General features: G+C 44.5%; 2 protein-coding genes and 1 long non-coding RNA gene across 8 annotated transcripts; 2 read left to right on the top strand and 1 right to left on the bottom strand.

Moving 5' to 3' along the window:
• The first annotated feature begins 2422 nt into the window (after positions 1-2422).
• Positions 2423-50847, top strand: PLCB2 (phospholipase C beta 2). 2 transcript variants are annotated; one of them, XM_067558165.1, is made up of 32 exons: positions 2423-2518; positions 6327-6404; positions 10103-10171; positions 14552-14692; positions 15199-15278; positions 19853-19906; positions 21908-21983; positions 22684-22784; positions 23618-23784; positions 24008-24154; positions 25233-25390; positions 27481-27563; positions 28072-28156; positions 29173-29335; positions 31036-31133; positions 31470-31566; positions 32673-32757; positions 33318-33442; positions 34781-34935; positions 35390-35554; positions 36462-36561; positions 37042-37146; positions 38847-38938; positions 39412-39508; positions 41289-41345; positions 43255-43468; positions 43789-43954; positions 44652-44728; positions 47041-47136; positions 48424-48481; positions 49229-49315; positions 50025-50847. In XM_067558165.1, exons 1-32 carry the CDS (start codon positions 2435-2437, stop codon positions 50313-50315), a joined length of 3651 nt encoding a protein of 1216 aa, XP_067414266.1. In that variant the 5' UTR covers positions 2423-2434; the 3' UTR covers positions 50316-50847. The 2 variants fall into 2 exon arrangements, with proteins under 2 accessions (XP_067414266.1, XP_067414267.1); XM_067558166.1 differs by having other exon boundaries at positions 38847-38932; positions 43786-43954.
• A 10179-nt stretch (positions 50848-61026) lies between these two features.
• LOC137159558 (uncharacterized) lies at positions 61027-67083 on the top strand. The gene is made up of 3 exons (XR_010921652.1): positions 61027-61737; positions 64653-64747; positions 66920-67083. It is a non-coding gene; the product is annotated as an uncharacterized lncRNA (long non-coding RNA).
• Positions 62787-108814, bottom strand: PAK6 (p21 (RAC1) activated kinase 6). Of its 5 annotated transcripts, none has more exons than XM_067558006.1 (10): positions 108627-108814; positions 108412-108550; positions 84841-85049; positions 81455-82078; positions 75384-75857; positions 74925-75058; positions 67922-68048; positions 67494-67619; positions 66590-66724; positions 62787-64703 (listed from the first exon to the last, which is right to left on the bottom strand). In XM_067558006.1, the coding sequence occupies exons 3-10, from the start codon at positions 85042-85044 to the stop codon at positions 64536-64538; spliced, it is 1992 nt and encodes a 663-aa protein (XP_067414107.1). In that variant the 5' UTR covers positions 85045-85049; positions 108412-108550; positions 108627-108814; the 3' UTR covers positions 62787-64535. The 5 variants fall into 5 exon arrangements, with proteins under 5 accessions (XP_067414107.1, XP_067414106.1, XP_067414109.1 ...); XM_067558005.1 differs by adding an exon at positions 97113-97186 and having other exon boundaries at positions 108412-108814; XM_067558008.1 differs by lacking the exons at positions 108412-108550; positions 108627-108814 and adding exons at positions 97113-97186; positions 101083-101172.
• Positions 108815-120971: the final 12157 nt, after the last annotated feature.

Here is a 120971-nt window from a genome sequence, read left to right on the forward strand (position 1 = left end):
AAGCTGATCAGCTAGTGGAACCTCTGTACACTCTGTGGTAGAAACTCAGTAGCATGACAGACTGAGTGGGCTAGCTACAGGGCCAGAAGTGAGGGGTTGCTGTGATCTAACCCCAGCTCTGACATGGAGGATCTCTATGGCCCTGGCAAGTCACATCATTTCCCTGTCTTCGTTTCCCCAACTGTACAATGGGGATAATACCAAGCATCTTGGATGATTAATTAAACGCATGTTTGAAAAGCACAATGTATAGCTAAAATGTACTAGAACAGGTACAAAGCCCAGTCGTGGCTCCAGTTCTAGAGTCCCCTGACTCCCAACTTGTAGGGAGACGTGGCCCTTGAAACAGGCTTTTAAAAGATGTTAACTTTGTTCAGACTGCTCTGCTTCTTCTGCAGGACCCTGTCAGAATATTGCTTCCCTCCTTGCTTTTTATGATAGCTGGTGCACTCGCTACTGCTGTAGTTAATGGCACCGAACAATTTCCATACAAAATGGATCAGTGGAAGTGTGAGAATGCCCCACAGAAACATCTGACGACCCGTCCCCAGGATCTGTGGCTGGCCCTGTGCACAGTGGCGGGATGACCAGACGGATGGGTTAAGTTGGGGAACGGTGTGGTGAAAATCGTGCGGCAGGCCCACTTCAAAACACTGAGGCTGCCTCTGTGACTAACAGGAGTGTCCCCTTGGCGTTTGGCCAATTTTTATCAGTGAAAATGTACTTCCTTTTGTATTCTTTTCTGCCCTTCAAGGCTCCGTGAACAGTGGCTGGGCTGAGTGTAGATCACAACCACAATTGCTACAGCTTGATTTTCATAGAAGGGAACTGTTATGAAATCCCAGCTCACATATGGAAATCATATGAGATGGGGTGTGTGTTGCAGTAAACCAGCCATTTATTTTATTCAAAAAAGGTTAACTGCCTTCAACCCCATCCATTTCAGTCTGTGCACACCTCTCCTCCTCAGCTGCCAATGCCGCTCCACATGTACCAGGGAAATGCCCCTCCTCACCTGCAATCAACACACAGACAGTTCTGCCCTCTGTGTACTCAACTGTATGTGTGAAGAAAGTGTGGGGGGGTGTTCCTTTTGCACGGTGGTGTCAATGTACTTGTACCCCACTCTGGTGAGAGCACCCTCTGCAGTTAACAGAGTGTCATCCTTACACTCTGTCCTATGGATCTCTCAGGCACAGTGTTCTCCACTAGGAAACTCGGAGGCTTTGCCTTAGGGAGCCTGACAGATATTTCCTTTGGTTTTGACTTGGCATTTGCTTCTGCTCCATAAATCTTGCTCTGAGCTTAAAGTTCAAAAGAACCCCCAAACACAAAGCAACAATCCATTCAAGTTGTCTCGCTGTCCCTGCTTTCGCACCAAACCCATGAATTTCATATGGTTTGAAGTCAAATCTAGGGCCCAGGTTGGCATGAAAGGCTAATGAACCTTAATGAATTGCTCACTCAGTCTGTTCTGAGGTCTTTTCTATACTTGGATTCAGCCATTGGTGACCAGAAGCTGGTGCAACTGCAATGGGGCAGCCCCCCTAGTGTAGGTAAAGAAAGTTGTGATTTGCCCCCATGGCACTTACCCCTCTTTGAAAGTGAGGTAACCTGAGGTAGGAAGGATGGCCCAGTGGAGAAGGGTCTTCCTAAGGACTCCGATGAGTTGAATTCCTGGTTCAACCACAGATTTCCTATATGACCTTGGGCAAATCATTAAATCTAGTCTGCCTCAGGTTCCCCCATCTATAAAATGGGAATAATATTTCCCTACCTCATGGGGATATTGTGAAGATAAATCCATTAAAGATTTGAAGTGTTCAGATACTCCAGTGATGAGGACCATATCAGTGGAGTCTGCACTGTAAAATAAATGCATTCTTTGACCCAGGTAGACTATACCGTAGTGTTGAGGAGGGCTGATTACGTGTGACCAGGCGCACTGATGTTCTTGTGCTGGTGTCTGTTGAAATTGCTGAACTACTGGGTGGCTCACTGGCAGAGACTGCACTTGTTCTGAAGAAAAAAAATTTAAGGAAGTTCTGTCCGGAAGTGTTAGCTTAACGTTACACTTCAGTAGAGCAGAGTTCTAAGGAGTCGATCTCTCCTCGAGTGTGCATGTGTGTGTGTCGTTCAGCCCATCCCAGGCTTTCTTCTTCCGTAAACTTCATCTTTCTCATCCCTGTGCTGGGACCCACCTGCTTGTCAGGAGAGCTGCTGATTTACAATGCAGATCAGTGGCTCCTCACTGGTCTGTGCGACTCATCCCTAAGTTTCCCTGGGGTATAAGAGGTTGTTTGGTTCCTGATGCCAAGGGCTGCGGTGGCAGAGAACACCATGTGAGAGGCAGAGATAAAGAGGGGGGGGGGCCAAGAAAGAGCAAGCCCCGCAGCTGCCCTGTTGGCTGGGGGGGGCAGCTCTGTGGGACAGAATGTCGATGCTCACACCCATCCTGAAGCCCCCTGAGGTGAAGGAGTATCTATCCAAAGGCGAGCGCTTCATCAAGTGGGACGATGTGAGTATCTGGGCTTTCACTGCATGTGCTTGGGGCATGGAAGAGGCCAAAGCCTTGCTGGAGGGCTGGGGGTGCTTGCCCTCCTGTGTGTGGGGGGCGGAGGGGAGCGGCCTGTGTGTAAGAAAGTAGGAGGGGGCAATGCGAGCATGTATGTCTGCTGTATGTGTGAGCACCTGATGCATGGAGAGAGAGGGGTGGGAGGAGGGGGATGCTGAGGAGTGCATGTGTGTGTGGACATGGGGGTGGTGACGTGGGCCTACGTGTGTGAGAGCCTTCCCTATGGAGGTGATGGTAATGTACTCTGACCTTTGTGGGCACAGGTAGTTGTGTCTTAGTTCCATGAAACAGTTCTCTGGTGGTAGGATCGGGGTCCCATTTCTCTTCCACGGGTCAGCCTTGGTAACGACGAGGAGTCAGGGCAGCTCCCCTCCTCCTCTCCAAAACAAAGGAAACATGTCTTTGGTGCTGTAGGTCTCCCTGTGCTGAGAGGCTCACTCCCTGCACTCAGCTCTCCAGCGGGGTTGGCCAGGGCATGATTTGCAGGGTCTCAAGCAGAAGAGCTCTCGAGTTTTGCAGAGGGAGGGCAAAAAAATCAGATGAGGAGTTGCTTCCCATTCTGGTCTCATTGCTGGCGGGAGTAAGGTGGTATGGTGGTGAGCTGTTCCCTCTTCCTGAAGCCCTGTTCGTGCTGATGTGGTTAGTCTGTGAGCTACTTGCCTGGGACATGGGGACCCAAGTGGCCACTCAGTCTATGCTTTACCAATGTTAGGAAGGAGGCTAATGTACAGGCTCATCTTCCCACTATGCTGGATTGGGCTTAAAGGCCTGGTTTGGTTAGTTTTTAACTGAGAACTGTGCAGAGCTGCCTGCTCCTCCATTGTCTTGTATCTGCAAAGTGACTGGTTTGAGTTTTCCATTGGGTACTCATCACCGTGGGTGGGAAGGGGTCTGGAACAGGACAGAAGGTGGGAATTAATTTGCTAAATATCCCTTTGAGTCTAAGAATCCATGCTCACTGTCTCCCAGGAAGGCTTCCAGCATTCCCCCACACTGGGGTAGGGCGCAGCTGTCCATCTCTTCATTTTTAGCAGATCTCTGTGCCTTTTAAGAGTTACTCATCACGAGATCAGAGCCAATAGACCAGGGGGGAGTTGTGGATATATGGTTGTTTGCCTGGATCTGAGGGAAGCTTTTATGCAAGATGGCAAAAGAGACTCATTTAAAAGATCCAAAAGTGGCTATGTAGTGGGTGATGGTGAGCTACTCAAGTGGATGTAGAACTGGTTTGAAGACAAAGGGCCATCCTTTGTAGAAGCAGTATGGGATGGGGGAAGTGACTGGGGACATGCAGTAATCAGTGATGATAATCTAGAAGTGATCAAGCAAGTAGGTGATGTAGCATGCAGGTAGGAGAAATGGATGGTACTAAATAATATAGGTCAAAATGACATTGGTAGCACGGCACCATAGGCAGATGCTCTACCCAAATTGTATAATTCACTGTAGAAAACAAGTTAATGAAGCCAGAGCTGAGCGGAACATAATATATCTGTCTTTAAACATGGTTGCAGGTAGCATGGTTCTGCTGTGGTTTCCTTAGTATTTTGTTTCTCAGAACCATGCTGGCCAACGATGCATAGACTAAAGCTGGCATTTTGAAGAGCTGCCACTGATTTTCTGTCCCTCAGCTTTTGGGTGCCCACCTTAAGACATCTTGAATCTGATTTTTTTTGTAAAGGCCCTCCCTTGGAAAAACTGGGTGCCCAGCACCTCTAAAGTCCAAGTTGTCTCATCTAAGAACTGAACCCTCCCCCTGCAAAAGAAAACCAAAAACCAAAAACCCCAAAAACAGTGTTTACTGTTGAAAATGCTGATCTTAGTCCTTAGGTAGTCGATGGCATGGCTCTCCAGCAAAAAATATCCCTATCCAGGATTTGGTTATTCTGTTCACATTGTTCAATCTTGTCATGCTTCCTATTCCATGTGTTTGGGGGTGGGGGGTTGCAAAGGGAAATGGTGAGACATCTTGGGCTGCAGCATTGTCAGTAGGCTGGCAATTCATGGTTCTTCTTTTCCTTCTCATTGAACTAGATTTTGTGACCCCTTTGCTTTCTCAGCACCTGACCAGATTAGGACCCTGATGAAAGCTGGCTGTTTTAAACTGTTTCCAGATTAGCTGCTGTTGGCAGGTGGGGGAAAACATGTTGATGAAATGAAGGAGATTACGTCTGCTTCCTCCGTCAAGGAGGTATTTCCTTTGCAGTCTTGGGGTCGTACCAGAACTACGACTGCTTTTGGATTTCCAGGGAGCAGCAGTGGCCTACAGGGCCTTTTAGCATCTTCAGCTGGCCCAGCAATTGGAGCTTTTCCTCTAAAGAAAGACTACACCTTTGTCCCCCTCTAGGCTGGCTTATTTTAATATTTTAGATTGCAACTGCTATGGGGCCGGGATCATCTTTACTCTGTGTGTGTGTACAGTGCCCACTTCAAAGGCGGTGCCATCCGGAGTAGGGAGTCTGAGTGTTACTGTAATACAGATGATACCTAGTCATTAGGGCCACCCATTAGGACCATTGCAAAGCCTCAGCTAGTGCAGAGTATGCTTGCCAATCTCTTCAATGGGACAAGCAGATGTGATTACAAATCTTATATAACCCATGCTCTGCATTGGCTCACAATCTACTCCCAAGCGCAAGTGAAGGTGTTTATCATTTACAAAGCCCTGAATGTCCTGGGTTCCCACATCCATCTCACCTGCTATGCCACATCGCAGCAGTTGTGTTCCACAAGACAGCTCTTGCTCTCTCTCCCTGAGGCTGAACTCCAGGACGTTTTGCTGGAAGATCCTCATCTCTGGAATTTACTCCCTCCTGCAGTCTCTCTCAGGCCAACCTGGATGCATGTGTTTGAGGATGCGTGTGCTCAGTCTGGCTTTTTCTTCATTTGGGCCTATAGCCAAAGGGGGGGGAGAAGCCTACCTATTAAGAAAAGAGGGAGATGGAGGCAGGGATGAGCATGGTTTGTGCCAATTCTCAGCAAGAGTTCATGATGATTTATGTAACATCTAAGATCTCACAACGTTGGGTGCACTAAAATTCACTGAATAAACTCTGCTTGAACACAGTTGTAGCTAGCATGGATCTGTTCCTCATGGCCAGGAGGAAACTAGGTCCTTCTGGGCTTTTTCACACTGAAGACCCTGGTTGGTTTTAAGAAGCTGAGTTTTGTGGGTGAATATGGGGGAATCTAGGAATGCGGTCTCGGTGTTCTCATTTGCACATCTGTGTCCCAAAGGCTCTTCCAGCTCACAGCAGTGAGGCCAGGGAACTAACTGAGAGCTATGGGGAAATGGGTAGGTATGTGTGTCCGCGTGAGCCTTCTGCTTACTGCAGAATCGGCGAGAGAGTGGGAGCGAAAGGGAATGATGAGAGGGCAAGCATGGCAGATGGATGGTTAGTGCAATGTTTAGTGCTCACAGAAGGTGCCAACCCTGGTGATTGAAGTCCCTTGGATACTTGTAGGGGAGGTACAGGACACATTGGCAGCACATTTCCTTCACGTTACGCTGCCAAAGTGCCTCAACATTGATCTGGAGGGACCCACCATTAGGGGTAGTAGCACAGGGCAGTCTCCATACCCCTGGACTCTGACTTGCTGGAGCTGAACTCCAGCTAGTTAACTGCTTTACACAGACCACAGAATAGCCAGAAGAGGATTCACCAAGCCTGGGCTGCATTTGAACCTACATCCCCTTACCGATTCTCTGAGTCACAGAAACTTTAAACCTTCTTTCTCCTGGTTTTGTCAGGACACAACAAATGCTTCTCCTGTGATTCTCCGGGTGGACCCAAAGGGCTTTTATCTATATTGGACGTATCAGAATAAGGTAAGTGCTGAGCTTCCCAGCCCAGTCTCTGAACTGGAGTTTGTAAAAGTACCCAGAGCAAAGAGGTTTGGACAGCAGCTGGACAGCTAACTAGTGAACACATCCCATCTTAGAAGGAAGCACCACACAAAGGGTCTGGGGACTATTACTTTTTCAGTGGCAGGTGCCCCTGCAGAAATTTCCTGGGAAATTCCAGGGAAGAGCAGGGAATCAGGGGAACTAGGCTGCATGTGCTGATGGGGCATGAGCACTATCTTTTTTGGCTGGCACAGATTTAGTTTGTACCTATATAGCTTGTTATTGCCATGCATCTCATAGCACTTGACAAAGGTGAGCAAGTATTACTATCCCCATTTACCAGCCAGGCTGAGTGAATTGTGCAAAATGAGCAAATGGCAGAGCTGGGACTGCAACCCAGGACTCTTGCGTGAGAGCCTCATGCACAGTCTACTAGACCACAGCTACCACCATTACATGCCTCACACGGGTATGGACCACGCTTGTAGCTAAGTCATGTTCTGATCCTTCTATGAACTACGTAGGAAGTTTATCCAGTCAGGAGATGAAAAAAACAGAGGAAGGAAGAAGGTGGAAGACAGTGCGCCTCAGTTCCACAGGGTTCCCCAGGGCTAAAGTGGCACACACAGGGCACATCTACATTTGAACTGGGCAATGTGATTCCCAGCTTGCGTAGATGGACCTGCACTAGCTTGCTAACAAGAGCAATGCAGCCAAGGTAGCTCATGCTAGCTGATCAAATGCATACCCACCTGGCCCCCTCGGGTACGGACTTGGGTGGCTAATCCAAGCCGTCGCCCTTGCTGCCCTGGCTACATTGCTATTTTTAGCATGCTGGCTTGAGCAGAGCTAGTGCAGCTACATCCATGCAAGCTGGGAATCACACCACCCAGCTCAAATGTCGATGTACCCATGCAGACCACAGCTTGCTGGCTCTCCCATTGCTGGCGTAGGGTGGGTGGGGGAAGACACAGTGGGATAGGCAAGATGGTCCAGATCCCCTGGAGCTGATCAGGAACAAAGAGGCAGAGAGCACTGGGCCGTTGGGAGGCTGGGCCTACATACTTCCTCCTTCTAGTCCTCTGTGGTTCAGCTTCGCTTCCTCCTCACGACCCACATACTGACGCAGGGCAGATAGATAAAGAAACAGCAGCAGTAACACTGCACAGCAGTGCTAGCTGGGACTATGTGGGAGCTATTAGTGACATCTTCACTCTGAGGGTCTCCTCATAGCAGTGATTGCCAATCCAGCTGGGGCTCCAGCACAGTGAAATCCCTCAGAGCAGTGCCACAATAATGCCTGGGCAGTAGTGTGAGATAAGGAGTGTGAGATAAGGAGCTATTAGCAGCAGCATCTGGTGTAAGGTCTCCTCCTCTGAAATGGCTGCAGTCCCTTCAGCTGCATTTGTCCTTCTGAAACATTTGGTGTTCTGCTCTAGCACGCTCTAGCTACTCGTCCAGGTTGTAGGAATGGGGCTATAGGGAATGCTACGGGTGTCTGCTTCCTTTCCTCCTGCTCCAGCAACACAGCAGAACAAGCGGGCAGCTCTGGAACAGACTTACCAAAATCAGCAGAAACACCAGTTTGTGTAAACCTGACAGATGCTGTGATGCTCCCTCCCACCTCCACCCGAAAATAACAGAACTTCAGTTTAAGAACAGTTCCAGAGGGGTAGCCGTGTTAGTCTGTATACAGCAAAAACAACCAGAGTTCTGTAGCACTTTAAGGACTAACAAATTTAATTTCAGCAGGCATAAGCTTTTGTGGGCTTCAGCCCACTTCCTCAAATGCAGTTGGTAGAAATAATACAGCAAATATTGGCAACATATATAGGAGGCAACATATACATATCCATACTTTGGTATACTTTGGTATACAACATATACATATGCATACTTTGATATACATATCAAACTTTGGATATGTATATGTTGCCTCCTATATATGTTGCCAATATTTGCTGTGTTATTTCTACCAACTACATTTGAGGAAGTGGGCTGAAGCCCACGAAAGCTTATGCCTGCTGAAATTAAATTTGTTAGTCCTTAAAGTGCCACAAAACTCTCGTAGTTTAAGAACAGAAGAACGGCCATACTGGGTCAGACCAATGGTCCATCTAGCTCAGTATCCTGTCTTCCGACAGTGGCCAGTGCCAGGTGCTTCAGATGGAATGAAAAGAACAGGTAATCATCAAGTGATCCATCCCGTCACCAGCTTCTGACAAACAGTTTCCTGGGGCATTTGTGTATGTAACTGGTGCGAGGGGTACAGACGTGGAGAATGCAATGGAGACAAGGCCTGCTGCTAACTGGGCAAAGAATGTTGATCCTGCAGAAGGGTCCGAGCAGCAGGCATGGTACTGGCATTGGGGCGCTCTGGGGAGCAGGCCTGCTGCTATGAGAGGAGCCACAGGTGCCTAATTTGACTGGGAAATGCAGTTATAGCAGATTTGTTTACAGTTTGTACTAGACGCTAATCTGAGAGCCACACGGAGCATCCGCCTGCTTTACATCCAAGGAGCATTTGTCTGGCACTTTTCCCACACTGAGAGTCTCGGGGCATTGTGTGAGCTGACAACGGCTGCTGCTGCTGCTGGACGTAGCTGATAGGCAGGCTGCTGCCGGCAGCATGTGGGCAGGCCTGGGCCATAGGCTGGCCAATATGGAGAAAGTGGCAGGGGCAATGGGGGGGCTGATGCAGCCACAGAGCAGGCTGACCCGGGTGGTAGATTTATGTGCGTGATGTGTGGACTGACACAGGTAATTAGCAAAATGACACTAGTGGGCTGACGGGGGGCAATGGGCAGGCTGATGACATGGGTAACTGGTGATGGATTGGGGTGAAATATGGACTGTCACTGGCTACTTGCCATGGCTGGACTGGTAGTTGATTCAGTTGCCCTGGACACACATCATCATATTGCTGACCCCAGGTCCAGTGATAAATTCTTGACCCTGAGAGGCATTCCAGGCACCCGTATGGGAGTGAGATGTCATGTTGCTGTGGGAGGAGCTATGTTAATTACAAGTATGCCCACTGTGAACTAGATGTTTCCACAAGTCTGAGCAGACTTGGCCAGAGCTGAGTGCTTGTTCAGTTAGTACAAGTGTGGTGCCCTCCCTCTTGAGTGCTTACTAAGCATTGCATATCCTGCCAGATGTTTCCAGGACTCTATGCAGAATCCCTGTTTTCATTTAAGATATATCACCATATCTGAGTAATGGGGCTTTACTGAACAGCATTCCACCCCTGGTTCAGCCTCTCCCCTGCCTCCTTAGGGTGAGTTTGTGGTCTGCCCTTGGGTGTGCAAGTTGTTTTCCATCCGGGCAGGAGCTTAACAGAATTGCAGACCTTGTGCTCTGTTGCCCCCAGAAACTGTTCCCTGCCAGGAGCTCCCCCAGAAAGGATGGAGGTGGAGCCACATGTCACTGCCCCTCTGCACGGGCCAGGGGAGCTGATCAGCTTGCACAGTGTTGCAGCAGATGCTGTCTCTGTGTGACTGGGAGTTGTGCCATTGTCCCTGCTCTTGAAGTGCCGTTCCTCACTGTCCCCAATACAGGGCTGTGAGTGAGAGCCGCCAGAGAGCCTTGCCTTTCCCTTTCCAGCCTTTCCCTCTCTTGTTGTCTGTGCCCTTCCTCCTCCAAGTGCCGCCATCCTCCTTGTTTTTATTCTTTTGCAGGGAATGGAATTTTTGGATATAACCAGCATCCGAGACACCCGAGTAGGGAAATTTGCCAAAATCCCCAAGGTGAGTCTGTGACCCTTTTCTGTCCAAGGCTGAGCCCCTGGTGGAGCACGGGCCACCTGTTTGCATAGATAACACCTTTCATACTGTCCTCAAGGTATCTCAAAGCACAGCACAGAGTTCTCGCCAACCAGTGGGTTAGAAACTAGCAAAGCAGTGACTGTGGACCCAGTAGAACACTTCTTATGCATGTAATCCAAACATCTCAGATGAAGGGTGGCATCTTTAACAGTCCTAGGGCTACGTTGTAGTTTCAGCAATGCACAGACCTTGGACTAGGACTTGAACCACCCATGATTTTCAGGCTCGGACACAGGAGTGCTACCACAGTGGGCTGTATGGACACTCATAGATGGGAATGGGTCAGAAGCAAGCATGGATCCATAGCCTGTAAATTCATTTAGGCTTAAATTACTGCACAGGAGATTTAGGTTAAACATTAAGAAAAACTTCCTAACTGTACGGATAGTTATGTACTGGAACAAATTACCTAGGGCGACTGTGGAATCTCTGTGTTCCCAACTCCCATATGGTCAGAGTGACCCTTTCCCACCGGCAACAGCAAAAGCTGAGGGAACGTCACCTGAATAACTCCTCTCCCACAACTCCATAGTAGCCACCTGTGCTCCTCAGAGCAATGCGGTCTTAAATCTTGTGAGGACTAGGAGCTGCAGAGCCATCAGTACACACGTCAGCAGAACAGCCATCACCATCATGAGAACGAGAGAATGCTTAGTAATAAGCCTTTTCACGATGTCTAGGGAATGGCTGCTTTCTCTCCATCTCGTGCAATAGGCATGATCCTTTGCCTATATTTGCATAGGTGAGTTTGATTCCCTGGATTCCGACTCTGGTTTGTTCAGGTGAGGCTACTACGGAAATCAGGGGAATGGAAAAAGAGAGGAGAATCAAGTTTGAAATTGAATCACTGGGTTGATGGTTTGCAAAGTATATTTCCACTGTCCCAAACTCCTCTGAGGAAGGGAACTGGGATCATTCCCATTAACAGATAAGAAACGAAGGCACACAGAGAGTAAGTGACTTGTCCAAGGTCATAAGTGAAGTCTGTGGCTGGGAGTTAAAGCCAGTCCAGAGCCTTAACCACAAGTTCATCCTTACTCCCTATTTAAAGCTTTTACATGCCTCAATTTCTCTATCTGTGAAATGGGGATAACAATTACTTTAACTGGAGTGTTGTGAGGTTTCATTAGTTAATGCTTTTAAAGTGCTTTGAGGTGAAAAAGCTGAAAACATTGTTATGTCATGAGATCACAATATGAAGACATTGCAAGTACTGAATGTGATGAGTTTGTCTAGCAGACCAAACTCAAAGGTAGCAGTTTTATATGACAACGTTCAGACTGTCAAGACTCAAGTGTGAGCAACAACCTACCTGCTTGATAAGCAACACCAAATAACAGAGAAGGAAGGGGAGGAGGAGACTGTTTCTAACAAATACAGGAAACTTGTTCATCATAAACCACAATTTCTCTATTGTCTCAGTTTCATGGTTTAGTATGTGGGAGGTAAATAATTTGGACAACAGCCAGCATGTAGCATGAAGTTAAATTCAAGCCTGAAATCATATGACATGATGCCCTTTGTAATGAGGATCAGTGAAGTCTGAACTGATCATACCAAGGGTCTTGCTGAGTATGCAATGACAGAAAGGGGAGCATGTGCTACACACACACACCTCTGCATTGGACAGAAATCACAAAATAAAACTACAAGACGGTGGTAGAGATTCCCACTTGGTTATAAAATAGAAGTTTTCTGAGTGATTTTTTTTTTAAGTCTCTGTCCCAGTCTTCACGCCCCCATGCATTCATGATATGCTGGCATTTGGAATCACCCTATGAGAGGAGCTGCTTTGCTCTTGAAAGAAGCAGATGCTAGTTTGATAGTCCTGGAGTGGGATCTACATTTTCCTAAAGATGCATGGTTACCACACACTCAAATAGCATAGAAATCAACAAAAATACAATAGAAAATGCCTGAAAAGGAACACCTTGTAATTTATATCATGCCTTTGGTGTATGTTGCATTTTACAAGCACATAGGAAGTTCTGGGTGTTGAGCTGTTTTGAAAACCTGGCCATTTACAATCCAAATGTGAACAGAAAACTCAGTGGCAGGAAAGGAAGAGCTGGGATTTGAATGGTAATGGAATACAAGCATGTATTTGCATGTGTTTTACATGGCTATATCTTCGCTGCAGAGTTAGCCCAGGTGGTGCCCTAGCCCTGCCTCCTTCTGTCCACACACAGAAACCTCTTAAGCCCTGGTTAGGGGGTGCTTTAAGCCTGAGCTAGCAATCACAGCTGAGGGCATAACCTTGATCTTGGGTTGTGCTTCAGCCTGAGCTGGCAGCCCACCCTACTTTGTGGTGAAAATGCAGGCTAATCAAGCACAGGTTCTGGTAGCCCTCCAATCTTCTCCCACAACTCTATCTGGGATGTACTTTCTGGTCTAACTTCACCCTTCTTCTGCAATGGCTTTTTGACTTCAAGTTTGCCTGCTTCATTTCTGCTGCACTTCCACAGCATTTGAATGGAGGTGCTGTCCAAGAAGTCATCCGCTTGTGCTGCCAGTTGCCAGAAGCTGACACCAACCTTCTAGTAAAGATATGGTGTGATGTCAGCATGACCCATAATTTGGGGGTAATGTACCCAAAATGACATTTTTATGCTTAGTGGACAAGAAAGAAACAGACAGCGCAGTCAGTAGGGTACACTATGAATCGCTTTGTGGTTTGCAGACTGATTTCCTTAATGACATTCTGATTAACAGTACTTGCAGCCAACTGATGTTTGCTTTTGCCTTCAGAGCTGTCTGCAGTAATAATGAGTAACTCCCCTTGGAAATTATTTACTTAAAGTATTATTCTCATGTTCTTGCTACAGGCAGTAGCTCCATGCTAGGGAAGGGAGAGCACCAGGCAAATGAATTGATAGAGCGGTCCAGTTTAATGCCATCCCTAAGCACACTAGAAATTCATCCCAGCATATGGGTTAGTACAGCACCAGTGTGGATGCAGTTACATGGGTAGCACTTAGCATGGGTGGAGCATCCCCACTGAAAGCTAGCCATGCCATGCCAGGCTAGCTAGCTAGAGCTTACTCTGCTGTGAAGACACACTCCAAGGCTTTGGGCCAAATTCAGAGGTTAGTGAAAGTGAATCTAAGAGACTGTAACTTGCATCTTCCTCAATTTGCAAGTTACATTAGTGTAGACTCAGTTGCCCTTATATTTATACCCACTAGGCATCACCTCTGAAGCTGGCCCACTACGTTTATGGTAGTGGATTAAAAGTTTAGCAGCGTATATTCAGCAAGAAGTCTTTGAGCCTGCTGCTGCTCCTACTGAAATCAATGGCAGTTCTGCTATTGACAGCAAGAGAGGTAGGGGCAGGCTCTTTCTGGGTTTTGGCTGGAGGATTACATTTATGTAGTGAATTTAACGCACTTATTTCATGATTTGTGAATTTTACTGATTTCATTGTGAATGGTGTCCATCACCTCAGTACTTTACGTTTGGGAGATTTGACAGGCTAATGAAGAAAATTAATGTCAAATAATTCTACAAAACGTCTCTACAAATTGACATGTATTACTCCTAATGTGATCCAGTAAATGGAATACATAGGAGACCAATCAGAAATGTCTATACTTGTCTAAAGGTCAGAAAGATCTAACTCAGGCTGTAGCAGACCAAAAATGTTGGGGGGAGGAGGGAGAAAGGGGAGGCAGGTACCAGAGTGGAGGGGCTCTGATGCTCATACAGACAGGCCAACTCCAGGAACTGGCAGCAAGTGTCACTCAGGTGATCACAACTACTGGCACAAGACACAGGGCGAGACTCCATCTCTCAGATAACTGGGTCCTAGACCATGCAGGACTTTAAAGATCATAATTAACACCTCCAACTGCACTGGGAAAAGATGATGTTATGGCGGTGTTGGAGCAAGGAATATGCAGTAATCTAGCCTTAAGGGTGTCATGTAGGCTGACAAGAAAAACCCTGCTTCAGTGGTGTCAGTCAGCTTGTTCCATTCGTTACAACACCTGCAATGTCTGCAAATTTGGACTGGAGATTTCACAAGGAGAAGTTTCTCCTGAGACCTCTTGGTCAGATCAGAAATCCCAGGCTGCTCTAGTAGCATGTATCACAATATTTTGATTCCTACTGGACCCAGGAAGTACAGGGGTACACAGTGACAATGAATAATATAAAAGGTTTTTCAAAAACGTTTTCCAGATTCCATAAAGGTTCAATGTGAATTTGAGTAAAGGTTTGAGTTGGGTCTTGTTTTCTTGGTGGCAGTTTACCCATCCCCACATCATTTATATGTGCTCAGGATAACCTTGTTTCCCTTTGCAGAGCCAGAAACTCCGAGAAGTTTTTAACTTGGATTTCCCAGACAACAACTTCCTGCTCAAGACTCTGACTGTGGTGTCCGGCCCCGATATGGTGGATTTAACTTTTCACAACTTTGTCTCCTACAAAGAGAGTGTTGGCAAGGTATCAGTGCTGGCTCGCTGATGTGGATTGGGCCACCAGGGAAATCTTGGACTCACAGTATAGGTGGAAAAGGGAGGGTAGGAATTCTAAATCCCTGCTTCTTGAGCAGGACTGACAAGCTCGCCAGCTGCAAGGCATAGGAATCCGGTTCCAAAAGAGAGGGGGATAAAGAGCTCTACCCTGGAGTGCCAACAAGCAGAAGGAGAAAACTGACGTGCTGCTGCTGTCCAGTTCCTCCTCCTCCTTGCAGTTAAATTGGACAAAAAGAGGGGTAGCAGGGCAAGTTCAAGCTCCCACTGTAGGTGAATGGTAGAAACAGGCGTGCAAGGTTAGTCCCTCTCTTACCAGGCAGGTGGCAGGGGCTGGAGGGTGAGCACCGCTCCTCACTGTAGCCAGGCTGCGAGGATGGGATGGGCGGTCAGTGCCATTCAGAGTGCAGATGCCACTGATCGGTGCACTTTTCTAACCTCTGATTGCATTTGCCTGATGCTATCTTTTGTTCCCAGAGCTGGGCTGAGGATATCATGGCCATCGTTAGAAACCCACTTACATCCAATGCATCTCGCTACACCTTCCTGGAGAAAATGTAAGTGTCTTCCAATTAATCTGGCTCTTTAAAACTCCAGCCCATTGCTCTCCCTGCCTATCTCCCTGGGGGATGATGCCAGGGTTGGCTCCTTGGGAGCAAAGGGCTTCTGTAATTCAGCAACAAATCTTGTCTGAACTCAGTTGCCCAAAACAAGAGGTGTAATGCTGATAGCTGACTGTACGCCGCTCAGGGGCGTTCACAAGGGGGGGGGCAAGCTGGGACATAGGCCCCCCAGTAATCACAAGGGCACAGAACTCCTCCAGCCCCAGGGTGAGCAAGCTGCTGCTGAGGCCAGAGTTGGGGGGAGGGAAGAGAGAGCTCCTGCTGGGGCCTGGATGGGGCTGGGGCCAGGGAGGGGAGAGGGAAGAGTGAGCTCTTCCCACGGCAGGCGGGAGGGAGCCCCAGAATGTGCCCCTCCAAAAGGGGTCAAACTTAAATTCCTGCACGTCCCTGACATCACTTTGTGCACGTTTACACTGCACCCTTCTTTTGGTGACATGAAGTGTGTATACATGAATAGTCTCCTTCGCATGGGTATAAATAACAGTGTAAACAGTGAAGCATAGCTTAGGTGAGCAGAGTAAAGACATTCCTGAAGACTGTGGGTACATGTCTGAGTACGTGCCCTACATGGCTCTCTACTCCCCAAGCCGTGCCTCCCTGGCTACACTGCTATTTTTAGAAATGTAGCATCCTGCTGTGTCCCCACTGCTGGAGCCCTTCCCCCACTGCAGGAAAAGGCTCTGGCAGTGGGGCAAGGCTGTCCAATAGTTGCAATGATTGGCTGTGGTCAGTTTGGAATCCTTGAGTCATCTGCTGCTTGTGCGTCTGCCATCTGTAGAGTTTGCTCCGTTGATCTTTCTGAGACACAAACAGGAGATGTTGATGATTTCTTTTGAACTCTCCACTGTTGGTCTCAATCACATCTAATCTGGGTGCTGAATTCTTTTTCTTTATGACAGCTGGAGTTATCAATTCTTTTTCTCCATCCAATTTGACACGAACACGGTCACCAGATTCTAGACCTGGCAGTTCTCTGAATGACATCTGTTGTAAAGTGTTCATAAGCTTTGTTAGCCCTTTTATCCAATTTAGCTACTCTTTTCATTTCTGGTCACTTTGGAAATAGGTTCTTTTCCAAAGTTGGAATAGTAGTTCTGAGTTGTCTTCCCATCAGAACTTGTGCTGGACTATATTCAATAGCTGCTATTGGTTTTGATTTATAACACAGAAGAGCAAAGAAAGGATCTTCCTGCTGCTCCATTTACTTGTGTGTAATATGGCCTGCTAGTAATATGATCAAAATCATATTTTGTTTGGAATGACTTAAATTCTCCTGCAGTGAATTGTGGTCCATTATCCATCACTACTTGTTCCTGAATACCAAAGTAAGCAAAAATGCACTTCCATTTCTCGATAATACTGTGGCATGTTATGTCTTTCAAATACACTATTTCTATGTATGTGGAAAAATGGTTCATGATGCCCAGGTAATGATGTCTTCTAAATTAGCATAAATATGCAGAGAGTCTCTTCCAAGATCTGTCTGGTAGAGGTGCTGTTATGAAAGGTTCCTTGTGTTGTGTTGGTCTGTTAGTTCTGCAATGTTCACATGCATATATTTTATTCTTCATGTCCTTGCTGATGCCTGGCCACCACGCTGAGTGGTTGGCCTGTTCACATAATTTAATTAATCCTTGATGTCCTTCATGGATGAGGTTTAGGATTACTCCTCTCATTTGTTTAGAATTATGATGCAATTGCCTTTAATCATGAGTCCATTTGACTCAATTGTCCACACACTGCAAAGTAATCTCTTGCCACTTCCTTTAGTGTCCTTTATATATTTGGGTCAGCACCCCTAATATTACTTAGACCTTCCTGAAGTTGCATGTCCATCAAGGTTGGGTTTTTTTTAGCTGGGGTAGTCGCTTTTCTGACACTGGTCTGTATGCATCCATAGCATCCATGTACACCGTTACATCATCTTCAAGCTCATGCATAGCTAAGTGCGATACTGGGCTCTGTGATAGAGTGTCTGCTACCACCAGAATTTTCTCAGGAACATATTTAGCAATCGGGTTAAATCACATTAATCTTAGCAACAAGTGTTGGCATCTGAGTGGTGCTTGATCCAGGTCTTTTCCATTGATGAAAGTTACATGCTGTTTATTGTCTGTTATCAGTCCACACAAATATCTGTAAAAGTTCTCACGTGCCCATATGCTTGCCAGGTTCTCCTTTTCGGTGTGTGCATATCATTTTTCTGCTTCGGTAAGTGTGCAAGAGCACGATGCAACTGGCTTCCATTCAGAGCCTTGTTGTTGCAACCATGCACCACCTAGGCCATAGCTGCTTGCATCTGCACTGACCCTTGTGGGTTTGGTCACATGGTAGTACTGGAGAACCACAGCTGTTGAGATCATTCCTTTCACCTTTTTGAAGAAAATGTCTTGTTTTGGCCCCCCTAGCCAAGATGTGTTGGACTTTAAGGGTATGTCTATACTGCAACTAAACAGGCCCATGTGGCAGGCCCATGTCAGCTGACTTGGGCTGGGCTGCAAGGTTGTTTAATTGTGATGTAGGCATTTGGACTTGGACTGGAGCTTGAGCTCGGAGACCCTCTCCCCTCTCGGGGTCCCAGAGCCTGGTATCCAGCCCAAGCCCCAAGGTGATGTGGGCCAGTCACAAGTCTTTAGTTGCAGTGTAGACATCCTCCAACAGTTCATTCAGTGGTTTTGTTACTATAGAAAGGTCTTGTGACTGTCTTCAGTAAAATCAAAGGATTTAAAGATATGTGCTACCTGCTTCCCCAGAGCATATATTAGAGTAGATTCCCATATATCTCCAGTTTCTTTGTGGAGTTTGTTTGCAATTCAAAATCTTGCAAAATGCTTTTTCCAGTCTGTCCAATGGGAAGGTTTGTCAAAGCTGAAGTTCTCTGGGGCATTGAAGAGTGGCATATTGATAAGATCCTGCAATCCTTGTTGCTGTTCCTTCTGTCTGCAACATCTCTTGCTGTTGTCCTTCTGTTTCTGTTCTTAGTTTACTCCTGACACCATGTCATGCTCCTGTACCAGATGTGGACTGGTCACAGAGCTTGCTTATATATACCAGATATATTCATCATAAGATCCTTGGCTGAGAATTGTTAAATAAGGGATTTATACACAGTGCCACCTTGTGGCTGAACAGTATCATACAGTTGAGCATGCCCATTACAGCAGGGAAAAGGCTCTGGTGGGGAGAGGAAGCGGAGGAAGGCTCAGGTGGGTGTGCTTTTCACTGTGACGTGCAGCTACACTTACACTACATGCCGCTGCCAGTGGTGGGTAGTGTAGACATAGGCCTTGTCTACATTAGCACTTATGCCGGCAAAACTTTTGTCGCTCAGGGATGTGAAAAAAACCACCCCCCTGAGTGACATATGTTTTGCTGGCATAAGTGCTAGCGTAGACAAGGCCATAGCCATAATGACAGTGACAGAAACCAAAGTACACAGTGAGCCAGTTAGGTGCATGCTCCATATTATACCAAAGCAATTAAATCCAGAGCCCCGAGAGTTATATCCAGGGAAGAACCCCTCCAGCACCACATTAGCCTTGACAAATGCTGAGTCTTTCTTTGCAAGGCTGTGTCATATTATTTAACTGACCCCAGGGATCATTGTAGAGCAACAAATAACCTCCCTTGAGTGTTTCTAAGGCATCTCTCACTGTGGTACCTAAGTATTTATAAACTATGTTAACTGCCAGTGGTAGACCGAGGGGAAGGCAGGAGGGGGCCATGCCCCCGGGCACCGGCCTAGGGGATCGGGGGGCACTAGCTGGGTCCTCCTCAGAGGAACCATCCCCCGTTCACATCCCCGGCAGCCGCACCAACCAGGTGTAGTGCCAAAAGCTCTGACCAGCTGAGTTTGTGACTGGCTGAGTTTGTGACCGGCCCCTCCACCTCCACTTCCAGCCCCTGCGCTGTGCGCAGCAAGGGAGCTCAGCTGGGCTGGGTCAGTGCGGCTGCCAGGGATGTCAGCAGGGAGCGGCTCCGAGGAGGAGGGCCCAGCCAGCGCCCCCCACCAGGCTGGCGCCCGGGTGCATGGCCCCCTTGGTGTGGGGTGGGTTGGGGAGAGCAGGAAACGTGCCCGCAGACACCCTCCCCCCCCAGGGGATGCTGCCGCTGACTGGCGGGGGAAGGCCACAAATTCATGTATTGTCCCGCAGGCACCAGAGAGCCCCAGTACGCCACTGACTGCCTGACTTTTTCTGCCTCCTTCCCAACGTCTGGGAACAAACCTCTGCTGGTGGGTTAAATCTCAAAATCTGCCAGACGTAAAGAAGAATTTGATATAACTCAGAAGCGTGCCTTCCACCATCAGAAGTTAGTCTAATAAAGATATGACCTCACTCACCTTGTCTCTCTCATATCCTGGGACCAACACGATTACAACAAGACTGTGAACAGGACTCTATTTGGCAATGAATATCTGTGTTTCTTTCCTACTCCCTGAGTCCTGACATGTGTGGCCTGGAAAGGTTATACTAGTATTTTCTTGTCCTATTTGCTCTTTTTCACAGACTGGTGAAGCTGAAGATGCAGCTCAGTGCTGAAGGAAAAATTCCTGTCAAGAAGTGAGTACAGGCATTTATACCTCGTTGTTCTAGTATTCAAGAGATGAAAAATCATGGGCCAGACACCCCCTCCCCCCAAATCATGACCTTTAAAAAAATTATATTGTATTTTTAGGTCAGTTTCTTGATTTTTTTTAACTTCCCCTGCCCATCCGCAGGGACAGGTGTGTGCATGTGACAGTTAGTGTTGCTCTCTCTCCCACATGTACTGGATAAGGCAGGGGTGTCAAACTCGCTGATGGTGACAGGCCAAATTCACATAAACTGCACTTCACAGAGGCCATGCAATACCCTCCGCCGAGCTACACCTTACAACGTCTCCATAGCTCCCTTTACATGCTGCAGTGGGCCCTCCTGCGGGACAGCATGGAGTTGTCTCTGTCTCTTAGAAAGAGCCTCTGATGTTAGAGCTATTCGCATCAGGGCCTTTGTACTGGTTTAACTGGTGCAATGCAGAGGGACTCTAACACAGGGATGAATTTCCCTGACAGTGTACAAATTCTCTTTTATGTTAAGAATAAGGGACTACATGGGCACTTTCTAGGAAGTTTAAAATTGCTCTGCCTTTGGCTTTGTACCCTGTTAACCCCATCCGAGGCAAGTGCTAATCATGTATGCTAAATGTGCTACCTGTAGTGTTTTATCGCGTAACTATTCCAAGCAGAATCTGTGCCTGCTAACCGTATTACCGGATGGCTGATTATTCCTCAGTCAAAGATTTTTTTTTAAAAAAGCTACAACCAGAAATTCAATCTGTCAGAAATCAGCACTTTCAAAGGACTCTTTAAATCCTCCTTTAATCCTTTAATGAATTAGTCACACAATACAAGTGTTCGTTAAATCCATCTAGAATGCAGCTGGCCAGCATTAGTACAGTGAGTAAACAGCTTACTCAACAAAAAAGGTTTCAGAAAATACACTGCATGCTGTACGTCTCCCAAATGTCCTGTCTCATCTTGGTTGCTTTTTGGGGAGACTGGGTAGATCAAGGGGTTGAAAGTGCCATACTATCCATAAAGCATAATCCCACAGAGACTTCAGCCCCTAGGGACAGAAGAAGCCAAAGCAGGGACTGTCACACTGGGAGGGAAGGGGTAAAATGGAATCCAACCAGAGCTATCCCTGCCCCCTGGACCCAGAATTGTATAGGGGAGACCCTCACAGACACACTTTGGGGGCACTCAGACCCAGATGGTGACACTCTTTCTCCCTTCCCCCGACATATGGCCTTGGGGGAAATCTACAGACAAGCTAGCCAGAGACCCCCCAAAGCAAGGACCTCTGGACAGTCCAGTCAAACTGTACAATGTTCTCAGACTTTCTTTCCCGTGCTGACTGATTCTGTGCCCCAGTCTTCTCCCTACCTCTCTCATAGTCTCTTCACTACCTGCCTCCTACCCTGTTCCCCCCTGCCCTAGCCCCTTCCTCCCTGCTTTCCATTTAGCTTATCCCCTTGTGACAAAGTGACTCACCAGCCAGCACACCCCCTCATGGCTGGGCACCGCATTGTAGGGTCTTCCTCGCCATTTCCCCCAGTTCCCTGCCTACCTGTGCATCCCATTATAGCCTCCAGCAGCAGGGCTCCTATGGGATCCCCATCAGAAACTAAAGTTGGCCTTGGTTGGGGAAACTTCTGAATTGAAGCAGCAGTGGAAATACCTCCTGTAAAATATGAAGTCCAGATCCTCATAGGTATTTATGTATTGATACCAATGGGAGTTAAGCATCTAAATACCTTTAAGGATCTGGGTCTCAGTCCATAGCATTTTGTACCTAACATCTCTCCATGTGAGTATCTGTTGTCTTTCTCTCTGTGCCCCAGTTTTGCAGTGCACCCATTTGTCCCTCTCTCAGATTGTAGCACCCTATTACCCCACTCATTTTACCCCACACTCTGTCTGACAGCACCTGCCAGCTGCCCCAACCTATGCTCTTTCTCACTGCTCTTCCCAAATTGCTTTATATCATTTTGCAGTCTCTAACTGCCCTTCTCTTTCTCAGTATTTTTCAGATGTTTCCTGCAGACAGGAAGCGGGTACAAGCTGCATTACATGCTTGTCACCTTCCAAAGGGCAAGGTGAGTGACTTCTTAGGATATTCAGCGCTTTCCATAGCTCCAGGAAAATTCCTTCACTGACGATGATCTCTTGACCATAATGTTGCTATCCCTAAAATAGCCCTAAAGAGAGAGACTATCCAGACACACATTCTAAATTACTGTGAAACTGTATGATCTGTCCCACATGATAGCCTTACCCTGTCCCCAGCCATGCTGACGTCAATTATTATTTCTATTCCAGTGTCACCTAGGGCCCCACTGTCATACGCACTGTACAGACTCAAGAGATAGTCACTGCCCCCAAGAGCTGACAGTTTCAATAGATAAGGTAGACACGAGGGAAAAAGCGGCACAGAGACTTGCCCGAGGTCACTCAGCAGGTCAATGGTGGAGTCCGGAATATACTCCAGATGTTCTGAATCCCAGGCCACTGCTTTATCCATGCAACAACTGTGACTTCCCAAGGGACACCGGGGACAACTCGCAACTACCCCCATTGAAATAGTTCATTCACAAAGTTCCCCCCAAAGCATCACCAACTACTTGCCCAGTTCTTCTAAACAACTTCTCTGATGCCGTGTGTACTAATTCACACCACTACAAAGAGGGACATTCCAAGTGTTACAGAGCAGGCTCATGGGAATGACAACTGACTTTACTAAGGAAGTGAAGGCAGACGTGGGTTTGTAATACCTGTGTGTTGCTGTTTCATTTTCAGAATGATGCGATCAATCCAGAGGACTTCCCTGAGAAAGTATATAAAACCTTCCTGATGAACCTGTGTCCCCGTCCAGAGATCGATGAGATATTCACCTCTCAGTGAGTCTTCATCATGCTGCAGAGGCGGGCTTTGTTTCATGAGGGGAAAAGAAAGGCAAACGGGGAACAATAAAGGAGGAAGATGTGGTATAACCGAAGCGAGATGACTGGGCTATATGAAATGACTTCGGTCTCAGTTCTGCTCCTAATGGGCAGGTGTCTGTCACAAACATCACCAATGGAATTGACATGCTTACTGATTGCCTCTGTAGAGAAGGCAAGGCCTGGCTAGGGTCTGGAGACTGACCTGCCCTCTTTAATGCTAGAGGTGGTCACTCCAGGACAAGGCTGCATGCACTGCCAGTTTCTGTGCTTGAACCTGTGCAGTGGACAGGTAAACAATTTAGACCATGGCTTTAAGAAGTGAACAAAGATTTTACGTGCCTCTGTGTGCTGGTGGCCAAACTTGTGACAACTTAAACAGGTTTGATTTTCAGAGGCAAGTGCTCAGCTCTTCCTGAAAATCAGGCCCCTTTATAGTATCTCAAGTTGGGCACCCAAAACTTGAGGCACCAAAAACCACTGATCCCTTCTGAAAACCTTGGCCTTGGTCTCAAATCTGTGTAACCTTTCACCAGCACTAAATGTGCATGGTAGAGAAATAAAATAAAAAGAAGGGGGAAGGGTACTGCGAGGTAGAGTAAGTGACAGAGAGCTGGAGCGTTCATAGAGAGAAAAGAAGGCATTTTAGGAAATGGTGGGAGTCCAGAGAAGTGGGCATGCACAGCCAACAGCAGGAAGGGTTTGCCTGCGTCTTACTGTTGTAAGAGGGGTTTTCCAGTAACACCTAAATACACACCCTCTCTCCTTCCTCTCTGATTCTCTGCCTTCAGCCATTCAAAAGCCAAACCCTACATGACCAAAGATCATTTGGCAAAGTTTATCAACAAGAAACAGCGAGATTCCCGCCTCAATGACATCCTTTTCCCTCCTGCCAAACCAGAGCAGGTGCAGGGCCTGATAGAGAAGTACGAACCCAGTGGGATTAATATCCAGAGAGGTGAGTCTTGTTCAGCACACTGCCTCTCTTTGTCATTCCAGTGCTGTGGAGGTGATGTGGAAGCAGGAAGCATCCTCTCCCACTGCACATTACACTGGTATTTACCAGAGTGTCTGGAGCATCCAGTCTAACTCTTGCAGGCCCCTGTGTTTCAGCATTACACACCTGCAAGGGGGCCAGGTGCTTTGTTTCACTTCTGTTAATAGCTTTGTTTTGCCTGCAGGGCAGTTGTCTCCAGAGGGAATGGTCTGGTTCCTCTGTGGCCCTGAAAACAATGTGGTATCATTGGACAAAGTGGTGCTGTACCAGGACATGACCCAGCCACTCTCACATTACTTCATCAACTCATCACACAACACCTACTTGACAGGTATCTCTCCCTTGGGTGAAACACCAATTCCAGGGATCTTGCCCTAGCTTCAAAGCAGGTGTGTTGCACCAAGTACGTGTAGCGACACTGGAGATGGGTTTTGCTCCATGTGCCAACTATGCTGGGTAGCAATCAGGTGGTTTAGAAGGAAACTGTAAGGATTTCAAAAGAAAAAGCATATTCTGCTCTTTTGTCAAAAAGGCAGGCCTGGGTGATGCCAAGCAAGGCAAAAGGACTATGGAAATCAGCCTACGTGCTCAATCCAGTCTACTTTGAGTCACAGTCTACTTGTGTCTGATGTCTTTGGGATGGCCTTTCTCTGAGGTGTGATAGGGTGTGTATAACATTTGTAGTGTAGGAAAGATGAACAACCCTTTGCCCTCATGCTCATAGCAAGGGTGTCTTCCCATCACCAGCTCCAGCGCAGTGCGAGATTATAGCTTCACTTCATCTGACTATATGGACAGGCATGGGTATTCTTGGGATGTGAGGGCAGGGTCATGTTTCTCCTAAATGGCTGGCCAGGTGTCTCTCTCTCTCAGGAGTCCCTGGGCTGAGCAGATGTGTGCCACTATTCCCTGGCTGGGCATGTGTCTAGACGTGGGTAGATGCATTAACCTACAAAGTGATTGGTCAGGTATATATGCTCTAAGATTTCAAGGAGAAGCAGGTGTCCTCCCCAAGCAGCTGGGCAGGTGTATAGCCCTATAGACTTGAAAACAGATCCATAACCCTTCCCAACAGATGGGCAGGTGTAAGATCCCTCATGACTTCAAGAGCAAGTAGTTGTGTGTCCCTCCCAAATGATTGGGCAGGTGTGTGTATCCCCCAGGGGATTGATGGTAGGTGGATACCACCAGCACCTCATCCTTCAATGTGCAGAAAGTATAGGGATAGGCCATGCTTTGTGAGAGGAAGAAGTGTGAGATACCTAAAATAACTCTGCAGTCCGGAGTGCATGCTTGCCCTGGGAGTGCACAGAGCTCTGTTTCCCCTTCTTACTCTTGCCTATGCAGAATGCGCTCACATGAATAAATAGCAAACCAGAGTCTCCTCTTCCCCTCCTGCCCCTCTCCAGCTGGCCAGTTTTCTGGCATCTCATCTCCTGAAATGTATCGTCAAAGCCTGCTGTCTGGCTGCCGTTGTGTAGAGCTGGACTGCTGGAAGGGTCGTCCTCCAGACGAGGAGCCCATCATCACCCATGGATTCACCATGACAACTGAAATTCTATTCAAGGTAAGGGATTGTCTCCGCAGATTATTTGTCGGTGTACTGAGAATGAATGGGTGAAATGGCAGAGATGGGTTGGGGCATGAATAGGTAGGGGGCACAAGTGTATGGATAGATCTATTCAGCAGGTTGGCCTGATATGTAGTTGGAGGAAAGTAGATAGGTGGAAAGCAGAGGGGTTGTTGTATGGATGGGTACAAGGTGAAATACTTGTGGAGTGTCAGATAGGGAGACAGAAAGGCGGCTGGGCAGATGGAAAGGTGTGAAAGTGGCTGAGTGCTGAGTGGTTGGAAAGCTGTGTAGGGGGACGGATGAATGAGTGAATGAATAGCTGTGTAAGTTCACACAAACAACAAGCACCAGGGCATCTCTTCAGAAGACGAGGTTGATGTCTACAGCAGGTTTGTAATGTTAAATATTGGCACTTCGGGCGTTATTCCTTTTGTCACTTCCATACCATGGGAATACATGACATGCCTCCAGCAGAGCAGCAGCTGGTGTTGGTCATACAGCTTCCCTGACTATTCAGCTGAAAGACTCCACAGGGAAAGGGAGCCAACCGAGGGGTCACACTCCATTGTGTAGTTAACTTGCTGCTCCCCTCTGAAGGATTTTGTTTTAGTGCATTTAACCACATAAATTACAAAACCCATTCATGTTAAAAATCACAAGACTACACTCACTTCCCCTGAGTCCACTTGGGAAGCATTTTAAAGAGCTCAGACCCCACTAAACAGAAGTGAATTTTTAACAGCTCTCTTGTACTTATTCTGCATTTCCCCTCCACCCCCATTCCTGCACTTCATTATTACCAAGACATGAAAAAACAGAGCTTTTCTCCTTTAGTGATCAGGTGCCTTGATCTGCCTGTTATATTCTGTACTGGTAACTTCCCAGGCTAGCTCTTTTGATGTCATGGTTGCTTTTGCATAGCAGTTCACTATAAATAGGGCAAATAATAGCAACTATGTGTTGCAGAAGCTATAATTGCACTGAGGGGTTCTGCTAAAGCATGTGAATGAACCTCAAGATAGAATTATAGCCTGTTAACACAGCATGAGCCCTGTTTTTAGTTGATATAATACGTGGATCCTCCCATCTCCTGCTCCTTCTCTTCTCTGACCCCTGTTTTTCTACTAGCATCTTTTGCACCCTCTCCTCCTCTGAACTTGTAGCAGCTTCCTTTGAAATGCAGCTCAAGTGGCCCCCTGAAGTGGCACTGGAGCCGCCTTCCTCAGTTGCTTGTTGAATCAGATTTGGTTGTTTGTTCATTTTTGTTTTTTGCATAGGTTGAAGTCGTTGGGCCATATTCATCTCTGGCATTATGCCACTGTCTTCATCAGGCTTACACCAGAGCTGAATTTGGTCCAGTGGATTTAACTGTGCAGTCCATGTGGTGTACAATGGATTGTCTGATATCACTGAATGGAGCAGGAGTAAGAGGGGGCAGATAATTACAAAGGAGAAAACTATGCTCCTGTAACCTGCCAATTAGCAACAATGGAAAGAAAATAGAGAAGTTCATGGCAGTTTAATAAGGGTCTGGGGAAAATATTATTTAAAAAAAATAAATCAGCAACGTTGAGAACAATTTGGAATGTTAGTAACTGCTGGTTGCTGAGTATTTCAGTTTGCTCTGCTACCAGACAATCGGGATCAAGAAGGATTTTATAGGCAAGTAAAATGACAGACGTGGACAAATTCAGAGGAAGTGTAAGTGGGTCTCAGTAAGTCTTGAGGGAGTTTAATCGGGTGTCATTTACACCTTTTTTCTGACCCTCTTAGTGTACCTTACATAAAATTTAGTCTCCCTCTAAATACATTTACTTTGACTCACACCCATGTAAGAATATACACACTAGCCCTCCTACGCCTTCAGCCTCACCTCCGAATGTGAAGTATTGAGTATTAAAGAATCAAAGGGAATCCAAGTTATAATACATGCAGAGAGACCAGAAGAGAGGAGTGTATGAAAAGGAAGTTCAGTCATGCATGGGAGAGTCGCTGGAAGTGATCAACTCAGAGATGGGAAAGGTGGGTGGTCTGTCTCAGGACACTATTAATAATGCTTTCTCTATCTGTCTGCTTTTGTTTAGGATGCCATTGAGGCCATTGCAGAAAGTGCTTTCAAAACCTCTCTCTACCCAGTTATCCTGTCCTTTGAGAACCATGTTGACTCGTGAGTACCCAGTGGTTGCTGATAGGCTCACATCTGGGGAACTCATGGGAGAGAATTAACTTTTTGCTGTCTGAGTGGCGAGTCAGAGGCAAGTATAGCCTGTCCAGCTACCTCGAACACTCTTGTGATTGCCCGGGCGTCTGAACTGGAGGTAGCAAGGTGAAGCACGGGAGTTGCGGGGTTAGGAGTTTTTCTTGGAAGGATCAGAGGTGGTTGATGTTGAAAGATGAGTTGTAAGGTGCATAGTAAAAGGGATAATTAAACCAGTGAATCCCATTACACCTCCCTGACAACTCCTAACATTGGGGAGCTGATGGAACAGGGCAGACGCTATTAGTCCTGGAGAGGGGTTTCAGAAAGCCTTCATGAGAGAGCGGGCTGAGGGGAGGCTAGGGTTAGACCCTTCTGTGGGGTGGCAAGGTATGCTTGGTGGAGGAGGGCTGCTCATGCTCTTTTTCAGACTCAATAGGTTCATGTCTCACTCTTGTTTTATTTCCTTATTCATTAGACCCAAGCAGCAGGCTAAGATGGCCGAGTACTGCAGGACCATATTTGGGGACATGCTGCTGACAGAGCCACTAGAAAAATATTCAGTAAGTGGAAGATGGGGGAGAACTTTTATTGGGGAGAGAGCATCATGGGGAGAGGGGTCATTTCCTGATGCTGTCTGGCACTGTAACCTGTATGGCAACTTTGGGGGCAAGTGGGAGGAGGCTTATAAAGGCATTAATAAAGTCAATGAGCCTGGAGACAGAGGCAGTGAGAGGAGACAGCTGGAAATGGGGGCCTGATTCTGCTCTAAGTTACCACGCCTATGTGACTCCTTCAGCTTTAGAATCAGATCCCAGAGGAGTTGTGCATGTGAAATCTATATGTGCAAGCATAGTCAGGTAAGTAAAATATGCAACTGCATGCACAGAAGAGCTGAATGCATGTCCAGATAAGTGATTGCACATGCTGCTCTCCAGTTTGCATGTACATTTTATATAACCCCCTTTTTATAGCCCCCCAGGTACATTACTTCTGCTGTGCCATAAATATACATGGTGATTTGCAGAAAAATAAAAAGACATTATCCATGTCCCAAAGTGCTTACAGTCCACAGTACGGCAAGACACAATGGACATTGGAGGGTGGATAAGGTCTATAACAATAGAATCACGCAAGCAGACAGTGCTTCTTGGGGAGAATTATGGTAGGCAGACAAGGTAGAGCATATGAAAACCATCAGTTAGTTGCATGGATACTGAAGGAAATTTGGTTGGTGCTGGATTTAGGCAGACATGTGGCTGGACAAAGAACATGATACAAACAGACACCAAGATGGAAAAAGTGGGGGTCGTAGATAGAAAAAGATAGAAAAATAGTATAGGATGCTGATGTAAAATTGGCAGGCAGATGGCAAGGATACAGAATGTGGGTGGCAAAAGATGGTGCCACATGTAAGCAGATGGGTGGATGGAGCTGTTGAAGGACATAGGTGGATACAGATGGTGCAATGTGCAGGCAGACAGATGGATGGAGATGTTAACGATACAGATGGATGGCTGAGTGTTTGAGCGCTGTTTATTTGTAAGGGAAATTCAAAAAGGACTTTTCTCTGTTGCAGCTGAAGCCGGGAGTTCCCTTGCCAAGTCCTCAGGATCTCTTAGGGAAAATCCTGATTAAGAACAAAAAGAACCAATCCACACCTGAGGATAGGTCGGACTCTCTGAAGAAAGAGCAGAATGAAGCTACTGATCAGCCTGTCCCTGTGGATGGCGATGACACTGGTACAATACAAAGTGGGGGTGGGGACTTGTCCAGCTCAGATGGAGCGTTCTGACCCTTTGGAGAAATTCCAAGCCTGCCCAGTGTTATTTTCAAGAGATCTGATATCATACGGGAGTTCAGACACTTCAGAGTGGAGGATGAGGGGGATCAGATCTTCAGAATAGAATTCTGTTTTCAGAGACTGTATAGCACTAATAGTGCTACCAGAGCCTGAAAAGATCATGTTACCAGTACATTGCCTGGTTATCTGCCAGCCATTCTGCTTCTTCTGAGATGCATTCCCGCATATACTGGCTGTTGTGTGCGTGGACAGGCTATATTGCCCTTGATTCCTGTCTTATGGTGTCACTGAGTAGCTCTATGCAGGGGTTCTCAAATTTATTTTTCTGGGACACCCTTCGAAAATATTTCCCCCAAAATAAGTGATGACCCCCTATGCCATGCCATGCCACTCTTCTGCACTGCTGCTGAGAGCACCGCTGGCTTCAGCGCACCCAGCCAGCAGTCGCTGTTCTCCAGCCATCTAGCTCTTCAGGGCTCTGGCGGTCAGCCATGCACGGGGCTGACAGCCATAGCCAGGGCATGAGTGGGGGCTGACAGCTTGTGACCACCCCCCCAACCTCGCAACCCCTTGAGGGGTCTCGACTCCCAGTTTGAGAACCCCTGCTCTATGGCATCCAGCAAATTCACCATGGACAGATCGTGGGCAATAAACAAAAATTCACCAAAGCTCATGACCTGTCTGTGACTTTTACTAAAAATACCCTGGGGGAGGGGAAACAGATGGACGGACGAATAGTTGGAGACCCCCTGGGGGCTGACAGCCTGCTGCTGCTTCAGCCCTGTCACTGCTCCAGCCATGAGGGGTTGACCGCCAGTCCCTGACCCAGGCCCATGTCACTGCTCTGGCCCCAGAGGCTGACCCAGCCTTGGCTACTGCTGCTGTGGCCCCGGGGGCTGCTCTGGCCCCCAGCTGACAGCTGCTCCAGCTCCGTTGTTGCAGTGGGCTGAAGCCGAAGAAGTCACAGAGGTCTTTTAAAGTTACAGAATCTGTGACATCCATGATAGAATCGTATCCTTAAATATTTCCTAACCATAAACATTTTGAAGGCCCGTACAATCTGCAGCTCCCCCAGATCTCAGGTCTTTCATCTCTTTTGCATCTTATACTTGAAGTCCCCAAGACAGAACAAATGAGATTTCAGCCCATGGAGTTTCTATGCTCCCATCACAGTAGGGGCACAGGCAGAGGGCTATGAGAATGCAGGAACAGCTCCTCGGTAGAACAGCCAGCAATCAGGATCTATAGTAAACCCACACCCAGATTTGTCCCATTAGACATGACCCTGGGTGTGGGGCGGGACTACAGCCCTCTCCTCATGGGAGAAGCCTATGAAGAGAGGCTGGAGGCTTTGGAGATACAGCCAACATTACTGTTGTTTGGGGCTAAGGAGACCAGCAAGAGGAAGAACTGAATTACTTGGATGCGCCAGCCCGGAGCAGTGCCTAATTGCCATTAGAGCAATATCCTACAAGTACTGACCCCTTTCTTGTTCCCACATGTTTGCACTGGGAGGGATTTCAGTTCAGAAAAGGGGCATGTTTCCATTGCTAGTGGAGGCAGCATTAGAGGACATGTCGGCAATCCTTCATGATATCCTGTCTAAATATGCTGCTGGTGCGCACTGTGTATGCTTAGTCTGGGCAGGTGATGTGACTGAAGAGGACCCAGGAGAGGAAGAGGAGGAATCTGGAAACTTGGATGAAGAACAGATTAAAAAGATGCAGTCAGATGAGGTAATGCCGCTGCCCTTTCCTCTCTTGGCCCATCTGCCTTCTCTGGGCAGTGACCCTGCCACAGCTTGCTTTGGGGTCCCACCATACTATTTCATCTAAAGCCCTCTCTCCCCTGCCCTCCTCCCCCATGCTGAAAGCCCAAGCTCCACCCCAAGCCACAACGTCTACATAGCTATTCTTAGCGTACTTGCGTGAGTCCTGCTAGCACAAGACTGTGGACCAGGCTGGGGGGGCTTGCTCCCAGATGTAGTGTAGAAGTAACCTTAGAGACCCAACTATGAGCGTGTTGTTTCTCTGGGACACGTCTCTTCATCTGTCTATCCTCATTTTGCTTAGGGCACTGCTGGCTTGGAAGTGACAGCTTATGAGGAAATGTCCAGCCTGGTTAATTACATCCAGCCCATCAAATTTGACTCCTTTGATATCTCAACAGGTAAGAAGGATTCTTGTCTTTTCACTATTCTAAATATTATCATTGAAACAGCTAGTGTGAAATGTAACCTAATGACAATCTCCAGCTATTTTGACTACAGCTGTATTTGCAGATACTCCATTGCCCCAACCATTATCTTTTTATCCTCCTTTCCCTCTCTTAAAGTAGCAAACATGGACATGTGCTCACACATCCCCTCTTTGTAGTCAATGGGTCAAATTCTGCTCTGTTGCACTAGTGAAAATCAACAGCTACATCACTGTGATCCATGGAGTTATTCTGGTCTTACGTTGGTGTAAATGAGAGCAGAATTTAGCCCAATCTGTATCAATATATGTGGCTAGATTTCCTCTTCAGTGAGGATCCCCCTGCTAGGTGATGGAGAACGTTGTACACCTCATATCATGTGACATGCACCTGCATTCATCAAACACACCAAGTTCATCAAATTCTCAAACCTAGTGCCAGTTTTGAGTGAACTATGTTGATTTGTGGTGTCAGTGTAAAACCTGGTAAAATGCACAGCTTTTCATTGAGCTTTGCTGTCAGTGTTTGAGTTCTCTTGAACCTAAAATGCAAAGAGAAACTACGGGGAAACAAGACAACTCCTGCACTGACACCAAATAAACCATTTATATTATACACATCCCTGCCATGTGAGCCCTCCTTTGTCTGCGAGATTATAATGTGTGGTTTGGAAATGAAATGAAGGGCTATAAACTGTTGCTATATGTTTTCTATAAAAGAAAATGTGAACGCCTTAACACACCCCACCCCTTTGCAAGTTGATCCTCTGGATGTATTCCACCAATTCCTTTGGTGCATGACCCTGAAGGTAACATTTACCATCTCTGTCCCAGATAAACACAACCCAAATCCCAACAGCTCAAATAAACCTTTAAGTGTCCGCCTCCAATCCCATTTCAGAGGGCCTTGCAAGGTCTGATAATGGTCTGTGGGGAAAGGTATGGGTAGACAAGCTGGGTGTCTCTTGGTCTAAGGACCAGCATGAATGTGGCATGTTTTGATCATGGCGCATGGCAGAGTATGAGATGAGGTACTGGGAGTGCCTGTCTTTTAAACATTTTCCTGTTCCATATTCTCAGAACAGAACCGGAGTTATGTCATCTCCTCCTTCACCGAAACAAAGGCTTATGATCTACTGACCAAATCCCCTGTGCAGTTTGTAGAGTATCCTTTTTGCTATATGAGCTCTTAGGCAGCAATGATGCATTTTAAGTGGAGCATGAAAGTATTACTCCATCACATAACCTTCATTCTGGTAAGCTGTATGAAAATGCACAGTTCCATGAGTGTTAGCATGGATCCTTGGATAAGATAGAGATAGCACCACTTGCTCCAGGGCACAGTACCTTATTAGCTCCTACTCACAATCCATGAAAAGTACAAAGTACACAGAGAACTCAGAGACCACAAACACTGTACTATTATCTGGGAAACATGTGGGTCATACTGGTCACAGGGATTCCTTACAGGATGCCTGCTGCCCTCTAGCAGGTGCAGTCAGGAATACCAAATGTTTGTTGCTAAGCATAGAGCACACCAGGTTATATAGGGATGCAGAAAAGGGTTCTGACATTGACACCATATCTTACATCCTCTGATGTTTTATAACATGGGATGTTTCCAAGCATCCAGAAGCAATTTCAGACCTAAGAAGCTCATATAATCCCAGGGCACATGTGCAGCAATAGGCCATTCCAGACCTGTTTCCTATGGAATAACTGCAGATATAACAAGCGACAGATGAGCCGGATTTACCCCAAAGGCACCCGGATGGATTCATCCAACTACATGCCTCAGATGTTCTGGAACGTTGGCTGTCAAATGGTGGCCTTAAATTTCCAGACAATGGGTAAGTTGCAAACTGTCCCAGGCTTCTCAGTGGGAGGGGGTGTGTGCACACCCCCTCTTTCCCTTACCGGGATTTCAAAGTACTGCTGCGTGCTTCTGTACAGGTGTGCTGTTTTCTCTCCCCTTGTTCTTGTTAAAGTTTACCTACCCCTGATATCTCTCTGTCTCCGACTGAGCCTCTCTCTTGAAGACAGCCCTTTTCTACAACACTGACAGGGTTTAGTCCTGCACCACAATATCTGTGAATTTCAACCTCCCACATACTATCCATGCAGTCCAGTATCTGTAGAAATCATCTCAGGCCAGCCTAATTTTATTCGTCAGATGTGGGGCGAGTAGTGGTGGTGGGAGGCACGGCTACCCCTGAGCCACACATGCTGTTGATAGGCAGCATGTACAAGTATGCACAAGTGCCTGCCATGCAGCGGAGCTTTCCTTCACCAGGCTCTAGGACTTTCCATCCCCACTAATGTTTCCTGTGCTATTGATCTGGGGTAGCAGAAAGGGGCTCCAGGGTTCCCTCCTCCCTTGTCCACTTCAGGTACTGCATGCTCAGGGTGAGAAGGTGGGGAGGAATGGTTGGTCTCTCTCTCAGACCGGAAATAAAGTGCAGATTTATAACTGTGAGGACAATTAACCACTGGAACAATTTACCAAGGGTTAAGGTGGAGTCTCCATCACTGGCAAATTTAAATCAAGGTTAGGGATTTTTTCTAAAAGACATGCGCTAGTTCAAACAGGAATTGTCTGGGAGAAGTTCTCTGGCCTGCGTTAGAGGTCAGACTAGATGATCACAATGGTCCCTTCTGGCCTTGGAATCTACATGTGGGATGGGGAGAGGAAAAGTGGGAGAAAGGAGAAGGAAAAGCGAAAGTGGAGAGGGGATTGTATTGTATATGGGGCATAGAAAGAATAAGGAGCAGAGTGAGTGAATGGCAAAGGAAGGAGGAGAGGGAAAACATTAATAGACGAGCAGACAGACAGAGAAGGGCTAGAGTTTGAAAGGGGGAAGACATGGGAGAGCTCAGGCTCAAGCAGCTATTCATTTTGCACACAGAAAAGCAGGAACACTGCAGGGAAGATTCTACACTTAGTTCTGCCACTAATTCATGGTCTGACCATTAGCAAGCCACTTAAACAGATGGAGAAACAGAAGCATAGAGGTTAATAGCTGCGATGATACCTTTCCCAAAAGGATGGTGAGAAAAGTGCTCTGAGATCTTTGGATGAAAGATGCTACAGAAGTTCAGTCTCTTACAGCTCCTTGATGCATACAGACTTTGCTGCTGCACTCTCACAATAATTCCTCTCTCTCTGTCCCTCTGTCTGTCTCCTTCAGATGTCCCCATGCAACAGAATATGGCTCTCTTTGAGTTCAATGGCCAGAGTGGCTACCTTCTCAAACACGAATTCATGCGTCGTCCAGACAAGCAGTTCGACCCTTTCTCTGTGGACCGCATTGACGTGGTGGTAGCAAGCACCTTGTCGATCACGGCAAGTACAAACCGCTGTGCTGTTTCTCTACTGACAGAGCTGCACACTCGCAGCAGGGAGATAACTGGCACCTATGGTCCTCTATTTACCACCCAGCAGGGATCTTAATGGCAAATGAACCCATAACTTCCTGCCAGAGAGTGTTACTATGGCAACTCCCAGTCCATTCAGCGTTTAAAATTAATCATAATCACATGAAAATAGAAAATTAGCATCTGCCACATGGAATAATCCAGGGCTCTGGTAATGGGGAGGGAAGATGATGGGGGAAACACTAAAGCAAGAAGAACTGGGGAAGGGAAAGAGGAATGAGACAGGCATGAAATAGGGAATGAATGGGTTGGAGGACAGCAGTGACTCAGGAAAAAGGGGAAACAGGCAACACAAGAAGTTGCTCTGGGGCTGGAGAGGTTTTGTACTAGCAGTAGCTAGTTTCGTTTCTATTTGTTCTCAGATCCTTTCTGGCCAGTTTCTCTCAGAGCGCAGCGTGAGGACATATGCAGAAGTGGAACTGTTTGGTTTGCCAGGGGACCCAAAACGTAAATACAGAACCAAGTTGACACCAAGTCCCAATTCGATCAACCCTGTATGGAAGGAGGAGGCTTTTGTTTTTGAAAAGGTAACAACACTTAGTGGTAACTCAGATAAAGGGCCTCTAAAGAGCCCAGTGACCACGAGCATTTTCCTTGGGGAAACCAGGCCCACACAAAGGACTCCTTTCTGAAGATCCCAGGGGCCATATGTTCCTTTGAGAATTCTTGGAATCTCCAGAAAAGATCTTTATGGATCTAAGGGCCAGAGACTCCAACAACCACAAGTTCCTCTATAGATGAAGGATCATTGGGGATCCTTCTGAACATCCCAAGGTCCAAAACACTCCTCTCTGAGCATTTTAAACTGAATTTGCTAATCAAATCAACCTTGGGAATCTCCAGCCAAGAGGAAGAAGAAAAGATGAGAGTAAATATACCCATGTTGCATTACAAGATGAGAGGCACGGTTTTAGGGACAAATGGTGGAATAGTGAGGGATTCTCAGGTGAGTCAGATTATAGGATCCATACAACTTTGCCGGGAAGAACTGATTTTAGTTGTTGCTACTATTCCAGCTGTGGGGTTAGGCGAAGTAACAGCAAAGTAATAATAATGCTTAGGACTTATTTAGTGCTTTACATGGTCACCTGCACAACACCCTTGTGAAAGCAGGGGAAGCTTTCACCAGCTCATGACAGGAGATGGATATTATCTCCATTTTACCGGATGGTTATGAGACACAGAAGTGTGTAGTGACTAGCCCAAAGCCAGGATTAGAACTCAGAAATTCCTGAATCCCAACCTGGAGCTCAATCTTGTAAACTATGGTGCCACAAAGCAGCTTTTATTAGAAAGTAGGGGGGGAGGGATGGTGAAAGATTTCCCCCTGTACTACTGGTTCTTGGGTTTAGATTTTTACTTAGTGAAGCTCATTCCCTCTTAGGAGTCATAGTAAGGCACCTGGGGCTTGAGCTCTTACGTTTTTCTTCCCAGATTATGATGCCAGAGTTGGCTTCTCTCAGAATTGTGGCTTTGGAGGAAGGAGGAAAGTTCATTGGTCAACGCATCATTCCCATTATTGCTGTGCATTCAGGTAAAGTCAGGCCTTTCTGTGGAAACTCCTTCTGTGTCCTTCTTCACTGTCCTTTACTGTCCTGTGATCAGTTTGCTGTACTGTATAATATTAACCCAAGCTATGCTGGGGTTGCTGTTAAGGAGGTGAATCTATGTGCTGATGGAGTTGATGGGGATAGCAGTGCTAGAAACTGTGGTCCAAAGGGCAGTGGTGCTCTCTCTGGGGATGAAGGGAGATGTTGCGTTGCCCTCTCTTCAACACAGGAGATCAGTAATTGTTACATTCCATTGTCTCATGTTTGAGGGATTCAAGCAGCAGAGATCCTCCAAACTCATTTCAGTGGAACCTTTATTTAACCCATCATTCCCTAATACAAGTGCCTTCCCTTTCTCCTCCGTGTCACTCTCAGATGGCTGTGTTTCCTGTTGGGACACTGGGGGAGGGGAACAGGAGAAGAGGGGGTGCACTCACTCTTTCTCTTCTGCTCTCTATCATCAGGTTATCACCACATTTGCCTTCGCAGTGAGAGTAACATGCCACTCACGATGCCCTCCCTCTTTGTGTACCTGGAGATGAAGGACTATGTCCCTGACACTTGGGCAGGTAGCGTACGTGGGATGCCTGACGTGCTGTGTCCTCTGGTGGAGCAGGAGGCTTGACTCCAATCTGCTGGCACACTGAAATGGCCAGAGAAGATGGCTGATGCTTTTTATATGGGTTGGGATGGTTTTATTTACCAAGGAGAGAATTATCCTAGGATGTGGGGCTGGAAATCTCATCTCGTGAAGTGACAGGGGAGCTGTTCTCAGTTTGGAGGTGAATTACACACAGAGCATGGGACAGGAGTGTGACTGTCAGTCTCTACAAGCGCGCCCTCTGTTGTCTGTTGTTCTGTTCTGCCACCGCCTGCTGGTCCCACCAGTTACTACTTAAGCAGTTCTTTCAACTCAAAATACCACCCACCCCAGTCAGGGCGTATTTACTGATCTACAGAGTTGCCTCCTCACCCCACCCCTAGACCAACAGCACCTCCAGAACGAATAACATAAAACAGCCTCACGATTCTCTTCACCCTGTCATTTGTCCCAGCCTTTCTGCAAACTTGTGTTCTTCTTATCACTAAAGAGAAGGAGATTCTTGGGTCCTTTGCTTTCTGGTGTCTCCTTAGCAAAATAAACTTCTAAATGGTCTTTGCCATCTGAGGCTTAACTCCATAAGACCAGCCATGCATGAGCCCTGACTCCGGGCAGTGCTCCTTTTCAATAACCTTCTCTGGTTGTCCCTCCTGAGTCCCTCACTCCCAGCAGTTCTGTCTCGCAAGCGCAAAGGAGAATGGGCCGAGCTTTTTCCTCCCTGGCAGCCCTCCTTGTTTTGTGTCACCCTCACAGCCTCCACAGTCACCCATCTTGGATTGGGAACTCATTAATCAGCCACAGGCATGCCCCCTTTCAGGCTAACTTGGCTCCCCCGAGGAGCCAGTCACTAGTTATGGGGCTGGTCCCATTTCCCTTTTTAAAGGGACCATGCACCCTCTGACCAGGAGGAATCCCAGTGTGGAGAATGGAAATGTCTTTCTGGTGCTAGCATGAGATGCTCTCTGAAAAGGGATAAATACATAGCAGTGAGATATTGAGGAGTCCTAGGAATGATTCGGGAGACTGGACATTCCTCTTAGGAACCATCAGGGGAAGCTTTTACCTGGTCATGAGCAGAGATGTGCAAACATTTCCTTTGGTTCTGATCTGTGGCAATCACACCCCTCAAATTATTAAATCCTAATGAACCCCAAATCTCAATGTGAAACACAGTCAAAATCATGAATTTCACATTATTTCACAACAGAATCATAAATCAGTTCAGATTTACACAAAATTGGGCTGAGACTGGATCAGTTGACATGGTTTAGTAAACCTTTCACCAGCCTTAATCTGAGCTGTATATTTGGGAGCTTTTCAGCTTCATTGCAAACATTTTGCACAGCTCTAGTCAGGGCCGAGATGCGGAGAGAGACAAGTGGGAAAACAGCACTTCCGAGAACAGAGCAAACGGCAATTTCTCCCTGTTACTTGTAGGGGGTGCTCTCATCAAAATGAGGTTGAGATGAAAAGACTGTACAAATGGACGAGCACCCATCTGAGAGAGGGCTGAGAACAGGGAGACTGGAAATGCATGCTGGTACTAATAAAGGGAGTGAGGGATTTCTTCAGGCTGAAGTGGGATAGTTCCAGAAATAAAATGTGAGTGGCAGGGAAAGGGAAAATCTGATAAATCCATTGACAATCAGACCTCCTCTTTGTTTCCAGATCTGACTGTTGCTCTCTCCAACCCAATTAAGTTCTTTAGTATCCAGGACAAGAGATCAGTGAAGCTTAAAGAGGGCTCTGCAGAGGTGAGTGTTTCTACAAGTTCTGCAACATGCTTTGCGGGTTCAGTCTGAAATGATGCAGGGTGCTTGTGCTGATGCTTCCTCACTCTGTCAGGAGCAAGGACAGTGTAGAGGTAGTTCAGTCTTTGATGGGTGTGAGGGGATTCAGTGTCTATTTCAGAAAGCTTTGTCTAATTCCTTCAGGCTGTGGACAGCTCCTGGAGCAACGATGATAAAGAAAATATTAACCACCAAAGGAGAATGTGTCTGGTGTCAGGAAGGTCATGCCCACAGGTCCAATGTATTGCAAAGCTAAGCAGACTATGGTGTTGAGCTCTTAAGAGACCTCACCGTCTCATTGTCTCAAATAGGAAAGCATTGTACTGTGTCTCTCACCGGCTTTGCTAGGATTTATGCTTGTATTGATTGGTCTATCAGTCTCCACATCTATTTCCTGGGTCTGTTTTGCTATAGCATTGATTCACATCTGATCTTTGTTTTAGAGGCCTAACACAGAGAAGAACCTAATAGCAGCTCAAAGCAATGGGATATCAAATTCCACAAGGACCTCTAGTTTCCCTCCTTCAAATGGACCTGCAGGTAAAGCTGCAGATTTGGGTGGAACTAAAAGAATGAGGAAGGAGATGTACATTGCGAGAATGTTGAAAGAAGGGGATGCTGGATGGCCCTAAGGGGTGGTAATGGGATCACGGCCTTTTACCTCTAAATCACTTGTTTAAATTCTGGCATTGGTCAATACTGAACAACAGTTGCTACCATCCAGTCGCTCTTTAGGGGCGTGTGTGAAATGGGTGGGTGATTTCACTCCATTTCCAAATGTACAATACTGTAAAAATCACCATCACAGTTAGCACAGTTGATAATCTCAATAGACAAACCATAGGTCCAATGAGCATGGGAACAGAACTATCTTCTTACCCCTAGAGGTGGTTGCTCCAGGTCAGGGTTGGGACATATGGGTGCAGCAGCATGGATGAAGATTACATCATTGCCATTGCTTACACTGTACTGTTCCTGTACTATGGATAAATAGGGGAGTTCACGTCCCAAGATTGACAATGCAGCACCTTAAATCAGCACTAAAGTCACGAGAATATAACATTTTGGAAAGGAGCAGAGATAAAATTAAGAGGGAAACACACAACTGAGGGTGAGATGGTTCATGTTGTAAATTACCAGCAGGAGCTAAAGAAATTTCTGTAGATTAACAAATTGAGCACCAGCCTTCATACCCTGTGTTTCCTTACAGTCAGACATCCAGAGCTGGAGAAGGGTTTACAGATTACAGCTGTTCCTTTACAGCCATTTAAGCCTATGGCACCAGAATTTGTGTGACATGTGCCATCGATGCAGAGGTCCCAACCCCAGTCATCTGAAATAATGAATCCCACAATGACCAAGCCAATACGAGGGTCTAGATTCCTTTTCCCTCAAAAACATATAAATACTTGACTCAAAGAGCCTAATTCTCTCATTTACCCTATTTTTACACTGGTCTAAGCCCACTGACTTCAGCTGAGTTATTCCTGATTATGCTAGTGTACGTAAGAAGAGAGTCAGACCCAGAATTCCTAGTGAACAGCAGAATATGAGCTATTCTGAGCAGACTGAATTAGGATGTGAGCACCCAGATTGCTGTGTCTGGCACATGGTAAATTTTTGTAATGGTTCTACAGTTAGAAATTTCAGAGAGCTCCCTTGCCCTTGATACAGGTAAGTATTTCTCATCCAGGTTGAAATGCCACTTGTTTGCTCTCAAACAAGGTGCAAGATCTGACAGTCCTGGAATTTTGAGGGGAGGTCAAGGCTATCCAAATCCTCACCAGCACTGGGGCCAGGAAATGTAGCATGCTGGATTTAGTGGATGACTTGGTTCTAGTCAGTAACATCTCAGTATTCCTTACCTATATATTATTCTTCTAAGCCCAATTTTGTGAGGTGATGATTGCCTCTTTTGAAGTTCTGAGTTCCTCAAGTCCCCCTGAAGTCAAGTTGAGGGCACTCAACACCTGGCAAGACTGAGCCCTTACTGAAGTTCTGTTAGGTTGTATCTGGGTACTAATGAATGTTGCACTTCATTGATCAGCTCAACTGATGCCTGAGTTCCTTCTGAGACTTGTTGCAGTTTCTGGGTATAATGTTGCTCCCCAAATAGCAAAAATGGCAGCCAGGATTCTTGACGCAGCAATATATACTTTCCCTCTCACAGCATCCCTTGCCCCAGCATAAGCAGTGATATTCCCAACTCTGGCGTTCCAGCGAGAGAGGAAATGGAGCAGAGCCCCATCTCTCCATTCTCCACTTCTCCATTTTCAGCCCAGAGGCAGGGTATGGATAAGAATCTCCTTTGTGGTTTCAGGAGCTATGGCCCTGGAGAAGGAAGAAACTAAAAAGGAAGTTGCAAAAGAAGTTGCAGGTAACTACACCCATATTACTCTAAACGGCTCAGGGAGAAGGGATGCAAAGATAGCTTTAAGCTACCTTTGTGACTCCCTGTCCTGGGCCAAGTGGAGCCCCTTTCAACATCCTGCATAATTTAGAGTAGCTTCAGGACTGCTCTAATTTGTGCTCTGCTGCCTATGGCCCCAATGGGACATTGCAGCAGCTGTGAATATCTGAAGCATAGCAGCACTTCAGCCCTGCTCTAATACCTCCAGGCTTGCCCTCAACACACACTCTGTACCAGGGGCTGCTGTAGGGGCAGCAGAGAGCCAACATAACCAACTGCACCCCACCCTATGTTAAAGGAATTCCACAGTGGCCAGAACTGCTGGTTTTAAGGGCCTTTTACACTGGCAGAACCAGCACAAATAGGCCAGAGGGAGCTTGAGAACCCCTGAGGACTGAGCCCCTCCATCTGTTGATTTGATGCATTTATTATTTGCCTATTTGTCTATCTCATAATGCTGTGTGATAAAACCAATACACAACATTAACATCAAAATAAAAATCCAGCATGTCTGAATATACCACAAAACAGAACAAAAGGATTGACCACAAGGATGAATCCACTCGCCCTCAGTTAAACCACCCCACCAGGATCAGTTGCCAAAAAGCTGCCATCCAACTGATGCAAATTTCCACACATCATTTATGAATAAATTACTCAACAAATAAAGGATATTCATAAATTTAAAAACTTTGTTAGGATGGAATTATGATTGTCTAAGGCAGTGGTCCCCAAACTTTTTATGTCTTGTCCCTCCTTACCAGCAATGAACTCTGTACACACACACCCCCTCCTCCTCCCAGCCTCTAGGGTCCAGGAGCTGAGGCAGGAGCCAGAGCCGCAGCTGGGACCACAACCGGGGGCCGGTACCAGGGTGGTAGCTGAGGTCACAGCTGGATTGGAGGTGGGGCCAGAGAGGGGCTGGGTGGTGCTCCCTCTTTGCCTCCTGTATGGGCTGACCCAGGTCCCGACACTTCCCCCCCCCAACATTCCACACACACCCCAAACTTTCCTCTGTGCCCCCTTAGGGGGGCATGCCCCATAGTTTGGGGACCACTGGTCTAAGGGTATCTGTTAATATAGCAAATATCTGAGTCATTAAATTAGAAGGCTATAGTTCATAAAACCTAATCTCCTGACTCAAACATTTGTGTTTGCACTTTATCCCTGAATTTCTTCACTTTCAAACATTCACTAGAAACTAAAGTTCTGTAAACTCTTACAAATTCCCAAGCAAAAGCCATTCCTTTCTTTAGCACCCCAATAATCTTTTAACCACCGATACTAGAGTTCTAGTGACTTGCTGCCCAAAGGTAATGGAATCTCAGTAACACTTCCCTTGACCCTCCCCTATAATCCATCATCTTCATTTCCCACTAGAGAAACTCTTTATCATCCTTTCCTGACACCTTGGAGAAGATGTCATACATTAGAACTCGAGGCTGTTATTCCCCAGACAATGTAAAAGTACACTGATCATAATGGTTTCTCTTCACTGGAGAACCAGTAATAGGATAGCAAAATTTTTATCCCATCCCTATGTTTGCCCATTAAAATGTTTCCAGTTTGTGGAACACTTAATGCTGTGAATTTTTCTTGTGTTTCACGACATCCTGATGTGTCCCAACACCATTATGTTGACCATTAGGACAAATACAGAAAACTGGCAGCTCTACTGGCATGTTCCCAGCCTATGAATCAACTTGTTGCTTACTGACCTTGCAGTTACACTGATGAAAGGGAGGAGGTGCTGGAGGCAGTGTTGAAAAACAGCCTAAAACAAAAGGAAATTATAGTATGGAAAGAATGTCTGCATGAGAGAGAGAGGGGTAGGTGGGCTAGCCAGCCAGCCAGGACTCCTTATACTGTATTTTAGAGTTCGAAACGGTCAGCCTTGAGGAACTGCAGAAGATGAAGCTTTTTATGAAACTGCTGAAGAAACAGGAGAAGGAGCTGAAGGAGCTGGAGCGAAAGGGAAGCAAGCACAAGGAAGAGCTGCTGCAGAGATATTCAACCCTCTTCTCAGAGCTGGTCACTCAGGGTGGCAGAAAGAAGACGCTACATCCTGGGAAAACCCTGAAAAAGAAAAGGTAAAATGAAGCATAAGAAATCCCCTGATGTGCCGCATGACACTGAGCAGGCCTTGCTGACTGCACACACCAGAGGAGATAAGTGCTTCCCTCCAAGAAACACGCATGAGCCACACACTTCCCCTCCATTTCATGCCTACCCTCCAAAAAAAGAAAAGGCATGGAAGGGGTTGCCTGCCACACATTTCCAAAGATGTGCAAGGAGCTGCACATTCCTTTCTGAGAGGTGTGCAGGAGGACTCTTTGATATGGTGGAACATGTGGAATGGATTATCTTCTGTGCTGCAGTAAGCATTGCTCTGTATTTGATGTTACAGGAGTTTGACTGTAGAGGAGACCAGCACAGGAGTGAGTCCTGCAGAGATGGCAGAGAATGCTGATGGCCGAGTTTTGGAGCTGAAGGAGAAGCTGGAAATGGACCTAATGCAACTGTGGGAAGAGCAGTATGATGAGATTCGGAAAAAGAAAGAGCAGCACGCCACAGAGGTATGGACTGCATGCATACTTCACCTGGGCACTGACAGACAGCGTGTCACAGCCAGCCAGGCTACTCCTTCACTGACTGCTATCATCAGAGCACGCTCCCCAAGCTGAGTGCTACTCACAGGGCCTGGTCTTGCTCCTGTTGGAATCGGTGTATTTTCTGCATTGAACTTCAGTGGAAGTAAGATCAGGTCTATGTACATGATGCCATCAGACACAACACATCTGAAAGAATGCCACTGGTAGATTCCGTGCCTTCAGATGCATCACTGCTCACATGAAGAGTGACTGACTGTCAGAGAGACAACACCTGAAGATAGATCACTGCCCAAATATATTGATAGCCAATGTGTAACCCATAGCCTGTTGACTGCCCACAAGTACAGTGCAACCCAGAAATCCAGTGTAACAGAGGCACTCATTGGATCTGCCCACACAAACTAAAAGGTAGAAACACACACACATGGCATACCCTACAAATATGCGACATGACCCACGGACAGCTCCACCAATGGAGCCCCGATTCAATCCACCAGCACACCGTGGCCCACATACGCATATCACAACTTGCAGACACAGTGTCACATTTCCAAAACCATGTTGATTAATTGACTGCTGTAAGTCAATGGCAGGTGAGATAAAGCTCAATCTGTTAGATCCTGACTGTGTACTTTACTTGTTTTTTTGATCCTTTGAGCAGCAAATTGCCAGACTAATAGAGGTAGCAAGGGAGAAGCAGGCATCTGAGCTGAAGGCATTGAAGGAATCATCAGAAAGGTAAACTCTGCGCATTTAAATAACAAAGTAAAAATACATAGCTCTTATTCAGTATAGCACATCATTGGTAGGTCATAAAGTGCTGTACTGAGCTGGGTAAACATCACTCTCTATCATACAAATGGGGGGAACTGTGTCACTTACCCAAGGTCATGCAATGAGTCAGTGGCAAAGATTAGAGGACAACTCCAGTCTCCTGACTTCCAGAATGGTGCTCTATGTTACACCTTTGAGCATAGTATCAATAAAGTTAGAGCTGCTCTAGCTGGCCAATGCTCTATTTTACACTGATAGCAGCTTGGGATATTGTACAGCAGGTCACATTGTCTGTAATATGATTGCAGTTTGTGGCTCTAGGCACATGTGCATTGCCATACCAGATCAGACCAATGACTTCCTAGTCCAGTGTCCTTTCTCTGACAGTGTCCAGTATCAAATGCATGAGAGGAAGATGCAGGAAATGCCACAATAGGCATTTATAATTTTTAACTGTACGGGTAATTAACTATTGGAACAATTTACCAAGGGTTGGGATGGATTCTCCATCACTGGCAATTTTTTTAAATCAAGATTGGATGTTTTTCTAAAAGCTATGCTGTAGCTTAAAAGGAATTATTTGGGGGATGTTCTGTGGCCTGTGTTATACATGATGCCAGACTAGATGATCACAATGGTCCCTCTAGCCTTGGGATCTATGAATTTATGGAGTAAGATGCTCATAGGGGAAATTTCTTCCTACCCCAGGCAGTTAGTGGTTGGCTTATGTCCTGAAACATGAAGATGTATATACCTTTATTTTTATCCTATTTAATGTAATTGAAAATATTTGCATTGTCAATATAAATGTCTGACTCCTACTAAGTTCTTGGCTTCAATAATATCTTGTAGAAATGAATTCCAAAGGTTAATAATTACGTGTTATATAAAAAGTGCTTTCATTTACCAGGTTTAAATTTACTGCATTTCAGTATCACGGAACTATGCCCAGGTCTTTTTCCTCAGTTATGGTTAATTTAGAACCCAACAACGTGAATGAGTAATTCAAATGATTACTTCCACTGTTCATTATCTCAAACTGTATCTGCTCTCTGAAGTTCCTTAGCCTTCTTTAGTCTTGACTAATACATAATTTTGTGTCACATGCAAATGTTGCCAACTAACCATTCACCATCCTTTCCAGATTGTTAATAAATACATTAAACAACACTAGTTCTAGTACAGAACATTGGGGCACCCAATTCTTAATCTTTTGCCATGTTGAACATTGACTGTTCATTCTTGTTCTTTCCTGTCTCTTAGCTAGTTTCTGATTTGTTTCCCCCTCACTCTATAACTACATACTATCTTTAATAATCTTTTTTGAGTGATTGTTAAAGCTTTTTGAATATACAAATAATATCAACCAGTTTACTCCTTTGCCCACTATTTTGTTAACACACCAAAATAATTTTAGTAGATTAGAAAGGGACAGTTTTCCTATGCAGTAGCCATGTTCATCTAGATGTTTTATATTTCTGGTTTTAATTAAACTTTACAACTAATTTTCCTAGAACTAAAGTAAAGCTCACTGGCCTCTAATTCCCAACATCACCTCAGTGCCTTTTTAAAAGATAGGCATGATATTTGTTATCTTCAAGACCTGCTATAGTAGCTGATTTTAATGGAAAATTGTATATTTTTATGAGCACCTCAGCTATTTCATTCTTAAGTTCCTTTGACCCTCTTGGATGAATACCATTTTGTCCTGGAGAATTTTTGCTTTTTAGCCATTTATTTCCCAGTGGGTCTGCAAGATCCATCAATTCAGTTGCATGAGCCCTCCTGATTTCCATTTCACATGTTACCTGCTATAGGTTATGCCCCTTTCTGTTAACTTCAGAGAGGTTGGATTTCTCTTTTCAAGGATACATATTTGGCTCAAATATCCTCTTTTAACTTTCCCAAATAATCATACCACTTATTCTTTTTTCTTGTGTCCTACTTCTTTTTACTTAGGGGTATGAGTACTTTCTGTGACTGTTATCAATATTCTAACAGAGACAAGCTTAGCAAAGTGTTAAAGTAATCAGAATGGATTTGCATGATGTAACCCTGGTGTAAAGCCTTTGTGAGTTTTGTCCTATCCCCTTGGGATCATTCACCTCAGGTAAGGAACCAGTACACAAAGAGTCTTATTTTAGATCTCTTCTGAAATTTCCCTTGCTGCCAGGTTTGCTTTTCTTGAATGTAAACCTCTCCAAGGTATGTGTTTATAGAAGCCAGTTGTTCATAGGTTGTTGGTCCTGTCATTCATGACATCTTTATCTCTGCAGTGATACTAAAGAGATGAAGAAGAAGCTGGAGGCAAAGAGACAAGACCGAATCCAAGCCATGATCAAGAGTACCAGTGACAAGACTGCTCAGGAGAGGTACTGCATGGACATTCTTGGGCTTGGTCTGCACAGAACAGAGAACAATCCCAGGCTGGGAACTCCATTGCACTGTGGTCTTTATTACTACAAGGGAGTTTGTAAACGCTGCTAAATTGGACATGGAAGGCAAGCCCATACACCTTGCTCCCTTATCAGCCTAATTTTAGTTACCTTCACAGGATGGTATTGCTCCAGCTGATGTAATTGACTTGGTCTGTCTTCATGTGGGCTGGATTTCCACCCCTCTCTTTGGCTAGCAAGCACCTGTTGCCATCACCTTGTGGAAAACAGGCAAATATGCTCTGAGAGGCCAAATTTCTAGCTGCAGTAGTAAGGCCCCTGCTGCAGTCTGCACTCAGTTCTTGCACTGCTCTGCAGAGTCTTCCCTACATAAAGTGTTATAGGGGAAAAACCAGCAAGACCAACTTCACATAGCACAACCTTAAAGGGCCTGATCCTGAAAAAAGTTGACCAGCTGCAATTCCCATTGAAGTTAGCTATGAGTGCTCAACATCTCTCAGAATCGAGCCCAAAGAGTCTATATGCAAAACCCCTGAGGTCATTACGAATGGATGAAAGCTTTTTGCTGTAGTTCTTACGGTTGGAACACCTGGGGGAGAATCTCCCTTTGAGATTTAGCATAAGTTGGTATGATTGGTACCTTCATTTTGGTGTTCTCCACTATCTTAGAGGCTCTGCTTTCTTATTTATCTTAGCCTCATCCTCATTAAGGTATCAAAGAAGCCCCAATATCTTCCAGCCATTTCAATTTTTCAGATGAACGCTGGGAACGCATCCTTTCCCTAACACTCCTTACCAACACATATACCTTGGTGGAAATGGATCTCAGACTAGACTCAAAAGAAGTTCCTCCATAAAGTCTCTCTCTTTAGAGCCTATTTATGATCATCTATTATTTACCTCAGTTAAGATACAAATACAACTTTTGATACTCATAACCTTGGTAAGATACTTTGGATGCTTGTTAGCTTGGAACATACAATGTTATATGCCACCTTCATTTATACTGTATATGTTACAATAATTTGTATGTTCCTTATTTGCCCGTTTCTCAAATTGGTACTTCCACTAGCTCATTTATATTTAGTGTAATATCCTTCCTGTCTACAAATTGATTTCTGTCTTTCTATATGGACACCAGCAGCCTTAAATATGAGATTGTATGGTAATTTTACTGATGGTGACTAATAGTGCCTTGGATAAAGTTAACAGATCAACAGGATTTAATTTTTAATAATACCTGCTGTTGTTGTGTTTTTAAAGATTAAAGAGAGAAATTAATAATTCACACATTCAGGAAGTGGTGCAGATGATTAAACTGGTAAGTGTCTCTTTGGAAACATTCTGCAGCATCTTTGTTCTCTCCAAGATGGTGTTGTCTTGTGTATGTACTGCATGTGCTGCATTGGCCTGTGCGAAGATTGAGTTCTCTTAGTTATTTAGTCCTATTGCACTGTATCCTCAGGATATATGCAGCTCCTAATCTTTAGTAACTATGCTTTCTGTGATAGTGTGAAGACAGCTAAAATCTTGCAAATGATTGTAGATCCTTCCAGCTGGAGACAATGCATCGCAAAAGAGATTTCTCTGGGTTTCTGCAAATCTACCTTGCAGATGCTGCAGGGGAAGAATTGTTTGGCATGTCTATTCAGAGACATGGCTTTATGCCCCAATATCACTGGGGTTATTCAAGTGTTTAAAGTTAAGCATGTGTGTAAATCTTTGCAAACAGGAGGCCCTACTGAGCACACTTTCTACAGTATGTGGAGGAGCCATGGTTGTGATGAGCAGAGGCAGCCATGATATACAGTGTGTGTTCATGCAATGATCTCCCCCATCGCTATAGGTCATCACCAGCTTTTAAACCCAGGACTTTGAGTACTAAAGGAGTAACTGCATTAGCTGACAGAAATAATAGGACTAAACGGGGATGCGACACTCCCTTTGCAAGCATGTTACATGCAGCCTTGGCCATCTTGAAGTTTCTCTGCAGTATTTTATACACCCTGTTGAGAAATGTGTCTTTAAAACTTAAATTTGTTTTTTTGTTTTTTTTAATTCCTTGAAGATAACAGTAAAGATGGCCAAGTGTCAAGAGAAACTGGAAGAGAAGCAGGCAAATTGTCTAGAGAAAATCAAGGAGAAAGAAAGCCAGGTAAAGGCAAAGAAGAATCCAGGATGTAATATGGTTACTCAGTACAGTAAAACCAGGACTTAATGTAGGACTCAGTCCTCTTTATGAACTCCCTTCTGTTAACACCATCCTGTATATTGTCAGTTCAATGTACACATATCCCATATGGTTAGTCCCCACTTCCGATACATCCCATACAAGTTACAATGAGGAATGGTACGATTTGGAGGACTTGGAATCCATCTCCAGGTCACTCCATCAATGCCAACTTATGCAAGTCGATAGAGACCAAAAATTGTTACCACCTGCAATGTTTTTAATGGCCTATGTGAAATGAGTTAGTGATTGCAGTTCAATTCCCAGTGGACTATGGTACAAATAATAAAAGACACAGTTATAACTGGAACTCCTATTACAGTCCAAGAGAGAGGCCAAGCTTACCTAAGACATGGACAATAATTGCCCTCTCCCCTTGAGAGATGAGCCCCCCAAAACAGGATTGAGACATGGTGGGGTTCTATGAGAAGTTTACATGGTCACTGCATTGATGTGTGTGTTCCTGGTTAAAGTTTCCCAGCCCTCTCAGCAGGACTAAATTCACTTTTCAAATGAAAAATTATATAAAAAACCAGTTTGGATTGAATTTTACATTGCTTCCCTGTGTTCTGAGAGTGACACCAGGACACATGCCTCTCATTTACTGAGTAACTGATTTTTTTTCTATTTGCAGCTCCAGAAGGTGGCATTGGCAGAGTACGAGGAGAAAGTGAAAACCCTTACCATGGAGGTACAAGATTTGGTGAGGAACTGTGTGAAAGTCTGCTTTCCTTTGGAGGCTAATATCAAGAAGGAAGAAGCCCTAAACGCCACCAGTGAAGGAGAACAAGGGACTAATGATCAACCAGAAGGAAAGATACCTGTTGCTGAGATGTCAGAGCTTGAGACATCCACAGCTGAGCCCTCCATAGCTGAGGCTCGAGAAGATGAGATGTCTGACCAGAATGTGGAAAGCAGATTTTGAGAGATGCTTCTGCTAATCTTTATTCTGCTTGTTGGAAGCAGAATTAATAGGGTCTACAGTAAATAATTAATAGGGTCTATAGTAAAATTATGGACATGAAATAAACTTAACCTACTCAAAGACCATCCTTCCCAGTCAGGTAGTTGTATGGGCTGCTGAAGTCCACCAGAAACTTATTATTTCCTTTGCTGTCCTTCAAAATGTGGAATAGAAGAGATTTTAGGGGATCACCAATAGATGAGAAGTTTGATCTGTAGGAAACACTTTGCCTTCCACTCAGGTTTAGCAGCTGGATAATTCAGGAACATGTGTGGCTCCATGACTGGCAGTTCTAGCACAGCCAGCTTGTCTTCATTATCTCAGACGTCAGCAAGTTTATTCTGTTTACAGGAGGCCCTTCTAAAGATTAGAAGAGAGAGAGGGAATGTCACTTTAAGGAACCCCATTCCACCAGTGCACCGTTTTCCCTCTCTCAAACATGGTTGAATAATGTGGATTTCTCCAAGCAGCAGAGGAAAGAAGAATCTCAAAGAACATTATGCTGATGGTCTTCACACATCATTTTAGATGAATTGCAGAGGAAAAAAATTAGGAAGTGGAAAGAGAGTACTCTATGGTCAGTTTCCCAGTTTTGTTTTGTTTTTAAATATCTTTTCCCTAATGACTATTTTTCACTTCTGCTGTACTTTTTAGAAGGTGGTTCTACAGGCAGGTTTTATGGGACCCACTTACACTTGGATTGACCCCTCACAGAATGTATAGACAGAAAATCTGTAATGATTCTCTAATACTCATCTGCAGAAATTATGCAGAGAATTGAGCCATTTCTCCAATTTGTTACTACAAAATAACCTAGAGAAGTCCTGTCCAGTTTGCTGTGTACGTTCCAGAAAGTTTCTCTAATGAAACCAAAATAACTCCAAATCTGGGGCCCTTTTGGAAGCCTACATTTGCCATAACTAAGTTACTCAATATCCAGTCACAATTTTGAAAACTCTTAATTTATTTTAAAGGTAAATAAGCACAGTTTCCTTTAATGTGCCCCATAACATAAGGACATCTGTTCCAGTGCTTTGCCTACCAAAAAGTACTGTAATTTTTTTTCAAAACCTGCCTCAGAATGTTGCGCACAAGCTAAAACCTCCTGTTCACTATGCTGCCACACCAATTTATTACAACAAAAGATCTGCAAACTCTCCAGCAGGGAGTGCAGTCTGAAGAAGTATGGGAGGAAACAGGGTAGAGGAACTCCTTCAGTACATATACTACACAGGAGGTTTGTGGCTTTTATCTGACTGCTAGGGTTTCAAGGAGGTGTAGTAGATTTTTTTTAATGCTTTAGCACACATGCTGCCATGCACTGTGTAACAGTGCAGTACTTAGCATCTTCCCTACAGTATCTGCAGATTTCTGACTTTGTCAGTAGTTTTTTCTAGGTATAATTGCAGACATTTTTTCCTCATGACTGAATGGCGTAATCCACATGCTCAATTACACAGCTTAATGTTGATGTACGCATCCTAACCCTAACACTTTCTGCTTTTTTTTTTTTTTTTTTCTTTTTTGGTAAATGGGAGTGTGTGACCCTCTGGCTCTCTGCTGCTGCTTTTGGGTAATACAAAGCTTTCTAGCATAACCAAACACCATGGGCCAGATTCCCAGTTATTTGTTCCTGTGCTTGGAGCAGAAACATAGCAGAGGTGGGGATGTGAGGAAGGTAACTTTAAACCACTTTTGCACACCCCCTATTCTATGACAGTTCAATGCCCTGCCTGGCTCCCTGTGTAAATTAGAGTAACCGCCTCCTCCTATGGATGCTGGAAGCAGAGAATAGCATAGTTCAGTGCATTCTGGTTACACCCCAATTTTAGCTCTGACACATCCCCTACACTAGGGATTGGGACAGGGCTAGCAGATAGTCCTAATGCCAGATCTACAATGGCTGTTTCCAGGATTTTTTCATACTTGCCCCCAGGGCCAGCCCTAGACTGAATGGCACCCCAGGCAATGAGCTTCTTCAGCATCCCCCCCGCTCCATTTGTAAAACTTTTGAATACATTATTTTTTATTGCATTGGTAGCCCATTCCACAACTTTGATGCACAATTTGCATGCATGATTTATCCCTGTCAATAAGACAATAAATGTGCATGCTAGGATCTGTAAATATGCATTTATTCATGCCATATATAAGCAAATAAAAAAAAGTTCCCTCTAAGCTTATAGGTCCAGAACATTCTAGGAGCTTAGTGAAAAATGAATCCACATATGGAATACCTGAAACATTTTACTTCAAACATTCTATTTTTCTTTTTGTTGCTAATAAAAACAGCACCCAGAGCCAGGTGCCTCCCAAGCCCGGCGTCCCGCAGGCAGTGGCCTGGGTTGCGTGCCCCTAAAGCCAGCCCTGCTTGCCCCCAGTTCTTTTCCTGGTCAGTTCAGCAGTGAATTGGGATTTATGAACACTGCTGATTTGATACATGTTATCTTGTGAAAGCAGCACAGTTAACGCCATTGGAAGCAATAATTTTTACATTACTACATGATAAGATGTGTTAATGCTACTGCATTTATCTCTTGATAAGTCATTCAGCCCTGTGAGTCATTCATTTGGAAACAGCGAGACTTAATGAAAGGAAGGTGGACAAGCATATACTTTGACATAAAAGAAAAATGGAAGCTGCCATACTGTTTCTATAGAACTACATGACAAAGAGAGTTCAAAGGCCCAGCCCTACCACTACTGTAATATATGGCCATTGCCAGTAGCCCCAAAGGGCCAGTCCAGCAGTGAAGCATTCCCTCTGTTGAGGGAAGCCTCCAGTGCTTGGATCTGCTAGTTTTAGGGCAGCTTTGTGGTGCTGGAGCACAGAGAACTGGGGTCATCATCTCTGTAAAAGTTTTCTCCTCTTTAAACTCCCTTTAGAATATTCTAGTAATCAAGGAACCAGTGAGAGAATGTGCTTTACAGTGTGATTTGTAATGCTTCTTTTATCCTGTGGTTATTGGAGCCTTTGCCCTTAATTTAATAGACAACACTAGAGCAAAGGAAGAGGTATTCCTGACCAGAGAGAGGCTATTTTCCCCATGGTCTGTTTTTTGTGACATTGAGTACCATTCCTCAACAAAATATTCACCATTGTAGAAATATTCTCTCCAGGTCTGTATCTTGACTGGAGAGGCAGGGAGTGGCAGGCTTAGTTTTAGTGGTCCTAGGAAATACCAGTGGTTATTATATGAAAACCATCACCCCTGGCTACTACAGGGATGAGTGCATTACAAAATGTAGATAGACATGAAATTAGCTGAGCTTGATACTACAGAGAAGAGGTTCTAAATCTGGTTTAACATCTGGATAAAGGAGAGAATGTACCTCCTCTCTAGCATTGCATTTGCATGAAAAATGAATTGTTTTTATTGGAGGGGATTGTGCATTGTAAATTTGTACTTATTTATTTTCTGGAAAATAAAACATTTCTATAAAACTTTTGATGCACTTTTTTTTTGAGTGTCGGGCAGACTAGTAGGAATGAAGTAGAATATAGTACAGGTGTGGGACAACAGGAACATGAAGCTTCCACTGTTCTAATTTATCTATGTTCACAGCTCTCTCTTACTTTCCATGTTGCTGGCTGCAGATGCCAGCCTCACTATGCATTTCTTAAATAAATATTTAGTTATAAAAGGACTTTCTAAATGTAGTATGTTTCTCACACATGTATTCCAGATAGCAGTGCCACACTGATTTCAATACTCTATTGATAACTATTTACATCCAAGCAACTTATACCGCTAGAATGTCATTCCTGACCCTTGAATCAAGACTATACGGTTATCTTCATCTACTCCTTTTCAGCGTAGTGTCTTCTTGCTTTCTTCTCATGAACCTGAGCTAGGAGAGAACTCCAACAAGAGAACACAGTTCCATTTCATTAAAAGATGCAGTTCCAGCTGGAGAGGGGTGGGCATCCCAGAGTTTGGAGGATTTTCACAATCTGGATCCAAATTCTGCCTCTTGGGTTCATCTCTAGTTATACACAAAAAAAGAGATTCCCTAGAGACAGAAGAGTCCTATTGATATGCCTACAAAAATGACAATGGCAGCAATATTAATCGTGGGTAAATTTGGCCAACTGCAGCACATTTCCAATGCCAAAATCTAATAAAACTCAACTCAGATTACTCTGTCGCAGCGTGTGTCAAACAGAAGTAGACTAAAGGAGTTAGAAAAAAAGTTGGTGTAAACTACGCTGAAATCACTGCTTTTTCCCATGTTCACCACCAGCAAGTCGACGTATGTCTGTGCGTTATGTACATGCACAGCTTCTGTCAGCTCAGCAGCAGCAAAAGCCAAGCACTGTTTACATTCTTCATAGTCTCTTCCCTGGATCACATCCAGCACCTCCTTAATCACAGAACCAGGGCTCACACACATACAGGAAGTGCCCCTAGCTGAAATCACTGAAAAAATGCAGCTGCATCAATGGCCAAAACCATCTTTTTTTAACATTCAATTGTGCCAGACTGCAAATATGTCCATTGCATGGTCCAGTTCATGAACTGTGACAGCCCTCGAGTCAAAGTGGACTGGGAATGACAGACTTTTTGCTTTGCAGGCCCAAATATGTAGAAAAAAATTGTCTGTTCCATTAAAGCAGGCCTTGTGCCATAGCCAAACATTTTAACCAACAAATATAATTGCAGCACTCTAAGATGTCACCGTACTGATATCTTGAATAAACAAATGAAATTAATTCTGACTTACTTTATTGGCTTGTGAAGATGGCATAATTATTGATCCCATTTGTTCCTTCTTGCATCAGCTTCTCTTAGCAGCTAATGTAGCGTTGGTTTCAGAATAGAAGTCTCCTAACAAAATTCCAATTAATAAACCGTTTACTAAATAATGAGATAGGTTATCTGTGGAAACACTTATGAGCATTAAAAATGTATACTTGTGCCCATTACAGAGACATGGCTACTTTTTAATCAGATATATAGATAATATCTGAAATGTGCAAAGCCCAAACCTTGCTACCTTTTTTCCATAGTAAAAAGTCTGTTACTCTCATTTATAAGTATATATTTTAATTTATAATACCAATTGTTGGACACTCAGAACCATTCACTAAATGTGTAAGTTAACATGTAATTATAAACTTGCACTTATATGTTAAAAATGTTTTCCAATCAAAACAATCAGGCTTCAGCATTGTCTGATTTTTAAGAAGCTTTTTATTTATTAAATAAAGGAGTTTTGTCATCATAACCAGAACTTACATTTGACCAATCAGTGTTGTCTGCTACCTTAAACCGATGGTCCTGCATTGCACTGTTAGCTACCAAAATACGGTGATGATGTATTATATCATTGCTGTTCCGCTGGGGCACTCAGCTATCCAAATGAACAAAGTTTTAAATACTTTTATACACATTAAACTGCCCACTGTTCTCTTGAATTTAATAATTTCACAGCTAATCACAGAGATGTCTGAAGCTAAACGTTCTGTGGCAGATCCTACTACACTCACCCCAATGTGTCTTCCTATACTTCATACACATACAAATACAATTCACAGACTAACATTGTATGAGGATACTAAAAATAGATTGCTATTTTATGTCCAGTGGAGCACTCCAGAGAATTGAGCCAATAAACATTGACCTAGATGCAGCTGAATTTTCTGTCAGTATGAGCAGTGGGAACGACACACAGCGTTCAGTCCACCTCTGACTGCACTGTCACAGGGAGCTGTGAACCTGGGTCACAGGAATTCAGTAAGGGAGTTCCCAAAAGAAACAACATTTTAGCTGATTCTTTATGTTGGAACATTGATTATTATCATCACTGTGCCGATAAACTCAGTATTTTTACTCCATTTTCTCTGTTTTATTCCTCTTCCCTACTCTAATGTTCTCTGCATCGCTAGTTCACAGGAACAGCTGCTGGGAAAGATTGGAATTGGATTTCTCAGGTGCGCCCCCCTTCCCCTCCCCCTCTGAATCACAAAGCACATCTGGCACAACTGATGCCAGGGTAGGTTTGTAACACATTTATCTTCCCTTCATCAGACTGGGCCTCCTAGGCACTACCGCAATACAAGTAATAAACAATAATAGCTATACCACTTCTCCAGAGACCAGTGCGTTTTATAATCCATGTCTCATGTCTCACTTAAGTATAAATAAAGCAGTAACATGCTCATTGCTTTCCAGTTGGAAACATTCCTTTGCTTTTCTGGTTTGATTTCGCACTGATCCACTGGAATCTCACTCAAGCACTGATGCTTGCGGACCAAAGACATTCCTCAGTGGGGTGGAGCTGGTACCAGAAAACAGTTTATTGTTTTGGCTCAAAAATCAGTTTAAGATGAGAGCATCAGTTGTTAGGAAATTAAGAACATGTTCTCTGTCGTCTACACCTGAGGCTGAGCATAGAGATGAAGAATCGTATCAATAAACAATGGGACTGCCACAAAAGCGAGGTCAGCTTTAATGAGAACGCTACAGATTAGAACCACAACTGGGAACACAATAATCACAATACGAAAAAAGGTAAATCAAAAAAAATTACCCATGCAGATTTAGCATTTGCCCCAGTGTTTGACTCATTAATACACAACTTGTTCTTATCAGAGCATCTGAAGCCATTACTAAGAACTAGTCAATGTCAAGATATCACTGGTGTCATGATACCCCCACTTAGAAGGTGCCCTGGGATCATGTGGATGCAGTATAAATCAATAATGTGGGATGGTTATACCCTGTTAGAGTGAATTCTGTGGACGTGGCATCAGTTTGGTGCACAAGATCCATGTAGTTTGTGTGTAAATTTATATCAGTTTTAATAAATAAAACACCACACACAATCTTGTACTTGCCTCCCTCAAGATAGTAGAAACTGCTTGTTGGCTGACTGGAAGATGACAAGTTTCCTTTGGTATTATTCCACGCTTTGCCACAGACTTGCTCAATGAGGTTTTTTGAGTAGGAGCTATCTGCCTTCTCAAAACAACCAAGGCTGAGTGAATATATGACTTCTCAGTGATATATGAAAAAGTTATTTTAGGAGTTATGATTAATGTTATGGGATATAAATAGCACTTTTTAAAATCAGAGAAAAAACAAGAACATGACTCGTCACTACACTGCATAAGTTTCCACTGTGCAGCTTCTGTCATAAAATGAAGCAGCAGCATGGCTTCCGTCAGCCAGGTTATACAGAGCTGGATGAAACATAGGGAATGCATTTAATGTATACCGTTGCACCTCTCTTCCAAAAAGATCCAAATGCACTTTGCAGATTAGGATCACTCGCCGACTATTAAAATGAAACTACGCCTGGGGCAGAATGCAAAATACATTCTGCGTCAGCAACACCATCTAACAATTCTTAGGGAGAAAAGTGAAGCAGCCTAACTACCATAGTGCATTTTATACATTCCCAGATAGAATACTGTCTCCAATTGAAATTAGATGGCATTTAGGTAGGCAGTATGTAATTAGCCAAAGTGGGATGCAGCCAGGACACCGGCTAACAGATTTACTTATGCAAAAGGTGCTATTCAAACTTTAATGATTACAAGTGACAAGGAATTTTCCTTTATGCCCTCTCTGAGAGGTGATACTATTAGCAGCAGTGTCCCATAGCATCACACCAGGACACTGTTTCAGACGATTCTGTGGAAAGAATGCACCTTCTGAATTGCTAACATCAATTATTCCTGCAGCATTCTTGCAGCTCTAGCCAAGTATAATGACTAGTCCAGACCCTGCATAGTGAAGGATATCTGATGAGATTATAGCACAAGGTAGAATGTCAGTTGGTATTCCTGAGGCTGGTGATGGAAAAAGAGAAATTAATGATAACCAAGATAAGAATAAGTAAAAGCCTATGTTACCTAGAATATGGCTGAGTGTGTAGCTTTAGAAAAAACGTTAGATTCTCTTCATGCTCACATTGTCTGTGCTACATGTTCTAAATTTAACAGTTTTTATCACTGTATTCTATGACCCAATAATATCTGCTTTTTAAATCCCCAATCTTCTAATATGCTCATAATAAATGAGATAATCACGAACATCAGAAACTAACAGCATCTCAGCCACAGCAAAGGTCAATTTAAATAAAGAGACACCTCTCTGTGCAAAGGACCAGAATATGGACTTTCTCAAAAGGTAAATTCTAAACAAGTGACACATTGTGGGGGACTTGTCTCCTAGTCTCGTTTTTCCTATGCAGGCTCCCTAGTGCGAGTTCAGCACTGAAGTGCAGAAGAAAACTGCTCAATATGGATGACTCCTTCAGGTGGGAAACTTGGCCCAAGGCCAATCTTTTCCTGCACCCTGCTCACAAAGAAGAGATTGATCTGCTCCTTCCTTTCCCACCCTAGAGCAGGCTGGGAAGGAATAGCTCCCCTTGCGGTGAATTGGTATTTTTATCTTTATTATTACTTTGCACTTCACATTTTCAAAGCACTTAACAGACAGTAACTAGAAGCCTGAAGCTAATCAGCTTCCTTCAGCAATGACCCTCACTGTGATAAAGAGATGCACATCCTTATGCATAAGCAGTCAACCAAACATTCAGAACCAAATACGGAGAAAATGCATATAATTTGCTGCTTCAGTCTTATTTCTTTTGTCATCCTCTATGCAGGCAGTGACCTAAGGCTAAGGAAACATCTTCACAGCTTTAAAATGAATGACCAGGCTTTCCAGCCATCATTTATAAATTGATAATGACTTGTACTTTCATTCCAATTTGCACAGCTAAATCGCTCACATCATTTTTATTGAAAACTGCCTATACCTGAAAACTGACTATGTCCACCCCCATATTGGCAGAAATCAACTCTAGAAGAAGCTACAAACAAGGTTCAATTGAGAGTCAAAATTTCAAAAGCTTTTCCCAGGAATAGCTGAACTGTACAAACCTCCTGAGTCTGCAATGTGGGGCTGGAAATCTTAGTAGCAAAGGACCCAATTCTCCCCTCAGGCATGCCAGCATAGATCAGGAGGAACTTCACTGAAGGCAATAGTCACACTGGTGTACAGATGAGACCAGAATCAGGCCCACGACATGCAGCATTGTGGGCTTATCAGAGGGGCCAGCAATGCTAGGTAAACAGCCTTTATCATGGTATTCTGCACTGGGGGGTCAGCTCCCCAGCTGGACAGCGTCTCTGAACATTTCAGAGCCTCACAGGCTATGTATACACAATATTTTGGAGCGAGCCTCCCAGGCCAAGGTGACAGAGGCCTGGGTCTGGATACAGGGGTGGATTTGGCTGGGAAAGGGGGGGAAACAAGAATTACTTTATCTACATGAGTTGGCCCATCCCTGCTGCACAGGCCATGTCACAAGGGGAGTGGGTGGCAGAGGGTGCATCTCCCAGTCCAGGGATGGGGAGATCAGTCCCCAGGATGAGAGTTTCCCTTCAGCTCCCATTGGAGGATCTCACCGCTCCCAGGGGGTCAGGCTGAGGGAGGGCAGAGGTCTGTCAGAGCTCCATGATTGTCCTGGAATCTCCAGGAATTAAAGATGGATTTTTAATAATTAACGATTATGTCATGTGATGAAACCTCCAGGAACACCTGCAACCAAATTGGCAACCCTAAGTTAGGTTTGGTTGGGGGGGGGGAGACAGAGCCTGTGCTAGGCATAAGCAGGCTTAAGCCATTGCTTAGGGCCATGAGCAGCTCAAGGAGGCCCCCTATTAATTATTAGTGTGTGTGCTGAGGGAACCCCAAAATATTCTTGCATAGGGCCCCCAATGGGCTAGCACTGGCCGTGGTCCGAGGGACTCCCAGGCTGAGGGGACAGGGCAGGGGGGGACTCTGGGCGGGGTCAAGGGTCCATACCCGGGGGGCTAGGAGGGCTCCAGGCTGGCATCGCCCTCCCGAGCACCGGGGTTACCATATTTCAGGTTCCCAGAAAAGGGGGCACTGGGAGGGAGAAGCTGGGGGGAGTGGGGAGCTGGAGGGGTGCAGGGAGGCGTCCCTGGGGGTACGTGGGGTGGGGGAGCAGCGCCGCTCCCTCTCACAGTGACGGGGGCTGGGGACCGACACAAGCCCGGCGCTCTGGGGGCGGGGAGAAGAGGAGGGACCCCGACCCCTGCCCCAGGCAGTGCCGGGAAATCGGCAGGGGAATGGACCAATCAGCTGCAGAAACGGAGGGGGGCGGGAGAGGGACCCGACCAATCAGGGCCGCTGAGCAGCTAGGGCCGTTTTTTTTGTGCTGAGGCGCTCGCTGTCCGTTAGGCCGTTCCCGTCGCGGGGATCGGCCCGAGGGTGACCCGGGTTCTCCGGGGCCGCGCTCTGCCGCCGGAGCCTCGGCCCACGAGCGCCGCTGGGCCGGGCCGGGCTCTCCCTGAGCGGGACCCGCGGGCGGCAGCCAGGCCGGGCACAAACCGCGCGGCCACGCTGGCAGCCGCCGCCCCCCTCTCGCAGGTGCCCGCCGCTGGGCGGCCGCCTGCAGCTCTTCGTCAGGCCGGGCCCTGCGCCGCGCTGACCGCTGAGGCGCCCGCAGCCAGCCAGCGCGTGACCTCGCCGTGGCAGGGCCCGGGGCCCTCCCGGGACGGGCCTTCACTCCACGGGGCATTCTCCCTCCGCCTGGGGCCCCCGCCCGGCCGCCCGGCCCTCCTCTCGGTGCGGGGTCCGCCTCGCTTGGGACGGGGTTTGGGGCTGCGAACACGTGGGAGCTGGAGCCGTCCAGCCTGTGGCAGGGATACTGGCGTGGGTGCAGGGAGAGAAATCATGATGTCATGGTGACCACGAATTTCATGGATACACGGGCCAGGGATTGGCAGGACAGTGAAGGGCGGCCTTGCAAAAATGTCCACCCACTTCTTCAGAGAGAGGGGTTGTTTAAACGGGCAAGTCAAATATCACTGTTGTTCATCATCATCAGGGGAAATGGAGCAAGTACATTTTGGTGCTGGGCTGGGCAATTTTCACGATGCTTTGCAGAGCTGGTTAACACTTAGGCACTTAAAAGATACTCGTGGTGTGTTTAATTCTTAGTGAGGGGGAAAGCTGACGGTCCATTTCTTTGGCATCAGCTTTGTGCCTGGTGAAAGCAATCTTTAAACCGGCTTTTGAAAATACGTGTAATAGTTGTATCCCTGTTTTAGAAAGCAATGGCTTATATACTGCATCTTTTCTGGGATGGTGGAAGGAATTTATTAAGTTGGGAAGATGTAATGCTGCTATAATGACATTTTCAGAATGTTTTTTCAGAACTGTAAAACAGCCCTTGTGAAAAGAGGTGGGGAACTGTGGCTGTAGCTCAAAAGCCATCATCGGAATTGACATTTTCAGTAGCAAGAAATCAAGAACTGAATGGATGTGGAGACTTGAACCATTCTTTTGTAGTGATATGATCTTTCCAGAACAGAGCTGAAAAACACTGGCACAACAGCGTAAGGGAAACTTTCACTGTTACTTTTTTTTTTTTGGTACAACTATAATACATTTGTTCTTTGTTACCATGGTAATGAGTGCCCCTCAAGTTAATGTATTTATCCTCAAAACGCATATATTATGAACAAAAGTGCTATAGTGAAGAGAAAGGGGTTGTGGAACACAGATGATTAACTGACCACTGAAAGCTAAAGACAAAGGGAAATATCCTGATGAAACACAATACAAACATCAGAGCCCTGGGGTGTAAGTGAATACCTGCTAAAAGTAGGTATAATTATTGTATTAATTACAAAATTGTGTTTCCTCTGGCTAAGTTTTATTACCTAGTGCGTAGACAGAATGCTGTTCAGGGTAGAGACCACCTGTTATGTTTGTACATCACCTAGCCCACAGTGAAGCCCATGCAGATGCTTCTGCAATACAAAAATCTTTTTGTGCTTATCATGGGAGTGCCTGGTCCTGCTAGCTTGATCCCAGTTACTGAGAAAGTTGGAATTATACCCAGAGACTGATTTTTAGTTTTTACAAACTATGGAATAGAATTTTGATTTTATATTGTGCTTCTCATATTCATAGTATGTCACCTACTTTACAAAGCAATGAATGGAATGCATGTATGCAAGAACTGTGTAGATAAACACAGAAATCAGATGCTCACAGGGCATTAGAATGTGTGGTTTTGTTGTTTGTTTTAGGGAGGAAACTGGAATTAGTCTTTTCACAAACAGTGCAGTGGGTTCTTTGATTTTATGTCCCATCAAAGTGTGGCCCTGCTAAGAGATCAGCCTCCCTTCCCATCCATCCGTTTTAGTCAGCACTGGGCTGAAGCTCAAATCTTACTGTGGAATTTGAACTCTCCAACCTGTGTCCCATCAGGACCTCCTTTCAACGTCCAGCTTTCTTGCTCTGGTCTCTTCTAGTTGTGAAATCATACCTTCTACAGTAGGTGAATGAATTAGACCAAACTTGTGGCTCACACCCTTACCTACTCCCTTCTATCTCAAAACCAAGTACATTTTAAAAGATTTCAAAAGTGCAACTCCTTAATGAATAGAGATCAACATCTACTTTAATTTAACACACAAGTGCAAACAATTCACAAACAGAAGATGTTTCAAATTCTAAGCCTTTTTTAAAAGGCACTGCTGTTTTGCATAAAAAGACAGGATGTCTGGAAATATAGAAATATTTTACAACAAAGTTTCACCAAGGTGGCTAAGTGATTTCAAGTTATTTACTACAGCTAAAAGACTAAAGCAAGATCTGTATCACAAAAGTTGGTAGAGGGGGAAAAGGAAAATAAAAACATCCTAAAGAAAATTCAGTTATGAGGTTATTTTTTTAGGCAGTTGGAGTACCCTAATAGAAATTTGGATTCTTCTGTCTTTATAATTTGGCTGCAAAATAGGATCCCAGTTTTACAGATAAGACTAAATTCCAGATAATCTGCATGACTTTAAAACATTACTGTACATGTTAAACCTTACCTAGGAGTCAAAATGACCTTGACATTCTTATCAAGGAGCTTATACAAAAATTCTAAATCTACTTTACAAGAGATTGAAAAGGCTCATTAGACAAACAGAAACCTTCAGACATATCAGCAATGAGAGGGGAGATGCCAGTAACAAACCATACACAACCCCTCCCCTCATCACCCTTCACTGTAACAAACATGGGAGGTGGAAGCCAAACATTCTCACCAAGAAAACAAACATCTTCCAGTGGGGTAGAGAGGACATCTTCAACTTTTTATTGAGCCTGTTATAGGATTCACCGCAACAGGTACAAAGTACTACTTAACAGCTGTTTCAGGGAACATTTCTTGATAGGAGTCCAATGTACTCAGGGAGACCCCGGGACAAGCTTTCATAAACCCTTCCTGCTGAGGACACCATTTTGCTTTCCATTCCAGTCAGTGTTGGGGAAGACAGTGGTGTTACATGTCATGAAGCTTCAACCATAGGATTCTGGTGGCAGGCAGTACATTCTCCATAGAGAAGACAGAGATACTTAGAGAAGGCCTGTGCCAAGAAGTGTCAGCCCTCCACCCATCTAAGGTCATGCAATGGACTGAAGGCAGACCACCTTTTCATCTTGTTCAACCACATATATTCTCCATAGAAATGAAGCAGTTTGATGCAAACGAGGCAGTTGGAAACCAACCAAATATATATCACATCTGCCTTCCAGGTAGCTTTTTCAGGCCCAGTATTCACACTTGTGGAATAGGATAAAATAATCCGAGGAAAAAGTCTCAAAAAAGTATTGAAGTTCTTGTGCATTGTGTAAGATGGGAGTTTTTAGAAGGTTGGTGTCCCAAAATGTGTCTTTTTTGGGTCAGTTCAGGACTCCAGTGTACAACTAACATTAAAAAACAAAGATCACATTTCTGTTTGCGGAATATCATTCCAATTTGGTAGCCCGTAGCTAAAGTTTTCCAGAGTTTGTGGACACTTTGATATACAAATTCAGACTCATCTTTAAAATGCCATTCTTGTAAGAGGAGTATGAGTTCCCAGAAGCCATGTAATGCCTCTGTTTTGTTCGTGAGAGATACTAGGTCTTACTGGGATCCAGTTTGCCTTGATTGTCTTCAGCAAAAGGGAAGCAGCTAAAGTCTAGGGGGTGGAGGGAATTTTCACATTCATCCTTTCAAAAGAATACTGACAAATTCTAAGCACTGTTCGCAGAGTGAGAATGCTTGGTTCTCAGTCAAGTACGCCAGTATTTCCAGCATAGAGATTGCATTCCCAGTGCTGGGATAGATACTGGCTTTTCCCCATGCACAGAGTCAGCAGGTGGAGGTGCGCTTCCTGTACTGCTGAATAAGGGGGACAAGGCACTCTGGAAGTCCAGTCTGGAGCAAGAAGGGGTGATCCAGAAGCTCTTGTGCTGTTGCTCTTTCTAGGGGATCTCGTGTCAACATCCGTTCCAAGAAGTCTCTCAGAACTGGGGAAGTCTGTGGAAAAAGAACCCATCAGGTCAAACCATTTATGGAATCAGGTCAGAGTTTACACAATAGTAGGTTTAAAAAAGAAGATTCCTGCACTTGATTAACTCTAGGTGAAATATCAGGTGTTTCCAAACAAAAATTGAATGGGGAAAGGAATGCCATATAGCTATTCTGCAGTACTTCATGTTAACAGTCAGTGCTATAGTTGCACATTTGTGTAGGTCATGATTCTTAATGGAGTTGGCAAACAGGGACTACTCAAGTAAATATAGGTGCCAGAATCTGGACCTTAGTACTTAGTCTATAAAGCTGACTATATTTTGGATACATTTAGAAAGGAGCAAATGTAACAAATGGAATAATCTCCACAAGTGAATTCTGCTTAATCTGATCAACTCAGTACTGCACTAGTTGAGCATAATAACAGTTAGTTGTAGTAATGAACCGCTGAATCCTCAAATGCAGCTGAACTCCACTCACATGGCTAGAGGGAGAGCTGGTCATAGGCACTTTTATGGTCCCCATTCTGATCTCAAGGTCTGCTGTAAATCAGTTCACTCCCCCATCCCAAGACATTTTAGAGAACTCAAAGGTATATATTGTGCTGGCTGGTAATTGCCCACAGGGGTCTGTGCACAAAGGCAGAGCTGGCGGTATGCCACCTAAGGATTCCCTGGGCCAAAATCTGGTCCTGAGATTTTAATATTAGTGTTTCAAAGGCAAAAAACTAAAGCAGCCATTTCTACTAATTTTATCCTGTTAAATTAACATTGCATTCTCAGTTGAATAATTCAGTTTTAGTAGTTGAAGATCAGATATATTGGAAAAAATGATAGTTCACAAAGCTATAAAAATGATTTGGTCTTCAAACTCTGGACTGAAATAAAAATAAATGTTTTATCTGGGGACTGAAGAGGAAATCACTATTTCTGAACATCAGTGTTCATTTTCTATGAGTAATGATCAAGTTAGGTTAATTATCAGTGTGGCTGCAGTTAACTGCATGACCTATCATCTACCTAGACCCGTGGTGCCCAAACTTCTGTCACATTCCCCCTCCTCCCCCCCCCCCACCCTACCAGTAATGGAATCTGTTTGCACCCCCCACCCCTCCATTACTGCACAGTTGGCTCAGCAGAGGAGCCTGGGCTGAAGGCAGAGCTGGGAGCAGTAGAACTGGGAATGGGGAAGGAGCTGGAGCTAGAGATGGAACTGGCCTGGGGCAAAGAGGAAATGAGGGCGAGCAGGAGGTGGAGTGGAGGGCAGAATGGGGTGGGTGGCGCTCTCAGGCTTCACTGTGTATCGCTCCCAAACATTCCTCCACACCCCCTAAGGGTGCATGCCCCATAGTTTGGGGATCACTGACCCAGACCCATTCCTTTCTTCTAACTGAGGTGGCCTTGCAGTTCAGAGAGCCATTAAAATGGAAGATTTCAAATCACCAGGTGCAAGGACCCACACATTCACTACTGTGATGACTTGGCCCTTTTGACTTTATCAGGATTTTTGCTATTGACTTTGCCAGGACCAGGATTTGATCTAATCATAAGGCAAGTAGTGCTACAATAATTTAAGATATCTTACTAGGGATAGTTCACACACTAGCCACTAGGTGTCAGAACCTTGCCATGGCACTGGGAGCTGAAGGAGACCCTTGAGTAGTCTGTCTACTGAGCTGGGCGGAAGCTCTGAGATAAATCCACCAGCCTGTGGTCTCTAGACAACAGGAATGAAAGTGCCTCCTGTCCTAAAATATAATGTCCCAGTGGGATTGGGATTCCATGAGCAGATGTGATCTATTAATAAACAGTCTATCTGGAGCTCAGCTACTCAGTACACACATGACAATCAGTGATTCATCAGATTTCATAGTGTCTATCAAACATACTGACCTTGTGAGAACTTTTCAGTTTGGGAGGAGGACTGTCACGGAGTCTTTTCATTGCTTGGACTGGGGAGTCACTGAAATAGGGAGGTTCTCCATCCACCATCTCTATCACCATGATCCCTAGAGACCAGATATCCACCTGCAGTAGCAGAGCAATACATCCGTGAACACATCCATATCAGTAGCCAACTGCTCTCTGCTCATGATCTCTTTGTGGGTGGAAAAATTTTTGTATCTCTAAAGCAAGTTCCTATAACATCTCAGATAGCTCTGATCTTATTGAAAAAGTGAAATATTAACCCAGATTGGCACTAACTGGACCCTTTGCATGCAGTCTTAGTGTAGAGTGTGAAGACTGAATGGACTATGGAGACTGGACTCCCCAAGAAGCTGCTCTTCCCAGGCTGGAATTGAGCCACAGTGATGATGTAGTTTGGAGAAGACTGCATAGTCATTGCTCAGGCTGAATCTGTTCTGTGGATAAATAAAGGGCTTCAATCTCCAGGCCTATCAATCTGGTTTCTGTCATCTGCACTGCTGTTTCACAAAAAATGTGTGTGCATGTTTGTGCATGTTCCCTTTCTCTCATCTCTCCTCCTGGAGAGTAGGCTAAATTAGTTCAGTGATTTCATATCATGTCCGAGGTTGCTCTTTGCTAGTGTCTGTCCACATGTGCAGGGTTGTAGCAAATTTCAGTAACAAAGTTAAAATTTAGTTACACTCTTTACCAGACTGAACCATGTTTTAACCATGTCAGTGAATAACTATGTTGTAACCAAGTTTTCTGTCATAGTTGTATTTATGTTGGTATGGGCCCTAACAGTCTCCTCAGAAGAGGGTCAGACTGTTACCTCAGTGAGTCCCTAATATTATTTGCTAGCTCTTCCATTAGGAAAGTGGTAGATTACCTCAGTAGTATATGGAGCCCTTGAAATAACCTCCGGAGCCATCCAGTAGGGAGTTCCAACCAGGGACTTCCTTTTTGGTACATCTTTACTGATCTGAGCACAGAAGCCAAAATCTGAGAGTTTCACCTGTGTGAGAAGGGGAACAAGGATAATCACTGGAATCCTTAAATAAAGGAGGGAGTTAACAATGGGACAAAGATAAAGACCAAGTGGACAGAGACAAGTTGACTGGATAAGACAAAGAGAGAAAAGGAAAAGAAACGGAAAACAGTAAAAAAGGGGAGATTAAATAAGTTTACAGCAGCGGAAGATGACAGAGATGGTGAGAATAGGAAAGATGAGAAAGAGAAGGAGAAGCTGATGGGAAAGGTGAAAGGAAAGAACCTAGGTGAGTTGGACACTGAGGAAGTTAAACAGAGGAAGCCTACCCTTCCATCGAGGGTCAGGAGAATGGAGTCGCTCTTAATGTCTCTGTGAATCACACCCTGGGAATGCAAGTATGCAAGGGCTTGCAGCACTGCCTCACACACTGTCGCAATTTGTTCCTCGTTTAGCCTGAAATAAAACCCAGAGTTGTTTTAAAACCCACATTTGACTGTGTACAGATTAAATCAATGAAAATCTCCTTAAAAGTGCAGTGTGACCCTTCAATCAACTTCCTTTTCCATTATCAGTCATTTTTCAAGATGTGTACTTTTAGTTCACGACTGCCCATATCACAAAAACCACTAGCTCAATTGGCACTAAGTTGTACTATTGTTGGTAATTTTTGCAGAAAGGCCGAGGAGCAGATGGGCCTGGAGCCTGAACTACTTTATAATTTCACCCCGAAGTGGTTTCTCCAGCTCAGTGTTGAAGCAGGGCAATGTGGGGAAGTTTGCTCTGCCACTGCCCTGTGGATCCCTGTTGTGTTGATAAGTAGATTTCTGTCTCAAGGGCTGGCAATCCAGAATCTTTCACAAGCATTAAATTCAGACAAATCATGTTTGAGAATTAGATTTTAGATTAAAACTAGAGCCATGTCCCCAAATTCGAATTCCAACTGGTACTCCAAGCAATTCCTGTGTTAGAGATCAGACTCTCTCTCTCTCTGCTTACAATGGGAGCTAGATACCATGACGCATGTGGAGGAAGATTTTTAACCAGTAGTAATGATTCTTTGGCTTGTGAGCAAGGCTGTATGATTCCATGCCTCAGGGATCTGCACAGGCAATTTGATGAAGGATCCTTTCCAGGTGTTATGCAGTTGTGCAGTTTGGACACTGTATATCTAACTAGTTTCCGCTATGTGCACTATATAGGAAAGGGAAAGATGTAATAACAAATAATACCTAACCACAGGAAGCATGGTCTCATAGCTTAAGCATGGGACAAGAAGTCAGAAGCTCCTGAGTTCAAACCCTACCTCTGTTACTGTACTGTAGAATCTGAGCACCTAAAATTCTCTGATCTCTGAAAGGGCTTGTCTGCCTGGGATTTGAACCCAGAATCTTTCACAGTCTAACTCAAAATCATTTAAACTTTCTGTGTTTCAGTTTCCCCATCTATAAAACAGGATTAAATGAAGGATACTCGTCTGTAACCAGAGGCCTTTGAAATGGATTTGCACATTCCCACTCATGGCATGCACCAGCAGTGCAGCCCTGCTGGTGGAACATTTCACAACTCTGCCCACTGCATCCTTCGCCTGCTCTTGCTCTCCCTGTTCCTGAAGGTTCTGAGGGTAGGGCTATAAAAGGGGGTGAGGCAATCTGGATGCCTCAGTGATTTCCGCCAACTCCTCAGGTCCAAGATTGTAATTAGGACACCGAGGAAGAGGGGAAGGTGTGCAGGTGTATGAATGTGCGGAGTCCGTCTTTTAAGAATTCCAGGTACAGGTGAGTAACCTCCATTCCTTCTTCAAATGGCCTCTGTATAGTCCCACTCATGGGATAGTTTGATATGATGTACTGTCATCTGAGGAAGGTGGGATGTGGGATCCCACTTAAACAGTGACTGAAGTACCACTCTACCAAGCTGAGCATTTGACCACAAGATCTAGCATTATGAAAAGTGTTTTATGAATGTGTGATTAGAGCCCCATATAGGAGCTCTGCAAATTTCTATAATGGGATTATGCCTAAGGCATGCCATGAAGGCCACTTTTGCCCTAATGGAATGTGATTTAATCCCTATCAGGAGAGGGACAGAAGCTAATTTATAACTCCCTTCAGTACATTATCTAATCCACATAGATAGGATTTGTGAAGTAATTACCTGCCCTTTATTATTTAGTGCATACAAAATAAAAACATTTGGTGACTTTCTACACTCTTTGCATCTACTTAGGTAGAAAGTTTTAGCATCTAATATGTGGTGTTTGTGATAGGATGGACAAATATCGATATCCTGTCCACCTTGTGGTGAAAAGCAGTAACAGTGGCGAGGTGCACTGTAGGTGAGCTAAGGGATAAGCCAGAGTTCTTTAGTTCTAGCACGTATTCTAAAATCATTGCTTAGGGGTGGAAACAGGCCAAGCTAGTTTGTTTTGGCACCAGATAGCAAATCTCTGCCATTTTTGCAGGTAAGTATTATGTTTGGTTGTCCTTCTACTGTTCGCTAATATATCTTTCACCTGTTCTGAGCAAGTCAGTTCGTCGTGCTGGAGCCAGGTAGGAGCCACGCTCCTAGATGAAGTTTCTCCAGGTTTGATGGCAAACCTGTCCAGCATCATGCAATAGAAGATTCAGCGAGAGTGAAAGAGTGCATGGTGCACATACCGCCGTCCTCAACAGGTACGAATACCAAGTTTGTCTGGGCCATGTGGGGGCTATCAGGATGACTTTGGCCTTGTCTCTTATTTTGTGTATTACTCTTGATAGCAGGGGTATAGGGGGAAAAACATATAGCACAGGCACATCCCAGATGAGGAGAAAGGCATCACCCAAGGATCAGGAGGCCACGAGCAGAATTGCATGCATTTGTATTTCTGGGATGTTGAAGAGGTCTATGGATGGATGATCTTTGTGTGTGAATATGCCCTGCAGAACAGTGTTTTTTAGCTTCCAATTGTGGTCCTGAGAGAATTCCCTGATCAACTTATCCACCATGGTGTTTTGACATCCTGGGAGATACGAGGCTGATATGTTGACATTGTATCAGAGACACTAGTTCCATAGTTTCATGCCTTCGGTGCAGAAGCAGTGCGACCTTGCCCTTCCCTGTCAGTTTATATAAAATATGCAGGCAATGTTGTCCATTATTACCCATACAGTCTCATTCCTGATCAATGGCAGGAAGTGCAAGCACATGTTGTGAACTGTGCTCAGTTCCAGGAGATTTATGTGTAGCAGTGTCTTGTGGGGAGACCATCTGCACTGAATTGCTGTACATGGGTGCACATGCTGTACATGCTCTGAGTGCTGTACATGGGCTCCCCAGCCTTTCAAAGAGGCATCATTTGTGAGAATCATTGAAGGTGGAGTTTGTGTAAAAGGGACTCCCACACACACATTGTTGGGTTGTGTCCACCAGTGTAGCGAGTCTTTGATTTTTATTGGAATTACGAGGCATCTGTTTAGGCTGTTTTTATGCATTGCGAGTCATTCGGGGTATGAAGGGACTCATCAGTTTTTGCCACAAAGAGCTTCTGAAGATCAAAAGGGAGGTCCTCCATGGTGGATTATACTTCCTTTGGGAAGCCTGACAGGTGGAACCATGAAGCCCGGCACATAACTATGGCAGTGGCCGTGGAGTGTGCCGCTGTATCAGCCACATCTAAAGATGCCTGTAAGGCAGTTCTGGATAAGAGTTGGCTCTCCAAAATGATGGACTTGAATTGATCTCTTTTGTCCTTTGGTATGATGTCAATAAATTCTGCAAGTTTGGAATAATTTATGTCGTCATATTTTGCCATTAGAGCAGCATAACTGGCAATCTGGCATTGAAGAGTGGCTGATGAATAGGTCTTGTGGCCAAAGAGATCTAACTGTTTCCACTCTTTGTCGTACGGGGTGGGTCTGGGTTGCTATTGCCTGCCTCGTTGGTTGACAGCATTGACCACTAAGAAGTTTGGTTTGGGGTGAGAGAATAAGAAGTCCAGTCCTTTAGAGGGGACATCGTAGTTTTTATCCACTCTCTTGCAGGTGGGTGATACTGTGGCCAGGGTCTGCCATATGTTGTTAGCTGGCTCCATGAGTGCATCATTTATGGGAAGAACAATTTTCAATGAGGAGGATGTATGGAGAATATCCAATAACTTGTGCTGGGACTCTGAGACCTCCTTTAGAGGGATCTCTAGGACATTGGCGATTCTTTTTAAAAGTTATTAAAAATGTTTGAAATCGTCCACCACTGTGGGTGGTGGTGGCAGTATGGCCTCATCCAGGGACAAGGAAGAAACGTTGGTTGCTGGTGTTGTGTCCTTTTCCATGGCCTCCTCTCATTCTTCAAAGCATTCCTCAGGAGGCTCTGAAGGTGTATCCACTGAGGGTGGTGGGGGAGATCGAAGCCTCTCCCTTTATGGGCTTGGGAGCCTGCGGTACTGTCTCCTGTATGCCCCCCCAGGGGTCCCAGTAGCCACTGAGTGGGGAATGGCATAGAGGAGTGGCATCCCTGGACAGGCCATACTAGGAGAGTGTCCTTCTGAGATGGGGATCGCCTCTTGGCAGGAAAGGCAGTGCTTGAAGCCTGGTGAACCAGGCATGGCACAAGTTACAGTGGTTTAACCCTAATGATGAAACTAACTATGCTAAGGGGTATTCATACTTGGAGTACAAAGGGGAAAGGAAAAAAGATTGTTTTAGTTTTTTTAAGAAAATAAATGGAAAAAGGGATAAGTAAATCTAATTAAGGTACTAAAGACTACTCTAAACACGAAGTATAGCTATCAGTCTTAACACTGCTGGGAGCTCCATCTCAGGCCGAGGACGACTGGAAAGAAACTGAGGGGGATGTGGTCGCATGGCATTAGTTAGGCACCGACAACAGCACGGGACAGGGAGAGCGCATGTGTGACCCAGACAAGCACTGCTGCAAAAATTCTTTGATCAAAGGTGCAGGGACGCGCCAACACCTGAAGTGGAGCACCCACACGGACAGTCCTCGAAGAAGAATGTAAGATCTTCCCCGTATGCTCTGATTTCAAGTGGAAGACCAGAGGATCTAAGCCATGCATGTTGTCTCAACACGATAACTGAAGCTACTGCTCTTGCTGCAGAATCTGACAAATCAAATGAGGCTTTCAGTCAGTTTTTAGCTACTAACTGACCTTCTGCTATTAACACGTTAGCCAATATCCTTTTCTCTTAAGGCAGATCTTTAGCAAATAAGGCCATTTTCTCCATGGGATGGTCCTGATACCTAGAGATTACTGCCTGGTAATTAGAAACCCTAATGTCTAGTAAGGCTGAGGAGAAAACCTTCCTGCTTAGAGTATCCATTTCGTTTCCCACTCCATCAGATGGTGCAAAATACACATGGCCTCCTTTTGTTCTCTGAACTGCTGCAGAGACCACGAGCAAGTTGGGAGTGGGCTGCTCATGGAAAAAAGTAAATCCCTTGTACAGTAACTGATAGAGCGTGTCAGCCTCTTTGAGATGGCCTGATTAAAGGCAGGGTTTGCCCAAATAGATTTAACTGGTTGTAATCATATTTTAAAACTGGGAGGGAGAAATTTCTGTTCAAAGGGGGCCCCGGTACGTCAAACACCAGATGAGAGATCTCTTCTACTGATACTGATGGTATCTTTAAAGCTGAAGCATTTGGACCACCTGTTCATGAAACTGAATGGCATCTTCTGATGGCGAAGCTGTTGAAGATACAGATATATAGTCATAAGGAGACATATCCTCAGGCTCCAGATCTATGTCCCAGTATTCAAAAAGTCCCATCAGTTCTTCCTCAATTAATGTATTTGGGCCCAGTGATGCAGACAAGTCCAGGAGCACTAGATTGGATGTATGAGGCTTCTTCTACCCTATAAGAGGGGATGGATCCTTGCAAGTATGACACAATGTGTTCAGTGTCCCCCTAATATCTAGATGACAGTCAATATGGCCAACTGGCCCAAGAAGGGAATTGTCAGTCTTCCCCATGAGGATTGACTCTGCTAACAGAAGCCGATAGCTCAGGGGTTCTTGTGAGCCTAGAATTAGGATCCGAAGGCTGAGGATCCTTTTGTACAAAAAAATTTGTTTCGCTCCGGGACTGTAGGATGGTACCTTCATCGGGATCTAGGTTTTTTATTCCCTGAGGAGATAGGGGCCAATGTGGGCCTCTTTGTACTCAGGGAACTGGAGGTTACAAAACCAGAAGGTTTGTTCACTAGTGCCTTGTGAAACAGTAAGAGTTGGAACGAGCTCTGATGCTCCTTGTGAGCTCTTGGGGTGATGGTATTGCATATTGTACACCGTGAAGGAATATGTCCTTCCTCCAAGCAAGCTGACACCCAGTATGCATATCTTAATGGGAAAGTATGGCAGGACAAGAGGCACACCTCTTAAATTCTGGCTGCTTCTCCTTCAGATCTGCTATAGGATCCGTAAGCACACCAAGGTGTGGGACTTAATAAAACTAATAAAACAAATACTTTTATAAAGAAAATAAAAAAGCTAAAATCTCTATCACTAATCCTAACTAAGAAATCTAACTAAGGCACTGAGTCTTTGAAGAGGTTGGGTCAACCCAGATAGGTTCATGTCTTTCTGCTGCCACAATTGAAAGGAACTGAAGCAGCTGGAGCATCATGTCCCATTTTATAGCCTCGCCTTCAGAATGTCCAGGAATTTGGGGAGGCGGGCAAGCATAGGCACGAGAGTGCTCCAGCAGGCACTGCACTGAAGTGTTCTACCACCAAAGCTGCACTGCTGGCACATCATGTGTACAGGCCACATGAAGAACAACAGTTATTTACCTCACCTAGGAGATGTTAGCATCAATGTTTATAAAGCGGAACAAGTGTGAAAGCAAATCTAGGCGAGAGCTCAGTCAGTGGCTGTGATTTGTTCATTTACTTCATTCTTTAGCTGATATGATTTGACAAAGTGTCCAGATCTCAAAGTACATTGGAAGATTCAGGCAGGCTTTACCAACTGATCCCAGCTCACCCTAATGTTGTACCACTGAAGACTGGTTCCAGGTGTTCTCCAGTGGCTAGTGATGAGCTTCCTGGACTACATATTACACTCAAATCTAGTTAAAGCACAGACTTTTTGTATGTCCAGTATTTCAAATACTGGGTCACTAGCAGAGACAGCTTTGGGCCTTATGAACCTAGATGCTTCCTGCTTCCTAAGTGAGAGGAACCACTACTTATTTCAAAAGGATTGGTGGCTCCAGTTTTAAAATTTGATAATTGCAGGACACTGCAATCAGGATAATTACAAACACCTTTGGAGAACAGTCATGCTATAGCCCATCAGGTAGCATATTTCTTTGCTTTGTGCTTCATACCTGATTTGAGACACAATGTCTGTGAGGGCTCCTCCCTGCAGAAATTCCATCAGCACCCAGAGTTCCTCTCCCACCAGGTAGCTTTTATACATCTCCACCACATTAATGTGCTGATAGTCTCTCATTATCACCACCTGAGAAAGTAGGAAATATATCTCACTACACATGAGCAATGACATCACCAGAACCATAAATCAGAAACCTCCCCCAAAGATCCAGGTGGGCTCCATTCATCTTTCTGTTTCATCTGTGATGTAGACTCACTGAAACACTCCCATGCCTCTCTCATTCTTATTACCAGCCTCACTTCATTAAAAGGAAGATGGTTCTTCTCTTTCCTCCTTTTACAAGCCTCATCTCCTTATCATCTTCCCTCCATTAAAAATAAAGATGAGCCTATCACTGTCCTTGCTTCATAACAGAAAGCACGGTCCCCTGCTCGCCTGCCACCATCCTCACCTCATTAAAAAGAAGTTCTCGTCGCTGCTGCTTTCTCAGATCCATCATCTTTACTGCCACCTGTCGCCCAGAGTGCTTCTCACGAGCGATGCAGACAATGCCTGTAGACCCTTCCCCAATCTTCACATAGTTCTCCAGCAATGTCCGGGGATCACCCTGGTCCACCACCATCCTGAGGGCGGCCTTGAATTGCTCATGAGTCACGACCACAGGGTCCTCACTGGGCGGCTGACCTTTAGCAGAAGAGTCTTGGGGCAGGTGAAGATTGCTGGAACTGATCTGAGTGTGTCTGTTTCGGGGGGACCCTGTTGGTGACGGCCTGCCCTTTTCAGTTGTCGGGGATTTCTGGGGGGTACCAGCTTCTGCAATCATCCTGGTGAAATCTGGTGTTGGCTGGGCAGGGGGAAGAGACTGAGCTTTGGCTGCAGGGCTGCATGGTGAACCCCACTGCTGGGGCCTGAAGAAAGCATTAGACTGAAAAGAGTGGATTAAAAAAAAAAGTGTTGATTAGATTATGAAGAAACAGAAGGCTGCCGAGATCACAAGTATGTGATGCCAATGTGGTCCAGTGGATAGTGCTCCAGCCTGGGAATCAAGAGAGCCAGGTTCTGTTTCGCCACTGAGCTGCTTGTGAATTGGGACAAGTCACAGCCTGATCATTTCAAAAGTAACTAGGGATTTGGATGTCCATCCTGAGACACCTTCAATGGGCTGACTTTAAGAGGGTAGGCGCTAAGAACATTCTGAAATGGACACTTTTGAAAACATGTTTTTTTCTGTAAAATGGAGAATAATGGGTCATACACACTTTTTGTAAATCACTTGAGCTTGCTGGATGAAAAGTGCTATGTAAGTATTCACTTAAAGCTGTATTGAGAGTTTTAAGTTAAGTAGAATATAATTCCCCAAATTGGAATTTGGCCAAGACATTAGAGTGAACACCCTTTGTTTTGGGAAGTGTGCCATGGGATTTTTAATAGTGTAAATGGTCAGGGCTCATTGGAAAGGTGACACCTCCAGCAGCACAGAGCAACGTGACACCTTATTATGGCATTGGTTCAGTTCTGACTCAAAAGGAATCTGAATTACCAAGACTCTTTCCTGAAGTACTCAGGGCTCTCTCTGGAGATCTCCCACGCAAATACTAAATAGGCCCAACCTTGTTAGGTTATGAGAGCTGGTAAGATCACAGCTTGCAGTGATATGCCTTCAAAGTACACATACTCTCTGGATATCTATCCATTTTGTTAATGTGAGTGAAAGGATAAATCCTACAGGATTTTAGATGTCTAAGCATCAGTGCTGGCCTAGGTGATGTTGACTAATTGAAATTCAACATAAAGTGTGGTCAGCTGAAGAGAGCATGTTCCAGCTGCACTCCAGAGTAACAGCTTCACCAGAAGGAACTTAATCAAAACACTTAACGTGCCAATCAACAGCAAATCAATCATTCATAATTTATAGGTAAACAAATTCATTGGCAACAAGGCTTTATCTGTCACTACTTAGACAGAGTTGAAAGATGATGGTGCAGGCATAGAGGGGAAGTGCAGATGATAGTTACCACTACAGAGAGAATCCTTCACTTTAGAAGTCTTCTTAAAACACTCAGAGAGGGACTAAACTAGACCTTAGCTATATAAGACTCAATTTAATTTCTGTTAACAATAAAAACTACAGAAGTGTAACATCGCCACACACTCACTCCTTTTCAGGCACTCATATACAGACACCCTGTGTACAAACCTGGCTGTGTACTAACTGGCACACACAGAGCACAAATACACACAAAAGTAACAGCCTGTTAGAAATGACTTCCTGCTCTCATAGCAGCTCTACCCCTGTATTCTAGCACAGACATGCTCCTGACAGGAAGGTATTTATTTCTGAAGTCTTGTTTTGTTGCACAAAAATAATTTGTTGGGTTTTTTGTAAGCTACAGCGCACAAAAGGCTTTCACATGCACACAGGCTCATACATGTCTGTCTGTCTAACCACTTGCACATTCATTTCCTGCTCCAGCCCTCTGTCAGCCCACGTACACATACATTCTTAGATTGGCAACCATGTTGTCTGGTCCCTCCATCTGGTGGATCACAGGCACACATTCCATCCTTACATGTTGTTCCCTGCCTGCCTGTCTAGGCATACCCATTCCCATTTTTATCCAACTGTCCATGGTTACACATTTCCCTAGGTGTACATGTTATTCTTTCCCAATTTCACATACCTGGCTCTATAGTCTCACAGAAAGGGTACATGTATCTCATATAGGGGAGGGTAGAGATGGTCACTCCTTACAGCGACTGAGGGCCAGATGTTCAACTGATGTAAATCGGCATAGCTCTATTTACTTCAGTGGAGCTAGGTTGATTTACTTAGATGAAGATCTGTTTTTCTTTCAGTACCATTCCCAGACAGACAGGCAGAGAGACTTGTGCATAAAATGAGAAAGAAACAGGTCCAGAGAGAGAGTTCTGTAAAGAGACAGAGTAGGGTGACTAGATGTCCCGATTTTATAGGGATAGTCCCGATATTTGGGGCTTTTTCTTATATAGGCACCTATTACTCCATCTCAATTTTTCACACTTGCTATCTGATCACCCTAAGACAGAGTGAGGGACAGAGAAAGCAAGAGGCAGAGATCTTTATTTGAAAATTAAGTGTCTATTCTTTATGAAAATGGAAGCACATTCCTGTGACCATTCTCATTTGATTGAAGGGCACCACCCTCCAGCAAACAGCAAATCGGATCCCTGATAGCAAATCAGTCCCCAAATGCCTTTGTCACTTTCCTCCAAATAAAGGGACATAGCAACAGGTAGGAACTGACCTGCCAGGAACCAGCCCATCTTACAGAAGACACCAAATCATTGTTAGATGGCAATGACTCTTGAAATGACCTGGGCTGAATTGAAATCAGTGATCTAGAGGTTTTATATTCTATCTATAGCCATTATAAGTGCCCTGAGCCATCCCCCCAGTTGGTTTTTATTCTAGTCTTACAGATATAAGTAGGGTCTGAAAGAGCTCTGACCTGCTGAGCTGGCAGGGGCCAGAGGGCTTTAGGACCAGACTGTATATGCATGAGCACACACACCCTGCCTCAGTGCTCAGCATGATGCCCCTGCTTTGCCCAAATGATCCCTTTGGCTAGTGTTGGGTTACAAATCACTTTAATGTTGAATGCTGGGGTAATGAAATGTTATCCTCTTACTGTCTGAGCAACGGGCAGTAGAACTGTCCTAATTCTGTCCCAGTTGAGGGGTCACTCTCATCTGAACTGAACTCGGGAAGGAGGGGGCTCAGCTGCAGACCCCTGTGAAAGGTAGAGTGGGTGGGGACAGGTGTCCTGTCCCTCCTGGGAGATGTGGGCTTTGCTCAAGAGCTGTAGGTGTGGTTTGACCTGCCCCACCCCACTGTTCAAAGATAGAGTTAATTAAGGCTCCATTAGGAGTCTTTTTGTTTTGTTAAGTGATCACTAGAGCTGAAATCACTTGCTGTGGGACAGCATCCCTGCCCAGCCTTCTTTAGCAGTGAAGTTCCCTCACTAAGGGCTGAAAATCACTGAGAGCTGGGAGGAAACTCAGGAGACTGAGCTGGAAGGTCACAGTAGAGAAGCAGGGGGCAGCGGAAGGTGATGGTGTGCATCAGAGCAGCTGACAGAGCAGCTGGCGGAGCAGCAAATGGATGGCGGGGCGGCAAGCAGCCAGCCGGGTGGCTGACGGGGCAGCAAGTGGCCAGCAGGGTGGCATGAGCAGGGTGCCGTCTCTTTCCCCCCTCCCCAACCAGAGTAGGAGGTGACCTCTACAGCTGCACCTCTACACTCAGTGTCTGCCCTGACTAAGGACACGTGTGAGTGGGGTGCTGTGAAGAGAGGGGCACATTAAAGGAACTTTTTGTTGCTGGACTTAAGAACCTGAGGCAAAGGGAAACTGCCCAACGTGCTTTGAGGTGTTTTGTTCATGGTTTTATGCATGTGAATTCTGCTTGCGGCATTTTCCCAAGTCATGTCGGGTTACTTTTCCCCTTGTTATTAAAAGTCTCTTTTCTACACTCAGTCTCTGTGTCTGCGAGAGGGAAGTACTGCCTCTAGAGGCACCCAAGGGACGGTGTGTAATTGTCCCAGATTACTGGCTGGGAGATCGAGCTGGTTTTGTGTTGTATTGTTGAAAGGAACCCCTAGATACTGAACCCAGCCCTTGCTGCTGCCGACTCCACTTGCAGAAAGGTTACACATTCAGAACAAAGAGGTTTTCAGGGGAAAGAGTAGCTGTGAATTGTCCCATCCCCATCAACAGTAGTGCTTAAATAGATTGAGTCATAGAGTTTAAGGCTAGAAGGGACCATTAAATCTTCTAGTCTGACCTCCTGTATATAACACGCCACCAACACCACCCAGCACCCACACACTGAACCCAGCTATGGAAATGAGACCAAAGTAAGTTAGACTCACAGGAGACTAGACTATTATGTGCCATAGGCAAAGAACAGGAGGGACCAAGCTGGAGCAGTGCCCGAGGCTCCTGAAATGGCAAGGAAATGACTATATGATATATCCCAGAGATAATCCTGGCAAGTGATGCACACTCTCATCCTCCAGAGGAAGGTGAAACACCCCCAAGGTCACTGCCAATCTGACATGGGGGAAAATTCCTTCCTGACTGCACATATGGCCCTCAGTTAGACCCTGAGCATGTGACACCAGCCATCCAAGCACCTGAGAGAGAGAAGGCTTGGTGCTGCCTCAGAATCCTGGCCCACCCTACCCAGTGTCCCATCTCCAACTATGGCCATCCCTGATGCTTCAGAGGAAGGAGATAAAAATACCTCCTAGAATACATTGGGAAGGAAATCCTTCCGGACCTCCTGCTGGTGGCTGGCTGACACTCTGAAGCATAACTTCAGGAACATAAAATATAAACTGGATGTGAGCCCCAGGGCTTTTGAGCCCAGCCCAATCCTCTTGCTGGAAAAGGTTTTTTTGCATCTGTAGGCCTAGTCTATACTTAGGGCTTGTCTATATAAAGTTACAAACAGTTATTGCGTGGCAAACAGGAGTGTAAATCTACCTTGCACTAGCCAGCTGTGCACTAAATGTCCATGTGAACCCTACTGCCACACACTAAAAGTTCCCTTGTGCGCTTTGATCTACTCCCATTTCAAAATGAAGTAAATTAAAGCACACTACGGAATTTCCAGTGTGGTAGCAGGGTCTACTCTGACAGTACAGGGCACACTAGTGCAAGGTGGATCCCATTTTGCTGCACACTAACTGTTCAATTAGACTAGTGGCTCTCAACCTTTCCAGCCTACTGTACCCCTTTCAGGGGTCTGATTTGTCTTGCATACTCCCAAGTTTAACCTCACTTAAAAACTACTTGCTTACGAAATCAGACATAAAAATACAAAAGTGTCACAGCACACGATTACTGAAAAACTGTTTACTTTCTCATTTTTACCATATAGTTATAATATAAATCAATTGGAATATAAATCTTTTACTTAATAGTATATAGAGCAGTATAAACAAGTAATTGTCTGTATGAAATTTTAGTAGGTACTGACTTTGCTAGTGCTTTTTATAGTAAAACTAGGCAAATACCTAGATGAGTTGATGTACCCCCAAGAAGACCTCTGAGTACTCCTGCAGGTTGTACCCCTGGTTGAGAACCACTGACTTAGACAAGCCCTGAGAAAAGGTTTGCCAGTATAGATATACCAATATAGGTATACCGGCAAGCCTTCCTTGTAGATATAGCCCCTAGTAGAGTGCTTTTGCCAGTATAAATTATGCCCTGAACAAACTAAGTTATACCAGCAACTGCACTTTTAGGCTAGTAGTATACCTGGCTGTAGTCTTGAGCTATGCCTAGCAGCCTATTTTGCTTTTGCATGGACTAAACTCTCCTTCCACTTTGGTTCGGTGTTTTTGGCCAGGACTTCTTTGACTCTAACATTAACCTAGCTGGAGGTGTGTTGTTTGCCTTCAGAATTGCATGAATGTGGAAGCAAATGGCAAAGCTATAAAGTCACCAATGTATTTAGGTTTAAGCAGTAAATAAATGTACCTTTATCTGCAGGGTGGGTCCTGACTTATTTGAGTCACCAGATGTGGGGAATACACTTCGTAACAGCCTCCGTTTCAAACTGTTTTCCCTTGATTTGGGGCAAGAGCTGCCCTCTCCAGAAGGCCTAGGATTCACTTGTGTCACCAGGCAAGGCTGAGGCCAGCATTCTGAGCTGCTTCTTTCAGCCTTGTCACTCTTCCCAACCAGAACAGGGGTGCGCTGTTGGTGCTGTGAAACTGAAGTGAGCTGGATGCAGTGCCTGTCTTCACCTTGGAATTCTGAAGGCCCAAGGGACTGTGCTTTCATTACCATACCATTGGGATGAGATTGCCAATCCATCCTGGGTTTATAATCTGGCCACATAGTCTGCCTTCGGGCTGCTTTGCTTCCACCATTGCAGTTGAGGTAGTTTCCATATTTGTCTTCCCAGTCGACCTCAGAGTGCTGAAGATACATGTCTGGGAGCCCGTCCTCTCCCAAAAGTCCAAGTGACTGGGCTCTCCTCCTGCTGGTGGGGCTCTTTCCCCTCAAAGTGTTAGAACTGATGAGGGAAAGCTTCTGAATATCATTGAGTATCCCGGAGATATAGCCCTCCACTTCAATGGTGCTGCCTCTCACCACAGTCTGTCAAACACACAAAAACAAAAAGCAAAGTTAGATCTTTAACCCCTGAGTCAAGAGCAGGGGTTAAGCTTTGTGTCTGGCTAGCCACTGAAGTTCCAGGTAGGGGGGAATGTTTGGCTTCTCCATTTTTTTGTACTTTCTTAAAGTTTGATGAACTGTATATCACTGTGATAAAGACTGGCACGAGCTAAAGTAAGAGAGCAGGGAGGCACTGTGTTCCTCACACTGCTCTTCTAATGCACCTCACACCTGACCTGCAACACTCCTACTAGTTCCAGGAGTAGGCAGGGCCCGGCCCTAAGCCCCTAAGGGCGTCTATTCTAATTCTAACTAACTTAACTACTTAACACTACACTTAACACTAAACTATTCAAACTATTCAACAACGATTAACAGAGTCAGTAAGGGGAATGCTACTTGCGAAAAGCAAGAGGCAAGACGTTCCAGCAACTGTCACGGGCGGAAAGAAGGAACTGAGGGCCCGAAGGGTCGGCGGTGCCTCATATACCGCGGCATGAGCGTGGTACTCCAAGGGATGCCTAAGCAGACCCTACGGGGTCTGCTAAGGGGAAAAAAGTTCCGGGAACCAGTGCATGGTGGCGTGCACTCACCTATATTGGAATGGATATGAGCAATCACTCGAAGTAGAAGGCAAAGTTAGACCTTTAACCCCTGAGGCTCAGGACGTCAAGAGCAGGGGTTAAGCTTTGTGTCTGGTTAGTCACTGAAGTTCCAGGTAGGGGGGAATGTTTGGCTTCTCCATTTTTTTTTTTTTTATTTTTACTTTCTTAAAGTTTGATGAATTGTATATCACTGTGATAAAGACTGGCATGAGCTACAGTAACAGAGCAGGGAGACACTGTGTTCCTCACACTGCTCTTCTAATGCACCTCTAACCTGACCTGCAACACTCCTGCTAGTTCCAGGAGTAGGCATCTACTTCAGTCCTGACTTTTTTATTCCTGCTGCTAATCTGAGCTCCCACTTCATTCTGTAACCACACCTCATTTGTGAGCTGCAGCCAAAGAAAGTATGAACACACATACACTTTTAAGATAGTCCAATGCAATACCTTTCCAACAAGGGTAAGAGTTGGGTGTGTAAGAACTTTGATTTTGAGTACTTTGAACAAAAGTTTCCTCTTTATTTATCTGGGCACTACTTCCAAAACTGGGTCTCCCCTAATCTCAGTGCTTCTTAATCTCTACCTACAAATCTCTTTACTGTTCCAGTACAAGGTCCCCCACTCCACCTACAGCTCTGTCAATACACATTCAAATCCTGCCTTTCTTAATCTACTTCTAATTCTGGTTCCCCACAATTTTTTACTAATACTGCTTAATCCTGACCTGTAAAACCTATGCTGTTCCATCTCTGAGTTCCTCCTCTGCTCTGCTAATTCACTTCAATTCAAAATGGTGAACACACTCCTGGAAACAAAAGAATCACAGCAGTTCACAACTGCCTTGGAGGCAAATGATGAAGAATAAGGCCATCCATCCAAATACTGTAGGAGTGGCATGCCCTATAAACTCAATATGCTATACAGCAGCCTAGCCATCTTGATTATTTTGGAAGCGAAAAGCTTAAGGGCCTTTCAGTGCTAGGAACTCAAACCATCTATTTCTCCACAAAAAGACATAGTATGTTCTCTCTCCTACCCCTTTCATGAATCTCAATCTGTATGAGGAAATCTCCCCCTGGAGTGAGAGGCAATCTCCGATTTGCTATCTCAACTCTGGGCCTCCTCCAGATATGCTGAATTAATTATATTGGGTCAGATCTTCATCTGATATAAACTGACACCACTCCAATGGAGAACACAGATTTGCACCAGCTGAGTATCAGGCTCATGGTGAGTTAAGGAAGGAAATGCGAGGGAGAAAAATCCTATCAACTAGACGTAAGCTGAGGCCGCTCGAACTCATTTCGTTGTGTGTCCAATATCTCAGACACAGGCAAATTCCTCTCTCTCTCCTGCTGTGGTAATACATCGTCTCATGTGTATACATGCATATCTTGCTCTGCCTTCTGTTTGATCTGCACTGTCAACTACTACCTTGATTGGGACATTGACTGCAAACTGGTTCCACCACCTTTACACAAAGGTGATGAAAAGGAAAACGCCAGGAGAAAAAGGTCAGAAACCCAGCCCCAGGAGCCTATTCAGTAGGGTGAGTAAGCCTTTTGTCTGTTCTAGTTCACTCCTAAATCTCAACAGCCCGTGTTTATAATTTATAGTTTACATCAGCAAAGGAAGCTTGGATAATAGCAATGGTTTCAAAATGAGCCACCAGTTTAAGCTGTGGTCAGTGTAACCTCACCTCCTCCTCCCTACTGGAGCACAGGCAGGGCAGCACAAACTCCTCTTCCATACAAATGGAGCAGTGAGATAGGGATGAATGAGCAGGCCCTATTTCAGATTTACAGGTTTGTTAGGCCAAACCTAGAATCATATTCCCTATGGATATGCTGGGAGTTCTCCAAGGTCCCTTTCTTACTGAAGGGTAGCAGAATGACTGGTTAGTTTAACTGCAGTTATTCCTGAGGTTCTACTACTAACCCTGTTTTAAAAAAAAAAGTTACTCTTCCGTCACAGAAGATAAAACTTGGTTAAAACCCAAACCTTGACTTCCCCTGGACACTTTCCAGATCACCTTGTAAGATTAATAGAGCATTTTTATTCCAAAGAACATAGATGTTGCTTCACTTGGACTGCACTGCAATTGACAGAATGGGAAGGATTAACTTTCCTCTCTCACCTTCATAGGTTGGAGCTGCATCCTGGTGATTCTTGAAGGGTCTACAACTGGCTTTGGGCGTTTCAGGGTATCTAGAATGTTCTGCCATTGAGGGGGCAAGCCAATGAATTTACCCTCCTTTGGATCAAACGAGGTGTGGACCCTATGCTGGAAGTTCTGCGGAGTGGAGATCTCAGGTCGTTTCTTCTTCTTTTTGCGGAACATGATGCCTGAAACAGAGAGATCAAATGCATTAGATCTAGTAGTTTATATGGGTGTCACATGACATAATCTTTAAGTAAAGATGAATCTTTAATTCCTGGAGACTCCAGAACAATCCTGGAGGGCTGGCAATCCTAGGTACAATTTCCAGTTCTAATTTCCAGTCTAACCCCTCTTTTTCCATTGCTCATACAAATTCCTTTTAGCTTTGAGTTTTTCTAATCTTGGTCTTAGCCTAAATGGCTAAACTTACACTAGGATCCATAAATCACCACTGATGCAGCTAACCTGTTGGGAGTAATGAGGAAGAATGTAGACAGGCATTTTTATGATTTCTCATTTAAGACTAATCAGAATAAGGTTAAACAACAGATGAAAAAGAGCCCTATCTATAGATGCCACCATTGCCATCACCAGGGGAGCTGCACAGGCAGTGAATTATGGGTCCTAATCTTCCTAGAGCAGAGAAGGCCAAAGAATTTTTTTGAAAAATTTAAGCAATGTAGGTTGAGCCAAATTTTATCTGCAGGTAACTTTAAAAGTTGATATAGGCCTGAATCAAAAGCTCAGTTTTATTTGTATTTTTAAAATGGCCTTTTTTGGATGTAGGGAGCTAGGGTATTAAATCCAAAGATGGATTTGATTTTTGTGAATGGCCCCTATTTTTATAATGGGCTGAGAATAAAGCCACAAGTCCAACACTTTCAAACTTTGAGGTGTTCAAAAGCTGAATCCCGAATTTGCAGCTCATGACAACCTCAACACAAAGGAGCTAGAAAAGTCAAAGGAGATTTTAATCAAGCCTGGAATAATTAATGGAAACTTGGACATAAGAATGGCCATATGGGGTCAAACCAATGGTCCATCTAGTCCAGTATCCTGTCTTCCGACAGTGGCCAATGCAGGTACTTCAGAGGAAAGGAACAGAACAGGTAATTGTCAAGTGATCCATCCCATCGTCTGTTCTCAGCTTCTGGCAAACACAGGCTAGGAACACTTCAGAGCATGGTTTTGCATCCCTGCCCATCCTGGCTAATAGCAATTGATGGACCTATCCTCCATGAACTTATCTAGTTCTTTTTTGAACCCTGCTATAGTCTTGGCCTTCACAACATCCTCTGGCAAAGAATTCCAGGGAACTTGGTTCTGTGGTTTCGAAGGTATAAATGTTTAAAGTCAGCAGTTTTATGTATCTGACCTAGAATGTTTTCTGTTTGTGGTTTTACGGCCATGTGAGTAGAGACATCTTAGTGTCCTGCTAAAGCCGCTTGAGCCTGTAAGTTCCATAAATCAAGTGTCTCCAATTCAAGAAAGTTGCAAACTGTCAATGGCACTATTAGAAATGGCAGCTTGTGAAGGGTCATGAGGAGAGGCAAAGCTGGGGAGCCTTCAGCAGAGACCTAGCATTTTAGATAGCTCAGTGTAGGTAAATTGCTTCAGCACAGGCTCTGTGCTAACACTCTGTAGCATAGCTCCAGTTTAAGCAATTTATAATCTTCACTGAAGAAAATCCCTGTTTTTTATTCCCTTCCTCTAACCTCTGTCTCCTTGTCTATCTGTCCTTAAATTGTGAGTTCTTTGGGGCAGGCACTTCCTGAATGTCTAGAAAAGGCCTAGCACATAGTAGATGGTGTCATAAACAAATAATAAATGGGTGAAATTCCTGCTGGGCTACTCAACAAAGTTCCTGAGGGTTACTCAACAAAACAAAACTTGAACCTAAACTTTTTCCCCAAGCTTCACTGTCCCTCAGGTTTTCCTGCAGGACTTCCTCTGTCCCCGTCCACTGATCTTTTTCCCTCAGAAAGACACTCCAACCACTCTTGTATCCCATTTAGAACTAATAAGCATGAATCAGAAGTAATTACTCTGTTCCTTTATACAAAGTACTAACACCTGAGGTTAGGGTGACTCAGCAGAGGAAGACTACATTCTTATGCAAGGTTATAGGAACTGACACACATTTACAGTTTCCTAAGCCAAAGAACTCCAGATCTAGTTATTTCACTATTTCTTCATATTTCTAAATTAAATGGAAAAAATAGTGCTAATGCTATGTCAAGGGTGGAAGAATCAAGTACTCAAAAGGAAGGCAGTCCCATGGGTTAAAGTTATTCCTAGAAGTTGATTATGTTGCATGTGTAGAATTTTCTTTATCTGTTTCTCTTGTTCAATTTGAACCTTAATACATTATTGTTTATTGAGAATACATATAAGAAATACATAGGATGGACAGTTACCATATTTTTCTTATGTGTTTGTATAGTGCCTAGCACAATTGGGTCCTGGGACATGACTCGGACACCTAGATGCTACTTCATTACAATAAATAAATAAATAACAACACTGGGGAAGAAACTAGAGATCCTGGATTTTCCTAAATTTGGGATTCAGTTTCCCAACCTTAATATTCATCCAGCATTAATGTATTATCTGTACAGAACCACTGGTGTACATAGGCACTTCCTGGCCCTTTCCTCTATCTGGCAGCAGATTTTGGACCCCCAACAAACTCTTACACTTCAGAAAGATCTTTCTGCCCCTTCCCATTCAGATTATTTTGCTAAATAAATATTTCATAGGTCAAAGACAACAGTGAATATACCGAAAATAATTTGTTTCCCAGGAGAGAGACAACATTTTTAATGCTATTTTCATTATGTGCTACACACTTCAACGTCATGCTCTCTAATGATATAATGCTGGTACATAGTCCACATTGTTTCATTTAAAACTAGTTTAAAGTAGTGTATAGAGGTTTAAAAGTCATTATTTACCATATTGCTGTATTCCTTACACTTAGGGCCTGGATCCTGCATAAATGTATGCACACACTTAACTTTACTACCATTGAAAGTGTAGGGAGGGGAAGGAATCAATCAACTGACGATAGTAAAGTTAATCATGCGCATTAAGCATTTGCAGGATTGGGGCCTTACACTGTGTATCACAGCAGGGCATTTATATGGGCTTTTCAAGTGCAAACACTGCATTGCTGTACTGCATCAAAATGCCCACAAGAGACCCCAGACTTGTTATTCTCTCTGAAGAGCAGGGAAACAATGTAGAGAAAGACCAGACAAATAAAAATCCATTTCGAGAAACAGTGTGAGGAGACACTTCTGCACCTGAGAGGGTGCACAGCCAGAACCATCTTTGCTTTGGAGGTGGTTCCAATGGCATTCAAGGCACATAAGTTCTAATGGTGGGCTCACTGGGGCAGGGATCGTCTTTGTTCCGTATCCGTACATAGCCCAGCACAGTGGGGTCCCAGTCCATGACTGAGGCTCCTAAACGCCACTGCAGTTCAGATCATAAATAATCGTGGAGGCAATTCTTGAAGGAGAAGAATTACAGAAGATTTCCTGGGCAAGGGAAGTGACCTGCTAGCTAATCGTATTGGCACTGTTCAAAGGACAGGTGGTAATACTGGGGAAGCTCCACGGCATCTGATGTAAATCAGGAAAAGGGAAGCACTGGATAAAGTGCTATAAATCTCAACTCTCTGCCGTGACCACAAGAAGCGCGTCAATAATTATTAATTAAAACCTCTTCACTGAGCCACCAGGATGGAAACATTCCTAAACTGAGTAACCAAGTGATCTTATTGTTTTAACCCTTGTCCTTCCTCATTCCTCCCCCCCCCACACACACACACTCTTTGTAGCCTCCCTCAGAGCATCACATCCATAATTATACTGTAAGATCTTCAGGGCAGGGACCATGACTTTCTATTTGTTTTGTGAAGCCCCAAGCACACTTTGAAGTGCTGTAGGATCCCTTTATGATTCAGTATAATTAGATTAATATGTGAATTATTTAATTTAAAATGTTCACTTTTCTATTCAGGGCCAAATTTTCAGCCAGGCTTCAAAAGGTAAACCTACCCCAGCATATCACTTTGCATGCACATAAACAAAACATTGGTGCATTCACATTAGATCATTGCACCTACAAATCACCATTTAGCAAGCATTTACCCCATCTGTATACACAAAAGCACAGTTCACATATCCAGACAGATGTATCCAGTAAGTCCATGGTCACATTTGCAGTAGCTGGCTGAAAATTTGGCATTTGTGTCTTTTTGGCTAGTATTGTGATTATTATAATGATAAAATGCATCCAACCCTATAGACCTACCTGTACCGCTGGGTTTCTAATGACATTTACTTTATATTGCTTTGATTATAAAAGTCTGGTATTGGACAGGTGGTTGCAGTTTAAAGGGACAGGATAAAAAAATCATATACTAAAAATAGGTATGTAAAATCCCATCAGCTTTAATAATCCTTTAGGTTTTTGCATTTCATTCCGCTTGGGCAGTGAAATGAGAATTGTCAATTACACTGGTGGTTCTCCTGCTCTAGCTATAATATATGAATTTCCTACATGGCTGGAGAATGTTTAAAGAAGAAAAACTAAAACATGCCCTTGGTTATCCAAAAACAAATTAATAAGAAATTTTTATTCATATAAGATTTAGATTCTGTAACTAAACACAAAACCTACACGTTAGCCTTAAAGTATTAGACCACATCCCCTTACTCTATCATACATATCCTGTGACACTAACACTATAGTAACCTACTAGACTCTAGTCTTTTCATTCACTGCTGACAGCTGTACTGTAAGAAATGTCATAAACATAAATAATAAAAATCACTACCATGAGACAAAAGCAGCTGGAGATTTAAATTCTTTCAATGATCCATTTCTTCTGCCTGGGAAACCACGGCAGATATTTAAAAAGCAAGATACAGCTTTTCATAGATAATGCAATTCCAAAACCTGTCACATCTGCCAGCGAGAAGGAGAAAAACCACAGACAGCAGATTCAGAGCAGTGGGAGGGATCAGATGGAAAGGAGGGGCAAGGAGAGAGAAGGGTTAGGCTCTGATGAGAGGAAGGAGGGGATTTGGTTGGAAGAAGGAAAGGAAATCAGAGTTGGAAAAGGGGATAGGTATGACTGGGAGACATCAATGAAAAAGAAGGACAGAAAATGATCAGCCAAACAGAAAAAAGAAGGAAGTAAATGGTAGCAGAAATTATTCTTTAATCACACAGTATTTAAAATACTAAAACAAATTTGCTCTTCTGCTTTGTTATTTCATCAGCTTCCCTGATATAGATTTATTGGTGCATAGAGCAGGTGTATAAGCTATGACTGTGTCATTGTGTATGTGTGTACATATATACAACACATACACACACACACACACGTGAGTGAGAAAGGTAGGCACAGGGTGTGTCAGCCTTACTAGATCACTTTTTATTTAAAACAGGTTCTTAAAACTGAAGCATTGCTCTGGCTGAGTGGTGCTGTGATATGGGCATCACTGTTCTGTTCCCAAGCCTGGTGGGTCATGCCCTCTCTGGACCAAGAGCACAGCACTGTTAGATACTGGATGGGAGAAAGCATCAGCCCAATGTCCCCAAGTGACTCCTCAGCTGATGCGCTGAAAAGTGTTGATGGGCTAGAAAGGGGTTGGTGAAGTTCATCCAGTCCAGCCAGGCTGCAGGCAGAGTCACTCTGATGTGAGGAGAGGATGAGTTGAAGGTGGAGCCAGAGAGCACAGGCAAGGGATCCCAAAGAACCCCCCAAACAAAAGGAAAACCCTATTAAAACTCATAGAGATGCAAGTCACGACAGTTTAATCCATTTCAAGTACAGTGTATACTAAATAAATAATTATCCATGTGTTTGGGTATGTATAATGCACACCCAGTATTTTATTGAATTCCAAGCTCTGTAGAAACTTAATGTTTACTGTCCTGAGGTTTCTGACATGATCATTAATTGCACCATGCCATAGAGGTTCATAGCACTTTACAGACAAACAAAACTGACAAAGTTCCTTCCCTAAGAGTTTACAAATCTAAATGAAACTTTACACAGCCAGGGATAACGGAATATTGGGCTGCATTAGTAGGAGCATTGCCAGCAGATCAAGGGAAGTGATTATTCCCCTCTATTTGGCACTGGTGAGGCCACATTTGGAGTATTGTGTCCAGTTTTGGGCCCCACCCTACAGAGAGGATGTGGACAATTTGGAGAAAGTCCAGAGAAGGGCAACAAAAATTATTAGGGGGCTTGGGCACAAGACTTATGAGGAGAGGTTGAGGGAACTGGGCTTGTTTAGTCTGCAGAAGAGAAGAGTGAGGGGGGATTTGATAGCAGCCTTCAACAACCTGAAGGGGGGTTTCAGGGAGGATGGAGCCAGGCTGTTCTCAGTGGTGGCAGATGACAGAACAAGGAGCAATGGTCTCAAGTTGCAGTGGGGGAGATCTAGGTTGGATATTAGGAAAAAGTTTTTCACTAGGAAGGTGGTGAAGCACTGGAATGGGTTACCTAGGGAAGCGGTGGAATCTCCATCTTTAGAGGTTTTGAAGGCCTGGCTTGACAAAGCCCTGGCTGGGATGATTGAGTTGGGGTTGGTCCTGCTTTGAGCAGGGGGTTGGACTAGATGATCTCTTAAGGTGCCTTCCAACCCTAATCTTTTATGATTCTACAACTAATAAAGGGTGGGTGGAAGGGAAAAAGGTGGGGGTCGATGGCAGGAGGCTGGACTTGATGACCTCTTGAAGTCACTTCCAACCCTACATGTCTATGATTCTATATTTGAAATGGGATCTGAGAGTGCGATGTCCTGCCATGATCCCTTTCTGCACCTTGATCTGAGGCCCCTGCCTTTGGAAATGCTGTTTTGGGTGCTTTGCTTCCCTAAAGGAATAAATTACATTTGCTGCTGCGCTATCACTTTTAGTATTTCAAGTCCTTCATTTTTTTTCTGATAATAAAGCTGTGTGTCTGGCAGGATGGGTGCACCAAGCAACCTAGCAGCACTGCAACCTGATGTAATGCACTAAATCCTGTGTGAATACATATCCAGGCACACAGATGAATATTCCATTAGAAATAAGATTAGCAGAGACTTACTTGTTATGTTGCTGGGTTTATTTTGTGACAGATGAAAACGGAAATGAAAACTCCTAACATTTGATGCATGGCTTTTACCAAAAGGATGAGCAGGGCCATGAAACTAAATTGTTGGCTTTTTTCTTTTCTCATCCATTAAGAGCAAAATAGGCCACCTAATAAATAGATCTCTCCTGATCTTATTGTGAGCAGTATTTATTGTCATGCCTCTCGGTGGGTTTTAAACTGGACCAAATTCACACCTGATGCCATAAAAGTGTGAATCTAATACTATCACAATGCAAACATTACCCCGCTTCTTTCTTTCTGAAATAAGGCGGTATCTGTTTTCACTAATATTATTATTTACATTATCATCTAGAGGTCCCAGCTGAGATCAGGGCACTATTGTGTGTGGTTTTCTTTTCTTTTTTTTTCCTCTCTCCCTCTCCCCTTGAAGACTCCACAATCTAAATAGATATGACTGACAAAAGATACGGGAAAAGAACTACTATCATACTCATACAGATGAGACCCATCGAGATAAAGTGACTTGCTCAGATTCACACAGGAAGTCTGCGGCATAGCCAAGAGCTGAACTCTGATCTCCTGAGTCACAGCTCAGTGCTTTAACTGCAAGATCTAGAACAGTAGCCTCATTGGGTGCATCTACACAGGGGTAGCATGTCCTGGCATGGCCACAGTTGGCCCAAATCAGCTGACTCAGGCTCACGGGGCCTGGGCGGCAGGGCTAAAAATCACTGTGTAGACATTCAGGCTCAGGCTGGAGCCAAGTCTGGGATTCTCCACCCTTACAGGATCCCAGAGCACAGGCTCCAGCCCGAGCCTGAGCATCTACACAGTGATTTTTCAGCCTGAGACATGCAAGCCCGAATTAATTGACCCAGGCCAGCTGCAGGTTTTTCATCCCTGTGTAGACATAGCCTTTCTGTTCTTCTTATTAGGTCTACTGGAGGATTAGGATTAGCAAATACCAACGTAGCACTGCTTTTCCCTGGCTCAGACCCAGTGGTAGATCCACAGGACTCTCTCTCAGCTGGCTCTCACTGCTCACACTTGCCTCTTCTCACACATGGACACTTCCAAACATTCACAACCCCATCCCAGTCACCGGTGGATGCTCCTGGCACCACATGGACCCCCTGGAGCTTCCCTGTGGTGCATCTAAAAATGAAGATGGATTGTTTCATTTTTTAAAAATCATGTTTTTCCACAAGCAGTGGCTTACTGACCGGGGGGTAGGGGGGCGGCAGAGTCCATGCCCCTGGGCGCCGGTCTGGGGAGGGCGCCAGCCAGACCCTCGGAGGAGCCGCCGCCTCCCGCTGTTGCAGGCGGCCAGGGGTCACCGGGCTTTGACATCCCTGGCGGTGCTGCACCAACCCCAGTTCAGGCCTGCTGGCAGCCAAGGGCTCCCACTGAAGGGGGAGAATGCATCCTCCCAGTCCCTCTGCACCCTCGCTGTGGGGAGCACACCACCACTAGGGAGCCACAGGGACCCCAGCCACGCAGAGGGCAGGCAGCCAACCTAATGGCAGGACTTGAGGGCAGAGCCTGTCACGCTCCTTCTCCATGTCACGCTCCACCTCCACCGCTGCCGGGCAGCCTGGGGGCATCTGCCCCTGTGACTCCTTCTCCCTGCCGCACCCACTGCCCCCCACAGCGGGGGTGAGGTGGGGGAGAGCAGGAAATGGGCCCGCAGACACCCCCCCATGGGGTACTGCCGCTGCCACCAACGGGGGTGGAAGGGGTGCAAATGCAAGTATTGGCCCCTGGGTGCCGGAGACCCATGGTACACCACTGTCCACAAGCTCTCCACTTGCCGTCATAACAGATTGTTAAATAATTAATTCAAGACATCATGGAGGCATTTGCTAAGCTTGCCCTTCCTTGCCACTCAGTATATACGGGCAGTACATAAGATCCGAGACCCTGATTTTCCATCGTCCTGTACCTTGTGAAGCCATTTACATCTGCGCAAAAGGGGTGAAAAGTTCTACCAAATCAAAATGATAGCATTTTACACTCACTGTGCACAGATGTAAGCATCCACACAAGGTGCAGAGCAATGAAGACTCAGGCCCCAGGATTCTTGCCTTAGTAATGTGGTGGAAATGTGCGGAGATGGCAGGAGCACACCATGATGACACCAGCAGGTAGCGAGACAATTATAGCTACTTCCAAACAATAATAAAGACACATTGATTCCCCACTTGTCATAATGTGGGTAACAATACATTGCCTTGCACTCACATAGCTGAGTATCTCAAAGTGCTTTATGAAAACCCTAAACCTGCCACCAGCCTGTGAGACTGGTTAGTTGTATCATCCCCATTTTATAGAACTGAGGGACAGAGATGTAAAGTGACTTACCCCAAATCACACAGCGAGTCATTAGATAAACTGATCTTAGAACCCAGACTCTGACTGTCCCCCAGCCCCATGCTCTAACCATACATTACACTGACCCTGCAACCACAATTTAGTAACATCAGGTCAGACCACACGTCCTCTCAGGTATCAGTTATTTTGTCATCCAGTTCTCAGACTAAAGAAGGGCTGGGAATGGAAGGAGCCTGTGATTTGTAAGGGCTATGGCATTATCTATAGTTGCACCCTATGCATCAGGAAATTATAAAATGATTTAATTGTCACCATAGTACAGATCAAAGTGATTCACCCCCCAAGGCTGAGAATCATTTCTAACAACGGGTTTTGAAGGGAACAGGCTTAGAAAAAAAAATCCTGATTTTTATTTTATAATCAAATATGTTAATGTGTAACTCTGATATAAGGCCAAGGCAATCAATCTAAAAACAAAAGTAACAACAATACTGATCAAGGGTTAACTCAGCAGTGTAGCAGCAACACAGCATACTGCCACCCAGGAACCTGAGTTTGCCCTTTATATACCATGGTGATAGGACCTTAAATATAAGAGCTACATAAGCATTCCCGTCACGCTCCCTGTCAGTTCCCAGCCTGAGACGGGGAAGCTAATGATCCAACCAGAGGACCAAATTCAGTGATGAATCCTGGTCTGGTGCCACCCGAGGCATGTTGCGCATACATTACGAAGATTAAATAGACATGGCCTGATTCTCCACTCCGTTACACCAGGCTTACACTGTAGCCTATAGGATAGTTTGGATTAAGTAGTAAGTAGCAGTTAGGCGAACTTGGGTCCAAAACCTACGTGTAGAGGAGTATTGAAGTTGCTAGTGTAAGAAAAGGCAAAGATAAGTTGGAGATAGAGTGTTATGGGAAAGTAAGAGTTAGCAAGGATATGCCCCAGGGTTATGTTACTGTTATGTTTTGATTATAACTGGTTTAAGCAAGGTTTTTAATAAGTGTGTGTGATAATTGTGAATGGTTTATTAAAATGTTATCTATATTGCTAATACATGAAGGACATCGGTGCAGATGTTAATTTAAATAATGTGCAGTGTAAAGAGCCAATAAGAAGGAGGAAGAAATATAATTATGGTAAAGGACTGTTTAATGTTAATTCGTATTATAATAGAGTATAAAAGGAGTAGTTTTGCTAAACTGCAACGGAGAACTCTAATTAACATCCTAATGGTACCATTAGATTCTAGGACTATAAGGCTGTACTTCACTCGGCTGTCAGTGGACTGATCACCCATTGAAACACCATTTCATCTTTACCAGGAGTATAATAGAAGCATTTGTGTAAGTAGTAATTGCATGCCTGTTTGCTTAATTCATCATTTTTCTTTTTAATAAAATTCAGTTGAATCATTCAGTGTTGTCTATTAGTGCTCTACGAAACAAATTTTCTGCAACTGACCTAGAAGCTCAAACCTGAAAACTAAATTGGGTTTTGTTGGACCCTCATGTTTAAGAGCTCAATATTAATTGGGACCATTTCAACATAAGGGTTAGAAAAGTTTACAACATTGATGTAACCCATTCAAGTAAATGGAGATACACAGGAGCAAAACTGATGTGACAGAGTGGAGAGTTGGTCCCAGAGTTTAGAACCTGATCTGGCAGGGTCTGAGATTGCTGTGATGGTAAATGTGCTCTCCCCTAGCCGCTGGGGCTGAGGTGGGCAGCATCTTATATTAACCTCCAGAGACTCTTTTACTGACTGAACAGGGGGTTAACTGGACTCCCAGGGAGTCATGCCTGAGCCAGACCAAAGGAGAGTCGTGGTGACATGGAGCCTTAGATAGCACCCTTCTACAAAGATAGATAATAAAACTTGATTAGCAGAAACAAAAACAGTGCAGTGTAGGTTGGACAACACAATATTGTATGAGCCAGGAGAATGGGATGCATCTAGTTAAATGTATTTTACTTACATTTAGAGCTAATCTTTCTAATTATTTCAAACAGTTTATTCAACACATTTAGCCCTTTCTTCTACTCATGAATTGTCTTTGAACAGATTGAGATTTTTATTAACACATCAAATAGTTTTGACAAGCATGTTTGACTTGTGGGTTGTTCACACACTGTTCACAGCAAATATTCTGTCAGTTCCTGATACCCAAAAATCGTTATTTGAAGTTTGGGACTGGTCACCCACCTCACATGCTGTTGTTTCTGTTCCATGATAGGCTGGCTGAACTTTGTAATTACAAAGTACTCACGCTTACCTCTGGAAGGAATTTTGGTTTAGTCAGAAAAATTTTGTTCCTCAGTTAACTGACTCTTGCCTACAGGGCCCCAAATTCTCTCTCCAGAATATTCTTACACATTTTGTTCACATGACTGTTCAAAGGCAGCACAACACAGAGGAGCACTTCCAGGCTGCTTTGAAGCCCAGCTGCTGACTTGGCAAACAGGTCCTCATACTGGTGGACAGCTCTATATACTATTATTTTATTTGTAAGCCATTGTTCACACATATCAATGTGCTGCACGATGTGAGCATCAATACACAGCCTCACCACATGATTAATAACTAGACTGTTTAGGGGAGAGAGAATTTTTACAATGCCAGTCCAGCAGCATCCCTTTCACAAGCAGCAATTTAGGGATTCAGTTGCACTGGGCATGGTCTTATGGATGGGGCTCAGAAAGGGGGATTAGCCATTTATATTTTCAGCAAATGCCTCCTTATTTTGTACATATTCCCCAGCCCCACCTTTGAGTACTCACTCACCGAATATGTGCTTCTCTTCTTCTACTATGACTACTTCACTGTTCGGTCCTCCAATACATTAAGTCATTAATATCCTGGCAAACAAGAGGATAAATGGATCGGTAAATATTACCGGATAATTCCCACGCAGAACAGACCTACCTTCTCCGTGTACAATGTGTGCGTGTGCGTATCATTGCTTGGCTAAAAGAGGGATTGGGTGTACATTGCCAACATAATTTCAATAATGGTTTTCAGATAGTGTGAAGTTAGCCAGTTCCCTTCAGAAACACAGTATGTCAGTAGGTGTGTAGCAAGGATCTTAGCTGACAGAGCAAGGGAGAAATCCAGGGATATGGGCATGAGGGGGTTTAGCTGGTGAATCAATGAGTATCTTTTATAGGTATGGTAAGGGTCCCTGCAGATATAAGAGGGCTCCATGCAGATATTGTTACATCTTGCATACAGACAGCAAGCAGGCATGTTCCTGACATGGACTGTCTGCTTTCCCAAGCACGATCAGGGTGACTTTAACCTTCCTTGCCGACTGCCAAGTCCAGCAAGGCATTTTTATTCCACACTCCTTGTTATCCAAGTTGTTGACAGCTTACACTGACAGATCCCAAATGCCACATCCTCATGAGACACACACATGCTTGCTCGTCTAAAGCGGATGGGGAGGTGAAAGGGAGGAGATGTCACTGATTGTCCCACTGTGACAATGCCAGTAGAGGACAATTCCGAGCGAGGAGAGAAAAAGGACTGCAGGGAAACTCTACTATTGCCATCCAGCAAAGCTGATTGGTGGACGGTGTTGCTGGGCTCTAGGAGAAAAGATGGAGTAAATTCCTTCCCAAAGAAGCCCAGCTCCCAGTTTTCTTTTCCTTCCAGAAGGGAAAAGCTCCACAACCCCCAGCAAACTGCATCCTCTCATATTGCCCTAAGGTGATACTGCTAACACAGAAGAGCTCAGCACATGCATTCCTGGCAATACTAAGATTGAAAATGCAGCTCTGAAGGGAAGGGGTTAACCCATAGCAGCACAGCCACGGGAGAGCTGAGACGTTAGTTTAAACTGACAAACCTAGTCCGCTGGAAACAAACCACACGAAACAGCAGCCATTAGAATGTTGTTGTTTTAAATACAGAAAGCAAACCCAGTGACCGTCCCCAGACCTGCGATCTGAAGCTTACCCCAGATTTCTCACTGCTCCGGAACCAGTGGTGAGGTGGAAATATTCCCACGCTGGAATCCGTTGACTCTCCGAGAAACTTGCGAGAGAAAAGAGAAGGCAAGAGAGAGCGGGAGAGAAGGGGGCGGAGGCAGATCTGACATGTTTGTACAGTGCCTGGTTCACCTAGCTGTGAGTTTGATTTCAGGGTGTGGTGGTAGATGAGACAAGAAACATTCAGCGCTGGAAAGTCTCAGGCTTTCGTTCCAAAGAGCATGATGAGAGCAGACACTGGGGCCTCATGGGATCCTCCTTCCTCCTCACCATCACCATCTCCCTTTGGACTCTGGAATGGATGGGAGAGAGGTGCTCAGAATCGCACCAAAGCAATGAGGTTTGCTGGCTCTCAGACAGGAGCCTCTGCAAGATTGCCACCTTGCACCCTTCCTCACTGGCTGACCTATTAACACTCCGACTTGCTTGTTACTGCTTTTCTCTTGTCTCGACCGCCTTGGGGCCTAGAGTTGCTGCAGTTCCTAATGAATCCCGACATCTTCCGCTGTGTTGTCCTTGTGAATTTCAGGACCTGCCACAAATTCCTAGTCGTTCCTGGCAGGGGGAGCTTTGGTCATTTGATATATGTCTGGATAGATAATTAATTAATTTGCATTGCAGATATGTAGCACATGACCTGGCGCCAATACTTTTCCTCTGTAGCTTGCCATGAGTCAGTTCTGTGAGGTTTATTGTCTAGTATCACCCTATAATCCTGTTGCTCCGATTGTGCTATGCCTCGGGACTTATTGACTCCTGTAAATATACATTTCTGCGTCAATGACTTCTGTCTGCTGGAACATCAGTCAGCTGAGGGGGATGGGAAGAGGTGGAATGTATTGGCCATGGAGGTATGAATACAGGACAGGCAGAGGTCAGAGTTCATGTCTGCCAAAGCCATCAACAGCTCTTTCCCTAGTGCAAATAAAGAGGATTCTTGGTTTATTGCAGTCTATGGCAAACAATGCCAGTCTAATGCCAAGATGATTAGGTCCAAAGAGCAAAGATAAAAATAATGTTTAGAAACCCACCTTCCCAATGTGTAATTTACTCCCTTTTGTTTGTGTGTGTTTTGCTAACATGGCATCAAATAAAAAAATCCATGACGTAAGTAACCCTGATCAATTAAACTGTCATGAGCACCACAGGCAGACATTATGGCCCAGTGGATAGACCAGAGTGGGACTCAGGAGAGTTGGGTCCTAATTCTGACCCTGCCTCTGACCTGCTGTGTGACCTTGGGTAAGTTCCTTCACCTATAAGTGCCACAGTTTCCCCTCCCACTCTTTTTCTCTCTTGTCTATTTAGACTGCAAGCTTTTCAGGACAAGGACTCTTTTACTTTGTGCCTGTACAGTGCCCAGCACAATGATCTCAGGATCTCAGCTGGAATCTACAGGAACTACTGTAATACAGAGAGATGATGATGATAATACTGAAACAGAGTGGGGGTGTTTACATAAGGACTGGGGTCTGTACTGGAATAAAGCTTGATATTATGTCCCAGTGACTGGGGATAATCCTCCTCCTCTTCTTTTCACAGCTTCTGGCAGTCTGCTCAGAGCTCACAAGGATGTTTTCTGCTGGAGACAAGAAGTGCAGTCCACTGCTCCACTACATTATTCTACAGGGCCTTGTCTGCCTCCGGGACCTGCCAAGGAGCTTTCTTATTGGTTCCCTACCGTAGCATCTCCGGTGTCTAGGAAGTAAGGTTAGCCCAGGCCTTTTCTGTTTGGGGGTTGGCCTGCCTGCTTCTATGGGGGCATGTGAAGTTGGAGTCCCCTGAGCAGTTGTGACCAAGAAAAGGGACATTTGTATTCGTGACACCAAACAAGGCTCAGAAGAAGAAGGGCCAGCGTTAGCCTCCCGGCAGCTCTCCCATCAGAATACTGCAATTGGAGCTGCAAAATGCAAAGTTCTGTCATGTGGAGGATCAGAGGTTAGGACATGAGCATGATCCTTCATTTGCCATCTGCTGAGATGGGTCTGTTACAGTCTTGGATCCTGTCAAGGACGTCTGCTACTCATATGCCTTTCCTCTGTGCCAGGCAGTGAGAGGAAGTCTATAAGGGTAAGTTTGGGGGAGTTTCACAAAGAAATATCACTTATACCCTTCAGGGAGTCACCCAGGCTTGGCACAGCCTTTAAATCTACACAAGGATGATCCCACATATTGAGGTAGCATTGCAAAACCCTCTAAAGCAAGAGGCACAGCCTAGTCATGCAGACAGGCTTCGTTACAAAAACGGAAGAGCCAGGCTTTACTTACCAGAATGAGGACTTTGGATGGAGCCAAAGCAGCTTGAAACCTGAAGTGAACCTCAGCAGCCTAGGCTCTTAAATGAAGACTAGGACATTTTCCTGGCTTTTTATGTAAGACTTAGATTCCCAGTATCTCCTGCACTTTGGAAAATGTAGATTTTTCCTTTGAATCAAAGGTCTTTCCTCCTCCTCCCCACCCACCCACCTACCCCCATTGCAATTTGTCCCTTTGCCTCTTCTCAACACATTGCTGCTGCTCCCCAGCCAAAAAAAAAAAAAAAATAGAGAACACTCTTCCCACAGTTGCTGAACTACATGTTGTTCATTCAGACCACTTCCTCCAACCCCAGCCCTGCCTCCCCTATGGCAGCCATAACAGGAGAACAAGAAAGACTGCAGGGAGTACTGGTTACCATCATTCAGCCTTGTTATTTGATTTATAAATACAGCAAATAATCTGAGCCACCTCACACACCATGCTTCCAAAAGGGATAAACTCTTCACCTTATTTTAACCAGATGCTGTGGATCTCCTTTCTCTTTCTATCCCTGCCTAGCCCAGCACAAAAGCCAGCACCAGCACTTACTGCCTGCTACCACTCCCACCCTCTCAGCTGCAGTGGATCAGATTCAAGGACCTTTCTGTTGGAGCAGGCTCCAATCAGACAGATATGTGCTGGAGACTGGGGGAGGGCAATCCAGCTGCAAGTCTGGAGCTCAGGTGCAATTTAGATAAGCACTCTAAAGTTTAGGTGCTTACCCAATGCTTATCTGAACCATGAAGACCTTGAGTCTGTACAACTGGGCAGGGAATGTCACAAGAATAGGCTCTCCGGAGCGTGCTCATTTATTTTACTTAATTATATTATTTTTTGCAATTTTGGTTTCAGTTTGAGTTAGAAACAGAGTAAGAACAGCCTCTGCTGGGCTATTTCAGCACTTGCCTCTAGCTAAGCAGGACCATCCGCATCTTATTCTTTACTATTTGTATTACAGTAGTGCCCTGGCGTTCCAAGCAGGACAGGGCCCTATTTGTGCTAGGTGCAGTACAAACACACAGGACAAGACAGGGACTGTCCCTGAGAGTTTACACTTTAATCCTGCTTCCATTCCTTCTTCTCTTTTTTAAAAGTGGAGACGGGTGAAAGGATGGGGTTGTTTTAATCTAGCAGAGTTTGCTCATCCCTTCTGGAGAATTCTGGCTGGAGACCACATTCAGCGTCTCACAGGCTGGGGAGCCCCAATGTTATTTACAGAGGAGCGGGCCATGCGAGGTACTACCCTGACCTACTGAGAGCTATTCAGGCGTGGGCAGGAGCCCAAAGCATTTAGATATGAAGACAGATTTGCTTCAGAAGAGATAAATAAGAAAGTAACAGAAATTAAATTTGTTAGTCTTTAAAAGTGCTACAGAACTCTCATTGTATACAGACTAACACAGCTACCCCTCTAAAGCATCACTTTGGAGCTGTAACTCCTGCCTGGACATGACAGTCAGGCAAAAGCTAGAAACTATCATCTGTACAGCATACGTGGCATTCTGTTACTGGTAAAATTCCAGTGGCTCAGCAAATGATCCCTGTAGATAATATTACCCAGTTTGGTTCTAAGCCCCTTCCATGCACTCTTTCAAGATCTTTTACTTAAAATAAACTCACAGGCCATTTGAATTGCAGTAGAAATAATGTAAAGCTTAGTACCAGAAATGTTCCAACAACAGGTCTCATTACATCAGTGATGCCTTATACTCCAGAGATGGATGGTAGGTGTCACACTAAAGCAACATCTGATGTTTCCCCCAAGTACCAGGTAAATCATTCCTTCAGTGCCAAAGTTACAGAGGGTCAGTACATTCTAGCTATCTTTGGGCAAATCCCTTCTACTCTATTGCTCCGTTTACACATCTGTAAAATGACTCTAACAACACTTCTCTCACCCAGATACTAGAATTCACATTAATTCATTTTTCTTGAAGTGCTTTGAGATCTTTAAAGATGCTATGGAGGTACAGACTGAAATCCTTGGCAGAGGAAACAGGGACATAGATTATAGTAACCTCTGTTCAGAACATCTAGGCCAAACATCTGAAGAAGAGACATTAACCATATTCAGATACAGTATAATCCACCTACTTTACTAGCCAGCAGAATGGTAACAACAGTCTGCTAATAGCTACAACATACTAGTATTATTATTCAACTTCCAGCTTCAATTTCTACTTAAACCCTATTCTTGGTTGCTTTTTACGACTCATCTGAGAGCTTTGACCCATGAATGTTAAAACTCAATCATATATATGACTGGTCTGCACCTTTCCCTAGTACATATAAAACATGACATAGGCTGCCGGACAATTAAATCTGCTCATGAAATGTTCCCGCTGGCCTGAAATTTTCCTGATCATGAAATTTTCAATAGTGGTTTCTAAATTTGTGCACACCAATTTTCCACACCTATTTTTGCACACACAAGAACTCTGACTTGTGCATGCTAATTACATCTGTGTGCCTAAATTGGGCAGTTTACCGTAGCAACTATAGCTCAGGAAGGACTGGTTCACACAAAGAGGTACTTGCTGCCACTGTCTGCTCTACTGAGTGCTCCTAGGACCTGACCCAAAGTCCATTGAAATTAGGGTTGCCAACGTTGTATTTAAAAAATAAGGGACTGTTTTCTTAGTATCCCAGCCCTACCTCTCCTCCTGCTATTAATGATCATTATGATTAATATTAATCATAAGCAGTACTCACCTACATTCATCTTTTTGCAGCACTCAGCGACTCCAAATCTTGTTGTACAGCGATGAAAAAATAAGGGACATCTCTTCTAATAAGGGACTGTTGGCAACCCTAATTGAAATCAATGGGAGTCTTTCTAGTGACACTTCAGTGAGCATTAAAACAGGTATCCTTACTTCAAGATGGATATGGCACGGAGGAAATCTGTCTCTGAGAACTCAGTGGTACTATTAATATTAAACGTGCTAATCTTTCCCAGATCAAGCCCAGGGCAACCATCAAACACACACAAATTGAAAGTTTTGGGGCCTGGAAAGCAAACCAGGCCCACCATGTTGGAGGCTGGGTTGTGCTCCCATCCCCTTTGAAAAAATATGACTTAAGATATCACATACACCCTGTTCAATCATTCTTTCTATGCACATGTAATGTTAATATGATCAAACACAGATTACAGAGTGGGATTTTGTTCTCTTTCAACTAATTAAAAAGGCAACAGAGAGGAATAAAAACAAAAGACTGCATATTAGGAGGCATTGTGCCTCAGAGAGAGGAAAGTCTGAAAACTAGAAGATTGTCAATAAGACAACACAGATGCTACAGTCAGTCTAATTTAGCCAGATTCTCAGGGGAAAAACAATTAAATCCACAGCCATTAAATTGCTGTTATTAGCTTGTAAAAAACTGATGAATCTGCTAAATCTGCTTTATGTTTTTGCTTTCTAGTTTGGAAGATGCTATGTTGTTAGAATGAAAATACCTTTATATGTATTTGTTGCAGTAATATCTATAAGAAACATTTCTGTCTCTAGTGAATTTAAAGCAGTTGGGAAAATAAATTCCCCAAAAGTTTGTTTCTGAGTCTTAAAACAGCTTTTAGTTGATCAACTCCAAAGAACAAAAAAACTTTTAATAAATTCTGACATACAATGATTTCCGATTTCCTTAAAAGAACTCCATGTAATTTGTGTTTTCCAGATACCCAGTGTTAGAGCTTCAGATCATTCTCTACCATCACAGACCATGCAGGATGCTAGGAATTTTTTATTTGAGTTTTTGTATCAAATCTTTTATTTTTTCCCCTCCCTTCAATTATTTTTGGGCTTTGTTGCTACTCCCAGGGTGTGGAAAGAAAAACAATAGAGGGATACAGGCATGCAATTCTAAAGCAAACAACCTGTACAGTCAGCAAAAATATACCCTGGTGTCTCTTGCTTGGAGATTGAAGTGGAGATTGAACACACACATGGATTCCAGGAGCTATTACTCACATTGCTTTGATTTTTCACATTGGTGTTGTCGTCGCTTTGATTCTGATTCACCTGCTGATGTTATTGAAGGATGGCTCTTACAAATATAGTTGCTCACTCTGCTGTGGGGCTCAGTTCTGCAAGGTGCTGAGCATTCTGGCCTCAAAGTAGCATAGCACCAAAGAACATGCTTAGCTTTAAGCATTTAGGGTAGTCCCATTATAGTCAGTGCAATTGAGTCCATGGTCATCATAATATATTTTAACATGAATTTAATGCCAGTGAAACTTTCAAGACTGACAGTCCTGGAGATGTTGAACCAGATCCAGGCCAAATCTCAACCATTTTACACTGCTCTAGAGGCACAAAACAGTCAAAGAGCTGGGGGACTCACCCTGAGGATTATTACAGCATGGGAAAATCTCAGGGCCACCGTAGTGCACCAGCCCTTCTGGCCCCCAGTGTAAAGGGTGTGCCTGGGAGAAAGAGGACGTTGCACGGTGTCTCTACATGCAAGCTGCTGGCATTGCCCAGTACAAAATAGGGCATGACAATGAGGATTTATTATTTGTATTGTGGTAGTACCCAGAGGCCCTGAGCAGGATCAGGGCCCACTATGCTGGGTGTTGTACAGATATACAATAGGAGACAGTCCCCTCTCTCAAGAGTTTAGTCTTGTAAACAGGTGGGAGTAGTGCAGAATAGAGAGGGTGAAGGAGGGGATGCAAGAGTAGCAACAATAGGAACTTAAGGAACATGCATAAACCAACGGTGGGAACAATTTACACACACACACACACACACACACACACACGAGATGTTAATGAACCTCTGCCACCCATCCATTTAGCCACTGTGGGCATCATGGTTGAGGTGGGTTTGAGACTGAACTTGAAGGACGGCAGAGCAGCTCTGAAACTGCTCCGCTTTATACCAGGGAACAGATTGGTGGTCCCAGAAGGTGGCAGGGAGGAGGGAAAAGTAATATACAGGTGGCTTAATTTCTCTTCACACCCCAAGTTGCACCAGGCACAACCCAGAATCTGGGCTTGAAATTGTCTCTATTTTATCCACAGAACATGCAAAGATTGAACAGCAGTAGTGCACGCTTCCTCATATTGCTCCACTAATACGTCTTAATTCTGAGACAACAGGACAATTGCTAGGGCAAGGGAGGAGCTCAGTCCCCACGGCCCACTCACTCTTTGGCTTCTCTTCTGAGACTGCTAAGTAGGGTGCCATTTCTGGCACTGATTTCAGTGATCCAAATACAGTTCACAGGAAAATGGTCTGAGATCACCAAAGAGCCATGAGGTTGTAACACATTTCAATCCCATTTCTGCCCTGAACCATGTTTGAAAAGCAGTGAAAAGCAGTCTGTCCCAATTCTATTCCTCTGAGCGACTGCGCACACATCCCTTTTATTACATCTGTGTAATTGTGTCTCTGATGTTCACTTGAGAGGTATTCCTCATGTCCTGCTATTATTTACTTTAACTACCCAACTACCTAGTTTTTAGTGGTAGTTTTAATTAAGAAGGATGATCAGTATTTAATTAAGGACACTTTTTTCAGGTTTACCACAACTTATATTCCCTAGAAATAGGATTCTTTTCCTTCTAGCTCTTTCAGGACCTGCAAAGGGCCCAAAATAAAAGCTGCCCTAAAAACAAAAATTTAGAGAGAGTTTTGCAGAATGACGGATCATCTCACATGGAGCAGAAATTAATTATGCAGAATTCCAGGAGGTTTAAAAGATGTCAAGTAATATAGTAAGTGATGGTGTCTACCTTCTATACTGCCCCTGTGACTTCCTGCTTTTGTCACAGTTCCCCTGCCCTCTTGCCATAAGTTTGCTGCTCTTTGGGTCATCTGCAATATATTCTATTTAAAAAGATATAAAAAGATCACCAAAGCAGAATTCCTTGAGGTTTTCCAAGCACACCCAGCAAGGAGACACCCTGAACAACTGTGCTTTTCTGAAATCTCAGCCGCTTTATGCCATTATTCTGGGTCAGAAGCAGACCATGGTTTATTTCTAACCAGTCTTCAAGTGAACAGGATATTTGGAAGCTGCCCTGGATTAATGCTTTAGGCATATTCATTCAATCTCCCCCAACTATCAGTGGGAGAACTGACTCTTCCTGACTGTAAGGCTGGCAGTAATTACTGTGTCTCAACTATTGGCACACAGTGGAATCAAACTGGCAGTAAGAGCATCCAAACTGGCATCAGACTGCGTACCTGAACACTGGTTATAAGAACCCCTCCCTGGACTATTACACCCAACGCCCTCACCCCCAAACACACCATGGCTCTGCACAGGACCTCGTCTCTGGGCAGCATTCCCTCCTTCACCACACACAAGCTGGGGAAGAGAACTGGCCAAGAAAGACTTTGAGATTGCCCTACACAAAGCTGACTACAAAGCTTTTTCTCAGGAAGTCCTTTTTTAGCCTTTTTCCTCCATCCCAACTCTAGGATGTAATTTGCCAATTATACTAACTTCTTTGGATCCCAAATGCTTTTTCTCATAAGAGTACATTTCCCTTACTGTGTCCAAGAGTGAAATGGGATCTGTTTGTGGATATTAGACCAATTAGACTAGACAGAAAAAACAGAAGGCATCACTCCTGCACTCCGCTCTCTTCCCAGGCTCAGCAAGTGTATTAATGATCCTGGCACCTTGAGAAAGTGCAGCAGAGCGTGATGTCTCATTCAGGATTAGACAGCAATCAACCACATCCCAAAGCATACACTTCCCAGCATGTCTTCTGTTGTAGGAGAGCTTTAAGTAATTTTTCTTTTGGATGTGAAATACTTTTCCTAAAAGTATGATTTGTATTTTAGAGGTAAAGTACTGTTACTTACTGGTTCTTCCTTGAGAGTTACCTCTGTGCATTCAAAACCTATTTTGCTCCATTTTAAAATGAGGATATGAGACGGTAAAACAAATTTTCCCCTCAAAAGCCCCCATGCTGCTGGGACAGCGAGAGCTCTAGTGTTTGCTGGCCCCTCCATGGGGTGACCAGGTAGCAAGTGTGAAAAATCGGGACAGGGCTTGGAGGGGGGGGGGGTAATTTAAGAGGCACCTTAAATTAAGGCACCTATTTAAGAGAAAGCCCCAAATATTGGGACTGTCCCTATAAAATCAGGACATCTGGTCACTCTACCCTCCACAAACAGTTGACAGCGCAGCTAAAGGTTAGGTGTAAATCAGATGCATGCTTTACAAATACATATTCTCAAGCTCTTGTTTCAGTAGCATTTTATCATGTTATAATCTCAAATTAAGACTCTTATATTATAAGCATCACAAAAATCTTTTAGACATAAGCTCCCAGGCCAGGGACCATCTTTATTTTGCATTCTGCAGAGCACCAAGCACCCTGCCACTGTTTAAAAAACACAAAATATAATTAATAAACAAAAACTCTGAGCTGGTCTCTATTTGCTGAATTTCATTTTCTCTCTGCCTCCAACAGTGCTATCACCCTCGTATCTGAATCCTAGCACCGAGCATTTGAATTAAAAGTGTAGCTAGCCAGGATCAGTCACCATTTGCCCAGGCTGAAGGTAGGCTCTTCTAAGGTTAAAAATTTTTCCTCTTTCCCTGTTTGTGGTTTCAGGCCAGAGAAGGCGGTTCCCATTGGTTGATTTAAACTTCCAGCTTGAAAAGGGAGTGTCAGATCGGGGCTCAGAGCTGTCTCAGTATTATGATCGTCTAACCTTCCCTAGCTTTAAAATCAGCTCATTACAACCAGCGTTGTTCATATGTGGGGGAAGCTCATGCTGGACCCTCTTGCCCACTTCCTCCTATAGCAGTAAGTCCAAAAGGGGTCTTACCTTGAGAAGATCTGTGAGGAGTGTCTCTTCTGGAGTGACTTTGGCCCCTGCTTCTCTCTGACTGCAGGCTGCTGCTTGTCTTAGATTAGGGAAACATCCCTCGCTTCAGGCAAAAATTCTCAGCAATTTCATCTCAGAGCTTCTTCGGAAAGATCCTGGTTCAGTGTCTCACACACACACACAAACACACATCATCGTTGCAGTTGCTTACTCACCGGCACTAGCCTGATGCCAGCTGCTGTGGAGGAGCATATGAAAGTGCCAGACGCCCCCTCTCCCTGGCAATAAGCAGAGGTGTGAGAAGAATAAAAGGAAGTTATAAAGGCCTCATCACACTGGAGCATGGATGAGACCACAGTGAGAGATTCTGTTAAAGTCTTGCAGCTAAAACTGATTGGATCCCATTGTAGATGTGTGCTCCTATTAAGGTTTGTATTGCAATGAATAGATGTTTTATGGGACCTCTCTGTATTATGTGCTGATTCTGAAATCTCAGCAGAGAGGATGGGAGCAGGGGCTGAGTGACATTTTGTACATCAGAAGCAAGGACAATATTTTAATCGAGATTCCCAGATATACAAATTATTCACCCATCTCTGCTCAGCTAAGCCTTGAAATCAGAGGATGGCTGACTTATGCTCCACTCCTGGTGGAGGAGGATGAATTGGTGGAACACAAACGACCTCACACTTCTAGGATCTGTGATGACAGAATCCTTTGCCTTGCAGAATAGAAAAGCAGGGAATGTGGGCATTTGTTGTTTGCTCCTGTGAAAAAGAGAACGGGGCTTCATGATCCTCCTCAGGCAGGTGGGTGGGTTTCTTTTCACTTCACTAAGTGCTCCTGGTTCTTCTATCCAGGGCAAGGCATCATGAACATCAGCTCTTGTAGAAATGGCCTGCATCTGTCCCTGGCAATTTTTAAAATGAGACATGCAATATGGAGTTGACATTTCAGGAAGTTGAATTTCATCAATGGACCTCAGGATGCCACAAACCTGCAATATAAGGAAGGGCTACCATTCCCTGGATCTTAGACACCATGTGCCAGATCCTCCGCTGGTGTAAATCAGCACAGCTTCATTGAAGTAATTGAAGCAACATTAATTTGCACTAACCTGAAGTTCTGCTTTCAGATTTCAGTTGACACCACTGCAATCCTATTATGTGAGACCCAGTTCAAACCCAACCCAATCCAATTCTATAAACAAGGCACCAGATAGAACAACTTCCACTTAGAGCAATTATTCTAGCAATCAAGTTAAAACCAGCAGACCCACCATTGGGGCAGTCACCTATTTTTCACAGGCCGGTTTACAAAGAAACCTTTCAGTTCACAGGTGTGTCAGACATATCAGTTCTTCCTGGACAAAATTCATAAAGCAAAAACTATTTTTTATTAAAGATGTTGCTGCCAAGACAAAGACTATGATTAATTTTCTTGACATTAAGGTTTGGTTTTATTTCCTCACTGTATAACCACAAGCACATATTTTCTGGAACATTAGGGAGCAATAAAGCCTGCTGCTAATTCTGTCTCATTGGGGCCTGGGGAAAAATACAAGCTGAGGGCCAAAAGGTAAAAACAAAAAGCAACAAAAGAAAGAGAGAAAATAACTCAGGAGTGAGTCAGTTTGGATCCTGCTGCTTAGTCACCTGCAGTGCTTCTCTCCAGGACACTGGAGATAGGAAAATAAGATGCCCGCCCACCCACCTCCTTCTTCTTCTTTTGACAGTGACAGTCATAAAAAGAAGAGTGACTGGGTAAGCAGAGTTCTAAAAGGCACTCACAGATGCGAGCTTTCCAGAGGATTAGAACTGAGAACAGCCCATTTGCTCCCATCCGCACCCCCTCCACGCTGTTTTATTTTTCAATTAGATCATCCTGAATCAACCTGTTCATTTGGAGCTTTAAGTTTCTCAAATAGTCCCTGGCAATTTTGACATCGTAGGGAGTTGCCATGGAGAGGAGGGTGATGTCATTGACACAAAAAGCACTGAATTTACAAATACGACAGGAACAGAGCTATTTATAAAGAACTGCTTTTTTCCCCCTTCTGTGCTGGAGTGGAGGAGGAAGGGTAGGCAGCAGTTCCATTCTACATGTTCCTGTCAGCAAATCTGTGAATTTTCTCATTTAAAAAATGCTTTAAGTCTCTGAAACTGCTAAATGTTATCAGGTTTCAGACTTCATTCATTCTATATATCTGGATTTAGCTTCCCAGCTCACAGCTGCTTTCAAGTCCTAAACAGAGATCAGATAGTAATTTACATTTATACAGTATCTTTCACCCTGAAGGATCCATATAGCACCACTGAAATGTAGCCATCTCGGGTTTGAGGGGTAGCAACTAAATAGCACATTGCACGTTATACACTACAGTGAAGAGAAAAGGAAATTTTTTAAAAGGACTGGGGCAAACATCTTCTCTTATCCAAAAGTGTCATGGGATCCTCACAATCATGTCATTTATAAAGCAACTCTCCACCCTACCCTATCTGTGTGAAGTGCTAGCCAATATTTATACAAACCAGTAGCAAATTAAAGCAATATTAAAAATATATTTTGAGAGAGAGGCTCCGATACCGGAATGCCAAGGAGAAAAGGATGGGGAGGTAATAAATTTGGGCATGGACAGAGTTCACGCTAAAGAACACTGTGGTGCATGGGAAGGTGTAAGGGATGATTTGAAAACAGAAGAAAAAAAAAGCTAGGGCTAAGCCAGATGTCAAGGGGCTGTAATTTATATACCTAAGGCTCACAGCAAAGACGCAATCACCTGCCAACTTAATATGTGACTTGATGGTGGGAGCCCTAAAAGTTGGGTGCTGTCTATGCAAGGATACCCACCAGGATATCAAGATCTTAAATTTAGCCTTGAATAATATGCATTCAAAGTAGACAGGAGCTTTGATTTTTAAGGTCTCAAAGAAGAAGACAAACCACTTCATGGAACTCCATGATGAATACAACAGTAACATTCAAACTCACACAGACAGAAGAGTCAATGCTAGAGAATCTCTCTGCATTTCTACCCCTCCATACCAATGATCAAAATCCTGAACATCTAATTTACATGAGGAAGTCCTTCCATAGATCAATATGATCATACTTACTTTACACACACACACACACACACACACACACACCTCTTTGGTGGGGGAAGGAGGAGGTAACAGGCCCAGCCCAGCTTAGGAATACAATTTAACCTCCCCCGCCCCTCCAAAAAAATCACTTGCTGTAATGAGCAGGTGCTCTCTATAAAATGTCAATCATCTAAATTAAGAGTTTCCAATCGTTGAGTGATTTATTCCATTATGTAACATTTATACATGTAGAGTGGATAAATTTTAGAAATCAAACTACAATAAATGAATGAAATCAACTTACTTTCAAGGCCTGGGGATAATATGTACAAAACTGGGGTGTCCTGATGTTATTGGAGCACCTGAAGATCATTCAGATACCTTTATTCACAACAAAAAAAAAAATGCAAGGCTGAAATATCAACACATCAAAAGGGTGCCACAGATGGGAACAGAACATTAAACCCAGGAATTTCTTCTCTGGCTATTAGGTAAAATCACAAGCAAAACAAGTGTGAAATGTCATTGAATGTGCTTGCACATACTAATTTTTCAGTGTTTCGGTAGTGTTAGGAGCAACAGAAATCAAGAGTCCAGAGAAGGACCAGAAAATGAGCACAGAGATTGCTTTTTATCCATAGAGGTTGAAGCACTTCACAAAGGTGGGTAAGCATTATTATTCCAGTTTTAAACATAAGAAAACCAAGAGGTTAAGTGACTTGCTCAATGCCACACAGGGTCAGAGCTGGTAAAAGAACCAAGGTCTCCCAGTCCTAATCTGTTGCCCTATCCATTGGACTATGCTGCCTCCCCGTAGCAAGAGCTTAACTCAGCTGAATGTGCTGGAGCCATTAGGTGGGCTCTTCCAAAACACTCCACTTACCACAACTCTGATATCAAATGGCAGCTCTTACAACCACTAAAACATCAAGGTGGTTCTGGATGAATATTCCCAACTCTTGTTGCCTGATTATATTAAGAGGGTACGTCACTGTTTCTAGCTACTTCTTAACGTTGTATTTTCCACATTCAATTTTCATTTGTGTCATTTATACCACAGGTTCAATCTGCAGAAATCCCTGTCCCTAAGAGTTTACAACTGATTTCTGTTTGGAATGTACTCTAGTGTTGTCTGTTGTGTATTAGTCCATTAGTGCTTAAGATAACAGGCTTATTCTTTTACCAGAAAAAGAGTATGGCCCTTTATGTCAAGCATTGTTGGACTAATATACAACAGCCTAAACTGCGTATGTTCTAGACACACAGCAACTGTAAGCTCGTAGGTCAGGGATTTGTCTTCCTTTGCTTGGAAATCATATTGCAGGAGTATTCACAACATGCTATGTAAATAATAAAAGCACTGCAATAGTAAAAGGTAGAAACGCTACATAAATGGGCTAGATTTTCCCTTTAGGCCCAGCCCTGAGCAAGGGATGGCACATAAGCTCCACCACCACAGGAGCAGTGATTCAGATATACACCTTTGAGTCACAGTTCCTTTCTGTTCTAGGCTCGAGACAGGTAGTAATTTGCTGCTAACCTGTTCCAGCAACAGATTAGGATACCCCCCAGTATCAGTTCAGCTGTGCAGGCCAGCAAGGAGTGGTGGGCGGAGCCAAGGCTATGCAAGTTACAACCTACCCTAATACTCAGATCAGAAACTTAAAGCCAACTACACGCTGCGTGCTCAAGAAGGGGTATAGAATCTAAACAAGGTCACAAAGAAACATGAAAGTCTCTTTTAGCCCTGGAAGAAGGTTCATGATGTTTCAAAGATTGCAAATCTCCTTCAGTGATGACAAACCCCATTTCTTCCAGTGTAACATGACAGCTCTTATTACCAGTTCATAATATTATTCGAGGGATTCAATTATATTTGAGAGTATGGTGGCATGCAGAAAGAGGAAGTACCATCTCTTCTTGCATCTGACCGAATGAGAGGCGATGGCTTTTTCCTTGGAAAGGGGTAGTAGAGAGAATGAAAAGCCAGAGGAAAGTTAATTGCCTTCTGGTTTAACCCAGATACAACAGGGATAGTCAGAGAAACACTGCTCTGTGCTGATGTTATAAAGCACCAGGGATACTGCTGCCCGTACAATGGCCTAGATTGTGGGGTTCAGTCTTTGTGCTAACCCACCAATCTGGTCCCCTGGCAAAATGGAGAGCAGCCTTAAAGGACTATTCTGACAGTCAAGGGTTGCCAAACTATGAGCCCTTTCCCCCAGCTACATCCACTGTACAAGGGAGTCTTCCGCTAGTCAGTTAAGCCAATTTGAAGGCTGCTTTCCTGGAGGAGTGCAAAGCAACCTTAATGGTACTGAGGATCTAGCCCAGTATCTGCCCTTCAGCAGGAGCCCTCCATAAAGAAGCCTGAGCTCCACAGTCAAGACTGGGAGCTTACTAAAAGCCCTGTATCAGATACACCATAGGAAGCCCTCAGGAAATGCTTAGAGACCTCTTGGCCCTCCTTGAAAAATTTTGAGAAACTTGTGCTTTTTATCCTCTGGGATGAATCCGGCCCAACATGTCATCCTAGACTATAATGAAAAGTCAGACCTGCCCATTACAGCCTGTTAGTTAGGAGGCCTCAGAGAAATATGCCTTCCTGCCAAATATGTCCAATTGCTTGGACTCCTTGTTGTAAGTATAGATGACACTTTCCCAGTTTTATCATTTGAAGCCAAGACTGAAGTGAGTCTGGGGTAATCTGCTGAGAGAACAAGTTAGATCTTTCCCAGGTGTATAGTGTAAGGAAACATGTTTTCTAGAAACTAAAGGTGCAGAGGTAGGGTGGTTCCAGACTTATTTGGCTGGTACCAAGAACCTTCTTTGATAAGAAAGGGCTAGTTTCTTATTCACTCTTGGTGCTTCAAGGTGTCAATTTATGTGATTTCCCAGGAAAAGTCACTAGAGGAATCTGCAGAGCTACAGCCAGTCTGCCTTGACTATGCTACTAGTAGATTTTGCGTTTGCTATTTAGTGGCTACTTAGATTTCATTCTGTGGAGAAAATGTCTCTCTCTTCCTGACCTATGCCCCCCACTCCCCACCAAAAAAAAAAAAAAAGAGAGAGAGAGAAAAAGCCGAGACTTATTTCAGTTCAAGCCTGTTCAGAGGCAGCTTTAGGCCATTGTCAGATCAAGGACACTAGGCCAGTTATTTATCAGCCTGAACAACTGCTGACTGCACTTACTGTGTCATGTGATATCTTAAAGAGCCACTGTGCTTCATCAGTTTTAATGGATGCTTAAATCGACCAGTACCTATTTCACAAATAGGGAAGATAGAGGGCGTTCTCGCTAGCTCATCACTGCCTGTCCAACATAGTCACTAAGGTTCTTTGTTCTCTTAATGGAGGCTGCCTTCAGACAGCATCTGTTTTACAGTTTGACATACAAATTGCTGCTTTGGTTGTCAACAGATCTAAGAAACATTTTCCAAATGATGGGGAAGAATAGGACTCACTCCAGCATGAACCTGTATAGAAGAAACATTGTACAGCTCCCCTGCAGTGTTGATAGGAGCTAGATGAAGTGATACTACAACAGTATGGCTTGAGACCCTTATTTGTCTACTTACAGTCCAAGATCTTCCTGGAATTAATTTCCGAGATACCTATCAACACTGTAGCACATGATTTCAGCGTACAGTCCCTCTGAAGATCTTGGTCTAGACTATGAAGTCATGGGAATATACTATTGACCATAGAACACTTCCAAGACATTAACAAAATTTTAGCCTGCATGCTTCTACAGTAGCAGAAAATAGTTTGTATGCAAAAGGGCTACTTATAGGGGTAAATGACAATTCAAATAATATGATACACAGGTACAGTGCTGCTCAGGCTTCAATAGAAGAACCTAGACATCTGAAGAGACAAGATAAGGGAGTGTGTATCTAGAGAATGCAAAGCACTAGAAATGCAAGTATATGCTCATCAACAGAAAATAAGCAGAAGACTAGAGCTGACAGTTCAAAGGTGCTTCCAGCATTTGCCTTTCATTAACTCTCGTATCAGTCAGCAACTGAGCCTTCTTGGTATGCCACACTTCCATACCAATTGTGTGTTAAAGGGATAATAATTAAATAACCTTGGGCAGTACTTGTGACCAAAAGAAAGTAGGAAACAAATATTGACAGAACAGAATGGAGGAATCTGACACTTCTCTAGTATAGTTGAGTGACCTCAATGTTCAGATGCCAGTTTAATTAAATTTATTTCAAATATTCCACCAGCAAAGGACTTCATGGAGATGAGAGATCCCCATTTCTAAGAGTGTCCTGAAGCAAATGTCATTCTCTCAGCTTAACTAAGCATAGAGCGACCCTACAGGCAACTAAACCAATGGACCTGAATCAGTAGTTAGCTTTCAGGAGCCCCAGTCATCTCCTGGCAATCCTTGGAAAGCATGCACATTAGTGTAACTGCAGTGCCCACAGCCCGAAGCTAAATGACAGATTTTTAACCTCCAGTGCTCAGCATCACAGGCAAATAACTCACTCAGAACAAACCCACTAAGAATTTGTACATGCAAGCATCACTAGCGCCTTTCTTACACCATGTTTACATGACAAACTTGTGTCGACTCAAGTTACATTGGTATACAGCTGCCAGTGACAGTACGTCATGTGTGCATGTGTATACTTGGCTGCTTGTGTTGGTTGTGTACATATCCATGCAGAGTGTGGTGCACGATGGGTAGGTATCCCGTTGTGCAACTCATCACCGTCCAGCGCACTGTCTTTTGGGACGTTTTGGTAATGCATGATGGGGCTGAAATGAGCCATGTAGGTGTGACTAGGAACATGGGGGGTCAACATCCCAGTTTGCAATTCTCTCCATCCCATGTTACCTATATCCCATAATTTTTGCAACTTTCTTTTCAAAATCTCACAAATCTGCATGGCCTTCTGTCCACCATCTCTGACAGATGCATGGAGCCTGCACCGCACTGTACTATTGTCATGAGTGCTGCAAGCACAGGACACACAATCCTGGAGTATTTACAGAGATGCAAGAAGAACTGACTCAGTGAGGAACACAATGATTTCTTGGAGGACAGATTGCTGTAGGACATAGTGTGATGCATTGGACCTCAAAATAGCACCCTGTAACCCCCATATGCATCATTTATATATGGTTGTGAAATTCCCTACAAAGCATGCCTTGTAAGATACCATATGAAAGATCATGATCTGCTAAAACGCACCGTTCTTTTAAAATAAAATGTATATCATTAGTGTGTATTAAGTTAGGAGATTTTTCTATATGGTTGTTATTGAAATATGTTGTGAGTTTGGGAGATGCCCACTGCTTGCTCTCCAGTGACAACACAAGTGGTAACCCACACCCAAACAGGAGTGAAGTGACCATCACAAGCCATTGACCAGCAGGGGAATTGTAAACAAGAGATTGACAATTCTGTAAGAGACAGTCTTGAGCAATGTAAGGCAGTACATTTCTGGGGTGCCGGCCCAGGATCTGGGGGGTTTGCTGGTGGCTCTCTCTGTATAGTTCATGAGTGGCTTGGAAAGAATTCATGCAATTTAGCTGGGTGTGTCTCTACACGTTGGTGGCTGAGTGATAACAGCGCCTGGTGGGGTTTGCTGCTTGTCACTAGCAAAGCATTATGAAAGGAAGCCCAGGCTGGAGAGTTAAAGGGGCACAGAAGTCCCACAGTTCCAAGTTGTACCAGGGATCCCATCATACATAGCGAGAACCAATTCAAGGTTGTTGTTGTCATTCACGGAGCAGCTGAAGATGATGGAGTGCCACATCTGGACACGAAAAACACACGCACTGGTGGAATTGGATCATAATGCAGATTTGGGATAATGAGCAGTGGCTGCAGAACTTCAGATATGCAAGGCCACTTTCCTGATTCTGTCTCCTGCTATGAAGGACTGTGACTCTCAGCAATGTGCAGGATTTGGATGGATTTGCAGCATTCCAAACTGCAGTAGAGCGACAGAAGGCATGCATATCTCTATCTTGCCACTGAATACATCAACAGAAAGGGCTACTTTTCTATGGTTATGCAAACATTGGTGGATCACTGGGGACACTTCACCAACATCAATGGGGTTGGTCAAGGAAGGCGCATGACACTTGCATCTTTAAGAACACATGACTTTTTCAGAAAGCTACAAGCAGGGACCTGACCTTCCTTTCCTGACCTGGAGATTACCACTGGGAATGTTGAAATGCCAATAATGATCCTGGAGGACCCAGCCTACTCTTTGCTCCCTGGCTCGCGAAGCTGTACACTGGACACCTTGATAACACCAAGGAACAATTCAGCTACCAGCTCAGCCAGTGCAGAATGACACTTGAATGTGCTTTTGATTGTCTGAAGATTTCCTGGCGTTGTTCACTCAGAAGATTGGACCTCAATGAGAAAAAATATCCCACTGGTTACAGCTGCCTGCTGGGTCCTGCATAATATATGTGAAGCAATAGGGGAAAAGTTTCTACTGGGTTGAGGGTAGAGGTGGAGTGGTTATCTCTTGAATTTGAACAGCCTGATACAAGGGCTATTAGAAGAGCTTAACACGCAGCTATGCCTCAGGGAGTCTTTGAAAGACCCATTTTAAGACTAAACCAGAAAAGTGTGTCGCTATAGTGTGCTCGGGCTGGCTCTGTTCTTTTGTGGTCTGGTAGCAATTGTTTGGTGATTGATTGCTGTACAAGTCGGAATATAACACTGACAATGCACCAATTAATTTTGTTTGTAAATGATCTTATGAGTTGCGTGATATTGTGCAGTAACAGGTAATTGGTTGCTTTCAGAACTGCTGAGCACTTGGCAGCATATGTTTTGAACTAATAAAGATGAATTATGCTCCAAATAATAGAATTTTATTCTGTAACAAAATCAGTGCAAAAAAAAACATTTGCAATTTTAAAACAAATACATTTAAAACTTAATAAAACTTAAGAGAGTGGAACTTATGAAGAGGAAAAACATTCATGTCCATTTCAGCAACATGTACACTACCTGTGGCTTTCACAGGTCAGTGTATGTGAAGCTGTCATTGTCTTTAATGTCTCCCAGGGTGGAGTGACAGGAGTAGGGCAGTGACCCCTGATACCACGTGGAATGTTGGGCGGAGGGCGTATAGGGAGGTCCCGAGATGGAGTTCTCACTGGGCTGCAGATGGAGGCAAGCCCGGGATTGTTGAACCTGCAGGTACCAGAGTCTGCAGAATCTGTGTTTGCGGCTTGACAAGCCCCATTTTGTTCTGGTGCATCTCCCTCTCCTTTTCCTGCTGGGACTCCTGTGCCTTTCCTCTTGCTCCTTCTCCAGCTGTCCACAACCTTCATCTCCAGACCCTATGCTCACAGTCCGTCGCAGCATTAGTTTGCAGGATCTCCTGGAACATGTCATCAGGAGTCTTCTTCTATCTCCTCCTTAGCTGGCTCAGGCATTGCATGAACGTGGAGTGGGAGACCCTGAAAGCCGCAGTCGCAACAGCTGAAGATAAAACACAGAGATACCATTGTCATTCACTACAGAAAGTGAAACTTAAGATGCTGAACTCATGCCTCTTGCTCCCCAAAAGTTTTAAGCACTACATTCTTACTTCTGCTTGGGACTGCTGTACGCGGCGCTAGTCACAGCACCAGTCATGGAGAGTATGGCCTGCCAAGGGTTGCGGAAATGAGGAGGGAATTGCTCAGTTGCATGATTCTGCTAGTAGAGGGCATTGTCACTGAACACTGGCACTGTTTTCCATAGCCAGTGGTGATTTTAGCGGATATCTCATTCCTGCAGGTAACAAAGGCAGAGAGAGCACAGCTACTGCTGGTGTCCTGAAGCCACCCAGGCCCATATGTTGCCAGCCTGTTTGCTGCAATGGTGCCTGCTGAAGTTATCACTGAGTGGTGTGGGAAAGTGTCCGACCACAGAGGGAGAAACAAGGTAGCTGTTCCTAGAAACCTTTGGCAGAGGATTGCGGAGTACCTCCAGGGAAGTTTCATTGAGATTTCTCAGGAGGATTCAAGGAACATGTCTATGTACATAAACAAACTGCTCCTCATCCGCCCCTCTCCCAACTCTAGAGGGGAATGAAAAGCAGATAGCTGCCCTACCTCTCTTGGTTGTATCACTACCTATTCTAGCATGAGCAAATTAATGAAAAATCAAAAGATTGTGACTTACTACTTTGGGGTGCCATCTCTGTAATTGGAAATTTATCTACACAATTACCTGAGGTTCCTTCCCCTGAATTGGGCTCTCCTGTGCTTGACTGGTGGGCCTGACAGGAGTCAAAAACAGGTTCTGGCTCGCTGTGAAGCTGGGTTCCCCAGTTGCCTGTCTGCCATATTTCTCTTCCTTGTCCATCACCTCTCCTCCTCGCTGTTCACAGCAGTGGCTTGTGACTTGAGCTCCTCAGAGGTTTTCACGGTACTGTTGGGGGCGGGAGGAACAGCATCACCACTGAGGATGTGCCAGTTGGTGCAGCATAGCTGGTGGAACATTCTCATTGCAGTGCTTGTTGTGACTGTGAAGAAACAGCACCACCTTTGTGGTTGTCAGCATAGAAAATAAACCATTCAGGGGACTTTCAGAACTCTTTAGTCCTATTTAGATAGTAAGATAAAGCTCTCTTACATAAAAGAGAGTGAAAATTATATGCTTTAGAGGGTGTGTGTGGTCTAAGAAGAAAACCAGCAAATTAATCATTTGATTAATATGAAATTCCTATGCCACCTTAGGAGAGAATCTAGGTTAGGCCAAAGGACAACTTTATTTCTGTGAAACATAATGAATGGTGGATCTGCTATGAGGGTTTTACATCAGCCAGGTAAGTGAGTGATCGCTAGTATAAAAGTGGTCTTAATAGATGAATGAAACCCACAACAATCTGCCATGTGCTCAAAAGGAGGATTCATGAGCTGTGTTAAAACTAACTTGAGATCCCACGATGGATCTGGGCCCTTTATTGATGGTGTAAAGCATGAAGGATTCTTTCTCCAAGAATCAGGCAGCACAGACAATACTGAAGTGGTTTAATTCACGATACCGGGAAGTCTGATAAATCAGCTTCAACTTCATGGTGTTACAGTGGTCAATTATATTGTGGTAAATAGTCGGTTCCACTCTAGTGGGTCCCACACTAGTACTGTTCGTAGTGGGTCAGGGCGTGTCCAGTACCCGCCTTCCCTGAGGAAGGGGGTAGGGACCCGGGCCCACCCGCTCCTCCGGATCCCAGCCCAGGGGCCCTATGAGCAGCAGCTATGTGCTACTGGCACTGTGTTCCCAGCTGCGCTGTCTTCCCCTGGGCCAATATTCCCGCTCTTTGAGCCGGGTACCTTTCTTTGTCCACAGGACTCTCCACACTCTCTCTCTGATCTGTTCCTCCACGTAAGTCAGCACTCCTTATCCTATTCACTCCACAGCACAGCACAGCACAGCACTCCTCCAGCTAGTGCCAGCTCCTCCAGCTCGTTTGGGGCGGAGGGCTTTTATGA

The sequence above is a fragment of the Emydura macquarii genome, unplaced genomic scaffold (assembly GCF_026122565.2).
Source record: "Emydura macquarii macquarii isolate MOO-44397 ecotype Brisbane River unplaced genomic scaffold, CSIRO-AGI_Emac_v2 contig_1876, whole genome shotgun sequence".
NCBI classification, from domain to species: domain Eukaryota; kingdom Metazoa; phylum Chordata; order Testudines; family Chelidae; genus Emydura; species Emydura macquarii.

Excerpts from the sequence above, each read along its gene's own strand:
- PLCB2 (XM_067558165.1), top strand. The coding sequence starts at position 2,435 with ATGTCGATGCTCACACCCATCCTGAAGCCCCCTGAGGTGAAGGAGTAT. Across the intron at positions 29,336-31,035 it reads TGTGGATGGCGATGACACTG|TCTGGGCAGGTGATGTGACT; the intron begins GTACAATACAAA and ends GTGTATGCTTAG. Across the intron at positions 34,936-35,389 it reads CAAGCACCTTGTCGATCACG|ATCCTTTCTGGCCAGTTTCT; the intron begins GCAAGTACAAAC and ends ATTTGTTCTCAG.
- PAK6 (XM_067558006.1), bottom strand. The coding sequence starts at position 85,044 with ATGTTCCGCAAAAAGAAGAAGAAACGACCTGAGATCTCCACTCCGCAG. Across the intron at positions 75,059-75,383 it reads GAGAACTTCTTTTTAATGAG|GTGGTGATAATGAGAGACTA; the intron begins GTGAGGATGGTG and ends CTACTTTCTCAG. Across the intron at positions 66,725-67,493 it reads GGGCTCCATATACTACTGAG|GTGGATATCTGGTCTCTAGG; the intron begins GTAATCTACCAC and ends CTGCTACTGCAG.